Here is a 144,179-nt window from a genome sequence, read left to right as displayed (position 1 = left end):
CCCTCCCGCCTCCCCTGAGAAGCTCACCATTACATACTGGATTCCTCAACTTATTCGGCACTCGTGCTCTGAGAAAATCTGAGGCACTGGAGCTTCTCACAGGAGTGTTCTGGGGGTAGAGGTAGCCTGATTGACTGAAACCTGGTTTGGGTCTTTTTCCTCAAAAATACATGAATAGACCACTAGTGTGATAGGCTTTAGGCCTGTATTCACTTTAGTTATCATAACACTGCTATTGTAATAAACTGGGGACTCCCATCTCGACGACGGGGAATGATTCAAGCATGTGAATCTATGAAAGACTCCAATACTGGAGAACCACAGTTACAGGTAAGTAACTAATTTCTTCACATGCATTCATGCTTTTTTTCTGATGACTGCTTTTCCATACCTTCTCTCTCTTTTACAGGTTGTGCTCAGGGCAGGTTTGAATTTGTTTTTGCAGCTCTACTTAAACTAACATTTTGATGCCTAAATCACAGCACCCACCACCTTCCAAGTAGGGGCCACATTTTGCTGCTTCTAATGGTAACCCCAGGCTCTCTGCATATGGTGCCTGTGTGGTTCCATACAAAGCAACTAGAAAATCCTTTGTGGCTAAAGTGCTTGGTGAAATGACTTGGAACATGCATGTGTCAGCTGTACCAAGGAATAAAATATAGGCATTCAACATCCATAACACATAGAATCTTCCTTCTATGTACACGTGGTGCTGTGGCTAGTTGTGGTATATTTCTTCACGTGTAAGAGTGGCTTTACTATGAACGTGGCAGGCACCTACTTTGCCATGTCACGTGAAACAGTCCTGCTGCTATTCATGTGGCTTGACTGTGGAAAGTTCTGATGAAAGTTAAATACAGATGCATAAAAACTGTTCTTCGGGGGAAAATTGGGTAAACTTAAAGTCCCTGCATCCCCAAATGGGTACCTGATGGGTATGTAGCATATGGAGGAAAACACAATTGGTCAATGGTGTTTTGCGATGTGCAATACAACGATTTTCTTTCTTTTGTCTTTAGGTTTATGGTGCCTGTTAATGTGCTGGTAATTTTTGCCAGGAGCTGGAAGGGGTTGTGACACAGGTGGGAAGAGTGTAGAGGTAGTTGAGGTTTGAGAAAGGAGCTTACTGCAAAGTCAGCCATGAGACATTGGCATGATCTCTAGATATAAATGCTAGCAGAGATGACTACACTAAGGTAGTGTACAGGGAAGCACGGGTGCCACCGGTAAGAGTTTAACGTAAACCGGCCATAGGCGTTAAATACCATTTCGATTAAGGATGCACGTCTGAGGACTTCCTGGTCATTAATTCAAATCTCTGCTGTGCTGCTAGTAGCCCATAAATTCAGCCTTTTTCCCACACGTCTTATGTCTATGTTTCCAGAAGGCGCAAGATTCCCCTCCACCCAGTTCATTCTGCCAGCATTTGACACAACCAAGAGGTAGATTACAAGACAAATATTAGGAATTGAATTAGTCCACTGACTAGCATTAAAGTGGTTGATATTTTCAGAAAAATAAACAAAATAACTGTTGAAAAGTATAAATCTTTTCCATTCCTAAACAGCTTCGTAGTTGGCATATGTGGTGTTTTTTTGGGCAGATTAGTGCACCTTTTTTACATCCTTTATACGGTATATTTCAGCAGCATGTTTTTTCGGATTCCAGTAGGTGGCAGTATTTCAAATCACCCTTTTCCTCCCCTTCTCACTTGCGTAAAAAATAAACCAGAATGGCAAAGTAGCGCTCGAGTTAATACGTGCACTTTAATGCAATCATCATAAAGGAAAACACGTGACATCCAGCAGGCCTCACTTAACATGCACTGCGCAGCACTGACTGAAATTTTCCAACTGTGTCCGAGACAGCGACAAGCCATGCTAGCAGCCCAATTTTACTAACCAAACGTGACAAAAGGGTGCGGTCGAACATTAGACTGAAAAGCAGCTGAGACTGGTCTTTTACCTACTAGAGTGTCAGTCAAGTCACTGTCACATGAAGTCTGCTTAAGGGCATGGCTACGGTATTTTGGCAAAAAGTGAAATAGAACAGGGTTATTGTCTGCAAAAATAAAATCATGCCAGACGAATGTAATAAACAATTCAGGAACTAGTTCAACTACATTACCACATCCTGCAAATCAATGATCTTCAAAACTGATTCTGCTGCATAACAAGCAACAAACTGGGAAGGGGGATGCAGTGGGGGAGTTAGGTGGTGGGAGAGATGGGCAAGCCACAAAGTAGAATGCGATGCAGGAACAAAACAAGTTTGCAGTCTATGAAACTTCAAAGCGGCATGGCCTCCACAGAGTGTGGAGAGAGAAAATAAACAATGTGCCGAACCTGGTAGTCATGCAAAGCGCTCCAGTACTGCAGATCGAGTTCACGCTGTATGAAACTTGTAAGCACCATGTCCGCTAGGAGCGTGAGCATGAAAGAGAGAGACAAAATAAAATAGTTCGCCCACAGTAAAACATATCAGCAATTGTGTAATTATCAATGTAACAGGGTCGGTCCCCAAAGCGGGAACAAAACTGCTCCAAGCAAGACAAATGTAAAGCATTTACCAACATCCAGGGATTTCTGAAAGGCAAGCCCACAAACGAATGAAAGTGATGGGCATGAGGAGGGCGTGGTTAAAGCCCACAGACAGATAACATGTGGGAAAGCAGTGCTTGGGCGCTGCTACACTCGACTTAAAAATAATGACCTGTAAGTCCAGCTTCTCCAGCAGATCCTCAGGGTTTGTGTGAATTAGGCGGCACATTTACACCACTACTGTGATGAGGCTGGGCTAACAGGTGCGGCACTTGCTGATCCCCGAAAGGGCCGCCAGTGAGGACAGATATGTAGGATCATGGTGGTGACATTACTTGTTAATTCCTCTCAGGCTACGCTTTCCCCCACAACAAAGCTTTCTGTTTCATCTCAGGATGCTGGTTTAAGTGCATCATTCCTCAATACAAGGGGCTCTGGGCTGCTGCTCCTTTTTCTTTTTTTAACTTTTCCATAATGACAGAGTGCAATGGATCTGGGCTACAAAAAAATAACCTCACTCAAAACAAATCCAGAAGCATATATATTTGAAGGAACAGGCTTCTCAAATATTTGCAATAATTTATTATTAACGTGCAGCTGTATGTAAATATATATATATAACCGTTAACATACATACCTTTGCATTCAGGGACGTTTAGTTTCAAGTTTTCCATTCTATGGCTGAATAACGTTTTCTCAAGATGCGAGTATTCGGTCACACATGGGATAATGCCAATTCGCAGGTATGTATTTGAATTGTTATGGTAAATTCGTAACTTGTTGTATAGGATTCTCCATTTTTTGTTATAGATTTTATGTTTTTTTTTTTTTTTTAAAGTGGTCCAGTCTATTAACTATAACTTCCTACCAAGGCCTCCATGTACTCTATGTTTTTTGCCCAGTAGCTGTTTTCCTTCTCTACTCTTGAGCATCAGTGAATCATAAGAAGGGTTCAAGAGGCTGGAGGAATGGTAAAGCCACTGTTCACCCAGAGTAACTATCTTTGGCAAGCAAGCCATTGTAATTGACAGTTTAAAAGCGTACAACGGATTTTACACAAAGTCTAATTCAAGGGAATCTATGATTTAAAAACATAAGCAAACGGTCAGTATATTTCTCGGAAGAGGAGGTCAACAAGAACATTTCTGCCACCCTTTCCTTTTTTTAATGGAACACGCCAGTGCTTAATTTGTAAATACAATGGTGCCGGTGCCCAAAGCCCACCTCTTAAACATGCGGCTGCTGCAATTAAATGTGTGAACATGGAACACTGAGGCGGCGTAATCCTGAAGCCATCTCGGGCCTCTTCAAATCATATAAAACCACTCACTACCCCTACAGCTCACTCTTGCAGCTTTTTACTTTCTCCCTTTGTGACGCTTTTTCGTTTTTCCCCTTCATCCGTCTTTTTCCTATATGTGTGCTTTGCTCGCAGCAAATGCTTGAGGCAGAAGAATAAGCCCCGGCCCTCAAAAATAAGTGCCGATGCTCAGCACCGGAAACAACAAGCACAAATTAAGCACTTGTCAACACGCCTATCCGCAAGTAAAGTGAACAGAGAGTTTTGTAATAAGGTATACTGCGTGTCACGCATGCAGTTTGATGAAAGACTTCTTGAAGGAGCCCAGATGAACAAATTGAATAAAAAAGAAAACCCCTTTACCATGCCAAAGTTTTCTTTAATTATACAGCTACCGACTGAACTGAAGGAATACAGCCAATGATAAATAGTTGTTCTGCTCGTGCTATGATGAGAAAAGATAAACAGTTTCCTGTAGTCAATAGCAGCAAACTTTGCCTGAATCTTGAATGACTGCTTTACCACATGCTGTTCGCGAGATGAAGGATTAGATTAGCAGGCATCTTCCCAGTCATAACATTATTGGTTACTTATACAAAATGGCTAATTGCAGATACAGACACACTATTTCCTTTATAATTGGTCAATTATTGGACTGTTGACTTTTTTTTTTTTAAACAGTAATTTTGATTTAAAAAAATGTTTAAAAGTCAAGGGGGTACTGCAGGACCTTACAGACCCCTACCTCCAGCACCACTGGTCATGGCCAGATGGAGATGGGTCAGTTATCGGTTTGGAGAGGGATAGTGTCCTACATAAAGTATGAGGATGATGACTTTTCCTTGGCAGTGTGTAGGTGTGTATTGATTAAAAAGTGATAACAGTGAATTGTGAGAACACTGTGTGTAACAGTTGATCAGTTAATCTCAGGTTGAGATCACCAAGGAGGAGAATAGGTGGACGGTGTCCACATAGATAAAGGATGGGGTCAAGACTTAGGAGTGGTCAATAGTACCAAGGGGTGGTAGATGGTGACTGTGTTTGCTTCGAAAGTGATCATATCAGAGGAGCCACGGTATTCAAAGGAAGCCAGAAGAGTGCTTGGTGTGAAAACAGAAGTAGCTGTGAGTGGCTTGTAAGGCAGAATGCCCATTCCTTCACCCTTGTGGTTTGTGAGTGGCATGAAATGAGAAGAAGCTAGGTCAATGTAAAGGGCTAAATGCTGGGCAGACACTTCAGTGTCAATACAGCACCCTGTGAAGGTAGTAGAGAGAAGCAAGGAGGTTGAGAGAGTAGAAATGTCTGGTAATTAAAAGAATTTTGTTGCAGCATGATCGAACATTCCACAGAAGCAAACGCACATCATGGGATGATGTGTTGTAGTTTGGTCACTTGTTTAACCCCTTAGCTGCTGGGCCTTTTCCCCCCCAGTGCTGAGCCCTTTTTTGGCTATTTGGGGTAGTTCGCGCTTAGGGCTTCATAACTTTTTGTCCACATAAGCTAACCACGCCAAATTTGCGTCCTTTTTTTCCAACATCCTAGGGATTCTAATGGTACCCAGAGTTTGTGGTTTACCCTGGAGGAGACCAAGAAAATAGCCAAAATACAGTGAAAATTTTGTTTTTTCCAAAAAAATGGGAAAAAAGGGCTGCCGAAGAAGGCTTGTGGTTTTTTCCCTGAAAATGCCATCAACCAAGGGTTTCTGGTGCTGAAATCACTATCTTCCCACCTTTCAGGAACGGGCAGACTTGAATCAGAAAACCGAATTTTTCAACACAAATTTGGCATTTTACTGGGACATACCCCATTTCTACTATATTTGGTGCTTTCAGCCTCCTTCCAGTTAGTGACAGGAATGGGTGTGAAACCAATGCTGGATCCCGGAATGCTAAACATTTCTGAAAACTAGACAAAATTCTGAATTCAGCAAGGGGTCATTTGTGTAGATCCTACAAGGTTTTCCTACAGAAAATAACAGCTGAAATAAAAAAATATTGAAATTGAGCTGAAAACAACAGCCATTTTTCTTTATGTTTTACTCTGTAACTTTTTCCTGCGATGTCAGATTTCTGAAAGCAATATACCGTTTTGTCTGCTGGACTCTTCTGGTTGCGGGGATATAAAGGGCTTGTAGGTTCATCAAGAACCCTAGAGCCAATAAATAAGCTGCACCCTGCAGTTGGTTTTCATTCTATACTGGGTATACAGCAATTCATTTGCTGAAATATGAAGACTGAAAAAGAGGTATCAAGAAAACCTTTGCATTTCCAAAATGGGATCAAGATAAGGTTTTGAGGAGCAGTGGTTATTTGCACATCACTGAATTCCGAGGTGCCCATACTAGCATGTGAATTGCAGGGCATTTCTCAAATAGACGTCTTTTTTACACACTCTCTTATATTTGGAAGGAAAAAATGTAGAGAAAGATAAGGGGCAATAACACTTGTTTTGCTATTCTGTGTTCCCCCAAGTCTCCCGATAAAAATGATACCTCACTTGTGTGGGTAGGCCTAGTGCCCACGACAGGAAATGCCCCAAAACACAACATGGACACATCCTATTTTTTTTATAGAAAACACAGCTGTTTTTTCCAAAAGTGCCTACCTGTAGATTTTGGCCTGTAGCTCAGCCGGCACCTAGGGAAACCTACCAAACCTGTGCATTTCTGAAAACTAGAGACCTAGGGCAATCCAAGGAGGGGTGACTCGCGGGGCTCGGACCAGGTTCTGTTACCCAGAATCCTTTGCAAACCTCAAAAAGTGGCTAAAAAAACAAGTTTTCCTCAGATTTCGGTGACAGAAAGTTCTGGAATCTGAGAGGAGCCACAAATGTCCTTCCACCCGGCGTTCCCCCAAGTCTCCTGATAAAAATGATACCTCACTTGTGTGGGTAGGCCTAGCGCCCGCGACAGGAAACGCCCCAAAGCGCAACGTGGACACATCAAAATTTTTGGAAGAAAACAGAGGTGTTTTTTGAGAAGTGCCTACCTGTAGATTTTGGCCTCTAGCTCAGCCGGCACCTAGGGAAACCTACCAAACCTGTGCATTTCTGAAAACTAGAGACCTAGGGCAATACAAGGAGGGGTGACTTGCGGGGCTCGGACCAGGTTCTGTTACCCACAATCCTTTGCAAACCTCAAAAAGTGGCTAAAAAAACAAGTTTTCCTCACATTTCGGTGACAGAAAGTTCTGGAATCTGAGAGGAGCCACAAATTTCCTTCCACCCGGCGTTCCCCTAAGTCTCCCGATAAAAATGATACCTCACTTGTGTGGGTAGGCCTAGCGCCCGCGACAGGAAATGCCCCAAAACAGAACGTGGACACATCACATTTTTTCATAGAAAACAGTGCCTACCTGTGGATTTTGGCCTCTAGCTCAGCCGGCACCTGGGGAAACCTAGCAAACCAGCACATTTTTGTAAACTAGAAACCCAGGGGAATCCAAGATGAGGTGACTTGTGGGGCTCGGACCAGGTTCTGTTACCCAGAATCCTTTGCAAACCTCAAAATGTGGCTAAAATACCACGTTTTCCACACATTTCGGTGACAGAAAGTTCTGGAATCTGAGGGGAGCCACAAATTTCCTTCCACCCAGCGTTCCCCCAAGTCTCCCGATAAATATGATACCTCACTTGTGTGGTTAGGCCTGGTGCCTGCGACAGGAATAGATCACACAACGGTCAATGTTGGTCCTTACGTGAGGCAGCTGTTGACCCTGGGGTGATCCATTCCTGACACAGGCACTAGGTGTAGGCACTCAAGTGGGGTAGTGTTTTTATCAGGACAGGTGAGGAGTCACTGGGTGGTAGGAATGTTGTGGATCCCAGCATATTCCTGTAGTTTGTGTGACAGAAATGCGAGAAAAATAGAGTTTTTTCTCAACATTTCAGCTTTGCAGGGTATTCTGGGTAAGAAAACTTTGGGGAATCCACACAAGTCACACCTCTGTGGACTCCCCCGAATGTCTAGTTTCCAGAAATGTTTGGGTTTAGTGTGTTTCTCTATATGGCCGCCGAATCCAGGACCAAAAACACAGGTGCCTGCCTTACAAAACCAGTTTGTTTTGCCATAGACAATTTTGATGTCTCCACAATATGATTTGGGTGGTGGAATTTGGGGCTGAACTAAATTGGTGAGCTCCCAAGAGAGCACTCTCTCTCTGCTTGCCGCCGCATTCACCTGCTCTCTGGGTTGGCCTAACCCACTATTACCCAGTTGCACGAACAGCTTGCGAAGGGACAGCAGGACTGTCCTCATCACCTCCCTCATAATGTACTGGAAGAGGAGTTTTCGAATGGGACTCCTCTGACTGAAAAATCACTCCCAGAGTCTGCGCCATTGTCCTATCCCTCAGATGCTGTCTCAGTATCTGATGTCTCAGTCTCTGATCCTATGTCAGAGCGGTCCTCTATAACCCGAGTGCAGGCAGCAGTCATCCATCAAGATGCCATCTCTGCTATTGGCTAAACTGTTGCTCTAAAACACTAGCCTACGTAGACAGTCACAAAATCGATGGTGTGTGTGAGATACGTGCAACAGTAGAGGCCACCTTACCTGCGCTTCTTCCCTCAATCAGCACGTACTTTCAAGACACTCAAAAAACACCTTGTCACATACCATTCGTCACAGTCTTTAGCACCTCCTGCGCCCAGTCCAACAATCATTATTGGTGCTCCCACTCCCTCCTCCTCGGATTCCCTCATTACCACCCAGCAAAAGTGCCCTTCATCTCTCCATAGACTTTACTAATGTACTCAGCTATTTACATAAAATACAGATGTGCTCTTTGCAGTAGGCATATAAACCTTCTGCGCTTCTTTATGGCACTAAAACTGCCACTAGACAAGTCGGACCCTTTTCCCCCCAGGGAAACCACACACATATTGACAAAAGTGATGTATATATGACAGCCAACCACCTGAAACTCAACTCAAGCAAAACCGAAATAATCCTCTTTGGCCCTCACCAAAAAAAACCTGGGACCCCCCATGGTGGCCCACCACGCAAGGCCCTGCACCCACCCCCGCCAACTACGCACGCAACCTCAGCATCATCCTAGACTCCTCCCTCTCTATGACCCAACAAATCAACGCTCTTACCTCCTCATGCTTCAACAAACTCCGTATACTGAAAAACATTAAAATGGATCCCCACAGAGACCAGAAAAACTGTCACTCACGCACTCATCAGCAGCAGGCTTGATTACAGAAACGCCCTCTACGCCGGCACCACTCTAAAACTCAAGTGCAAACTACATGCATCCAGAACTCAGCAGCACGACTCATCCTCGACCTCCACCGACACGAACACATCTCTCCACACCTCAAATCCCTCCACTGGCTCCCCATTGACAAAAGGATCACCTTCAAGATCCTCATCCTCACACACAAATCACTCCACAACACAGGCCCTGCCTACCTCAACGAGAGTCACCTTCCACACCCCCACACGAAACGTCCGTTCAGCTGACCTCTCTCTCGCCTCTGACCCCCGCATCAAACACACCACCACCGGGGGCAGATCCTTCTCCTACATTGCACCCAAAACATGGAACGCACTCACAACCCACATTCGCAAGACCCAAAACCTACTTCTTTTCAGGAAGGGCCTCAAAACCTGGCTTTTTGAACAGTGAACCTCCTAGCCCCTTTCCCTCCCCCCGTCCCCCCCCAGCGCCTTGAGACCCTCACAGGTGAGTAGCCCGCTTTATAAATCTCTTTGATACAGATCTACCAATATATATATATATATATAAATATATATCTACATAGATATATCTATAGATATATCCATGTACCTAGATATATCTATCTACATAGATATATATATATAGATATATACATATATTTTTTTTTAGTTGTTGTATGGTTTCCTTGGGGGCCAAAATGGCCCCCAGGGAAACCCTACAACATCTAAAAAAAAAATTGCCACGGGCGACCCCCTGTCATTTCATTTTTTTTGTTTTTTTTTTTAAATCCCCTGGGGGGGGGGGGGGGGCGCGATCGTGCCCCCCCCCCCCCCTCCCCAGGGGGCACCTACCTTTTTATTTTTTTCGGAAAATTATCCGGGGGGGGGGCGGCCCGTTTTCCGGGGGGGGGCTGCCCCCCAAAAGTGAAATCCCTGGTGTCTAGTGGGGTTTCCTGGCCCCCGATCGCAGCTGTGCTGCGATCGGGGGCCAGGAAACCGTTTCAGAAGGCCTCATAAGAAAGGGGAGACTCTCCCCTTTCTTACGAGGCCTTCTGAAACTGTTTCTGGCCCCCGATCGCAGCACAGCTGCGATCGGGGGCCAGAAACAGTTTCAGAAGGCCTCGTAAGAAAGGGGAGAGTCTCCCCTTTCTTACGAGGCCTTTTCAAAATGTTTCCTGACCCCCCCGATCGCAGCTGTGCTGCGATCGGGGGAGCCAGGAAACCTGAAAGTGTTTCCTAGCCCCCGATCGCAGCACAGCTGCGACCGGGGGCCAGGAAACACTTTCAGGAAGGCCTCGTAAGAAAGGGGAGTGTCTCCCCTTTCTTACGAGGCCTTCCTGAAAGTGTTTCCTGGCCCCCGATCGCAGCTGTGCTGCGATCGGGGGCCAGGAAACACTTTCAGGAAGGCCTCGTAAGAAAGGGGAGACTCTCCCCTTTCTTACGAGGCCTTCCCGAACGTGAAAAAGGCCGTTTTCCCCATGAAAGCAGGAAGCGGCCGCAAGGCTGCTTCCTGCTTTCATGGGGAAAACACCTTTGCAACGTCAGCGCGCCGTCACAAAGGGGCGGGTGGGGGGCGGGGGGAGACACGGTAGCTTCCGTGTCTCCCGGGGGGGGGAAAAAAATAAAAAATAAATCCTCGGGTGCGACGCACCCGAGGATTTATTAATGCCCTTCCTGGTGTCGGCCACTGGTCGTGACCCGCACCAGGGAGGGTGTGTGGGCGTCGGCCAGTGGCCGACGCCCGCACCTAAGCAGTTAATATATAGGGCTTGATTTAGAGTTTGGCCAAGGGGGTTACTCTATTACAAATGTGACTGATATTCCGTCCACCATATTACAATTCCATTCTAGCCATCGCAATACTCCAGATGCGCTATCCATCATGTTTGTGACAGGGCAACCCTTTGCCAAACTCTAAATCAGGCCTTAGTCTCGGTTGACAGTTGATGAATGATAGGTGTCTGATTGTAGGATGTGTGGAGTTTTAAAAAAAATGGACTATTCTAGTTCATATACTTCCAACAAGGGTAAAATTAGCTTGTTGCCAACTCTGGATGCAAGGTCAAAAACAACACCTGCTCAGGCATTAAAACAAGCACACCGCTTAGTAATACATGGTAACCAATTTCTACTGGCATCAAAACGAAGCAAAAGTTAACAGCGAAGGAGTGACACAGAATTTTTGGACGCCAGTGCTGGGTGGAGCACAGCTGAGGAGCGGGGAACAGAGCACACGCCGGGACACGCCAGGTGAGGCGAGGGGGGAGAGGAACTGGTCGCACGGTGCTGCCCACAGCAGACTTGGCCCTACATGTCCCCCCCAGCGCAATTCTCCCAATTCGCCCAACCGGAGCCACACACCAGCATCGGGTTTTAACCTGGTCCGGTCCGGTGCTACTGCGAAGGGGCAGGCAACAGGAGGAGCTTCTGCTCCAAGGCCCACACCCAGCTCATCGAGGGGAGTTGAAGGTAAGGTGGTAGAGGTAAGATTTTGGGGGTCAGGGAGCAGGCAATCAAACCACCCTCAGTCAGTTGCTGACCATGCCCTGGCTAGCAGGCCAGTGGGACAGCAGCATGGTGTTTGGACCCGGGCAACACGTGGACCCAGCAGGAAAGCAGGAAGGTAGGGGGGCTTGCGGGTCAACACTGAGACCCCCAGTTGCTTGGATGTGGTGGAGCTGATGATGCCCTACTCCTTCCCGGACATAGAGGTGCAGTGGCTTGAGTCCAGGGATCTAGGCGTCCAGGAACTTCACCAGACCACCCAGCTAATAGTGAGTGAGTCAAGCGCCAAGCATCAATTTGCACCAGCACGGCACGGCACAGCACAGGCCTAACACAGACTAGGAGGTGGTGCAAGCAATAGCGAGCAACTGCAGAGTACCATAACTCACAGCCAAGGACATTTATTGAGGGCGCAAGCTACTTCAGGGCTTTAGACCGCAGCCACCTTTTTGCACGGAAGCAGCCGATGTTAGACCGGTGCGGCTTGTGCCTGAAGAAAAGCTGCCAAGCACTTCATCACCTCGTTGCTGGCACAGACACTCAACTCTAGCTTGGTCACCTAGCCACCAACTACCGTCAAAAGGAGCAGAGGAGCAAGGATGACACTAGCTTGGGGGAGAAAAAAGGGGGCAAAGAGGTTAAGGCAAACTCCCCGGGACCAACGGACTCAATGGTCCAACTGAGTGACTCTTCTGAGTGGAACCCTTCCACCAACCGAACAGCGGCCAAGAATCCCATCAACACCTCAAGTAAATTAGTTGGACATCACAAGAATGAGGGATACAGAATCACTGACTTTCTGTCAAGTCCATCCAAGCTCTCAATGGCACATAGTCTGTTTCACTGCATATGGACGCTGCTACTGAGACAACTTTTGCAGCAACAGAGAGGCCCCTTCATGATAGGGAAAGCTTCCACAGCAGCACCCCAAGCGCCCCTAACGTAATAACTACGGCAGAAGTACACACTGTAACCAACAGGATTCCTTCTCCACTTTAAATGTTAGCAACTAGAATAACTGAAGACAGAACTCCCCCTCTACAGACTCCACAAGTACCACTATTACAGCTATTACAGCAATCACCGTGGGGGTGGGAGTATCAGCAATTACATAAAGATGCATGATCCACCTCTAATTGATCTCTCTGACACTTGTGCCACTGTTTCTTCAACTGAGCCCGTGGCTTGTGAGGGACCACTAATGCAGCCCAACCGTCCAACACCAACACTACGCAAGGTGGGAAGGAGCATTCAGAAAATCCAACATCTATTCTGAAACAGTGTGTTACCAGTAGCAGCAGCTCATTGACGGAGATGGAGGGATACAACTCCTCCAACCAACGGCGCCCTAGTGTCCTAGCCAAGCAGGATCAGGCAACGGGCACTGTGTTGGGCTGTCTTAAGGAGGCAAAAGTCCCGGCAGATCCTTCTTTGGAAGCTAAACTCAAGGAGGACTGGTCAGTTTCTGGGGAGGTTGGGACCTCTTGGCAGGCCCTCCTATCGTCCATGGATGCAATGTCGGCAGCGATTCATTATCAAGCAGACAAACGGGAAACTCAAGTGGACCTACTCAACATCTTGGCAGTGCATATTGGGAGTATCGACAAGAAGCTTCAAGGGTTGTACGACCTGATAAGAAGGGCTCAGACCCATTCTTACACTCAGCAAGTGTTATGTCAATGTGCTTCTACAGGAAATAACTCACCCAAGACCATTGAAATTCTAAATGACATCCTGACAGAAGTCAGGGCCCAGATCTCAGGACGAGCTTTGTAGGAGGGAAGGGTATGTGCACGATAATTACCTTGAAAAGAATGGCACGGACAGTGAAAACAGAAATCCACTGGCTACTCGCTTTTCCCAGCAGGAGGAAAACCAGAGTTCATCTGGGTGCAGCAAAGACTCTCACTCATGCAACAAGTCCCGTCAAGGAAGGAATTGTAGGAGAAGCTTCAAACACCTCAGCAGCAAACAAGGTCTCTCTTACTAAAAGGGAAAAGAAACAACAAAGGAAACCTCGGAAGAAGGCCAAGATGGCTCAGCAAAATAGTATCTGGAAGCCATTCGCAAAGTCCATTAGCACGCAGGGCAAAGACCCTCAGGGGAAAAACAAGGGAGACTTGGAGGATAGCAGCATATACCTCACGCAGAAGATGACTACGCAAAAGGTTAACCAGGATAACCCAACACAAGCCGTTACTGCATGCAGAAGTCAACCATCTCACCGAAACCAGTCACTTAAGGATATCAGGTCATCGCACAGCTGCCGAGGTGGAAACCCAGTTCATCGGTAGAGCACGAGGTTGACAAACAACCCCCCGGAAGTGGATTCTAACATCGGTCTGATCACTGCTCAAGGGAGACAAAGGGGCAATGTGGGGTTTGAAGCCGTCAATAATAGGGAAAACAACCAAACTCCTGCAATAATCGAGCTTTGTCAGGCCTCACATCTTCTACAGGAAAACACCATGCGCAATACAGGCAAGAAACAATACACAAGGAATGATACTAATCTCAAACTGTCGACACCAATAAGCCCTCAAGGGGGTCAGACCTTACAACAAACTGAGGCTTTTCGTGATTACAAATTCCTCTTCATCCCCCGTACAATTCAAAAGGGGCCTTTGATATCTTAAATAAAGGAACAATCATCAAGCTCATAAATGAAATTCGGCCCCTAGCCCCTATCACTACGACTGAGCTGCAGACACTGGAGTTAGTTCTGCACCCGAATAACAGGGACAAAGAGGCAACACTTACATCCTGCACCTCTCCAGCCACGCCGCCTAAATCCTGGCATACCAGTACACCTTTAGTTCATGGGGCATTACGTTACAAAGACAAGAACCATGTCGATATCCTAGCCCCCTGCTTCCGGGAACTGTGAGGGGGGCCTCAGTGTTGAAAGGAGCAGCTGGAGTGGAGGCGACTACAAGCGGACGAGAAAATTTTACTATAGTAGGGAATCAAAGTTCACTTCATCAGGGGATTACCCATCAAGTATTTATTGGCAGGCCTCCAATTTGGAATCAGGCAGAGCGGCAATCAATTATGGTCCACAGCAGCAATTGGTCCAGACGTAAGATCTAGACGGGAAACTGCCATAGAGGATAGCCTCTACATATGCTCTTGGAATTGCCATGGCCTGAAACAAATGTTAACAGGCGCGGAGGCGTTGATGTTCCTACAGAAATTTTATATCATCATGCTTCAGGAAACCTGGAGAGCCTATCCAAATCTCAGGCTATGTAGGCTGGCATGTTCCAGCAGTCAAGATCCAAAAATGTGGGCATCCCAAAGGTAGCCTCACTACACTATGTTCAACCAAAACTAATTGGGCCATCAAACAAATCGATCTCGGAATAGACTGGCCGCTGCCAATTAATTTGGAACCTCAGGAGCTAAACCATTGCCATTAACCAATGTGTACATTCACCCAAACAAGGAGCTAAAACAGAGAAAACATGGAAACACTGTTAAACATCCTCAAAATGTTGATGATGCAGTACAAGGAGGACATTCATATTGTGTCCGGTGACTTTAATGTTGACTTGAGCAAAGGCTATACAAAACAGGGACAAAAACACCAGGGCTTGCACCTGAACAAAAGTTTTGAAAATCTTGGACTCCGTCGGTTGATGACCCACTTAGGGGGGGGGAGACTCTCCTTCACCAGTAACATTTTCAAGTGGTTCAATGAAATCAACAATTGACTTCACGATAATAAATGAAGCAGCACTGCCACTATTCGCTGCCTACAATATTTATGCATGTCTAGAGAACAATCATTTTCCACAAGCCATACAGTTAAGGCGGGCATGGAAGCGACTACCAACCGCAAACATCACCATCACTGCTCCGATGACCTATAATACAAAGAAGTTAAAACGGCAGGGGCGTGGCATTGAGAAAGTGATGGAAGAAGTGTATCGCTGTGCAGGGCCACTCGAAGAGTTTAAGAGAGAATTTGAGAATCAGGAACAAACTGCATGGTGCTCAGGAGCATGGGTGAAGGCAAGGAAGCACCTATGCGATTCATTACTATACAAATTTCCTAATAAAATCCCTATCTCAAACTCTGTAGTTGCTACAAATACAAATCTGAAAGGTGTTACCAAAGAGCAACCATGGTATAACAGATCTCTGCATAAGTTTAAAAATCAAGTCTCACGTGAGTCATAAAAAAGTGGCAAAGAAGGCACGAAGGAATAAGAACCCCGACAAAACAAAGCTCCTTAAATTGAGATCACAATATAAGAAAGACTGGTGGATGGAAAAAAGGCAGTACTTGATGTCTAATAAACCGAAGAACAACAAAAAGTTCTGGCAACTGGTGAATGGGCTGGTACATGGGAAAAAACGTCATTCCAATGCAGGCCTTGATGTGGTCTCCTGGGAAGCCCAGGTCTCAGCGTTGTATTTGCCCTCAGACCACATTGTGATGGGAGGGGACCCTCTGCCCTCAATTCGTAGCACCTCAAGTTTGACTGACTGGCTTTAGAGTAAAGTTGAAAACAGACGCTTCCCTTCCCGACTGATCAAGACAGTGCTATCATGGACATAGACATTGAGCAGCTAATGGGCATTATAACAAAGCTAAAAACGGAAGGAGCCGCAGGACAGAGCAGTATCCCCAAAGCCCTATTTAAAGGTGATGCAACATACTGGGCCTATTACTTGGCACTCCTTTTTAATGATCTCCATGGCACTAAGCTGCCTCCAGACGCCTGGAAAAGTAACATCTTCCATCAATTTAATAAGACCGACAATCCTGCCTCCCCGCTAAATTACAGGCTAATAGCCTTGATTGATGTCGTAGCAAAGCCTTATGCATCCTGTCTGCTGTTACAATTATTAGTTTGGACACATGAGAGACGACTCCTACCACGAAGTCAGACTGGCTTCAGAGTAGGCATGGGTACTTCAACCAACTTGACTGCCTTGGCTTTGCTAGGCATAAAGTCCAGGCACAAGAAAATCCGACTATTTGCCTGTTTTATTGATCTTAAGTCTGCATTTGATCGTGTCCCAAGAGCTCACCTATGGGAAAAATTGAAAAGCTGGGGTCTCTCCAGTAGCCTGTTGAACACAATGATTGAACTATATTCTGGTACTTGGACGCAGGTCAAAATTGGAGAAGGTGGCCAGGTTAACAATAGAATTCAAACTTTTTTATTTTTGTTTTTTTTTATTTTATTTTATTTTTATGGTTTATTCAGTTAAGCACAAACCAAGAAAAAACATACATTAATTCAGCAGAGCTCCAAACGGGTGGATAAGGATATGTGAGAGTCATTACACATCATATAACTACAGTGGTGTCACATATCTCAAGTATGACTCTACCGGCGTCTCTCGCCATCCGCCAGTATCCAGGGGTCCGTTCCAGAAGAGTAAATCAAAGAAAAAAGGCCCACCATATCGGAAAGATGCAGCATTCCACCGCACCATGTAGGGAGAACGACAGAAACACGCCAATGATATTAATTAACCACCGTCGTACAGGAAGAACTGCAACTAGATACCAATTGCAAAAACCTCTAAAAGCAGGCAGGTGGAGGGCATAACCACGTCACGCAGGGCTATCGCACATCAAGGTAACTCGCATGACTCCGGTGCTAGGTGTGGCATATATTGGGTCGGATTCAACCAAAAATACACGAAATGTGCTTGAGCGCTGTGATAATATAACTCCAGGTCTGGGGCTGCCAATCCGCCGCGCTCAAATGGCAACGTCAGTTTCTCCCAAGCGATGCGGGGCTGATGCCCCGCCCAGGCCAGCCGCACGAGCGCAGATCTCAGGCGCCGGAAATAAGCTTTAGTAAGTGGTAGGGGGAGATTTACGAATAGATACAGAAATTTAGGGAGTACCACCATCTTAGCAATAGCAATGCGGCCGGTCAGCGAGAAAGGAAGGGCCCTCCAGGCCTCCACCTTGCCCTCTAGCCATGTCATCGCTGTTTCGTAGTTAGCAAGTCGAAGCGTCTCCACATCACGGCATAGGTGTATACCTAAATAGCGCACTGGCCCGTCCGCCCAGACCAAAGGGTATCGCAAGTCGAATCTCTCTACACTAGGGGTTAGTGGCAGAATCATTGATTTCGACCAGTTAATAGTGACCCCAGAAAAGTTCCCAAAGCGAACAATTTCATCTAATAAGATATCTAGATTTTGCCCGGGATTGCGCACATTTATCGCGATATCATCTGCATATAAAGATATCAAGACAGGGCGTTGCCGGAACCGTAGGCCACTATTAGAATTCAAACTTTAAATGGTCTAAAGCAAGGATGTGTCTTAGTCCCCAAGCTTTTTAATTTATATCTAGCAGACCTAGCCAATGCTCTTTCGCCGGGAAACCATCACCCTCCTGTTTTGGCTCAGGAAGCAATTGCATGGTTAAGGTATGCAGACGACATAGTATTACTTAGTCAAACTCCAATTGGTCTGCAGCACAGAATTGACACACTCACTGGTTATATAGCCAAGCAAGGTTTGGAATTGAACTTGAGTAAAACTAAAGTGGTCAGACTGGTGGACTCGAAATTTAAATCTTTTTAATAGTTCATCAACGAGACCCAGGTGGAGGTCGTTCCTGCATATAAATACTTGGGTTTCATAGTTGACCAAAACCTGACCTTTAAACCTCAGCTTGTTGTCGCTCAAGCAAAGGCACAATCCTTGACCTATGGGTTTAAGATATTAAAACAAAAAATGAGTTGTCCACCATATAACCATCTGCTCTCTGTAATGTCAGCAAGGCTAATGCCAACAGTTACATATGGGGCTGAAACAATCTTGAACAAAGAAATAGCAGTTTTAAATCAAATACAAATGAAGGCCTATAAAACAGTGTTCCAGATTCCAAAATCAGCTTCACCAGCTCAGGTACGCCTAGAATTTGGATTAAAAAAACTAAAAATTTCAGAGCAAATACACGTACGTAAAACTCTGCTGGAGACTGCGAGCTGCAGAGACAGGAACCATTAGCAATCCATGATGACGTGACATCGAGGAGCAACAGCGCTGCAACACTATAGGCTCATGGAGAAACCATCTAAACAACTCTATAAAATAACTAGGCCTGCAAAACGTCTGAGGCATGAGTTTGAGCAAAGCGGAGTTCTACCGGATGGTAAACGCTGCAACTCTGTTACGGTCGCTTACAACAGACAAGAACATGCTTGCCAAAAGACAGCATGCCTGGACCATACTATCATCATATAAAGCACTCCGATCACAGGAATATTTATAAGCATTTTTCACGCAATCACTAAAACATCAATTCATGCTTCTGCGCTTTTGGACGATTGAAACTAAAGACATGGCTCCTTCCACAAAGCAGCAGTCCAGGTCTCAATCTTGTCGCCTCTGTGGGTACAAACAAGAGTCACTTGTTCACGGTTTTTGTGCATGCCTGGCGTTGGCCGAACAAAGGAAAACATACTTGAAATACATTTTCATGCCCTAGGTATACGCTTGTGTAGGCCAGCCATTACTAGCTGGTTAAGTGGCTCTTCAATTCCTCTTGCCTGTCGGGGGACTAAGTTTAAGGTGCAGACTTTTTAAAAACTGTCATATAGTGCTGAAATGGTAGCGTAAAGCCATGTCGGATAGGGGTGCTGCTGTTTCTAATGCCCTCGGATGTTTGCTGATGGGGAGTTATTTGGCTAATCATAGGAAACTGAGCAGGTGGTGACATATCAAAGTCTAGTTGTTGGGTTAGTATCTACCATGTGGTGTAATCAAGTATTTTTAGATTTTAGACTTAGTATTCAGGAACAAGGAAACTATGCCATCAGATATTTTGATTTTGTGAGCACTTTAGGATTACTAATTAGGTTGTTCTGTTATTGTATATACATGGTTAGAAGCGAGGTCTTGTCTTTAAGACCCCACTTTTGGGCCATTCTTAATGAAAGGTTTTAAGCGTTATGACCACTAGGCAGGGCCAATCCACCAGGATAGTGAGTAGTCTAGAGGCACATTAAATACTACCGGTGCCTGCTTTTACTGTTTTTTGTAATTGTCTGTTTTTAACTATTACTAAAGTGTTTGTGAGCTTTTATTAGCCCGACAACACAAGTTTTAAATTGCCGTTGGTTTTAATTAACTATGCTAATAAAATTTACTTACTTACACTGGCATCAAAAATTACTCCCAGGTAAGAGGAGTAGTGGACTCTGCTGATTATTTGTCCTCTAAGTACCACTGGATTTGGCTTCCTGTGGGACTAACCACACACTATTTGGGGTGTTTTACATATATTAACATCAAAATCCAGGTCATTCTTATATCGGACAAAGGCATCAACAGATCCCTGTAAGCCATTTGGCGTTTGAGAAAGTAGAACTGCCTCATCGGCATACAGCTAAGCCTGCACGCCTTTACCATTCACAACTGGGAGCCCGTTGCAGACCATTAATATAGAAAAGAAATAAAATGGGAGCTAAACCACACTCCTGTTGAACACCCCAGAAAGGTTAAAAAAAAAAAATCAGTGCATAGACCTTCCATGTCATACCGGACTGATGCTCTAACGCCATCATGGGGCACCTGTAAAAAAAATCTACTATGGAATAGGGCAAATCTAGTTTATGTAAAATCCTCCCGAGTTTACTACTGAGATCCATAAATGCACGGTATAATGTCCCTTTCTTGGCAACTGTGTACTTCCTAATTAACAGATGCAAGTGTAAACATTGCTCCTGGGTCCCCAGACCTTCCTGAAACCCTTCTGCACTGGACTCATAATGGCAGTATCTTGAACACAACTTCCTCATCTGAGCATAATATCGTGCCCCAAGATATTTACCGTTGAGTCCAGTAATGATAGGCCTGTAGCATTTAGATCTGATCTGTCATGTTTTTTTAATTAATGGGAACTATGCATGCCATTTGCAAGAAGGGGGATATGCCTTGCACTGCAGCAGCATCAAGGACATTGGTAACAATAGATGCCCACAGGTGAAAATGTGCCTTATAAAGATCAGTCGGTATCCCATCTGGACCAGGTGCCTTTTTAAACTAACTTTCCTCAATAGGTGCAATCACTTCTTCCAGGAGAAACCTAATTTCCAAAGGGGGGTGGGGATCAGCTAACAACCCAGACTCACCCTGAATCTCTTCATAGGTATAAAGCTGGCTAAAGTAATCATACCAGTGTTCAGGTGGTATATTAGACCCCAGCCCCTCTGTGATCCCAGTAGGAAGGCTCCCTTTGTTCACAATGCTCCAGAAACTCGTAGTGTCTTTCACTTTACATGGCTGGACGAGTTTCCCCCATAACTATTTTAACCTTGACCTTCTTATTTTTAATGGTTAGCTTATATTCCATTCTAGCCATTACCATAGACCTGTCTCTAGACGTGCTACTGAGTGCCATGTGCAACCTTTTGTTTGGAGCTCTACATATGCTATCAAACCACCCGGGGTAGTGGTCTCTTGTAGGTCTACGAGTACCATTGATCAAATCCCTCACTGAGCTATTTGACTTACCAGTGGCAGCCAGGATCTCAAAGGAGGAGAAGAAGTTAATTGCCAACAGGACATCTGCAATCAGGCTTCGTTAATGTTTCACCAGGGCCGAGAGAATACGTGTAATATTTGCATTTAGTCAGCTGGCACAAAGCACATTGTCCTTGATCCCCACATCCCTATCTCAATAGCATTATGACCCCTGCACTCCTGTTCGTTGCCTCCTCTCCTAAGAACGAACCGATTCAGCTCCCTGGACACCAAAACAATTAATTACTGTGCCATCACTCCAGCCCACAAACGTTATTGCCTGCGCAGATTACCCACCAGTTCGGATGTATTAACCAAATCAGAGCTTAAAAGGGACTCTAGGAGTTTCTTCCCTCTGCGATCTACACCAGGAACACCTGGGCAATTAACATCCCCGACTTCAGAGGGATCTAACATGGTGGTATTTGTGAGTTTTAGCATTAAAATCTCCCGCCACAATAGAAGTCATCAGAAATAGCATTGGATCGCAGTTTCAAAATGAACACCAAAATTAAAACAAAAATTTGGCATCCTAGATTGGGTTGTAGAAGTGGACTACAAAAAAGTTAAACTTATTTAGGTTACCCTGCACAATCAGAATCCCGATGGTTGCAATCTATATCAATAGTCCGATTTATCTTGGCAATACAGATCAGAATCACCAACCCCCTGCCCTTGCTCTATGACCATGGACACGAACAGCTGGAGCAGAAAAGCTAACAAACATTCCACATCGCCTGGGGACCATGTCTACTGCATCATCACGATGTCAAATTGAGAAATATACTCCACGCAGTGCCCATCCTGAAGTTTGGGTTCATAGCGTGCAATGTTTCAGCAAACAAGCTTGAACAAGGAATCTACCCCAGTAAGAGTATCTGATGGTGGGTAATTTACCCCCACCACTTTTTGTGGAAATCCCAGTTCCACCAATCACTGGAAGATTACATGTAGATGATGGTCAGTCATTGTCCTTCAGGCCAGACAGCATGGACAATCTGTTGCTGATCCTGATGGCAGGTCGGTCTGCAGCATCCCTTACTGTAAGTGATGCCTGTTGGATTGCCAGCTCCCCCGGTGGCTGTAAACGCTTATAGAAAACCCCTAGAGGCGCCAGATGAATCGCATTAGGCAATGGGCCATGCTGTCTACAAGAAAAGATCAGGCAACCCGTCAACCTGGAGTAACGTCAGCTGATAACACAATCCCCCTCCATCTGTTTAGCTTAAGGCTCAATTCAGCCTATTCTTCTGACAAATAGGATGTTCTTGTATTCCACTGGGAGTAAATCAGAGTTCTTGCTCAGCCAAAAGCAGTCCTTTTTCGGTTGCGAAGCTAACAATGGCGGTACACTTGTTAATACAGAAACATGGTGGGGGGGGGGAAACACTATGGAGGGAGGTTTAGCAGCAAATAAATACTAGAAGACCGATCAACCCCAGACCTGGCTGCCTCGGGGGCAGGTTGAGTGCCTTTATTGCCCTCCGTCAAACTTTGCTTCCCACATCGCAGCATTACGGAATTGCCCTCTTGGGGTGCAGGAGGAATAGACCTGGATAGGTTAGCAGCTATAACTGCCAGACTCATTTCTGGGGAATTGTCCACCTCTCTGGGTAGACCATCAGGAGAAACCATACTTACTGGGGCAGACCAAACTTTTTGTCGATCCACCAACTTAGTGACCATGGACTCCAGGGAACTCAGCTTTTCTTTCAGAGGGACTAAACACATCTCAATTAGGGCCTTAAACTGCTCCGAGAGGTTATCTGAAATATATTTTTGGGGCAATTATCATTAAGAACCAGGGTGACCTCATGAAAGGACTCAGCTGGGACATCATTAGCATTGCTAGGGTTTACTTCCCCACCTTGTTATTTTTATTACGAAACCTTTTAATTTGGTGCTTCCTTCTTGGCTAGGTCTTTGTTCAATTGATAGTGGATTAATTGAACAGTTTAGCTCAACCCCTGGCAAGGAATTATACTGAATTTCAAAAGCTGGACCAGTACCTGCTACTGAGCCTTCCACATAGATAGAGGGTCCCCCAGAGGCCAGGGTAACTTGAGGGCACAAGCCAGAGGACTCTTGCCATTCACTGAGCTCAAGGGCCTTCTTTCTACCAAGTCAATTTCTTTTGAAACCACCCTTACTTCTCTGGCCAGAAAGGAGTCAGGATTGTTCTAAGAAGTTCCCTCTGGTGTCCAACTGATTCCTTGGCCTGCAACAATTTTCTCTTCCCCATCCTAAAAGCTGGTGTGTTGTCTATGCCTTGAAGAGAGGCTGAACCTAAGGAAAACTCACACGGCCAAAGCCATCACTGGAAGTGGAAGAGACAATAAAATCACCCCACGGTTCCCACCATGCACAAGGCAAGGATGTTCTAATGTCAGTCACAGCCAAGTTAACACAAAGGACTGGAGGATGGCCACTCACCAATATGTCTTAAAATTAGCAACCAAGAGTGATGGCCCAGGCTCGACATGGCGCAGATGAGCCTGGTCTAAGCCTGGACACGCCCTGTGCTGCGGTACACAGCTGGCCTTAGATAACACCCAACCAGCACTCTGAGGCTCCCTCTGCCTCCTCCTGTTCCCTGCGGCGCTCTGGGACTTGAAGTGCAGCCCTTCTACAACTCCTTCAGCATGCCCAATGTACATTCAAAAGATCTTAGCTAACTCTAGACCATGCAAGCATTGGCAAAGCCTATAGATCTCACCTTTTGGACCGATTGGCTTTGCCAATGGCATTTAGCCATGATGCACAGCATTTCTAATGCTCTGCAGCATGGCTAAAAAAAATTAAAAAAAATTAAAAAAGCCTTTGACACAGCTGGCCATGTCATTTAGTGGATGTGCACACCACACACCTGTGGGCTTAGCAAATGACTTGACCACTTTTTAGGGTTGAGGATGCAAGCACTCTGGCCTGTTGTAATCTCTGTGGGCTTTTAACCACACCCATTCTTGCTATTCATTCTTTGTTGTGCTCGTCTTTAATGCCTCATTTTTATTGGTGCATTTTGAGTTCCCTCCCAGGCGATTTCACTAAGTGAACATTTGTTGTTGGCCATCACACTACGTCACGCTTCCTCCTGTTACAGCGTGTTATGGCCCCTCCTCTAGTTTCAGTTTGCCTTTCATCCCAGCCATGATCCTTTCTATACACTCATGCAGGGAGTCAATACCTCTTGCGTTCATGGCGGCTGTGGTGCTTTGAATTAATTTGCTTCTGTCAACTATTTTACTTTTCATTTTCAATTTACGTGGCAAGAAAAGTCCAGTTAGGAATTTACAGAGCTAATAGCTCTAACTTGTGCAAACGCGAGACCAATTGCATTGCAAATGCTTGTTTTTACTTTGCAGTTACGGATACAATTTGACTCAGTAACTATAATGAAAATAAAAGTGCAAAAGCATTTTCGTTTTTTTTTTGTTTTTTTTTTAAACAAACAGGGAAGCAACACAGGCGCTCAGAGAGAGCAAAGTGAAGCATGGGGGCATAAATGGGAAAAAGAGAGCAATGTCGAGTAGGCAGGGGACAGGCATGTGGGTTATTTAGCTTCTCGAGAAGTGGAGTACTTAAAGGGCAAGCGCAACATGATAAGGCCCTTGAGGCACATGGACGACAGACAGCTATAACAAATGCAGGAGGAACAAGTACAGGAGGGAGGCAGATGGAAAACACATGCACTCTGGATAAGCAAACCATGGAAGCATAGAAGCCCATCAATCAAAAGAGCTGGTAAAGACAGACCTACTAAACACATTATTTCTTTCTACTGGATGGGAAGCCAGAATTCATGTCCATTTTAAGATACTCCACAATTGGTACAGGACCCATCACACTGCACAGGGACAAACCTCTTACCACATGACACCTTCTGGAGATGTGGCATAGAGGGTTGTAACCTTTACCCATGCCCTCTAGCACTGTACAGCACTAATCCTCTATTGGACTGCTTTGTGGGCAGGGATGGCCAGCATGTCTAGGGTACAGATTGTGCCATCAATCCACCTTGTACTCATCCACAACATAGAGGAATTGTGTGATGCCGGATAAACACTCTGAGAAATGGATGACAACAACTCTAGCCACGGCCAAAGTGTGCATATTGCAGCAATGGAGGAAACATACCCCGACTACCAAGTCAGAGTCAATGACTGAGTTAGCCAGGGTGGCAAAACTTAAACAGTTCATCTACAAGAACAATGATCAGTTGGTACATTTTGGTGCAATCTGGGAACCTTTTATCAGGCTACCGTATGTTCATGTTGGTGTTCTCCTACATGGAGCTCACCATGACTGGTGGTCTGACAATCAGTAAATACAAAGCTCCACATCCCCTCCTCTAGTACTTGAGGTGCCCTTCCAGCAACACTCCGCTGGTGTAGAGTGGAAGGGGTGGAGTACCACACAGTAGCATGAAATGGTGTGCAGTAGTGTGGCGTAGATTAAAGTGGCATGAAATGAAACATAATAGAGAGAAGTAGAATAGGGTGAGGTGCAGTAGGATGGGGAGGGATTGTGTGGATCAGCGTAGAGTGGTGTAGGCCAGAATGGCATAAAGCAGAGTAGAGTGTAGTGACCTGTAGTGTGGCGAAAAGCAAAGTAGAGTTTTATAGTAGAGTGGCATACAGTAGACCTGCGTAAAGTACAATGGCATAGATTAAATTGCTGTAGAACAGAATGACATGTAGTAGTGTGGAGTTGAGTGGCAAAGAGTGGGATGTAGAAGAGGGGCATAGAGTGCAGTGGCGCATATTACAGCGATATAGAGTAGAATGGCATGGAGTAGAGTGGAACAGAGAAGAGTGGCGTATAGTGGCGTGCTATAGAGTGAAGTGGTGTAGAGTAAAATAGCTTCGAGAGGAATGGCACTGAGTAGGGTGGAAAGAGTGGTGTGGAGTAGAGAGAGTAGATTGGCAATGAGTGGCATAAGATGGACTGGAATAGAGTAAATTCCAGAGGTGTCGCGTAGAATGGCAGAGTGGTGTGCAGCAGTGGCTTAGATTTGAATGGTATAGTGTACAGTAGAATGGCATATAGTGACATTGTATAGAGTGAAGTACAGTAGTAGGGCAGGGGGTGTAAGTAACTAAAGTGTGAATAATAATGCCAGATAGGGTGAAAGCAACATAAATAACGCCTGTTTTAAAAGAAGGAAAGCACATCGCACGTCCAGGAATGATACTGAAACGCTTATCAATTTTTTTTTTTTAAGTGTGCTGCAAAAAGACTAGGAAGAACACACGTACTAGTTAGTTCCATGCCCCAGAGGAACAAACACAAGAAAGGAAGGGAAGTCTGCAAAGCTAAGCAATGGGAAGATTGCAAATGACAGTGACAACGAAACTTCTAATGGTATGCTGTGGACAGGTTGTAAACTCACTGAATCGTAAATACGTCTCGCAGCACAGCGCATGCGCTGTGTAGGCGAGGCCATAAAAGTCGACATTTTCATGGTATGCATAAAGGTTTGTCGTCAGGTGTCAAACTCAAATGCAAAACTGAAAATTACTCCAAAGATAAGCTCCTGTGAACACGCGTTTAAAATGGCAAAGTCTCCCAACTCCCCAATGTGTTCCCTGCGGAGTAAATATTTTCCACGTAGATTCGTAGAACAAATAGTGAAGAGAATAGTGCACGGAAACCTATGATTTTTTTTTTTTTTTATAGTTGAGATGTTTACTACATTCGGATATTTGTCAATCCCAAAAATGAGTAAATGAACTCTGCAGTGAGAGCACAGCGCCTAGAATCCCCACTTTCCATGAACTCGAACAAGTTTGTTCAACAGGAAACCGTGCTCTCCAGGGTCAAAGCAAAGCAACACTGACATCTAGTGGTCAAAGACTGTCTAGTTTTGAGGCTACAAAGCTGTTTCTGCACAAACCCACGCAATCAAACTGGCTTCCTTTGTGCGTAGCAGCACGGACACAGTGCAAACAAACATTTAAAATGGCAGTCGTTCGACTTTTGTATATTGGAAAGCTGTTCGCACGCATCAATAAAGGTACGGAGGAGTTAGTATAGGGTGTGCGTTCTCACTTCCGCACACAGGGAACTCGTACACTACTGCAGCACGTTTACTTAGTGTGGATATTTTTTTTTTGGGGGGGGGGGGGGGCTTTGTCTTTGATCTGCTTCTATGAACGTGTGGTTAAACCGGCTGGTAGTGCAGGTTGCAGGTGCTAACGAACTGTAAGAGTGCGCATGCGCAATGGGTGAATTACTAGGGTGTAATATCCTGTTTCAAACGGTGAATTAGTACAATCTTGAAACCGTAAGCATAATAAATTAAAGAGGCTAGACCCGTGCCCCGTAGTCAGAATTGTTTCGCAAGCGCGAGCGTGTCATTGCAATATTTTCTAAAGGATTATGACCGGTACAGAAACAGAGGCGGGAGCATAATTCGCACGAGCCGGGAGTAAAAGTTACACAGGGATCACCAAACGCAAACTTCCCTTGGACGTAGAGCAGGTACAGTTACGAGAGCAGCAGTTCACTGGTCGAACACTCACAAACACAGGCAACATGTTATCACATGAACAGCAGCACTTCAAGCTTCCCTCACACAGAATTGTAGAGCACAGGAAGCAGCATGGCAAGCTTCCCTCACAGAACTGTAGAGCACATGTAGCAGCACTGCAGGCTTACCTCACACAGAATTGTAGAGCACAGGAAGCAGAATGGCAAGCTTACCTCACAGAGAATTGTAGAGCACAGGAAGCAGTGCTGCAAGCTTCCCTCACACAGATTTGTAGAGCACAGGAAGCAGCATGGCAAGCTTCCCTCACAGAACTGTAGAGCACATGTATCAGCGCTGCAGGCTTACCTCACAGAACTGTAGAGCACAGGTAGCAGCGCTGCAAGCTTCCCTCACACAGAATTGTACAGCACAGGAAGCAGTGCTGCAAGCTTCCCTCACACAGAACTGTAGAGCACAGGTAGCAGAATGGCAAGCTTCCCTCACAGAACTGTAGAGCACAGGTAGCAGCGCTGCAAGCTCCCCTCACACAGAACTGTAGAGCATAGGAAGCAGCGTGGCAAGCATTGCTCACATAGAATTGTAGAGCACAAGAAGCACCGCTGCAAGCTTCCCTCACACAGAATTGTAGATCACAGAAAGCAGCATGGCAAGCATCCCTCACATAGAACTGTAGAGCACAGGAAGCAGCGCTGCAAGCATCCCTCACACAGAACTGTAGAGCACGGGAAGCAGCGCTGCAAGCTTCCCTCACACAGAACTCTAGAGCACAGGAAGCAGTGCTGCAAGCTTCCCTCACACAGAACTCTAGAGCACAGGAAGCAGTGCTGCAAGCTTCATGCACACATAGTATAACATAAGCATAAGCACACCAAGCTGCATACAAGTGAATACATTAAAAAGCTACCATATGGGCAGTTAGCAGTAGCAGTCAAAGGTTCCAAAACCCACAAGAACAGGCACTATCAGCTTCGCTGAAGCACAAGAAACATGTACAGCACATGCATCAACAGCCCACGCTCTTTTTTTCCCCCTCCGTCTCTCACACACACACTCACGCAGTACTAGATGTCTAAGGTGTAAGCTTATAACAGGCGTCAGTGGTGCAAGCTTCCCTCACAGAAACAAGGAACAGGTCCAGCAGAAGAGCAAGATAACGTGCATTCATGTAACGCATACACGCATATACTCACACACACACACACACACACACACACACACACACAGAGTATAACCCACTTAACAAGCATGCTTCTCTCACATACGGTTCGAGCAGCAGCAGTGCAATCTTCCCACACTGAATGGTCAACAACTGTGCAAGCCTCAGAAAGGATGCAGACATAGCACAGTGAACAGTGCAAGGGTCCCACGCCCCACAAAATGCAGACATGGTTATAGCACAGTGAACAGTGCTAGGATCCGAAGCCCCTCAAAATGCAGACACATGCATAACACAAAGAACAGTGAAAGGGTTCTACGCCCCCCAAAATGCAGACATAGGTATAACACAGGGAACAGTGCAAGGGTTCTACGCCCCCACAAAACGCAGTCATATGCATAACACAAAAGGTTCTACGCCCCACAAAATGTAAACATAGGCATAACACAGAACAGTGCAAGAGTCCTACGCCCCACTGAATGCAGCCAGCAGACGTGCAAACGTCCTTCACAAACAATTGGACATATGCAGTGCACGATTCTCTTACACATGGAAATAGGTGCATAGGGCACGCAGCAGCAGTGCAAAGCACAAACATAGAGGAATATAAGCAAAGCAAGCTTCCCGTAAAAAGCACAACCTCTGCAGTAGCCATGCTTGTTTCCCAAAAAGTGGTAATGCGGCACACTCTTTTGGCAAGAGTCTAAACTGGCTACATTCATTATGGTGAGGGTCCTCTCAGTAGCCATTCAAGCACAGCAATGGAAACCATCTTTCTCGGGAGTAAGCATGTGTTATGGATCTAGCTACTCATAGCTGAGGGTCTATTTCTCGAAAGATGTTTGAAAGCACCACTGTGCCAAAATGTACCAAAGGAGCGAGATTTGCACGTTTAAGGTCTTTTGTGGTACCCCCACAGCACAAGTACGTATAATCTGCATAAATAATATGTGTATGCCATGTAGACACTAGTAGTGAAGCTTTCAGGGCAGAAAGAGCTTTATTCATAAAAGAAACAGAAGACTTCAGTCAGCTGGAAGTAGAGGGTCCGGCGCCCCTTGGAAGGCTCCTTTACTGACATCTCAGGCAGGGGTGTGTGTAAGTAGTAAAGCGTGCCAACATAAGGGTTATAATGCTGAACAAGTGTGAAACCATACCATGAGAAAACAGAGAAAATGGTTTTGTGAAGACAGAACACAGAAATACCGAGGGATGCGAGGGGAGAGATAGCCGGATAAAGGGACAGAGAAACAAAGGGACAGACGTCAGTAAATACAAAAGGAGAGGGATGAGAGAGAGAGAGAGAGAAAGAAACAAGAGTGACGTGAAAGTTGGGAGTGTGGAGGCAGGAGATTATAGAATAAACAATGTAAGAGCTGGGGACATTCAAACATGAAGCAGGGCACAGAGGGGGAGGCGGTAGACCAACTCTAGTCTGGATGCAGTTGCAAGCTTATCCTGGTGCGTGTCCACTACCCTCATGTCAACGGGACACAAACAAAATGGAAGCAACGCCTTCTAAGAGAGCTCAGCAAAAAGGAACTGAGGGAGCATCTTCTGGCATGGTGGGGTTCTAAGAGGGTTCTACCACAGGTATTTCTGGACAAAGCAAGTCAAGAAGCACTGGGCCATGCTGGTGGACGATCCCGCAGCATAGAACTGATGGAGCTGTAGAGTATGGGCCCACCGACTCGGGACTGTAGTCCACAAGAATTCTCCTGCACAGAGCCATGGCTAGGGGGGGCCTTCGGCATGGGCAGCGCACTCGTCCTCCGTCTTATGCACCATCACCTCTTCCGGGTGCACCTCGTGGTCCGGTTCCACCTCCACGTCAATGTCATCGTTCTGAGAAGCAAGCAAAATGGAGAGAATGAGCAGGTAACCAGGGGAAGAGGCACTGAAGAGAGGCAGGTGGCTTGCGAAATGCAGACAGAGGTGGGGGTCAAACACGGTGACAGAGGGCAGCCAGAGAAGCTGATTAAGCCGACCGAGGGGGAATGTACTGGCGAGACAAGCTGCTGAAGAAGTGATATCAAATGAGCGAAGTTTGAAAAACCGGAAGATGGGGGGGTGTGTGTGTGTGTGTGTGTGTGTGTGTGTGTGTGTGAGGGGGGGGGGTGGGTGTGTGTGTGTGTGTGTGTGTGTGAGGGGGGGGTGTGTGTGTGTGTGTCAGAATAAAAGCAGTTATCGAGGGTAGCAAAAGAAGCAAAGAAATGTGAAAATGTGTAATCAGAAGAGGCATTTTTAGGGTAGTGTTACACACATATCTATACCTTGCCATTTTTAACAGAAAACAAAACTGCACTGGGGACCTGCCCTGTAGTCGGTCTCCTCCAAACTGTATGTACCAGTCAATGATGGAAGGTACTGGTATGAACTTGTTTATCCTCGCATTTTTCTCCTACATGTGAGAGCAGTCTCAGGTACCAGCTTATTTGTAACAAGATTTGAGCAGCTTCAACCATACACGCAAAACATCATAACACTTCAAAAGTAGGCCGCGCAGCATTTACACACTTCTATCTATCCATTAATCCATACATCAGAATCTAATGCTAAAACACGGGTTCCACTCCTTTTCACTTCGAATAATGTATAGGTGCTGCGATATAACCTAAGAGCCTAGTTATGGTCCTCATATATAGGACAAAAACACTCCCTTATGTGGGCCGCACAGCAAATGTACATTCTTCCATCCATGAAACAGCATGATCCTCATCCACAAATGCAGGTAACACTTTTCTTAGCATTATCAAGTGCTGTATCAATACTGCTATAGGATAATATACTCAAATCCGAGGGAACCGCAAACAGTTATAATGGTAATACAAAGTTAGGAGCGGTTATAAAGGTAATACAAAGTTGGGCTTTTATTTTAACATAATCTACCTCTGCCTTCTCTAAACTTACATACTTTACGTAAATGTATTTAAGTTACTAAAGATTCCACGTTGAGTTTTATATATTTCGATTCATGCACAAATAGACGTTTGCACATGGATCATGATTCTGAGTTTAGCACCAATGACCACACTCCACAATTTTCTACTGACAGTTTTCACCAAGGAAAACCTGGTAAAATCTATCAAGGGAAAATGCTCACAAAAATGCCAAACCTGTAGTAATTGTGTTGTAAACCACAGATTTCAGTTTAGGCCGCGTTCTGAAGTGAAAAATTCAGGACAGGAGGTAATTAGGTCACGGATTACATTTTCCACCACAAAGTAGTAGTAATTCCCGCCCAAATTCCGCACAACTTGGAATCCGGTCCTTTTGGGACATGAATGTGTCTTGCATAGAATACAGGCATGCTCTCCTGTCCAGAGAGGACAAATTGTATGTAAAACTGGCATCCAGACGTTTTTTGTGCCCAGTTAACATGCTGGGGTTTAGGCTTGTCTATGGTAATGACAAGTTCCAGTCCTGGTTCTTTGACATAAGGGGGGCATCAAGTGTGCCCTTTATCAACATGGGGCTATTGTCAATGACCTGTGTTGTTAATTTGATCCGATTTTTATGAATTAGTAGTCCTGAACAGATTTGTTCCTGACAGTCTCACTCAGGAAAAATGTCTGCTTGAGTGCGAGTACGAATGCTTGGACCAGTGAGATCCATTTCGGATGCCCTTAGATTGGCACGGCACAAGATGAAAGGTAGCACAGTTTGCACAGACAGTGGAAATGTACTGCTGCATTTCTGTGACTGGTGGGTGGAAACCCAAGTACTGAAGTGCGTGAGGCTGGATATAGGGCTACTCTTAGAACACCTACACAGACCTGCTAGCAAGGGACTGCGGATTCGATTTTCCTGAGCTCTGCCATTTGATGGATGGTAGGGAGAGGGGGAGAGCCGGGGGAGAGCCCGTAGACTCAGTTCTTCAAAGTGGTGAAGTACCTAGGCAGGGCCTGCCACTATGTCTGTCCTGCATGTATTTTAAGAAAAGGCAATGACAGACAGATACACAGCCGTCACTCTTCATAGTGCCCATAATCTGAAATACTCCTGCATGGGGCCAGCCTAATCACCACCTACTTTGAGAGCCATCATTATGCATAAAAGATGTGTTTGAACTACAGCCAAAAAATTACATTTGTTAAGAAATACCATTCCCAAGCTGAAACCTGTTCCAGGACCAAAGAGAGGAGATCCACATCTTTTCTCTGGAAAATGCATTTACATGTGTTGCCCCAAACTTCCCACTTTCTTCCAGTTCAAATTTCTTCTTGACAAAGAGAAAGAGTATGCCACAGAGTACTCGAAGAACTGCTGTGTGACCAGGAGCTGGTGTCTGTGTAATAGCCAGACTCCCAGAGGTGAGGAAACATTGCCTAAAGTCTGTGCAGCTTGGAGAAGAAATTGAGGATGTGCCTAGATAACTGCCTGCCTGTTGAGAGAGTGAAAGAGAGTGCCTGTCTCTGCAGGAGGAAAGACTGTCAAGTGGAAGAGGACCATGTTTTCCTGACGTATGGAGCACACACGACACTGACAAACAAAAAGTGAATTAGGAGAGACCTATGCTACAAAAGTGTTCCTTTGGTCTCTCTACACAGCTCCAGAGTGTGAAATATCCAGAAGTACCCCACTATCAATGGGAGTGATGCTGGTGCAGATCCGAATTTGGAGGGGTCTCCCGGTATGTAGTGAACTGTGTAAAGAAGTCATCCGTGAAAACCTTGTGATCTCTGGCACACCTGCACAAAGGAGTGGTACTGCTACTACCCAGCATTGGGTACACGCAGTGTTTCTTCCTCAAAAATACAAAATAAAAAACCCTCATTACAATGTGGCAATCGATAATTGTTTATTGCTTATTCACAGAACCATAAAACAGCATTTAAAATTGCATGTACAAATCACATTAATTAATGCAATGCATTTATAAATATTATTTGAGGGACATTAGAAATTCTGCCCTTATGGAAGAGCCGCCCTTGGCTAGTGCAGTTTCTAATGTGGCAGCAGAATACTGCAGTCCAGGAACTTTGGCAAAAAGTACCTACACCATAAATGTAAACATTTTTCAAACCAAGGAATCCATTGGATAGTCACATACCATTCAAGCCTCAATTTATCTTCAAAATTGTGTAGAAATTGCCCATTTTTTCTTTTTAAACTTCAGTAATGGTGACAACTTCCAAGCAGCCTGCCCATGCTGGATCTGTGATAATGGGTCCCCAGATGTCCTTAGAGAGAAGACCTGGCATATATAGGTTTGTTCTAATCAGATCGCGTTTTTCCGACCAATGTGCTTAAAAACATGGTTTGTCACTGTTTTCATATATTGGGTCTGGGGATAGCTCTGCCTTAATTGCTTGGCATGTTAGAAGCTGCCCCCTCCCCAGTAGAACGAGTCTAGTTTGCCCCAGCTAAGATGCACGTGCTTGTAAGAAAAGAGGTTGGCTTTGGGTATTTGTGAGTGACTGAAACTCTCCCATTGCATCTCCAACAGCAAACAAATTTCCAGAGATTCACTTTGTGCAGTGATTCCCCCCACAATCCGTTTCAGTGGTTTTCATGGTTGTTGAGAGCCAGAGCCTGTGCTGGGAGCTCACCTTCAGGTTCTGCTCAGAAAAATGCCGGACGCCAGTGCTCAAGAAGGTTAGGGTTCTGACATAGCGAGCCTTCCATGAAAGCTAGACAACGCCCATACTTAAATGGTTCCGGAACCCACAAGTTTGGAAGGTACACCGCGGAAAGCAGGGGTTGTGCAGGATTCCTCTTTTTTTTTTATCCCCTTGGCCAGTGACATGCTAAGAGAGATCGAAGGGCCCCAGCATTCATTGGTGTGCGCCTACTAATCTGTCATTATGCCCACAACTACCTGCTGCAAGCCAGGGCAGGCGAGACCTGTGTGTTGGCTAAACAAAATCAGCTTACTGTAAACAAAACGGGGATCCAAACAAGTGATGACAAAAGAACTAGTGGCCAGCAAACTGAAGCCACTATTCAATCTGGTAGGGTGGATTACCCTCTGGGTAACTTCTTGGCCTTTTTCCTAAAACGTTTTCCAGCCTGAAAAGCCTCCAAAGTGAATGTAAGTCAGGAGCCACATTTGGCTTAAATACAGAGCTCCCCAGGTTGGTAGAAATATTTTCGGACCATGAGAGTATAACTGGGGCAGATAGCAGCATCCCGTGGTATCTGCAAAATACAGATCAATCGGACGGGAGCTGGAGGAAATCTTCCAAGCAAAAGTTGGTAATACTCCAGTATGAGACACATGTATCAACTTTCAAAACATCGAGTGAAAAATATACAAAAAAAAAAATGTGTTTTTGGCACTTGATGTTAAAACCAGAAAAACAGGTGACCTACTTTGGAAGATGAAACACTACATTTCATTTCCAATGTCAAACTACATCTGTACTGCTTAGGACAGGAACGAGGGCCATAAATGACAAAAGTTGAAAACAGAAATGGAAGGTGGTGTAGGAAAAAGATACAGTAAAACTATGTTACAAACAGTAAACAAATCAAAAGGAGAAGGGCTTGCGCGACAAGGGTGTACAGTCTCACATTTATTACAATTTTAAAAAAAACAAAAAAACTGTTAAAAAAATAATAACTCTACCCCCAACCCCCAAAAAAACCCAGTTCCAGTGCACAGTACCCCAAAGGACGAGCCACAAGAGCATGAAGCATCTCTGGAACGTTCTGAGAGACAGGGCCGGACAGAGACCAGATGGGAAGAACATGGAGGGCGGGAAGCATCCCTTCCTGAGAATGTGAATAGGAGGACAGCGAAGGTGTTGGAAACTTAGACAACCATGTGTGCCCTGCAAAATGGGAGCCATAATATTGGTACACCCCAGCCAGTATACAAGTCTGCAGGTAAACAGCCTTAGTGTTGATGACAAATTAGTTTCAAAAGGTGTTGAAAGAATACTCTTCTTCCAGTTTTTTGCCCTCAATCCCAAATGTCTCCATCCAATTTCATCCATGATGAGTCTCCCCCTGCTTCATCCTTACACCCTTCACTATTTTTACCCCTTTTAATCTTCTCTATGTCAGAAAGAGGACTTGGGGCTTTTTAAAATATTTCCTCCAGTGTATGTATGTATTGTTATTTATATAGCACAAACTTTGCTTGAAACGAACAGTGCACCACCATACATTGGTTTGGGATTAGGATCCAGGTCTCAAAGTCGACAGCACAATTTTTATTTAACTATTTGGTAATAGTATGACGGCAACATAAAAATACACAAAACCCGAAAACTTAGGAGGGCAAAGTAGATGACTGAGGAGAACCAGAGATTTGGATTGGGTTGCGAGGATATGAACAAAAGGTGGTGGAGGAGAAGGAGAGTATTGATTACTCAGTATGGCTATGGATAAGAGACGCCCGAGGGGAAATAGTATTGATCAAGCAGTGCTGCTATGGCTAAGAGGTGGCTGAGAAGAAAGAGGGTATTGATCAAGCAGTGCTGCTATGGCTAAGAGATGGTTTAGGAAAAGGGGTGTATTGATCAAGCAGCAGTGCTATGTATAAGATGTAGACGAGGAGTTCGAGGATATTGATTAAGCAGTGCAGTTCTAGTCAGAAAAGGTTACCGAGAAGGGGAAGGATAATTATTTTTTCAAGTGGTGGTGATATGGACAGAGAAGAAGCAAGAATGAAGGGGCAATAAGAAAGGAAACTATTCCAGAGACACAGGACGAGTAGAGTCCTTGATTGAAGGGGCAGCGAAGGAGATGCGGAAAGATGGATGTTGTTTGACAGGTTGTTCTGAGGGCTGGAGATACGGCAAGGTAGCAACGGCGTGCATGCAGACACTACTGACTTGCAAAGTTTTTTCTCAATGCACAAATCCTAAGGCAAAAAATCCAGGCGGTGAGAAAGAAGAGCTGGAACAGAAAGGTTTTGAGACTGTTCCAGATCTCAGTTGATTATTACACAGGTGCATGACAAAGGTCAGGCTCTTCCTATTAGGAACAAGGTATGTACCATGCAGAGATCAGCAGGGATTAAACCGAAGGTAGAAGCACAGCATCAGCAAAACAGAGGTTATGTGTTTATACACACCTTTGGACTTTGTCCTGAAATAGGCGGCGTGACGGGCAGCAGGTAGGGGTGTGTACATGGAAGTAAGACTCACCCAGAGTCAGATGCCACTTGGCAGGGAAAAAAAGCTTTAACACCTTGGGCTTGACAGGAGGACGAGCTCTGTCCCAGACCACTGGCTTGTCATGTGTGTCTGACCCCTTCATTGGCCCTACCGGCCATTTCACAGGCACCAGGTTGCCAGACCATGCTCCAAACACTGCACTTACAATGCCCACTCCGAGGGCCGCCTCAGAATAATTCGGGGTATGCATTCACTTCAGGAAGACTGACCTATGTGTATCCCATGTGCCTTTACCATCCGAACCGCCTTAAACTAAGAATGCCCGTTTCATTGTGGCTGCTGTTTGATTCACAATGTGCAACTTCATAGCCGCTCTAAAGTCCTCGTTTCAGCATACTCCTTTTACATCACCATAGCACTGCAATGTCTGCACTATATCGAAATAGTAACTACATCGCAAAGTGTACATTTAATCATTTGTTTTTGGGCCGGGTTAAAAATAAATTAATTTAAATTTTATTAAACGATACGTTCGTTTAAATATAATAAATGAAATAAATAAAGAAATGTGTTTCGTGGCGTGTCTTCTCACCTAAATACACTAATTACAAATGCATAGAGTAAATTAAAAATTGTTTTTTTTACAAAATACGTGTATGTTAAGAGAAACTTACTGAATAATCTTAAAAATAAAGAGATAAAACAAAGGTAAAGGTCGAATAATTAATCCAAATGAATTAAAATTAAATACCTTAATAAAAATTAAAAGGTTGGGGGCGTGGCCCAATCGGCGACCAAGATTACCGCATGGCATTCAAGCTCCGGGACGAGCCCAGCCATCCATCACTCAATCCCCCACATGCTGCCCATGATTAAGTGAAGGGACCCCCCCCCTCACTTTACAAATACGTCCCCGGGCCCGCGCTGCTTTGGGATCTGCCCCGACGTGGCCCGACACGGCCCGTGGAGGTCTCGCAACGACAGGAGCTGGGGCGTGAGCGCGTTCAACTTGGTTCAGCCGAGTGAATTCCGCCTCCGAGTGGTGAAGATGCAACTCTCATCGTGCGGCCCGGTCTCTGTCACCAAAGACAAGGAGGGAGAGTGCGGTCTGGGGAGATGCACCTTGAAGCCCATTATACACTGACGGGCCTGCCCCGGGGTACAGCGCTGATCTGGCCACATTCGCGCCGAGACTCTGCCTGCCAGACAGCACCTCCGAGTAGGTAGCTCATTAACCCTCTGCCTTAATGGCCTAGGCTGTGCTTACTGCTGCGTACTGCCGGATTGCCTGCAGTACAATAGTGTGGCCTACGTGCCCATGGATCCTACTGGGCGCTGCCATACGGGCGGTCGCTAGTCAACTCTGTGACTGCAGGCCTAACCACCACAAGCCACATTTACACCTGCTACCAGATGGCGCGCGCAGGCTATGGCTGAGACCACGCTGAGGCCTACCTGACCACAGTAACTACGACCACCCTGCCCGTGGTACCTCCCCTCCACCACCATTGAGGCTGTGTCCCCCTTGGGACTGTTTAGCTGATGCCTGCGATGGGGCGCAGTTACCCAAAACAGAAGAAGCTCTTTTTCAATCCCTCGAGGACACCGCAGTGGCTCCAATCCTTCTCAGACACTGAGGAGGCCTCGCACAATGACGATGGAGCCTCCACCATCATGGCTGAGAACCGTGCCGGATCCCAATCTATAGATGCCCGTTTCAACACTATTTTTAGTCTTCTAGACCTCTTGGGTTAAGGCCTTGACCGCCCGCGATGGGGCAGTACGCAGGATCTCTGAGATTGAAGATGAAGCCACTGATGTCCAGAAGCATAGACAAGGTAGAGGGCATGCTTAAATCTGCGATGGCCAAAAACGAAGATTTGCCGCAATAATTTATGGATTATAGGGATCACCGAATCCACAACATTGGGCGCTCAGATGTGTAAGGCGAGAACTTACTGAACTCTTCGGCAGGCAAATCTTTACGAGACTTATTGTAGTTGAACACGCTCATAAATCACTTAGCCTGCGTCTTTCTTATCCAGGGATTCGCCAGGTGTTGCTTCTTCTAGTGCGGGTGGGCGGGGTCGCTTTTGCTCTGTTTTTCTCTGTTTAGTGCACGATTGATGTATCATTTAACATCACCACAACACTGCGTTCCACACACCACATTACCCCACTTAACAGTACACGAACACCCAGCCTTAAAGCCGTCAGGGACTTGATCTCCCGTGTATTACCTGGAACATCCGAGGCATAAACAACCCCAGAAAAGAGAAGCCAGTTTCTCTCCTACTTAAATAGACATGGTGCCAAACTGGTGTTTCTTCAAAAGACGCATCTCTCCTCGCGAGACGACTGTCCATACGCAGCTTTGTGGGGCTCAAATAGTTTCTTTGCCCATTGCAGTTCCTATTCCCAGGGGGTCTGCATTTTAATTCACAAGTGTATCCCCCTTTGTATATCAGGACTGCATGGCTGATGCAGATGGCAGATACCAACTTGTTTCTGGCACTTTGGCCAATAAAGCAGCATAGCTTATCAATATCTATGCACCCAATATTAATGCCTCAGAATTCTATCACAATGTCTCCGCTCTGATGGTGCGCTCGCAGGCAGATTTAATCGTGATTGTGTGTGTGTGTGTTTGGGGGGGGGGGGGGGAGAGAGACTTTAATTTTGCATGGCAATCTACTCTGGATTCCACTAGCACTGCAGCTGACACCAATCCCCCATTCCTTAGGAGCTCTTAATGATCTTCTGGACGCTTTCCAGCTTGAGGATGCTTTGACCACACCAAAGACTACAGATTTTACTTGTCCACTCATGATGTCTGTACCTGTATTGACCACTGGTATGTGTTTCGGGTGGGGTGGGGGGGCTCTCCCTTGACTAACAGATATAACACAAACATTCCATACTCTTTCAGATCATGCCCCTGTTAAGGCCACGTTGCATATCCCATACCAAGGCCATGCAGCATGGCAATGGGGTTTTTCAGAAAATGCACTGCACGATGCTGTATTCAAATCGGTACTCCCGAGAGGCCATCAATTAATATTTTGCAGTCAACACTGGCTCAGTAGATAAGCACTCCACACTCTGGGAGGCCTTCAAGGTATATACACGGCGTCAGCATTTTCAAACATGCAGGGGTTCGTTGGAGCATTTGAAGAGACATGTCTACAGTGGAGAGGGAGTTGTGTGATATAAATTTGGCCACAATGGACATTTCACAACCCACCCAACTACACAGCCGCTACAAGCTACTGCTGGAGTTCTGGGGCTTGGTGAAATGAGAGGTTGCCTACATGGGCAAATATGCCAGGGCTCATCAATATGAGGCAGAGGAGAGACTGAGCCGTACACTGAAGTGTCTCTTCTGGCCTAACTCTCATGCTATGTAAAGCGCCTTCTCATGGGTGATGGCACGATCGCCATGGACAATGCTGACATCACCCCGACATTCCAAACCTACAGTCAGCACTATATATGCCCCGTGCGACGGGGAGGAGCCAAGATGGCGACCGAGTCGGACACCTAACGAGGACCTCCGAATCGGACCTGAAGAAATAATCCTGCAAGGCACTCCTGAAAAGGGAGATTGATCTCTGGCGGTGTGCACCCGGCCCCCGGGTGGCATACGGATCAGCGGGGCTGCTTGAGCCCGCATGGGAGCAGGAGCCGATCGAGGTGCCGGAGCGGAGGCGCGGCCACGGAGCCGCGAAATGGCTGCGCCCTGGAGGCCTGAGCCTCTGTTGAAAGAAAAGAACACCCTGGAGCGGTGGAGGTAAGGGGCCGGGGGCCCTTGGAGTGGGGGAGGGGGCCTCGGGGGTCGAGGCCTGAGCACCGGGGTGGCTTCTCCCCTCACCGCTGCGTCTCCCCTCCTCCCCCCCCTCTTCCCCTTAGTCAGCCGAACGGAGCGGCGAGAGCCGGCGGACTTCACTGCAAGGGGCGGACCGCCCCAACGAACCAAACAACAAGGGGGCACGGCGGGATGATGGTGATGCGTCCGGGCACTGCAGTCGGCCCGGACGCTAGGAAATTTTAAGGGAACCACACAGGAGGCAAAAACCAGAGCCTCGTGGACGCTCACCTGATCCAAGGGTGAAGTGCCCAAACACAGCGGGGGACAGGCCCCCCCCCCCCACCACTGGAGGCTGCTTCCCCCCATCCCCCCAGGGTCACGGGGACAACAGGGCGAAAAGAAGGCAATGGGGGAAACACTGTAAACTGATAAAAAACAGCCGAGGGGGGTAGCCCAACTAGGAGGCTCCCCTTCCCCCTCCTCCCCCCTGCACAATCGCCCTAGTCAGATTTTCCTGCGCTGCACGGGCTGGGGCCTGCAGATGCGCGGGGGAGATATAGGTGGAGGAATATTGCGGACACCAGGATCGCCTTGACCCCCCACCATCCCTCCCCCCTCTGGGGGCTCGGCTCAGGGTAGACACCCTGAAGGGCACCTGCACTCACCCCAGGACCGGAACGCCCAACTAGCAGCACCAAGGTCCCCCACCAACAGCAATACTTGACCCAGCACAAGCCTCTACAGATAGAATAGACAAAGAGGGACCAGAAGCAGGACATAGGGGCCTCAACAAGGCATACCACGTCGAAAGGAGGATTGGAACTCCCGGGGCGCTTCGCCGCTCTAGAAACGCATAATCTAACTGTTTCCTGGCTGCGGGAATTACATAAGAGGAACAACAATGGCCGGGAAATCCAAGTCAGCAAAAAACCGCGCCCGGCCCGTCGCCCAATGACTAGCAGCAAATCCTAACCTTGCAATCACTGGAGAGTACACTCCAATCCCACTCTGTACAGTTCGAAAAAGTGCTACAGGCAATCATGGACACTAAATCCTCACTAGAACTAAAAATAGACACAGTATCACAAGATCTAAACCTACTCAGAGTGGATCATCGGAACTTGACAGAGAGGGTGAAAACAACTGAGGATACTCTGAGCAAGACGAGCCCCATGGTCTCGGACAACCAGAAACAAATACAGCACCTGGACGCAGAGGTGAAGATCCTATGGAGGCACGCCAAAGAAGCAGAAAGCAGATCCCGGCGCAATAATATTTGCTTCGTGGGGAACCCTGAGCACCCACCAGAACAGAACTCGGAACTAACCATAGAGCAGTGGCTAATTAAAGAAGTCTTAAAGAAGCGGGTCCCCTTCGAAGTTCTTCTCTGTCGAACGAGTGTACAGAATCCCGGGTAGACCACCACTACCGGGTCAACCTCCTAGACCATTAATAGTGAGGCTCCTGAATTATAGAGACCGAGACCTGATACTGCAGCAATTTTGCAGCAAAGGCCCATTCCGGCAGGAGAGCTCAGTGGTCCATGCTTACCCAGACTTCACTCAAGAAGTACAGAAACAACGGAACTCCTACATGAAAATCCGGGAACACAACATCAAATATGCTCTTCTCTTCCCTGCCAAATTGAGGGTGATCTCAGAAGAACGTATCCATATGTTCACATCCCCCGAAGATGCCTGGACCTGGATGCATGCTAAAGGCATAGCACTGTCTAATGAAGGAGCGAATGAAGAGGAGGAATGGATGCCCTCCACATCGAGAAAACGTAATAAGAGACGCCACAAGGGACAGCCCAAGGAGAGACAAGCAGCGGAGGAAAGAGCAATAGTGTTAAAAGAAACTCCGTTACTAATGCAGAACTCTTTTGAGACACTCAGGGCGGGCCCCTCTGCGGGCTCGGAATCGGCCAGCTCGGACTCCACGATTACAGATGCGCTCCGGGGCCCGGAGGTTACCCCTAGAACTGCAGATGAACTGTAAATGATGATAACACACCGGATACCTCAGTCCCGACAGGGCAGCGAGCGACTGGGGTACAGAACAAACCACAACAGAATCGAATCGCCAGCCGTGTTGGCTATAAAGAGTATCTTTTGAACGATTAATCCTCGACGCTGTGTTCGCTGATCAATAACTGCGGGCAAACAAAAGGGGGGTGACTAACACGACAACGCAACACAACATATCGGGAGTGCCCACACTTATATATGCACATACCCGCAGACCAGGTCTGAGGAAGGATGTGAGCTCCGCACAAGGGCCACATCTGAAATCAAAATGGCTCCCCCACAGGTATTCGAACAGATACAGACCTCACCACATAGTAGTACGTGGGGTGTTTCACTAAGTGTTAGTAGTTGGTTAAGGGAAATAGTTAGAACTGGGGAGGGGTTTGAGGAGTTAAAGGGTTTGTTATAGGTCAACTCAGAGAACAGGATACACCATTGTTGATGTCAGTCTTAAATACACACCCGGTGGAATGGGGGGGGGGGAATGAGTCCAGAAGGAAGCCGCACTCTGGGAAGTGCAAGATGGAGACACACCATTCAGTGACACATGTCTGGGCACACGACTGTACATGCACACCAATATGAAATATTTACGTGGAATGTGAGGGGCATGGGCACACCGGGCAAAAGGGCGCAGGTGCACGTGCGTCTCAGACGCCAGAGAGTTCACATAGCTATCCTACAAGAAACACACTTACTGGAACCTGAGCTGCAGGAAATCCGTGGGAAATGGGGCGGGCAGATAATAGGCACAGCTTACTCAGCGTTTGCTAGAAGGGTACTGATATGGATAGCAGGCGGCGGCCCGTTTACACGAACCTCATATAAAGTAGACCCAGGTGGCAGATATGTAATAGTGGAGGGACAACTGGACGGGAGGCATTTAGCGCTCATAGGGATTTATGCCCCCAACAATGCACTGGTGGGTTTTCTGGAGATACTCACCCCGGCACTACTAGTAAACCCTGCAGCCCCGGCCATATGGGGAAGTGATTTTAATAGCTTACCGAATGCAGCGCTGGATAGATCAACCCCCCCCCCCCCCCCCCCAAGAAAGGTATAACAAATAGAAGCGCTAAGAGCCCCCTGCAGGTATGGGCGGAAGATATGAGACTATGACGTATGGTGCGCGCAACACCCCCAACAGAGAGAATACTCATTCTACTCAATACCCCACGGAGTGCATACTAGAATAGACATAATCTGGGGTTCCACAGATATATGCACATTGTCGAGTGAGTCAGAGTACCTGGCTAAGACACTATCGGATCATTCGCCGCTCAAAATGATATTAAAATGGAGCGGAACTCGATCAGTGATCCCCACATGGCGTTTACAGCCAGAAGCACTCCAAGGTCAGGCACACGCAGAGGGACTGGACACGGCGCGGAGGCAATACTGGGAAACCAACACAGACTCCGCGAGCACAAGGGCAGCAGAGTGGGAGGCACATAAGGTGGTAATCAGGGGTTACTGCATGTCGTCCACTTGGGGAGTTAGGCGCACTCTACCCTCGGAGATCAGTAACTTAGAGAAGGAATTGAGAGCGCTGGAAACAGCGGTGGCACGGAAGGAGGCACCCTACACCGTATTGCAAGAGGCGGCTCAAAATATAAAGAAGCAGATACTCGCCTCCGTAGGCACGACCACAAATATTATTTGATGCGGCAGCAGTCGGAGGGAAACAGGTCAGGCAGGCTGCTGGCATGGCTCCTCAAGGGAGACCGACAACAATCTCCAATAGGGGCCATAAAACTAAACGGAGAGATGGCCTCCACACAAAAGGAGATAAATGGGGGGGTTCAGGGAATACTACGCGAACCTCTACGCCAAGCGAGCGGCCTGTACGCCTACACAGCTCCCCGCATTTGTGGCAGGATCCCAATTGGCACAATTGTCTTAGGGAGACGCTGAGAAATTGGAGGCCCCGTTGAGTGTAGCGGAATTAAACGTATCAATAGCACAGATGCGCAGGAATAAGGCACCGGGAATAGACGGCCTCCCACTAGAATATTACGCGACATATTCAAATTATATAAAGCCTCACCTGCTGAAAGTGTATGAGGAAGCCTGGAACCACAAGGCGTTGCCCCCCACACAAAGAGAAGCCATGATAGCGGTCCTACCCAAGCAGGAACGGGACCCTATTGACGTTAAATCCTATAGACCACTTTCACTCTTAAACACGGACTGTAAAATCCTGGGCAAAGTATTGGCTAATAGGCTAGCGCCCGTTATCTACACTTTGATACATGACGACCAAACCGGCTTCATCCCCAAACGCAACACTTTTCTAAATATCCGTAGATTACTGGGAGTGATGGGGGGGCACTCCACCGGGGGCACTTGAAGAAATGGTGCTCTCACTGGCCATTGAGAAGGCATTCGACACGCTGGGGTAGGACTTCTTGTTCACCACCATGCGGAAAATGGGAATAGGCCCTAAATATATACAATGGGTGCAGACACTATACTCCAAACCACAAGCACGCGTGAAAACGGGGAGAGTTGTATCTGACAGCATCCCGATTGCCAGAGGCACCAGATAGGGGTGCCCCCTGTCCCCCTTGCTATTCGCAATAGCGATGGAACCACTGCCGACCCGCCTGCGGATGATGGAGGACAGCTGGGGCATACTCAAGAATTGGGCAAAACATATAATATCTTTATATGCAGATGACGCCTTAATATACTTGCGGAAGGGAACCGAGACGATTCCGCTGGTAATTTCACTTTTGACTGAATTCGGGGTGTTATCTGGTCTAGTAGTGAACCGGGGAAAATCGTGCATGTTCCCCTTGTCTCCACGGCCACTATCAAATAGAGGTACATCCCTGACCGGGCAATTGAAATGGTGTTTTGATTCATTCAAATACCTGGGGGTACAAATATATCACAAGTCAGAGGACCTTAGAGATGGAAACTTGGGGAGAGCACTAGCCTCCATAAAAGGGTGACTACGTTTCTGGTGTAAACTACCGCTATCACCGATGGGTAGAGTGGCGATAGCAAACATGCTGATACTACCTAGGCTACTATACTACTTTGCGGCACTGCCACTTTTGATCCCTAGGAGTTTCTTCCGCGACCTGAACGGGGCCCTGTTGCAACTCATATGGGCGAGGGGCAGAGCGCACGTCGCACTTACTACACTGCAGCGCCCAGTGACTGAGGGCGGTCTGGGCGCCCCTAATTTTGAACGTTACTACGCGGCTGCACAGCTACAGTGGATACAGAGCTGGATACATAGGCCCACATTGGCTGAATCGGCATGGGTACTGACGTACTTGTGCGGCGCACCCTTGGTTGCTTGGCTGGCCACCAGGACTCCGAAGGATGTGTCTGACAAACCACTCATGCTAGTGGCGCATGCATGCTGGAAAAGATATATTCAAAACGGCCGCAGCGTGCTCCCCTACTCGCCTCTCATACAGCTGGGCGTACTTCCTGGCTGGGAAAGAGGAGAAAGAAAACGCTCGCTAGCGGCCTGGACGGAGGCGGGCATAGAGACGATAGGTGACTGCTTTGAAGAAGGGAAATTAATGTCTTTCGAACAGATACGGGATCTCTACTCAGTAAATCCTGGGCAGTTCATGACATATTGTGCCATATGCCACTCCATCAAGACAATGTGGCTAGCAGGGAACCAAGAACCTGCGATCTCCTTAGCATTACACCACATGCTACAATACGACAGCCAGTCGAAAGTAGTGTCGAACCTATACAAAACTCTGAACAAATACCCCGCACCCAACCTAGAAAATACTCAGATGAGGTGGAACGATGGCCTCCCAACCCCGATTTCGCAAGAGGAATGGCCGAACGTGCTGCACCACACACAAGGGGTATCGAGAAACCCCAGGTTTCGCTACACGCAATTTAATTATACGCATCAAGCATATCTCTCACCAGCCAGGGTTAAACGAATGCTCCCCAGCTCGGACCCAACCTGCCCAAGATGTCAGGCCCCGCTAGCACACTTTTACCATATGGTTTGGGAATGTGCGCAGGTAATGGAGTGGGATAGCGGAGAAGGTATCGGAGCGGACGGCGTTGGTGCTCACAGCAGACCCTAAATCCTCCAGAGAGACAAGAAACATAAGCATTTATATAAATTCACAGACCTAGCATACGTAATGTATAAAAGACTGATAGCAATGAACTGGAAATCGGCCTCTGCTCCAGATCTGAAAACCTGGCACAACATGACACTGAGATGGGCTAGCGCAGAATTAATGGTGCTGCGGAAATCGGCTGGGGAGGGTCAACAGCATACAGGTAGCAAGGTCTGGGAAACCCTAATAAGTAGATTGGAAGCCAAAAGTGACGAGAAACCACCATGAACCGGAACAAATGGTGACCCTAAGACAAACACTTTTTTACCTAACAGATCCCTACACTAAGAATAGGTCTGACGAGTCAAACACTATAGCCAATGGTCACCCCCTCGCCGACCTCCTTCACCAGAAAAGACCCACAGTGAATACCCAGTGCAGTTCTAGGGCCCCACACAGGAACACAAGATTACGGAACCCAAACACCACTGATTGTCACTAACTGGGCTTCCCCCCTTCATAGTAAAAACCACAAGACATGACAAATGGACACTACTAACCCGGGACACACAAGCTTATTAAACACACATGGTAAGAGTGATCATGTAGGAACTACACTTGAAATTCCTTAAAGTAATATGACGAGACCTCAGTTAAGCTTTTATTGTTAATTTGTGTGATAATAGTGTAATAGATCTATTATATCCTGAAACTGTAAACGCTGGAAATGTATCTAAAGTTGAAATGCAATAAAAAAATAAAATAAAAAATAATAATAATAATATATATATATATATATATATATATATATATATATATATATATATATATATATATGCCCGTGCGACTGGAAACAATTCTGTGATAGCTGAATACCTATCTGAAGTAGCCATGGTATGGTTATCGGCAGTACAACAACAATTTGTAGCAATTCAAGACAGAACCCGGTGCTACTGCTGCATGCAGACTAAATTAGTCTCTAGCAATCATAGGCATAGGTTGCTTCATTATAAGTACTAACACCATTCACACACTACCCCCAAGGCACTAGCTTGGTTGGACCCCGCGAGGTCACATCAATGTCCCAAGTGTATGGTAGACCAGGCCGATTTATTCCACCTAGCTTGGAATTGCACTGTTATTCATGCATTCTAGGGGTATTTTCTGCTTTGATCTACACTAGTAGACTAACCCTTTGATGGCCTTACTGGGATATATTAAGCACTTAAGTCTGGGTCTACGACACTTGACTGCCACGGCGCTGCTGCTGACTAAGCGACGAATAGCACTGCACTGGGCAGCAGCAGGGTCCCCACTACTGATGCCTGGCTGCAGGACATGATGTTCTGCACAACTACTAGCAAATTTTATGCCTCCTTACAACCTCCAACTTCCAGGCCTAGGGACATCTAGCAACACCTCCAGGACGACCTATTAACACTGGAACCTGATGATGAAGACACTGAGAACTGAACTTGCTGACCCGCTATGTTACTCGCTGTGTTGACCACAGTCTGTTTATTTAACTTAAATATGTATAACGTTTATGCCTTGATGTGTTTGGACTTAACATTACTCTGCTTCCCCTCCGAGCGTTCGTCTGATTGTTCTCAATATTTCTGCATTCATGGTGATTCTTTTAATTTATAATAATGTAGGTGCATATGTACATCTATGGTTTGTGCACCATTTTTTGCCTTATTTTGGAAAATGATGAACAATTACAACAACAAAAAAAGATTTAAAAAAGGTTAAGTACATTGTTTTATAATCAAATGTTAGTCTACATATTGCTGAAAGTTAATGAAGAGGTTATTTATGCAAACAGTCATAAAAGTTAAAAGGTTTAAATCAAAATAAAAATACTGAAAAAAAAACACATCAAGTTTGATGCAAGAATTATAATTTCAAAAGGTTTGTAGAACAAAAACGGTTATTAGCTAATTATTACATTTATAGTATACGAAACCATTGCAAACACTAAAACAGCTACACGAAAAGCCTCTTCCCTTTAAGAGAAGCTAAAAATGTTAAGTCACATAACCCTCAAGTCTTAATATAATAATTGAAAGGAAACTCTTAAAAATGTCATACTTTTTTATTATCCAAAATAAATTGTAAATTACATATGAGATGAGATTAAATTAAAAATATTGGCAAGTTAAGAGAATGAGTGTGCAATTACAATTTAATAAAAAAAAGTTGATTAACAAGTGTTTTAGGGGCAGGGTCGATGTAATGCTAAAACATATATAAAGACGTTGCAGTGGTAGAAGATCCAGTTGTAGTGATGCAATGGTGGGATTTACTGTACTGTAACAGAACTTTAATTTCATCAACAACAGAAGGATGTAACGTTAAAGCGGTCCTGCCCAAATTGTAGGATGAGACCCACAGGTTCTACATAGGTCTCTGCATCATGAGATACTCACTGGGATCTTGAGACCTCAACTTTTAGGGACTTTCCAACTCTTGAGCTGACAAGTACCGATGACAGATGGGACCCACCAGGAGAATTACGGTGGCATAGTTCCCTCTGTACTGCAACACCAGTGACCGTCCATGGCCTAAACTCCGTCTTTGTTTGCAACTTTTGATTATTTCTGTCTGTCTGTACCAGGTTTGGTTATTACTTTCGCCCACCCCACTGCTACAAGGCAGTATCATACATCTTCCAGCTTCACTGTGCATAAGCATTTCTCCTTCCAACAAGTCGGACTCTAAGGCAAGATATTGTGAGATCAATCACCCATGAAAGATGAGCATCTGCACAACTGTATTTAAACCCCAGAGAGACTTAAATGCTAAATAAATCTCTTCTTCCCAGCTTGTAAAACTCGTCTCAGCTCCACTCTGCTTCTACGCCTGTTAGATTAAATTTATCATCATACCTATATCACAAAGGCTCATGAGGTCTCTAGATGGGGCCTTCTGAACTGGACCTAGTGCTCCATGTGTGGCCTTCCGAACTCGTCCAAGTCTTGTACACTTGGCCTTCAGAAATAAGATTGTACCTCAAATGAGACCTCAAGACCTGGGCCCAACTCTGCATACGAGGTCTCAGACCTGGAGACTACTCTCCATGTGTGGCCTCCAGAACCAGTCAATACACCAAACATGACCTACATAAATTCAGACAGTATTCCAGCTATGGTGCTCAGAAATAGATACAGTACCATACATGGTCTTCAGAAGCATACGATGATTGAAACGTGGCCGGAGAGCTGAAAACGGTTCACCATCTACACCTCCAGAAGTGGACTACACTCCAGGTGTCGCTCATACCTCTGTGTCTGTTTTTAACCACGTGACTTTCATTTTATAGAAAAAAAAGCTGCAGCACAAATGGATTTGTAAAAATATTGAAATATAGCTGTCCCATTATTTCACTGTGTCGTAGTTATGTTTGTCCTCTCTACCTGCTGGTACCAAGCTACTTGGCTCAGGACTGAACTCAAAACTGACCCAGACTGCATTATTTATTTGCATTGGAGATTTAGAAAAATGCAACCAAGGTTCCCTCTTTTGCCAAAGTTGCAAAAAGATTAGAAAATCGACACAGTCCTCAATGCCAGTGGTTCACGTGGACCACAATAAAGTTAATTTTGAGAATCAGGGAAAAATTACATAAGTGAAAAATAAACCCGCGGTTAAGCGGAAAAAGTGGGCAGATTTATGAAAACTCAAAATCTAGGAAACCGGTCCACTTTAGGGGTTAAACAGCCTGGGTTGCCTCTTCCCCTAAATAATACGTTTCAAAAACGTATATGTATGGCCTGCCACAGGAGGGCCTTTTTAAGTACACGAATATCACAGAGAAGTAACCCTATATGGTCACTTTAAATCTGAGCCAACTTTCAAAAACTAAAACTACTTTCAAGCTTGAGCGTTTCACTTCCTGTAATGTATAGGAAAAAGGGAAGCGGTGAGATCATTTGCATGCTCCAACTTTCTCCAAGCCATTCCAATTACTAACAAGGAAATATAGGAGAGGCGAACTTTACTGCAGAAGGATGAGCAGCAACAGTCCACAACAGGCAGGTGGGGGAAGAAAAATGTAAATGGTTTCCAAAGATATTGCACAAAAAAAGAAAAACAGACGTGGCGACCATTCGTATCGGGTTGTAAATTGAATGTATCTAGACTTTTATAATTTTTAAGGCTTATACACCTAGCTAGCGGTCGTTAAAACGTTCTCACATTTAATAGATATCAGCTACAACGGTTATCAGTTTGACATTCGCCCACAGCTCTCCAGTGATTGGTCACTTTGAGAAAAGCTGTATGTACCGTGCTGGTTTGTAGTTCGCTTAGTGCTCTATGGTGTGCCACGCCGAAAGCATGTTGGAGAGGAGACAATCTCAGAATGGTTCCGCACATGCACGGTAATGGATCAAAACGTTAAAGCAATTGATAAGAGATGGCGAAAGCCAACAAGATCCATTGGTCATATGGAAGTATTGAGAAGAGGTAAACCTATTGCTCTGATGTGTGTAATTATTGATGAGGGGTAAGAGGCTAAGGACATGCAGACTACTGACTCGAAGGGTGCAATTACCGATGAGAGGTCGGGGTGAAGAAGGTGCAGCAATACTGACAGCCAGCATGGAGATACTGATAGGATGTGATGTGAGTGGTGGCAGCAATCTTATTGATAAGTGAAAATCATCATGGGCATGATGCGGAGTTATTGATTGGAAGCACATAGTTCTTGGTGTACGGTGGTCAAAGATGTCGAGCTATTGATCGTAAGTACAGCATAAAGGTAGACAATGGATGAGATGGAAATATACTGCTTGGAAAAATAGTAGGTACTCAGTCGTAAGAGCTGGGGCACCATTAAATAGCCCGACATATTCTTCAGACACCGGTTGTAAACATTACCAGCACTAGTGTTCCCTACCTTGGCCCGGCAGCGTGAGAACGACAGAACGCGCAGCCCATTAGGTGAGCCCTGGACCTCCTTGGAGACCACACAGAGGAATTCAGCCTGGTCCTCACCACCATAGGTATAGGAGGAGCCGATGTTCACCAACTGTAAAACAAACAAATGCATTACAAAATAACTATCACCAGGCTGCTGCTATTGAGCTGCAAGGCTATCTTTAGGTCTGACCGGAGAGCGGTGGGATTTACATAGTGCTGCATGCCTCTAAGTAGACCTTGGAGCACTCTGAAGTCAGGCTTTAGAAAGGGAACAATCAGTTGCCCTACTTTCCACACTATTGCCCTACACTCTGCACGATTTCAGGATAATCATAGAAGACACGGTAGTTCTAGATGGTTGGTTCAACTAGCTCCTGAGAATAGAACCTGCTCACAGGTTGAAATTACCATGGACCTGTGACGCATTTCATCCTACCCTGGCCGATAAAATGTGGGAAGACAGAGTACGGTAATAGTAATTCAATTTACCCAGATATCCTAGAAATGTGGATTAGTTCAGGCCCTTCTGGACATATGTGGTACACCTCAGGAGTAGAGGATGCGAACTGTTACTTAGTCAAACCAGTAATCCTCTGTGTTAAAACTACTACAGGCAGAAGCGAAGGCTGAAAAAATAAAATAGAGATTTTCATGTGCTTGTGTGCAGACTCAAAATACTTTAACTATCCCAGGCTCCTCCTTCCTTTAATAGACATGTTTGTTTACATCACAGTTTTCTCCACCCCACTACCCACCGAGTTACCTGTTCAAACCGCCAACCGTCAGACATGGTGGATACCATCTGTGTGAGTTCTTCCTCCTGGCACTGCAACACCCGGTAGACGTGTTTTGGGGGAGCCTGAGGAAGACCGGAATGAGGAGGTTACGACATGCAAGCCCCGGCGGAGTCTCAGGAATGTAGTAGGATTAGCATCAAAGGGCAAGGAATGGTGGGGAGGGAAGGTGCTTCGAAGGAGCCTCAAGATGTGGTTGGAGCTAACGGGATATTACAGTATAGACACTCTGGAGCCTACTAGAGAAGGGAGGGGCCGCTATGGGCCTTCAGGGGATGACCATGGGGGAGAAGAACCCACCATAGCGGTAAGTAGAGGACATGGAATTCAACTTGAAGGTAAAGAATCTATAGGTTACAGTAGAGGCTTCAGCAGTGAATACCCGCCTCAGTGCCCCAACAGATTTTAATGGAGTTAAGTAGTGTGTTCCAGGGCAGCCTTTGCAACCCCAAGGATAGTCAATAGCATATGTTCCCTGAGCAAACAAAGTGAGGGGAAAACAATAGCCGTGAAAAAATAAAAGCATTCAAAGGACAGAGATAATATTAATCTGTATTCTATCCACTACAACCTCAGGATCCATTTGCCCACAGTCGGTCTTATACCTAAATAAAGAAAAATTAGAAAAGATAATTTTCGAAGTACCAACATCCTGGCTCCAACAGTATAGGGACTAACACGTTAGAAGATATGCTCCGCTGAAGACGACTAACATGGTGATACACAACACTCCTATTCCATTCATGACATCAACCACAGTTGGCAGCCATTCGAAATGGTAACAGTTTTAGAGTTACCAAGATTATTAGTGTAGATAACTGGTTCCGCCTATTGGTTTGCCATAAACCTGCATACTGCATTGTGGTTAGTTTTAAACTGGCTTGGAAGTGTAAGGCTAGGATGTGTCATTTCCATATTTTCTTTCATTTTGAAATGGACTCGTACCATATTAAATAGAGAAATTTATAAAGAACACATCACAAACCGAGTCATCTCCTGGTGTCTAGAGACAAGGCGGCATTAATCATCTCACCTGTATATATCTATATCTATTGCTGCTGCAGCTTAAGTCAACACAGCCCATCATTCCCAGTTTCTCGTCTCCACAATAAACGTCACCAAACTTAAGTGAATTCTACTTTACTGGAAATCCACGTATCTGGATTACGCTTTGTTTGCCCTTCCCTCGAATTACGACACCAAAACCGATCATCCAATCACACTAAAACGGGATTATTTTGAGATGGGTTACACCATTTTTGGGAGAAGGTTGTTGGCTCTATGTTGCACCAAACCAAGAATTTAGTTTAAGGAGATGTGGTGGGCACTTTTTAATCGAACCCACAAAATTAGTACAAAAAAACATTAGCTTTCAGGACCACAAATTCCTTTATTCAACATTTACAGCTTTTTTCAATAGTTTCTGTAAAAACTAAAGCGTACATTTCACCACTCGACTTTTTTTTTTTATTAAAAGGGGAACTTTAATAAACAAATACGACCACACTGAGTAAACTATGTGTTAAATCGTAGAAGTTGAATAACCCAAGAAAATGTAGCTATAAAAGAATAATGAATTAAGTCATACTATACTAGTTTATTTTAATTAAGACTGCTATAGGTGTGTGCATCTATAAAACTAAATATACAATCTATTGATAAAAACAACTAGAGTAGTACAGACTATGAGGGAAAAAAACACAAGCACACACCTCAAGTCAGTAAATCAGTTATTGTGTAAATATTTACCACTGACCTAGCTCCCAAAGTTTTTTCTGCCTGGACCCTATATTTGCTCGTATTTAGAGAACGCTAAGTCAGCAAAACAATTTTCAGCCGTCAGTATTTTCACGATTTCCATAAAGTGAAAATCTGCTTCATTGCTCTACAGTTTTGCGAACGCGTTAGAATAATTTTCAGTTTGATTAAAATAATTACAGGGACTTGTGATTGGCACATGCCTCAGAACTGGGACCAGTGCACGTCGCCCTTCATCGCGCCACTAAAAGTGCGTCCAACCATCTTACAGCAAATGTCTTTCATTCCATTAAAATTATTATACCTGCGATAGCATGTTCAGCAGCGCATTATCTCTGTGCTTCGCTTCTTCCACTTTTTTAATTCCATCTTTCTTTGGATATTTTTAGCAGCGGCCTGAGGTGCAGGATTTCCCCAAAATTTTTATCAGTCTGAAATCCTATTTTTTAAGTGTTTGATCTCATTCCTTCTATTTACGAGGATCTGACATAAGGCTGCACGAGGCAAGATGGTCAAAAGTTAGGCAGCTGTGCACTCTTCAATCAAATGAAGAAAGCATAATTAAGACTGCTCATGGTTCATTGCAGGCCACATTACAATTAAGAGGCTTCATCTGCTCGGATATGAAGAGCTGTACTGAGCGTCCATCACCTTTGTTGCGCGGCTGCAAAGGGACTGCGAAGGTCCTCACAGCACACAGTGAAATTATGAAGCCTAGCATTCTCATTTGATGCATCACTCTGGTCATGCAGCTTAGTTAATGGAAGAACGACTAAGCCCATCCAGGGAGCTTCATAGGGCACTGTGCGTGCTTGGCATTTTCGGGAGGGGGGGTAGGGGGGGGGGGGGGGTTTCTGGGGAAACGTGCACTGGATTCTGATAAGGTTGTATGTGAATGTACTGAGGTTCTGATAAACGTGGGTTTGTGTGCACTGGGTGTAGGGGGTGTGTGAGGCAGGAGATTAGGAAGATGGGTGTAATTGTTAAATGTGAAAGGAGGGAAGACCGGGGACAACGGAAAGAGAAGAACTGGAGACAGATGAAGCACAAAATACTTTCTGTTACCGATACCTGTGTTAGCTCAGAGTCTCTCTCCTCAATGCGCTCCCTGATGAGTCTGATCAGAGATGAGATGTTGTAAAACTCTGCCTCCTCCAGAACACCTGAGGAGTAAAATAAAGTGTGCAGGGAAAGAGAGGGGAGCACGAATGAGAAAAAAGTAATGGTGAGACTAGATGGAAACGATTAACAAAGAAAGACAACATTCAACAATATAGTACAACAGAAGTGATTAAAATATACAAGGGAAATTGGAAAATTAGGGATACGCAGAATCCGGTATCAATTACAGGGATACAAGTAGCTGATAACATCTCTCAGGGTGCAGCTTAAAGACTCTGCAAACTGTGCATTGATCGCAAGACCCTTTCAAGCACATAAAACCCCAGGAGTCTGCACTAGTGATTTCTTGTTCATGGGACCATTATGTATGTGACATCAATGATCCTTTAAATTGGCTGTGGTGGTATTGGGTGTTAAGGGCGAGTTCTGGTCTAACTGTGGGGTATCTGCAGTATGTAGTAGAGAGGATTCTTGCCTCTGCAGAAGTTGTCGGGGGCTGCCAGCAGGAGTGGAATCTTTTGTCTCTTGGGGGTGATCTATGTTTGGGGGCTATAAATAGAAACCCTCACCTCCCATTCTCCTCGGGAGGCTGGTTCTGTGCAATAAATGAAAAATGTAAAGCCTGCCACTTTCACCACCGATTTTAGACTCTCCTTGTTCTGTCCCAGCTCAACAATTCTACCTCTCTTGCCCCAAATTTCCTCATCGAGAGAATTGTAAAGGAGGGTTCAGTGAGCCATCTTAGTACGATTTAAAGTGCATGGACACAGTGGTGTACTAAATATTTGTGTGTACTCAATAAAATATGTACTTCTTGGACTTGTTCACTTGAGAAGTGTTTAGGACAAAATAAACGAGCAGAGAGGAAGAGGCAGACAAGGGAACACAAAATGAGGAAGCAATGAGATGAAGAGAAACAAGAAGAGACCACCACCAGCCACAATCATTTAGAAACAAAGACAGGTAAAGGCATAGTTAGTCACAGATATGCTGGCAAACATCCTCCGAGAGATAGCAGAATACATTCACAAGGCACATTTGCAAAAGAATGCATCATAATTTGCACATTTGCACTCTTGCCAGAAAACAGAGGTTGATTTCATACAAGCCAAAACCACTTTGTGCAAGTTTTGGCCAGATAAACATGACAGACAATACCGGTGTGCACTAACTGAGCTCAACTATGTCACAAGAAGGCATCTACAAGGCAGTGTAGGTAACCACATTCCACAGTAGACCAGAGCGCGCTATAACCGGAAAGTTTTTGACAGCATCAACAAGATCATGTCAGATATTACTGCATCTCTGAAGAAGGGAGGATCAGAAGGTCATCTTTTTGTCTTGTTTTCTTGCTACTACCGCATGCTTCGTCAGATGTAGTATAGTCGTATCACTGACAAGAGCTACCAATCTCTTGCTCGTCTAGCATCAGGCCCGAAACTCAAGTTAGGAGTCCTTCCTTGCTCTTCATTAACTCATTTACATTCACCTTCCCGCTGGACAGGAGGCCATCTTTGATCAGCTTTTTCAAAATTGCTTGTGTTCCAGATGGACAGGGATTAGCACATAGAAACAATATAGCCATTAAGTGCCTGTAAAAATGTTTGCTTCCTTTGTTAGATTTAGTCACTGCTGAAAAAGGATGAAGGAACTTAGCCATTCACACTCCAATATATCCCAGTCTGGAAGTTTTAAAAATCAAGCCAATCTCTTCTATTCATCCCTAGGACTTCGCAACCAAAGCTGGGATGAGTGCAGGAGGCGATGCTACTTTTAATCCATCAACATAGCTCAGGTGGACTCAGATAGCTCAGGTCAAACAGTCACCTACTTTTCTACTGCAAGGAATCAAACACAATCATGTATGGTCTTTTGGTGCCAACATATTATAAGGTAACATGTAAGCGGTGGTGCTAGTGGGAATGTGGAAGATGAACAAGCTGTGTACGTCCGGTGGGTGGAGCACATCTGATGGAAACCTAGAGACCTGTCATAGGTTATGGAGTTTGAGTTTGAACACGCAATATGGCACCCAGCTTAGGGTGGGATTTAACTGAGCAACTTGGGGAGACAAGCAGCACAGGCCAAGTTAAGCTCAAAAGACTTAAAGCCCTGCAGCCGGTAGACCTTACATTCCTGAGAGTCATGGAATGGGTTGTGGCCCATGCAGCAAGTATTTAATTGTTGCATATCAGGACAAATTCTTGCAACAACAGATCAGGTACACTCAACAAGGAGAATTAATCTCCACAGTACGGGTGATAGTAACTCAAAGGACAGCACCAACTAAGTAGAAAGGGAACATAATTGCTCAACCAGAAAATCTAGAAAATAAACAAATAAGGACTCTTACTTGGAGAATACTGCAACAAAGCAGCATTCTGAAAGACTTATAAACCCCACAAATGACAATATGTTTCCCCTTATTATTCTTCATTCAAAATACTGTACTATAAACCATACACTAATCCAGTCCTGCTATCCGATAGTCAACAAATCCCAGGGATGACCAAATATCAACTTTGGACTCAGAAGACGTTGGTTCCAATTTCTCAACTATATTATGTCGGATCCTTAAAAATAAATTTCTTCCTGTAGCTCAGCTCTCATATTTACAAAGTGAGATATCATTTTTAAAAAGATTACGTACTTCTAAAACCGTCCTTAAGATGATAGGAGGCGCAGTGTGAATGCATGCAGTGTCACAATACATCAAAGAGAAAACCTACCTTCATCTGACTAGCCATTCAAAGTGGCCATGACCAGGGATACATGAAGTTGCGGGGGCATAAGCAAGCATCGCAAATGAATAGGTGCATAAACTCAGGGCTTTGTTTGGTACCTCGATACAATGTGGCACATGTATTTACGTACAGAAGCTGTGCTGAGCATGAACAAGGCCGAAGGCAAAGAGCACAGAAGGTTGGATAGAGTGCAGAGCAATTTAGACTGCCGAGGTTGAGGGCCTGAGCTATGAAGGACCAGTCCAGGCCACCCTAGGAGCGCCACAAACAATAAGGGAAAGGAGCACCAGCCTGGAGGCTCTTCCTTTCACTTCTGCTCATCAGCACTTTCAGGTGGTCCGAGGGCACCATAAAGCGCTACACAAAATCAACACAACAAAAAATGAACTCTAAAGGTGATGAAGCAGTACTCGTGACAAAGTGGCACTTGTTTTTTATGGGTACAACTCGCGACTCAAAGGATGATGCAGCCTACTTCACATGACCCCTAACAGTCGTTCCTCAGACTACAGCAAGAGCTTCATTAGTTAAAAAGTAGCAAGAAATGTTAGCTAGTCAACAGTCAAACAACTGGACCATGACTTTGAATGGACACTGCTCGGTATACACAAGGGCTGGCCGGACTGCCATAAAGATTAGTTAGGTCGAGCACGCAAGCGCTTTGACCTGTTGTAAGTATGGTGGGCTTTTAACCACGCCCACCTCATGCCCATCACTTTCACTCGTTTGTGGGCTTGCCTTTCAAAAATCTTTTGTTATCATTGGTAAATGCTTTACGTTTGTCCCGCCTTGAGGCAGTTTTGTTACCGACTTGCAGACTGCCCCTGTTCTATGGATAATTGCACAATTACCGATATGTTTGATTGTGAGCGAACTTTTTTCCTTGTGTCTTTTCTTCGCGCTCATGCTCTTGGCAGCCATGACGCTTTGAATCGACGTACTTATGTCAACTAATGTTTTACTTTTCATTTTCAATTTAATGTGGCAAGGAAGTCCAGTTAGGAATTTACAACGCCAATAGCTCTAACTGGAGCAAATGAAAGACCCATTGCTTTGCAAATGCTTGTTTTTAATCACAGCCCTCAGACTTCAAGGGCACTCCTTGCAGGGCTTGCCAGGCATCCTCCCACACTGCTGATAATTGGCACAGCACAGATCTGCTTCAGTGGCACCCACCTTCCTCTGCCAGGTCTTTGTCCAGCACCAACTTTCCATGGCGCAGAAAGTTCAGGATGGGCCCGAAGTAGGTTGGATCGCGGTCAATGAGGTACGCCCCAGATTCATCCTGAAACAAGAGGGAGAAGGAAATTTCAAAGAACGAAATGGAAGGGAGTGAGTATGATGGAGAAAGGGAAGTATACAGTTTGAGGAAGGGAGAAGAAAAAAGGAGAAGGACTGTGCAAACAATAGTACTTAGGTTTTATACCCATTTTTGAAGGGAAAAAAATGCATTTGGGTTTGGGGAGTAATCGAGAACGTGTGTCAAAGGGGTTTTGGGAAAAGAGAACTGACCTCAGTGGCAAACTGGTGTGTTCACTGCGGGTGTGCCAATCTTTTAGCTGTGTGGTTGCTGGGTATGGCCGGACCCATTAAAATATCCAATCTTCACTCATAGTGAAATTACCAATAAATGTGTACTTCACCCATAGGAAAGCGCATCTTTTGAGCTGTAAGGTCAAAGCTTTGTGGGTTTACTGTGCCTAGAGATTCATTGGTGTGTAACCAGTGTAGTCTTTTACATGCAAAATGTCAGTGTACAAAGATATCTAAGCCATGGGACAGAGGGTCTGGGATAAAACAGCATAATTCTACTTCCTAATAAAAAGGTGTACGACCACATGGGTCAAAACTTCAATATTCTCAGTGGAGCGCCTAACAGCGACCAAGGCTGAATATAAATTATACGGGGAACCCAACATTTGCAAAGGGAAGCTTTGTTTTAAGGTGGGGGCAAACACACACATTTAGTACAACTGGAGGTGCCCACATCTGGGGTGGACAGAGAGGTGGAAACGGGATGTGAGTAAAGGGGTTGCGCAGTGTGAAGAGACCAGAGCACCGCTCTGCTTCCATACCCTCAGCCCCACTTAGGAGGCTGTTAAGCAGGTTCTGTTGGATGGGCAGAGCATACATTTTTATCAGATATTTCCCTGTGACACCGAGTGGGAGGATGAAGTTGGACTGTAGGCCAGAGAAAACCAAGCTACGTTCTTTACGCTTTTTTTCCACAGCACTTCCCAAGGGTAGCAGATGGAAAACGAGTGGGGTGCGTTGGGATGAGTGTTGTAAGACTTAGAAAGAGAGCACAGCTACTATTCTCTTCTTCACCCTTCCGAGATATTAAGGGCATGAAAATAGGTGGTGGCTTAGAGCAGTACATAACATTTTCTCTCCGCCACACCCTACTCACCGTCTCGGACTGAAGGTCCGTCTCCTGGCACAGCCTCCACAGGAAGGACTGGGGCTCACGGGCCAGGGTTTGGCGAGTGCTGAGGAAGATTGTGCCCCCCACGTTCAGCCGTACCCACTGACTGCCCCCACTGATGCCTCCCTTCTGAGAGGGGCCCCGATGGGCACCCGCCACCTCTCCCGCTCCTTCCATCCGCTCCTTTCGTCAGTATCCACCTCTGGGAACAGGTAGATGCAGCAGGTGCAACAGCCCCAGGGGCGGCTGGGAGTCGTAGTTTGGACGCGAGCCCAGCCTCGCACAGGTGCACTGATCCCAGAGGGCACAAAACACATCAACAGCCTCAGCACTTAACTCATTAATCACCGGCTGGAGCAGCCATCCAGTTTATGTCTATTAAACAAGAGAATACCACTACAATAGGATCAAGCAGCGCACAATTGTTATCCCCTCTACCTTTAAAATCTTCCAGACCTTTACCTCTGTCCTCAATCTAGCCTTTCACAAATACACGGACAACACTGGCATCTCACTCGGCCGTGGGTTCCTACTCCTGGGTAGGTTTCCCTGTGCCTTTGAAGTTGCACTAAGCGTTAGCAGACTTCCACTCGCTGACCACATTCAGTCACAAGGCGGCAGAAGTGAACACACAATTCTGAACTAAAGTTGCATTTTAAAAATTCACAAGAAGCACTCCGATAACATAAAGACGACGGGACACAGAACGGAAATAACTCACCCAAGCTGCAGAGCTGTAGCCGTAGGCGTCACTCCCGAGACCACTGGACAGGATGCCTGCTATCAGATTCAGCAGAAGGTGATACATAAGTACAAGATGGCTGTCGACACAACGCTGGTTAACTTGAGTTCAGCAATAGTGGAGGGATGTTGTCAATGTAGCAGAAAAAACAACCGTTTCAAGAGGTCGTCGCAACACAGGAAGCCACTACAGCAACGTACTCGACATCAAGAATTGCAAAAATTAAAAGACCAGAAGACAATCCTACTCAAATTGCACATCCAGATTCTAGAACATCTTATACCAGAACGTGCTCTTCCAATCAACTCTACACTTGAGAAATGCGCCGGGCACTCTCCTTTTCATGCATCACCTCATCTGTCACCAGCTCCTCCTGTTCCACACCTGCTCCTACATTTCCTCTTGAAGGATTGTATAGACAAGGTTTCTTCAACAAGAAGCTTGTGAGGTACTGGTACCTCCAGCAACATGTAAGTAGCTCTCCTGTGTGCAGCCTAGCCTACTAAAATTAGAAGCTTTTGATTGGTTGGATTAACATATGTATACCAACACTGAAAAGTGTGTATTCAAGATGAAAACTTGTGTTTTCAGAATCACCAGCTAATGTTCGGAGACAAATGGATACATTTTCAAATCAACAATACCTCCAAGCAAGCTAGATGGTACACTCCTAAGCTTAGGAACAGAAAATACAACTGCCACAGACTCGAGAAGCGCTGGCGCATGACCAAGGACCCTTCCGACAGAGCTGCTCACAAGCCAGCCCTCAGCGACTACCACCACCACATCAAGGCAGCCAGGAGAGCAGCAATCCCCACCCACAGACACCGCAGCTGACCACACTAAAGAACTCTTCAAAATCATCAAGGATCTCTCCAACCCGACAGCCATAGAGACCACCATCCACCAGGCCCAGGAACTCTGCGTCAACCTCTCAGATTACTTCCACAGCAAGAGCACCACCATCTACAACAACTTCGACCTCCAACCCACCACCTATTTCCTAGACAACCTCTTGCAACCAGCAAACACTAGCCGCACGATAAACAACTGGTCCCCGATCACCACAGAGACCACCGCAGCCATCATGGCATCCATCTACTGTGGGGTACCCATCGACCCTCCCCAACCCCCCAAACTCTTCATCCTCGGGTCAAACTCCATCAGCACAGAACTAACCAGCATCATCAACACCTCCATCTCTACGGTGACCTTCCTGGACAGATGGAAACCCATGCGCTGAAACCCCTAAAGAAACCCTGCGCCGACCCCAGCGACCTCAAAAATTACAGACTGATCTCCCTCCTCCCCTAACCAGCCAAAGTGCTCGAGAAAGCCATCAACAAACAGCTCACCGAATACCTGGAACCAAACTACCTTCTAGACTCCTCACAATCGGGATTCCGGGCCAACCACAGCACTGAAACCGCACTGATCGCTGCCACTGATGACATCGGAGCCCGCCTCAACCAAAGAGAAACGGCAGCTCTAATCCTCTTACACCTTCCTACTGCGTCTCCCACCACACTCTCCTCAGACTCCACAACATCGGTATTCAGCAAAACGCCCTCAAGTGTATCGTCTCCTTCCTCTCAGGCCGCACTCTGAGCATACGCCTTACTGCCGTCATCTCTGCCCCCAAGAACACTATATGCAGCATACCCCAAGGATCATCCCTCAGCCCCACCCGGTTTAACATCTACGTGACCCACCCTCACAGACATCGTCAAATCCCACAGAATCAACATAATCTCTTATGCCGACGACACTCAACTGATCCCCTCGCTCACAGAGGACCCCCTCAACGCCAAAACCAACTTCTGCAATGCCATGGCCAACATAGCAATTTGGATTAGAGACAGCTGCCTCAAACTTAACTCAGAAAAAAAACGAAGTCCTGATTTTCGGGAAGAACACCTCCACATGGGACCACAGCTGGTGTCCAGCAGAATTCGGACCAACACCTGCTCTATCAGACCACGCATGCACCAGCATCTTCCTCGACAGCCAAATGTCCATGAAATGACAAGTAAACTCAGTCGCCTCCTCCTGCTTCCACACTGTCCGCATGCACCATAGATTTCTTTTTTTATCCTAACCAACATCAGAAAGATAGTTACGCATGCCCTTATGAGCAGGCACCTTGACTACGGCAGCGCTCCCTACACCGGAGTTTTCACCCAGCTCCTCAAAAGACTCCAGACCATACAGAACACCAGTCAGACTCATCCCGACCCCCCCCCCCCCCCAACACCCCCAAGCATACCAGTGTCACCCTGCACCTCAGAAACCTCCACTGGCTCCAGATCCAGAAGAGATGGCAGTTCAAGATCCTCACACTTGTGTACAAAGCTCTACACAATCAAGGGCTGCCCTACATTAACCGTCGATGGAGCTTCCACATTCCCACAAGACACCTGTGCTCTGTGTTGCTCGTGCACACCTCCCCATATCCATTGCAGCCACAGCGGAGGGTGCGATTTCTCCTACATCGCAGCCAAGTCCTGGAACAACCTGCCCCTCCACCTCCGAACAGCACCCTCCCTGGCGGATTTCAAAAGGATACTCAAGACATAGCACTTCAACGGAGACAAGGCACCCTCAGCACCCAGAGACCCCTAGGGGTGATAGTGCTGCGCTTTACAAATAAAAAGATTTGATTGATATTTTCAGCTGATAGGTGATAAACCATGCAGTGTTGGGGAGCCTTATTACTAATATCGCCCTTTCTTTGTTTACATTACTCCTGACAACCCGCCCGATAATCAACGATGCACTGCTGGTAACTTTGCATATGGAGATCACTAATTAAATATAATCACTGTTACAACACGTACAATATCAGAAGCTCAAGATGATTTTCAATGAACATAAGTAGCTCTCACTACAGAAAAGGTTGGAGGTCCCTGCTATAGACACTACCAAATGTGACATATGTACAAAGCTTTGTTGCTATTTAGCTGGGCATGCACTAGATAACACTCCATTATACTTGCCACTCACACAATCTTCACAGCCTCACCCAGACACCTGATACACCTAGCAACTGTTTGACTGTTCTGTTTACAAATAAATCATTTTCTCATTCACTCTTTGTTGTGGGACTCTTGATATTTTCCACTGCATGAACGAGATCATTCCTCTAACTCAAGCACAGTTGTTCCCGCCTGTGGAGGACATTATGTTAAGGGTTGTAGGTGTGTGACAGTTTACCATCGCCAGAGGCCAGTTCTGCTCACATTGCTGCATTACCAGTCATAACAATAAAAGGGTGCACTATGGAGAGTATCCTCAGCCTGCCATTTTCATAGTTGGCACCAATAATACAGGTCCCATGCTCGAAGTGAATGATGTAAGAAGCCAATGAGGGCAGCCAACGAGTGACAAACACAGCATCTATGGACCACATGTCTCTCGAACACCACAAATGTTACCATGGGACCAACAAATCTTCCTTCTATTTCAGCAGTGAAGTTACATAACCCCTCCACCGCACCCTCCACCCCCCACCCCCCACGAGGTCCTGGGATTGTCCCAGGACATCACTGTCTCCCACACATCTACTGAACATCCTTAATGGCTTCCCATGGGACCTTGGACCCACATGCCATAACATCACGAATGGCATGGCATATTTTGGAACCCTCGCAGCTGCTCTACCCATCACTGAAGTTATCCCACATAGACTCAAACTCCATCAATAAAACGATCAAGATACACTCACACCTTCCAAATTTTTGCGCTACTAAAATTACTCTGGGCTTTCTTACACAGTCCATATGAATCCGTCAATTGAGTTACCCCCAACTCACTGCCAGACCACTGTACTACTAAAATTCCGCTCCACCACATCTTCCCTACCTGTGCATCACTCCATTTACCTCCAACCTCCGCAACACCTTCTATAGCTGTGCGTTACTGAAACTACCCACAGACAGGCTCACACTCTCCGGACCTGAACATTATCGAAGTGTTTCCCCACTACACCTTCTGCACTTGTGCATCACCAATATCACATCTAGGAACCATCACGCAGTGTGCAGCATACTGGACTTCAAAGTAACTGATTAAGCACATTCCCAGAAAAAACTAGCCATATTTATTTGCAGTCTTATTTTTCAAATTAAAAAAAAATAAAAAAATAAGCTTGATTACAGTATTTTAAATCTCAATTTTATACTCGCTGTGCAAACTCAGTGTGCCACTGTGTCCGTTTTGCTAGAAGAGTGCCTTTGATTACCACAGACTGGCATAAGTCCCCTTATGGGCTTCACATTGGTATATACTTGTTGCTGATAGGGCAAAGATATTGACTGAGAGAACCAATATCCAACTCAGTGCATGCAAGTGTAAATAAGCTGCAGAGGTTGTAGAGTTGGCTCGCTAGCCCAGAGATGGAAGAGTTCCTCAAAGGGATGAGCTCAGGGAATTACGCACCCATAGTCGAAGGAGTACTTTTAGCGGCAGAGCTGGATGTATACCCTCGCTGGCAGAGATGAATGACTTCATTTGCTTGGGTGGAGTCACATACATACACTCACTGATGCAGAGGTGAGCAAGTCCCATTCTCGGGCAAAGCTGAGCGAGCCTGCTTCTTAGCACTGACTAGGTGGTATGCCACACATTGAGCCCGAGATGTATTACTCCCTTTATTGGGTCCAAAGTGAGTAAACACATTCCTCAGCACCGAGGTGGATGGTCGGCTCTACAGCACGAAGCTGGAGGAGTCCCCTCACAATCGAGCTGGAGAAGCTCACTTGCTGACACAGTGGTGGCCACTTCAGCTCACTATTCACGGACGTTCTCGCTCAGAAGGAGTTGGATCAAAACATTCACTGACACAAAGTTGGGAGAGGTCTTGAAAAGGGTTGACATGCTCCCATTTGCTAACATTTAGGAAGAAGGGACTGCAAACTTCACACAGTTTTCCCCCGGCCTTCAGACACCACATCCTCTGGACGCGCCCGCATGTACCACTCCACCCAGGAGCCATCATAGATAGCAGTGTCCTCTTTCCCGCACAGGAATGAAGCAAGGGTCACATGGCAAGCAGTGACACCAGAGCCACAAGATGCCACCAGGGGCCGAGAGAGGTCGATTCGCTTCTCCTCAAACATCTGGCGCAGCTGTTCGGGTGCCTTCATATGGCCAGACTCTGTCAAGAAACTGTAGAAAGGTATGTTCACCACACCACCAGGCATGTGCCCCGGCTCGATACCTGCAAGAGAAGGAGAGTGATTAAAATATGGTAACGAGCACATGAATGAGGAGTGTAAAGGAGAGAAAGATACAAAGAACAAGCATTGGCAAAGCCAACAGATCTTGAGATTGCAAGAGCTATTGGCTTGCCAATGTGTTTTAGCCATGTTGTACACCAGCACGGTTACTGGTCAGCATGGAAAAAAAGTTAGTGGCGGAGAGTGGCATAGAGTGGAGGGGCGTAGAGAGGAGATGAGAGAATTGCGTACAGTGAAGCAGAGTAGCGGAGAGTAGAGTGAGTTGCATATAGAGGAGAGAGAATTCCGTTCAGTGGAGTAGAGCGGTGTAGAGTGCATTACGTACAATGGAGTAGTGGTGTAGAGTAAGTTGCGTACAGTGGAGTAGAGCGGCCTAGAGTAGTGAGTTGCATACAGTGGTCTAGAGTGTGTTGTACACAGTGGAGTAGAGTGAATTGCGTACAGTAGAGTGAAGTGGAATGGAGTAGAGTGAGCTGCATAGGGGGGGGGGAAGAGTGAGTTGCACACAGTGGAATGGAGTAGAGTAGAGTGAGTTGCATGCAGTGGAGTAGAGAGGCATAGAGTGCATGGTGTACAGTGAAGTAGAGGGGTATAGAGTTAAGGGGAGTAGCGTGAAGGTGCATGACTGAGTGGCATCGCATAGAGTGGAGAGGTGTGTCGTAGAGTAGAGAGGCAAGTCGTGGAGTGAATAGGCGTGTTCTAGCGTGGAGTGCGTAGATTGGAATAAAGTGGTGGGGCATAGAGTGGAGTAGAGTGCAGTGGTGTAGTTTTGAGTACACACGGTGTGGTAGCACACTGCCATTACAGACAACACATTTTCAATTAAAATGACCATTACATTTGCACAGACATACAGTTTTACTGATAAACTATACAGTGCACAATGTGTGGAACTGCCATCACCTAGTGCATTGATTTGTCATGTTAAAATATTTGTTTCCACCACACTTCAGAATTACAAAAAAATTGGGCTTCACATGTGCTTTCCTAATTCTAATATATATCTGCACAGTTGACTTAGACATCTACATTTTGTTATGTGCTAGAAAAAACAAATCGTTCCCATTCACAACCCCTACAAGATTGTCACATAAATCCTCTCACTTTGAAGTCAGAGAAAGAAAAGTAAACACCAAGCTTCCTTGGAGGACAACCTGACATTTGACCTCGGTCTTTGAATGCACAGCAACGTGACAAGATAAGAACAAAATTTAAAGGTCTGTTTACAAAAAGCAAGCACTTCTGGAAGAATACAAGGTGTATGTGTTTTGACCAGCAGCAAGTCACTACACACACAAACACACACACGCACACACACACACACACCTCACCACCGAAACACCACCCTAGACATTCCACCAGCTTCAAACCAGTGTGACTGCTGTGTCTAAAATGGCATCTGGCCGGTGGATTGAGTGGCTGGCCTTCAGCTGGCGGCATATATGGACTGGCATGTGGCAGGCGAAGTACATATGTAATGGCTTGCTGCTGGAAACCTCCCCTCACCACCACCGGAATGCGGTGTCAGTCCTTTGGGCATGACGGAGAAAGGCCCTCGAATCACGCCATTTGTTGATGTGAGTTTTGTAATGTGCTGGACTCACGGCAGCCAGTGTAAAGGGGGTGAGTGTTTGACTGCTGCATTACCTCTGTACCAGTGCGAGCCTAAGTGCTCTGCCGAGCATAGTGGTATATCTGCTGATTCGCCACGGCGATGCGGATCGCCTCAACCCCCCCACCCCCAGCGACTTAATGCTCCTGTCATTGGAGCCTCACCAGCACATTTGGCTCACTTGGCGTGAACCACTGCAGCGCAGCCGCGGTGTTGGAAGCTGCTGGCTCCTTGAGAAATTTTCATGCAGAGCTTGATCACCTTGGAAGAGTGGGGAGCTTAAGCATCCCATTGCTTTGAACATCACAGCTCACTGGTGCTCCTAAGATCATTCTGGCCTACTTGCACTGAATTAATAGAAACACAAAGCCCTGGGCACTGAATGACAGTGTGATGTATCTGTGTTGGGTCATTCAAGGTACTGCAAAAACTTTGCTGTGAATCTTCTTGGGCACAGAACATGGTGTGTGGCACCTAGAGACACTCTCTCCCCAGACTAGTACTTTACAGCGACAGCAAATGCGGATTCTAGGTGTAGCCTAAGGAACACCTGACCACAATGGGCAAATCAGACTAGACACAGCCTAAGCTACAATCTGAACTACGGAAGACCACCAAACCTCGTGAGGAGGGTGCAGTGACGCACAAGGCCGGTTCAGACACTCAGAGGGTTGGAGGGGAGCGGTGAGCTGTATCAAATATTGATTGCCATGCAACACAGCCTCACTAAAATTGGAAGCAAGATAGATGCTCTCACCTTCTGGTTGGACAGGACATTGGGGTGCTTGAACAAGCACGCGGAACGCCTGGACATGGTCAAAAGGCATGTGTCTGAGGCAGAGGATGGACAAGTCACTGCATCGGCGTCCCAGAAGCAGATGTAGAAGGTGCCCTCCTTCTCCTTACAGGCCAAGGCAGAGGATTTGGAAGTACGATCACTTCAAAACAATCTCCACATCGTAGGCCTTGCTGAATCTACGAACATCGGGTGCATGGAGAGGTACGTGGAACAACTACTTATTGGTCTATTGGGGCCAGAGAGTTTTTACTGGACATCTTTGTGGTGGAGTGTGCCACCCACTCTCTTGTGCCTCAACAGGTGCCGGGGGTGCAAGGCCTCACCCAAATATCACCAGACTGTTGAACAATAGAGACTGAGCTGCGGCGCTTCGCCAGTCCCATGAGCTACAGGTACTTCGCCACAAGGGCACTGAACTTTCTATTTTGCCGGAAGTCACACAGCAGGTCCAGGAGCAACGGAGGTAGCTTACTCTGGCTAGGTGCAAGCCACGAGAACTCCACTTGGAATATGCTATGCTCTACCCTGCTCGTCTGAATGTCTGTCTACCGGAAGGCCAAGATTTTCAGCAACCCAAACTTTTGTAGCAGTTCATCAAGCAGCATGCAGCCGCTGGGGGGTCAACAGCGTTCACTGAGATCTGAAGAAGGGGGAGTGGAGAACGTACAGGACTTGGAGGAGCAGGACTAGTATCCTTACTGTCTCACTTTGTGTGGTCTCATTCTCTGCTGCAGTGTCTCTACTCCATAATGTTGGTTCATTACGTGTTTTGGTTCGGGGGAGGTGGGAGAGAGGGAGGATGTGCGTGATGTTTAGTCGGTTTGTGGTGATGGGCTTGGAGCCTGGCAGTTGCTTGGATATGCTGGTCTCCCCTGTGTCAGTCTGAATGATTGTCACTATGGCTGGGATTCAGATCCTACTGCAATGTTGACACTGTTCAGAAACTGGGCTGTATGACGAATCATGTGCGGGTGAATGGGTGGAGGTGGCATGCACTTTCAAACTCGAGTCTGGTTATACCTGTTTCAGTACACGCTATACTCACTATGCGGCCCTCTGCACACTTGTGTTTCAGGGATGCTTGGGGAGGCAGTATCTGTCCTCATGTGTGCACCACACCGTTTCTGTTGGGGATCTGTTTTTTGGGGGTCTGGAGTGGGTCGAGGATGGGCAATGTTTCACTGTGTAGTTTGCAAGGGAGTACAGAGTGGATAGAGGGTGGGTATACAACAATTCATCATGCATTGGAGAGTGCTGACCGCACTGAGTGAACCACAATATGCTTGGAATGTGCAGTTTGTGTGGTAGGATGATGGCTGACAGTGTGACTGATGTGGGCATAGATACCCAGCGCCCACTGCTGTTGAAATGTATTAAATTGAATGTCAGGGAGGTGAATGACTGCAGGAAGGTATGCAAGGTGCTGTCGTATCTACAGCGACATAGCATTGATGTTACCATACTTCAGGAAACACACCTCGTCCCTAGGAGTGGGCTGATCACACAGAGGCGCATGAGGGGTGCATGTTTCACGGCAGGCTTCACAGTGCATGCACACGGTGTTTTAATCTGGGTCAGGCGCGACTCTGGTATTAGGATACAGGAAGTCTCTGCAGACCCCAGCGGTTACTTTATTATAGTGCGCTGTCACAATGATCACTTTTCAGATTTGTTAGTGGGGTTTCTGGCTCTAATTAGGACGATCCATAGTTTTATCACGCTTTGCATGCTAAAAATCACTCAATGTGGGGATTTGCCCCAGATGTGGGGGGCAGAGATTTCAATCCCATTTTATGCACAGATAGGGATCGCTACTAGGGTCACCACCTTAGCCCTGAGCTGCGGCCCATCCTCGTAACGATATGGCTCAACAATGCGGGCTGGAAGCCTTATGGAAGCATAGATTCCCCACAGGCACGGTTTATACTCATTACTCCATGGTACACAACATTCACACATGCATAGTTTTCTGGCTTTTGGCATGGAGCCTAGTGCCTCACGTCTGGAGGTGCGACCACTTCCCACGTACATATTCAGATCACTCCCCTGTGCTGCTGATCTAGAATTGAACAACATGCAACCCCCCCCCCTCAAATTCTGCTGGTGGTTTCCACAGTACTCCTTTCTAGACGCTGTAATTCACGAGGAACATGCTCATGCAGCTGCCAATTATTTCACTACCAACGTGGGGTCTGTCAAGAATTTCGTCACTATCTAGGAAGCCGTGAAGGTCTATATCTGGGGGTAACCATATCCAAGCATACAGGAGTTCTCTGCTCAGTTCATTGCCATCTGTCGCAGATGCAGGTGGAAATTGCGGAACTAGAACAATCGCATAGAGAGATGGGTGAGAAGAGTCTATGGGGGGAAGAATATCAAGGCCCGATTGGAGGAGTGTAATGAAGCGGCATTGAGCGAGGTTATGTATGTGAGAACATACAGGACAGCAAGGTTGTATGGAGAAGGCGAGCAAACTGGCAACACTTGTTCGGCTGTAACATGAAGACAATGCAGTACTGTCTGCCAATGACAAACGAGGTGCACCTCTTTGTGCGGCGGGTCAGGTGATGGGCCGGGTTTGCTGCTATTACAAGGAACTGTACGCCTCGCACCTCCCATATGATGACCAGGCCATAGCAGATTACTTAACTCATATCATTAAGAAGTGGCTTATTGTGGCACATAGGGAGCCACTTGTGGCCCTGCTCCGTCCCTCTGCGATAGTGGCAGTGGCACTGAAAGATATACCAGGTGGTAAAGCGCTGGGTACAGATGGCCTGATGGTGGCTTTTTATAAGGCCCAGCAGGATAAATTTGTCCTGCATCTGGTCACCTGATTTGAGGAGATGGTACAAGAAGGACACATGCCCCCTACAATGCGTGAGGCATTATTGGTGACTGTACTAAAGCCAGGCAAGTCAACAGACTGTTGCTCATCCTACTCTCCATTATCATTACTGAATACCGACACTAAAATCTTTGCAAAAGTCTACCCAAAAGGTAGTGGGGCCAGAGCAGGCGGGATTTATACCTGTCCGATCCATAATCTTCGGACCCTCTTCGGAGTGATTTCCCACATTGATCCTAATGTGTGTGCCACTGCGGTCTTTCTCGCTAAAAAAAAAATTTGACTCGGTCGAATGAGAATTTATGTTTTCTGTGTTGCAACAAGTAAGGGAATGGGTGATGTGCTTCTACAACTGGTTTGGATGCTCTACACTGAGCAGACTGGCCACGTCCACATCAACAGGATGGTCTCCGATCCTATAGTCATCACGTGGGGCACTCAGCAGGGTTGCCCCTTGTCCCCACTGTTATATGCTCTAGTGGAAGAGTCATTGTCTTATGTGCTATGAAAATATCACACACACACACACACACACACACATCGTGGTACACGCTTCCCACACTATAACCTCTTAGTGTCTACATCGCAGATGATACACTACTTTATAGGCGAAATCCAGAGTGTAACCTTTCCCTAGTAATCAGGGAGGTCATGCTATTTGATGGGCACTCTGGGCTGCAAAATAATTGGGACAATCCCTTATATTTCCTCTCACCCCCGCAACAACAAGAGTACAGCTGCAGTATCCACTGCAGTGGACATCTGACTCAGTGCAGTATCTGGGCGAACAAGTCCATACAGACCCAGGGGTGTAGTTCTTATTGACAATTATGGTAGGGTGGTGCAGCGTCTCACAGAAGTAGTCGAGCGCTGGATGAGCATATCCCTATCTCTCTGTGACCGTATCAGTATCATGAAGAGGGTAGTGCTGCCCCACTACCTGTTCTTATTTGCTAATATCCTGATTCTTTTGACGAGTATGGTATTTCAGACCTTGCGGACTGACAGTGTGCTTGGCTTGGGCTGGTAAGCAGGCACAAGTGAGCTGGAACACACTTACTCTCCCCTATGCTGCAGGGGGCCTGAATGCTCCACACCTGGAAGCTTACTATAGAGGAGCACAATGCATGCTCACCCATTACTGGATACATGGGCCCGGGGATTCACTCCATCTTTGCCTGGTGCAGCTCTGCCACTCACTTTTTCCTGAAAGCTGTTTCAGAGGCTGATGCACCAATATCATACTGCAGTTACCACGCAATGTTCATGGAAGAAAGTGGCAGAAGTACAGGTTGGGTCTCTACTATATTCACCACAGATCCCACAGGAGTGGTGCACGTGGTTCCCCCACAGTAAGGAAAGGCAGCAGTGAACGCACTTCAAGAGCTGGGTTTGCACCACATGGGCAATTTTTTCCACTGATGGGCTTCTCCGTAGTTGGGGGTCAGGTGAGTGGACAAACCAATTCCCCTACTGTCCTAGCTCAGTTCCATTACTATAGAGCACGCCACATGATGTGAGACTTATTTGGAGAGACCTTGGTGGAACCATCGGAGTTCCCGGCCCTGACACATTTACTGTAAGCATAGACGCTGCAGCGCATGATAGCCAGGTTGCATACTTGCTCACAGGAGGAGCACCAGCCAGGAGTTAGTAGGGCCCATCAGGACTGCCAGGAGGATTTAGACTTGATTAGAGACAACCAATGGACTTACCGGTGCTCCATTGTTCGGAATGTATCTCTGAAAAGCTGTCAAAGAGAAAAATTATTTGAACAGGAGGGTAGACAGGAAAACGCAGCCGCCTTGTTGGAAATGAATACTTGAACAGAAGGGTAGATGAAGAGCGCTACAATTTAAATAGTCGATACCATTTATTCCAAAGTTCTTAACTGAAAGAACCGAACAGACTTTCTCCTCATAAGGACAGATATTTCCTGCCCCACCGGAGACATATTAAATCCCCAGCTGCTGTCAAAGAAAGCAACCCTAAAGGGATGACCAATACTTTACTATAGGTATGACCTTATTCTGAAGAAAATAATGACAGCAGCTGGAGATTTAATACATCTCCTGTGAAGATATTTGTCTTTATAAGAAAGTCCGTTCAGTTCTTTCATTAAAGACCTTGGAATAATTGATACTTATTATTCAAATTGTAGCGTTTATGAGCTACTCTCTTGTTCGAGTATTCATTCCAACATGGTGGCCACGTTTATCTACCCTTCTGCTCGAATTACTATTCCAACATGGCAGCCGTGTTTTGCATATCTAGTAGTTGGCTCTTGCAGGGTCCGGGCTGGAAGAGTGAAATGCTCTGCCCGGAGTATAGCTATTTCTGGATGTCGTGCTCGAGGTTAGGCGCTCTAGAAGTCCCGCGTTAGGCGCAATATATTCTTGCTTTTTTTCTCCTTCTCAATCGTGAGACGATGTATAAGACAGGCCATATGATACGACAAATAAGTTCACCGAAGAGACGCAAGTAAAGTAGTGATGCGATTACTTAAAAGGCATTTCAGTGTTTTGGCTAAAAAACAGTTCTTTTAAATGGTATTTGGTTTAAAAAAAAAAAAAAAAAAAAAAAAAAAAAAAAAAAAAAAAACTTTAATTCAACATTGTGTTCGTTTTTAACCTTTTTCTTGTCCTCTGTGTTTGTAACTCAGTAAGGATCGACCTCGCCACGACGGAGAGAGTGGAGGAATAAGTGGATCTTTTTAGAGCCTTGAGCTCTATGACCCCTATGTATATTAGTAAGAAATCCGTATTTTAGGCATTTTTATCATCAGTTGATTGAGATATGGCACTTAAGCTTGCTCTTGGCACTTTTGTTTAGTTTTAAACTCACAGAACTGGGTTGCCGGTTATATACATAAGAGAAAGCAATTTGGCTGCATGCAGCAATAAGCAATATAAGCGCCTGCATGAGGGAATGCACTAGTCAATAGACAATGCATGTCTCGGTGCATGTAGATACACCTTTAGAAATTGAACAAGGTGGAAGTTTTTTCAATAACGCAGTGGATCACATTTGAGAATAGAGCTACCATGGACAAAAAAAACACAACATCTTCTCTTTTTCTTTTCCCTCTTTTTTTCCCCCCCTTGTCAAGCCATTGGCCATAATGGAAATATTCTATATTTCAGTTACTGTGTTTATGAGGACTATAGCCTCTCATGGGGGACCTTATTTTTATATTTGCCATGTGCCGAGGATGGTGGGTGAACGCGTGTTGGCACCACTACTAAGGATAAATACTTTTTGATTGGATGACACAGTTACCAAGAATAAAGACTTTTGATTGGACTCCTCTCTTATATATAAGAACATTTGATCTATGACTCTTGGATATTTTAGCTTATCAGAGAACAACTATTGATCATGTTATGAATTCATATGTAATCAGGACTATATAAATTCCCATAATCATGTATTATTTGGATGTTGGGGATTCTTACTTAATCTGTATTGTTGAATACAAATGTGTACTATTTAGGTCTCCCTGCTTTGGAATTGTGCTTGGTTTTTCTATTTTTTTTGGGGGGGGGGAGGGGAGGTGGGGTCTGCAGGTTTCAGAAAATGTGCCATTGGTGTTGCTCCTACTGTTTTTAATAAGTATGAATGAGATTTGTGCATTATAGTTTTTTTTCTTCTATGCAACCTGGAAACGGCCAAATAAGAACTATTTGTGTGATTATATATCTATCTATTATATATATATATATATATATATATATATATATATATATACACACATATACATACACACACACACACACACACACACACAGTATCAAAATAAAGGTAATTATAATTGTAAAAAAAAATTTAAAAAAAGAAAGAAGATTTACAGTATCCGGATATGAACGTGTGCTAAGGACCTTGGCTTGACGAAATGTTATCAAATTTAGGGATTCTGATTTATTGGAACCAATTATTGAAGGTGGGTTATTTGTTAATTTATTCTCCCTGTCCCACTTCCAAAATATTTCTTAGTTGGGGAACCCTTGTTTTAGTGTGCAGTAGTATCTGCCTTCATCAACAAAAGGGGTAGCTGCAGTTTTTGGGCCTGGGCTCAGCAGCCACCAGGCAAACCTACTAAACCCAAGCATTGTGAAAACTAGACACCCATGGGAGTCCAAGGTGGTGTACCTCTTGGGGATCCCACAAAGGTTTCTTACCCACAATACCCAGCACACCTCAAAATGTGCCTAAATGTGCACATTTTCCTCGCATTTCTGTGATGTACTCTTCCAGAATCAGAAGGAATCCACACAATTCCAACCACCCAGCGTTCCTCCACTTGTCCTGATAAAAACGCAGCCCCACTTGTGTGGCTGGCCCTAATGCGGCATGACAGGAACAGTTCAAACGAAGGTCAATGGGAATCCTCCCAAAAGAACAGTCATAGACCCTGGTTTGAGCTGTTCCTATTGCGGGCACTAGGTACTGCCACATAAGAGGGGCAGCGTTTTTTTATTGGGGCACATGCTGGATTGTAGGAATTTTGTTGATTCTTATTTGGAGCACCGCCCACATGTAATTTAAACAGGTCTATCTAAAATATAAATATAAATATATATACACATACACATATATATATGTATGTATATATATATATATATATATATATATATATATATATATATATATGTATGTGTATATATATATATATATATGTGTATATATATATATATCGCAGAGTTTACACAGAAGTTTCACTAATAACCCTGGTGCTCTTAGACAAACATGCATGAAACTTTCCACAAGAGAGAAAAAAAAAAAAAAAAGGTTCATCAAACTAGGCTCTTTTGTGGATGATATTATACTGACCCATTAGAAAGGGGCCAAGGAAAAGAATGCGGGAGGGGTCCCAAAAGTGTGATTGCCCATGTTAATTATGCCCCAGAGCAGAATAAAATGGCTGAATGGAATGACATGAAATTTGGCAAAAAGTTTTACCTTTAAGAGGAAAGTGTGCTTTTTGTGATGTTCTGTTCAGCCATTGAAATTAGCGTTCAAAGAACAAATCGGCTCTGAAGGGGTTAAAAAGTTAACTATAGCTGAATTACTGGCATTCAGATATTCCTTGGTTGGCCAATTTCAAGGGGAACAGTTACTCTCGAATGGTTGGCCACAACATGTACAATAGGTTGTGGCAGCTATTATGGGGCTCAAGAGCATGGTTCCTGTGTCTTAAAAATTAATTAAAAGAAACTAAGGTGGCAGGGCGAGCACACTCTGATCCCCAGGTTCATATGCAGATGGAGCGTAGGGTCTCAAAGGGAACCCCCCCCCTTGACTTCACTGACACAACATGGACAATATATTGTGGCAGCCATTACAAGACTTGAGGACATGATCCTCATTGAAATTAATATAGTGAATATCAGGTTTTTAAGGATCACAAAGGGAAAATATATAAAAAGGGGATAACAGTCTTTAGTCACAATATAAACCATTTGGTGGTGGTGTTTAACTCATGTTAAGAATTTTTGCAAGTTCAGGTGATTCTACTTTGTGATAAATACTGACCCACTGCTGGGATTTAATGAACCATGTTTGAGGGAAAACTGTAATTTTCTCTTAGAGGTTATGGAAGGTGTTCCAGAAGCTACAAGAGCACATTTTCTACAAGGTCATGCGATCTTCCTTTCCCATGTGATAAAGTGTGATATTCTGAGTAAAACATGTACTTCCAACTGCAGTACCAGCAGCCAGTCAGTTGATTCCCTAGTTTCCTAATGCAGCTTCACGATAGTGTTCTAATGAACTACTAGAGGGCTAACATTCTGTATTGATGACAAAAGAATGGCACACATGAATGCCATTTGATGGAATAAAAGCTGTAGAACTGAAAGAAATTTCTACAGAGAATACTGCAGTAAAAAAAAAAAAAAAAAAAATTAGAGATGATTCAATGTCATAGATATTATGTTTTTTGTGTTTCTAGAAAGTTTAAATGAGGACACATTTTTATGAAGTTATCAAATACTTTCATTATCCATTTCAGTAAAACATACGGACAGCGGAGTGAAACATGGCCAAACCCTTCGCTCAACCCTCTGCATGTGGCCAGGCCCCACTGGGCATAATCTTTGGATATGCGGGCCGGGGGTTAGCTGTGGGGCTTCACCTGCGGCTAGACCCTGCCTGCTCCCAGTCCTTCATGACACCTAACACCCTACTTGCTCAGCCTTCAGCTCTGAACTGCAGAGGCTGACCAAAGGGTCTATTGTTCAGTCATGTTCAGCATCTAACTCTCTGCAAGTGACCTACCCCTCCAATGCACTCATTCTTTAAGTGAATATAATTAGAAAGACAATTACATCCATCAAAAGTGCTTCACTCTGAAATATCTAGTTTCTTTTGCATAATTCAAAAGCTTACAGACAAGTACATAAGAATCTGACCATCAATTCAGATTTTTTTAATCACTCCTTTTCACAGAGCCTGTAGCACACTCCCAGAATCACTGGTTGATCTCATTTGTAATTTTGGCAATATTGGTCTTGAACCCAATCCCATACATTCTCACAGCCAAAGGCCACGTGCATGGGTTGGAGGAGCTCACGGGGGTGGGGTATTTGGGCACAGGGCCTGGCCTTCAGCTAAGCACAGCATGGGTTGGTTGCCTGCTAGAAGTTAATGCATGGTATGTGAACAAACCATTCCCTTCAGCCCACCCCAAAGGCCGTGCATAGGGGGAGGTTGGCTTTACGTTTGGTAATAAAACGTATTTTGAAAAAAACTATAAGTTCACTGAAAAAAGGTTAGAGTGACATTATAGTTAGGTGAATATTTCAGTGACAATGTTAGGTTTTAAACTCAAAAAAACACAATGGAATTCCACAGTTATAGTTCTCTAGTAACTACAACTCGTGCCCTAAATTAACTATAACTTGCTTCCTTCCCATGCACAGCTAATTACGCTACATATTACACTTCTTATCCCATGATCTAGGACATCATTGATAGCATGACAGCAACACTTGAAATGACAGAACTGATGACAAGTCTGTGCATGGAGGGGGGCATGGATTAGTTACATTACGGCACTAGTTATAGGTACTAGAGATAACTGTAACCGTCAGTGAACTAACTATAACTTGCGCCCCCGCCAGGAACTGCTAATGACCGCGCATACTGCACCACTCATGACAAGTCATTTGAGATGTCATCAATGACATCACTGATGATATCGTCCAAACTACTGTTCCTCAAATTACTCTACAAACAGCTTGATCATTTTAGAAAAGAAAGTTGTATAGGGTCCACAAAGATATGCAGCATACATGCCAACCTTTTAAGCCTCTAAAGTGGGAGATTTTGAAAACAAAATCGGGAGAATGTATTTTCCCCACTCACTTCTATTGAGGCAGAGGGAAGTTTAGGCAGGAGACAGCTAAAATAAACCTGTTTTTGGCCTACAAATATTGGGAGCCAGCCGCCTGATTTGAGTCTGTTGTCATGTATGATACATCATACATTGACTCTCTGTACATCTGTGCATCTATGAAATATAAATAATGTAGTCTTGGAGACAAGTCTGATTTAGAATGGTAACATTTACATGGCACACTGTTTAACTATTAGCAAAATTGTAAGTGCAAACAGTGCTACATTGAATAATAAAGAATATATCATATTATGGTTATTTATACATTATTGTGAAGCCTTTTTGACAATGCCAAGAGGTTTGCTTTGTGGATGGTGATATGCTGACTGATCCTGTGATAAAGCCAACAGGCCTGCCTTTTATATTTTGGTGTGCTGACTCTTTGACAAAGCCAGGAGGTCTGCCGTACTTAAAATGGCATCCCCTTATATTGTTAATTTATGTTACAAAAACTCAGAAATTCACTTTTAAAAAAACCAAAAGGTTGGAGTGATGCTATAGTTATGTAAAGATATTTGTTTAAAAAATACAATTTTAAATAAAAAATAAAAATAAAATAAAAAAACACTAAAGTTGACCTGTTATAGTTAACTGACATAACTATAAATCGTGCCCTTGCCTTGTACTGCTTATTACAACACTCAGGACATGTTCTATGGCATCATTGATAACTTCGGTACGACATCTGAAATTACATAATTCATGACAGCACAGTACATGGCGTGGTCTGAGTTATAGTTAGTTCAGTTAAATATAACTGGTGAATTTCAGTGTTTTTTTTTTAAGTTTAAAATGGAATTTTGCAGCCAACATTTTCACCCATCTATAACAACACTTTAACCTTTGTTTCATTCAATGAAATCACACACAAACCCTCCCCAAAACGACCAACTAGGTTCCCTTTATGATGTACATATGTCAACAGGCCATTCAAGGTGTTACATCTCAGCAGCACATATCAGTCTCATAGGAGCTCAACCAATAAGATATCTACTTCTCAGCACTGCCACCTATAGCATTTCGTCCGTCTCTCATGACATCTTTCCAGTCTCGCCAGCACATGCTTATGGTGTGCATCTCTGCAGTGCCTCCTAATGCCACTTTCATTAAGGTATCAGTGTCTCCTAATGCCGCCCTAACTACTCCTCAGTGGTGCCCCTGGCATTACTATTCTCTTGCAGGTCTCTTCCAAGTGCTGCCACCTGTGTCTCGTTAGAGAAACGTGCTCTTGAGGCCTTTGAGGCACAGCATGTACAGAATCCAGGAACAGGTGCATAAGAACATAACAAAGAATGGGCAGATGCACACAAACCACAGTGTGATTGTCCATATTCTTACTCAGTGCCCAGCTACAGGACGAGCAAAAAACTTTTCAAATAGGTAGGTCGTGATGTCACCCAAGAGAGAACTGTTCTGTGAGGTGTGCCCAATATCAACTGTACTGACATTCTATCATCACCATCTACCACTGCAGCCGCTTTCAACACTAACTTCATTTTATATTACCATTTACCACAACTCAACATAGTATGTATATATAGCTAAACCAGTATCTAAAAAATAAATTGCTTAAAACACCACCGCTTCAGTGTATTTGGAGGTCATCTAGTATAAAAATAGATCATACTAGACCAAATAACAATAATCAGATTTATACAAATTTAAATCTTCTCCAGTAGGATTGGCTACCCAGAATTTACTTTCCTTTCCTTGCATAGCACACCGTGCACAATTACATTTATTTTTGGTTCTGAAGAAAACCCAGAAACAGAGACTGCAGATGCCTCCTACTGTGTAGTACAGTGGCTAGAGTAGATGGTCTTGAATCACCACCTGAAATGCATAAGTAAACTGGACGTGTCAAATCTGTCAGGGAAACTTGTTCCAGAGGGAGGGGTCTGCAAGAGAATTAACAGTTGCCACTGTTTACGCCTAATTGAGCTGGCGACCAAAAGCAGTCTTCTGCTGAATGTTTGGGGGGGGGGGGGGGGGGGGGAGACACTGGAGTGGCACTTTCCTGCATGACCTTCTATGCATTTGTACGGGAGCCAGAGAATCCTGAATGTTATTCTATCATTTACTGAAGGCCAGTGTCAGCTTAATGTGTGCTTGTACTGGTTAATTTCCCTCAGCCTTAAGAGCTTGAATTTATGCTGTTTTTTTTTTTTTTTTTAAACTAGGGTAAAAAATAAAGCAGCAAAAAAAAGTCAAACTTTTAAAATCATTACTAGCTAAATGAGTTTTAATTAGTGCGATTGTCCTCCAATAGCCGTTGTTTAAAGGCCTAACCCCCCTGTATCTTTGTTCTTGATTAAAGGTGTGTCCTCAGCATACAAATCACTCTCGGACCTTTTGTTGCCTCACAAGTTGAAGAGATCAGCTAAGGTTTTGACCCTAAAGAGCTGTCTACCTGGCGAGTTTTGTACCTTTTGAATCCTTCTGATTTGGTATGCTGTGTACAAGGATCTCTACCCTAAATGGGTGACTTTGGATGGAGATGAATTTGAGAGGGTTTTTTTTATTTTTTTTTAAGAGTTTGATTTGGTGAAATGTTGTTTCCCATATTCCAGTTAACGCCGAGGTCAGCAAATCTCATTACCCCCAGGATTCCCATCTTTGTTTACATTGGTAAGTATTCTCCAAAAAGGTGGGCATGTGGCACGAGGTGTCAAGGTTTCTCAGGAGTTGAGGTGCGTCTACTTTGGTTTTAGATCCATTCAATTCGAGTACACCATCCATTCTTCAGTGCTGGAGATGCAACTGCATATTGTTTCAAATTGATTAGGCATGCACCATCTGATTAGGAGTGGAAGTAGACGTGGTTAGAATTGAGCAAGTCTTCTGGTGAATTCACATACATGCTGAAGAATGGTGATCTTTGAGGGACTCCGACATGACTATGTGTGAAGGAAACAAGAGTTGTCCCAACTAACACTTTGACAACATTGCTTGATGCTTTGGCTGTCACTTTGAGCTACAGAGATGGGTGCTGTTATCTGCTGTGTCCAAAGCAGCTAATAGGTCAAGTAGTACCACCACTCTAAGTGACCTCATCTGAGATTTCAAAGATATTCAGCAACACAAAATGGTTTTAGTTCTGTTTGGGCCTGAATTGAGGTTGGAGTTTTCAAATGTCCTTTGACTCACTGTGATTTTTGCTGTCCACTAAATTCTTTTTTCTAAGTGTCTTTGAGCTCAATGCCAAGGGCTGCCAAAGGGAGTACTGGGATCTGTGGTGTCTAGGGTATTTTTTAGGCTGTGGCAGAAGGAAGCCTCCTATAGAAATGCTTTATAGTGTAAACAAACGTTCAGTGTGTGAGGCAATTTATATATCTGATCAATTCATAGGTTAGAGATTCTGCGTAGGCAGGGGCAATGGCTGCAGGGCAGTGGTCACCTACATTTTATGGTTAAATATTTTAAGGTGGAGGAGCATCTTGTGTTTTGTCAGAGGAATGGAGCTTAACTGGTTGGTCCTGTTCTAAACTGAGGGCTTTTTTGGGGGGCGGGGCACACACACACACACACACACACACACACACACACACACGCCTTGATGTTACACTTTTTTTTTTCTTTTTCTATGGGTAACGTGGGAAAGGACTTGCACTTATCTTGGATTGAGGTAAGGGGGTTGATGAACTTGTCTATTAGCTTGAAACCTTGTTAACAGCTGCCGACTACGTTTTTCCAGAAGTAGCTCTTTTTTGTTTAAGTGGCTTGGTGGGATTTTGTGCATGCTTTCAGAAAAGCTAGTAGGCAGTCTGCAGTTTGTTTGCAACAGAAAGTTTCAGTTATGACAACTTGACTTGAAGTTTTTTTTTAGATGGCTAGTGAACCATGAGTTATTGAGAGACCAGTTTTAACTTATTTTAAGAGTAGAGCAGATCATGACTACTTTGGATATCCTCTCTGCGACAGCGGATTAGAATATCATTGGGTGAGGTGTGAGGTACATACCTAGCTTTCCCTTCAGTGTGGCCACAAAGAGCTTTCTGATGGAGTAGAAGAGGCTTTTAGTTTTTGTTTGCTTACTAAGCAAGTAGTGGGGATGGTGAAGTTGAATGGAATGATGCAGAAGACACCTTATGAATGGCGCAGGACAATGAATGAGATATTTAAGAAGAGTAAAATTTAATTTGAAGTCCAGGGATTCTAGCAACAACCATTTTTCCTGCAGTCTAGTCTTTCGAGTCATCTGAATATGTACAGTTTGCTGCTTAGATAACATGGCTACCACTAAGGTTTTTATTGCATTATTCACTCTCTCGTGAGACCTCCTGCCATCTCAGGGGTGTGGAATTCCTTTAGCCCAATGCCCCAGGCATATTGTTTGGGATCAAGGACCACAAGTTTTTGTGTTTATTTTGTCCTGGGGACAAGTATGCCCAACTCCCTGCAGCACAAACTCTTTGGCTACCAATTTACACTGAAGAAAACTATCTGCAGTTGAGATAATATTTGTGCCCATATGTTAATGCTTTTTTAACTTGTAGTTATGGTTCATTAATGCAATGCCTTTCTTATTAGGGTGAGCTTTCTAAATAATCGTAGCAAGGTCACATTGCACTACTGACAGTGATTGGTTCGAGTAAATGTGCACACATTTGAAAAGTTTAACAATATGAGGATACGTACAACACTCCCAGAATGCTCTCTAATTAGATGCAAATGTTTGCAGAAACTTGAAAGCAAGATTGATCTTCTCTGCCTTCAAAATAAAATGTTCACAAATGCAAGTATGAAAAAAGCTTTTTCTAAATTAAAGTGACATTTTAGGTACTATTTCTTTGATGAATAGTTTAGTAAAACGTGTAGATGCAAAAACAATCGGTGTAACCATTTTCAAAAAGGTTATGGGAAACATGAAAATAAACAAGCACTGGCAAAGCCAACGGATCTGACATTGGTGGTCAGTCTTTTGGTTTTATCAATGCTTGTCTGGTTTTGACATGGCTTTTGTGACACTTTATTGTTGTGGGAGCTGCCAGGCCTTCGCCATTGCAACAAACATTGACAAAAAGTGAAAATGAATAAAATAATAATAATATTAATTTGGCCTCAAAAAGCACACCTGGCACTGAACAAATCTACTTTGAGCTCCAATATGCTCCTTGTTGAAGAGAAGAATGTCATCCCTCACAGTAAAGCCAGACAATAAATGGATAGAGGGAGAAATATAATTTTAATAAAAACAAAATGTCTTGGTTTACGCCAGACCTGATTAGGGGCCCAATTCTTAAGGGAAGTCACAAAAGTGCACCCATGGTGTAGGTTTTTGCATTAGAGGCTTTCATGAATTCACAAGAATTACAGAAGTAGACCAGGAAATAGTACTCCTGGAAAATATTTGTGAACTGTATTTTAGCATAAGCAAATACGCATGTGTAGGTTTGCTCATGCGAAAACCTATTGTGCGTTAACAAGTTCACTTTTCCTCCAGCCACTTTTTTCCCCAACCCTGGAAGAACCTCTACATCTGCCCTTGTCAGGTGTAAATTACCAGCCTCTCTCAGTATGGGCAAAGATTAGAAAAGAGTTGGTGAAAATCCTTAAAACATGGAAAGCCGTAGGTTTCCACAGACTGAAATGCATTTCAGCCCTGGAACGTTTGCTTACTGCTTCCTCCAGCCCAAGTATGTAGATCTGCAGAGAGGTGGCAAAATAAGGAAATTGCTATAGAAGGGCTTGAAATTGCTAGTATTCATGCCCTCCTATAGTATTAGACCTGCCATAATCAGAGAGGAGACCATCAGAGCTCTTACATAATGAGATTGCTGTCATAATTAGTCGCCTCACTACATGGCACCAAAGGGACAAGTAGATTTTTTTTTACAGGCCAAGTAGATTTATAAAGCAACCTGTTCCATGAACAACTAGATATATTGTTAAATTCCACACCCCTGCAACTTATGAGGACTTAGAGGCTACTCATTGCTTACCATGGTTGGCTTTATTTAATTTCATGTGCATGCTTCTTATTGCTCAGCTTCAGCAGGCTTCCTTACTTTTCTTGCGTTTCATCCAGCCCTGATGCAAGGATGCATTTACTTGTGTCTTTCCACTGAACATTTTTAGACACTTCATTTTAATTTATGCACTCTATGAGTGTGTGTGTGTTTTTCAGCTATCTGTCATGTGCTTCTCTCCCATCGTTTTCCTCACCCAGACGCTCTGTTTAACTGTTTGCTCCTCCTGTCATCCATGTGCTTGCCACAACCCCTCAAGGGAGCAATTCATAACAAAACGTTCTATTAATTGACTACTGCTGGCTTTCATATTTTTTTTTAACACTTTCAGCCATCCTAGCTATTGTACGCGAGACCTATTGCCTTTACCAATGCTTGTCTCTTAATGCTGCCCTCTATGTGAAACTCAGAATGCGCCCCTGCCAATGCTGCTAACATCACAAAGGATTTTGCAGCAAAACCTCCTGGACGTGGTAACTAAGATCTGTCAGTACTGCCACTAAAAAGGAGGTTCTTAAAAACTGCCCAAAAGTGACCACGACTGCTGTCACATTAGAGTACTGCCGACTGATCAAATGTCAGTTACTCATTAGAAACCCCTCAGCAGCACTCTTATAAGCGCTGTTACTATCACTAGAGCGACCTCTACTAGTCCAGGCTCCCGGATGTACCTATCTGCAGTACTTCATCTTGTAGAGCTGTCCGATGTTAATCCAAATGGTCGAAACCATGCCAAACTTTCAGGCTAAACCAAGGGGTACTTTTATACGCAAGAAACTGAAGTATGCATCGCTTACAGCCAGCTGCCATCCTAAAAATCATGCATGGCTCCGATCCTCGAAAACGAATCTTGGACATCTCAGGATCTGGCATGCCACCAACTGGTGTACACCACAAGCGGAAAGCTCTCTATTACATCATACTTTTGACACCTTTAAAGAGGGGTACTGAACGGGCAGCGAGTAAGAATGAGAACAGTAGCACCTACTCCTGCGACCTTGAACGAGCAACCATCATCGCCACCTTTCAATAGAATATCCTTCAGTACTTCACGTAATGCGAACTCCACCAGTGCTTCTTACTCCGGTTTCTAAGTGTCCATCGTAGTTGTTAACCTGTACAGACGCCAATATTACTAGTAATAATTCAGAATACTGACGCCCTTAAACAGCTCTAAGCCTTTTTAAAAAAAAAAAATGATTATTAAAAAGTTCTTGTAGAGCGCACAGCAACCAACTAAGAACTTCCCGGTGCTGACAGACCAAGTGAGGACATGCACTGTTTATGGAAAGAGGCAAGTTTCCAATTGTTTCCTGAAACTGAGCACATTTGTGTTTGTTCTGAGATGGATGGGAAAGAAGTTCCACAACTTAGAGACCAGACAGGCAAATGAGACCCCCCACACCTCCGTCTAGTACCCTTTACCAATAAAAACGTCAGGAGCCACACTCGACCCTTGTGAAGGATCTTGATGCAGTGCTGCCTCGTCCTGCTTCACGACAACCAACAAAGCAAGCAGTCATTAGCACATAATACTATTACCAAGAGTTCTCTTAGCATTACTTTTCCTCCTCTCTCTGAGTTTTCCACTATTGCAACTTTAGCAGTGCCTGATTAAGTACTGCCCATTCAATTATCTCAACTGTTCCTCCTAATTTGCTACCTTTAGGACATTGACTATAAGCTGCACTGTCTACTGTTTGCACCTATAATCGCACCTCACTCGTGCATCTAGTAATGACCGAGGGAACCAGTACCAAACATTTCAGCAGAGCTATAAAAAATCCTGGCACCCTTAGGGTGCCATTGGCAGGGTCCCCCACCATTAAGGCTTTACCAACCGAAAACAGATCTACAGTTTCCTACTGCACACCGTTTTTTCCACTGCCACCATCAAAGATATATGCATTCTGCTATACCATCACAGCAAGAGGTGCAGCGGTGCCTCCAAATGTTGCTAACATTATTGATCTATCAGACGTACTTCCCTCCTATTGTTCCCGTTGGTAGAATCTATGCAGTAATTGCTGCAAACAAAAGATCCATCAGGAATACTTCCACTAGTTAAAATATCAACAGCGCTTCCAATTGCTATCACCATTAAAATATTCTTCTCATTTATCATTACCTACAAATGTAATACCCAGTGACATCAGACTGCTTCTCACCTTCCCGCGGCTCAGGTTCCAGGCCTCTGAAACGCCCCTCAGAACGTGCATCAACAACCTGAAAGGCATGTGTCTCCATGTTATCCACCATCTCCTCATGAGTCTTCACTTGCGAATGGTCCAGCTTGGCCGTGAACTCAGTTGGTGTGGGCCTACGCATCCCCGAAGTAACAGGGAACCCCTCCAGTAGCCAGTTCTTCAGCCCACCATTCAGAAGTGACACATCTCGATGCCCAAAGATGCGGAACATCCACCAGACACGAGGGGCAGAGAAAGAGCCCAGATCGCTGCCGTCATAAACCACCACGTGGCAGTTGTTGCTGATGCCCAAGTTGCCCACGTACTCTGCAAAGTCTTCCTCTGTGGGTAGCATGTGGTCATAGGGGGTGGCCCGTTCTGCACAGGCATCTATATCAAAGAACAGGGCACCCGGGATATGACGCTGTTTAAACTCTTTGCGAGCATCACGTTTGGTCTTGGGTAGGTACCAAGAAGCGTCAAGGATACGGAGGGGGCTGCCCAGCTGGGTTGAGCGTACAGCATCAGACAGCCATTTAGCAGACACAAGGGTGCGAAGCAGTACCTGGTTGGCCATAGTGGTGTCAAAGATCAGATGCCAAAGGGATGGGGTACCAGGGTGCAAGGTCACATCCGTTTCTGAAGGTGAAAGACAAATGAAAGACAGTTAGGAGACCAACATCAAGAAGATGGGTTCAGGGATTTGACAAAGTAATATATTGTCTGCTTCTTCTAGAGGTAGTTAAAGTTCCAGGGTGCTGACAAAGTGATACTTAGTCTGTCATACATAATGCTGTTTGAATTTGAGGACCGGCACAAGGATATAGCACTCACTGCCTCAATCACTGACTGGGCAAAGGATACAGGAAAGACCCCACCACCTGTACAGCTTCGTTATGTTCCAGGTTTTGCACAGAAGTGCAGCTATGTTATTTAGTGTGCTGAAGTAGTATATATCACTCTTGGATGGAATAGTGAGAGTTAAACAAGCACAGAGATTGGGAATACGGTATCTACTAGGCATATGCTGCTGATACCCCAAAGGCCTGAACACAAAAAGCTCAAAATGCTTGTTATCAAAAGGGCCGTGTAATGGGGGACTTTTATAAAGCAGATTGTGACTGCTCCCAACAGGAATGTAAAATAGTAAGTAATCACGTGTACGTGTGTAAACTACAAGTGTTGCACTTAGAAAACTCTTCCATTTATAGCGATTTTGGCCTACTAACACACAATTATAAATCTGTCATTTTAAAACGTCCCTCAAATATTCAGAAAGGACACAAAAAAAACACGAAACATATGACTTGGTTGGAAAGACAAATCAGTAAAAATGTGAACCATCTGATGATCCTAGCACAATATCTACCTAGGAAAACAATTAAGATTGTGTAACTTGTTTTTAAACACCTAGTTAAATAAAAGTCTACGGCCTTTTTCTGTTAAATAAAGCTCATTCGGCAACAAAAATTTACACTTGGCTCTACAGATTATTTTATCTGCTGCACAACCTTTGCCCTAAAACAACCATATAATTGTAGGATGCCTCAGGTTCATTTTCCTGTGTCCACGGGGCGATTTTCATGTTGACCACTCGAGATTTACAATGCCTGCCTCTACAAAAAGATAAACTGTGTGACCTCTCTGATAATAATGAGCTGGTGCTGGGTTTGCTGTTGTAAACAATAACCTCTCGGATACCTTTGACCCTAAACTGGATAATTCAGTTTCTCACTGGATTAGGTTTAAACCAGGTGTGTCCAACGTAGCTTTAAGACGACTGGATACATGCTAGATTCTCATGATATCCACCAACGATACATTTACATACAAATATTCCAAATGGAACTCAATATTATAAAGCCTGTATATTATGAATATGCGTTTTAGACAATATACGTTTCTCAATGTATTTTTAGAATACTGATAATTTTAATTTAATAATGGTAACAGCCCCAGTGGAAGTAATGTTTTATCAATAATAATACACTTACCTCATGTACACAGTCTGGTTATCCAGGTAATCTAGCATGGAACCTCATGTACACAGTCTGGTTATCCAGGTAGTCTAGCATGGAACCTGTCCTTGAGGAACTAAACCGGACATCTGTCATTTAACCAGATTTTACATTCATTCACTGGTGATTTAAATAGTAATTAATCATACCCAATGGTGCAGCACAGACTCCAAAGCGAATGGCCTAATCTTTAACGCTTACTGAAAGGTGATACTCCTGAAACCTTGAATCCAAGGTTGCGAGCAGAGAGAGTCCAACCACCTTTGAGCGGGAATGACCCCAAAACAGATCTGTGCTCGCTCGCGATTTAACCTCTCGTATCTAGGAATTACGGTGAAGAATTTAGATTTGAGCAAATCACTGCTGATTGTCAGTCAGTCAGTCTCAAACTCAACGTCCCTGCTAAATCGCACAGTTATACTTGCAGCACTGAAGTAACTGAAAGGCAAAACAGGGCGCTCTGTAAAGTTTCTGAATTAAACTGAACGCTACTATTGGTAGGGCTGACAGGATGAGTTGTGTTTCGGCAGGAACTTAATCCGGAAATTTACAGTTGATGCGCGCCCCAATGAGTCACCTTGCTTTGTAAATAAATAAGGCCTCAATCCCGTGTCCCCATTAAAAAAAAATGCATCTCAAGTTGGCAAGCAATTTCCTGAACGTAGTTGTTGTGCTTGCAGTTACCAAAATCGTATCAACGTGATGCGAGTATATTTAACAGTAACTACAAGTAACAATATAATTACTTTTAAAAATGTTACGTAAAACGAAGTTCAAACACCATTATGGAGACTTTAATACGAGGAAACATAAAAATACTGAAATCAACTGAATTTACGTGAGTAGTATAGGCATAAAATTATCCACCGTACCCTTAAATTCACACACGCAAATAACCCAAAGGTTATGAACTTAAAGGCAATCAAAAAGCTTCGGCATATTGCATTCTCTCAAAATACACTTTTAAGAAAATGAAAAGCAACGATTACAGTCAACTATTTCTTTCAACACACATGGGGGGTTATTACAACTTTGGAGGACGTGTTAATCCGTCCCGAAAAGGACGGTAAAGTGACGGATATACCACCAGCCGTATTACGAGTCCATTATATCCTATGGAACTCGTAATACGCGCTGGTGGTATATCCGTCACTTTTGGGACGGATTAACACCTCCTCCAAAGTTGTAATAACCCCCATGGTGTTCTTCCAGGAAGTGAACACATAGGTGGAGTAAAAGAATACACTGGCACTTCATAATTGCATGTCTTCTGCGTGACAGAGACCAACATATCTCCCGCACGAGTATGAAAGCATCAAATAAATGTCCGTGCATGCTGTCGGAGTGCATCTCCGGTGTACCGGATATGGGAAATAACAAAAGAGCCCACGAGTACACTCCTCTGTTGCGAAGGAAACCTGCTGTTTTAGGTTATCACTTACTAGCTAGTTTAATGTTCTCTCTGCAGCACACGGTACTTGACCTTCTCTGTGTTATTAGATCCACACAAATGTTCTAGTGAAGTAGACGACTATCGAAGTAGCACTGTAGTGGCATGTCCTCTCCTTGAGGTAAAATACAATTTCTCCCCCCTTGGCAGGAGAGCGAATGGGGTTTGCTAGCGCATACATATAAACATTTGTAAAGAGAAAAGTGGGAGAGTTAAAAAAAAAAACACTGAAGTTTGTATTTCGCCCATTGACTTCGATTGAGTTCTGAATTGGGTATATTGTCATGTATAAGACTTGCCAGTGGGGTTCTACAGGATCGGATATCAGAATGCGAATATAGTTTTTTCCTTACCTGTCAAGAGCACGGAGAAATAGCTATGGCAGGCAGAGAGAACGTGGCAACAATGTTGCGCACTAGGCTGAAGGCGCAGGTTACTTACTGGCCATGCATACTTGAGTCGCACAAAACCAGTCCCTTCCAGCTGAAGTCCGCCAAAGAATCGGCTTTTTACAGAAAGGAGTCGGCAGTCCCCTGACTCGGGAAAGTGGGCACCTATGCTAGTAACACACAGCAGAAAAGCACATCAGACCAGCACTGCTGGGTAGCCGCATATGGAAAGTGGCCGAGTGGGACACGATTGGGTGATGGCAGCCCAGCCTCCTCTGAGAGAAATCGGTAGTCTGCAGCCCACCGGGAACATGGTAAAGTGGAAAAATGGCATGAAAGGTTCTGCCTAAAACGATTGAAATCCAGTTTTAAGAGAAGGATTGTCTTTTTCAATGTTAACAGCCACCGGCTGCCTTTGTAAACTATGCAACACTTTCAAGGAACTACCAAGATCAATGGGTAGTACTGAGCGGAATGCCCTCTCTGCAGGATTTCTAATGGGGACCTGGGGGTCAGTGGAATGGGACAGGGGGTATGCTCTAAAGGGAGGATGTAAAAGTATCTGTTCGCTACTTACATGGCTGTCCGTAAAAGCAGTCCAGCGTCCTTTACCCTTTATTGATCTTTTTCCGCAATCCTTTTCTCGTAATTTAACCGCTTCCGGGTCGTATGGCAGCCACTCCCATGACTAAACATATTATGGGCGTCGTTCAGGAGTGGCAGGGGCTCTAACGTGCAAGGCGACCCAGGATTGGAACGGTGAAGAATATGAACCAATCCTGGTGACCTGTCTAGAATTCTGAAGCGCTCATTGGCTGTCAAGTTCGCACGTGCCTCCGCGAAGTATAAACACTCTCACAGCTGTCCCAGGACAGTAGAGAGCCACAGTTTGCTGGTGGCTGGACTTTGCTGACAGTAGGCATACAAGTGAATCAATCACTCGTACACTGGGAAAAACGATTTGAGTCGCGAGGTGCGTGATAGGTCGTCGTCACTCAGTACTGCTACCCTCAATTCAGAACTGGACACGGCAGAGTAGGGCGACTGTGGTCTGAGGCAACAGCCACAGCACATGGCAGTTCGAAACGGGTTAAATTCAGGCCGTGAGTTTTAGTGACGGCCAAACCTACAGAAGGGAGAACCAAAAGGTAAACACGGAGAGCCGAACCTAGCCAAGGGTCGGCTATGGCTGGAAGAGCTCGTGCACAAGACGAGTCTGTGAAAATATTTGGCATGTCAATCAGACAACAGACATCGTGTAAAAATATGATTAACTGACTTTAAAATTCAAAACTTCTTTGACATGAACATGTTTCACCTTTTACATCAGATATCACTACATTAAAAAGTGTTTATTTAAAGGGAGTTTTTTTAAAACATGAACGGAATGAAACTTTTTCTAGCTATCTCGTCAAGAATTTTAGATTCTATTAAGGAGGCAGGCAGGATTATGCTTCACTTTACTGAACAAACAACAGCTGATCAAAATACATAAAACTTTAAACTACATATCCCATGAGCTTTTTTTTTTTTTTTTTTTTCTTCTTCTGTCCTCATCTCACTACCCACCTTTGGTTTGTATTTTCCAGGGATAGACCCCTCAATATCAACGGGCCAAACCACCTGTTCTACACGCACCAAATCTTCCCACATATATCATTGGCCACACACTGCCATTTGCTCACATGGTGATCATACCAGAGCAACACCCATTAGGTGGAGGTGAGTTTTTTAATCATTGGACTTAATTGCTGAAGAAGGAGAACCACTTAACACAGACAAGTCATGTTTGATGCTGATAAGCATTTTCCCAAACCGCCCAGAACTCATCTCTTTTACTAAAAGGACCAGCTAGTTCCAGATTACATAGCCTTTTTACTGACATTTGTCACTCCTGGACTGTGGGAGGTAATGAACAAACCCATTTACAACAGATTTCATGTCGAGCCAAGAGCATCAATACAAACAACAAATAATCTTGCTGCACCGAGATTTTCTGGCCTTGAAACTCTGAATCACATACCCCAAACATAACTAATAAGGAGCTTAATTCTAAATTTCCACCAAACGTTTCCTTAAGAATTTTTCCTATGTCTTCCCAAAATCTAATCAACCTTGGGCACTGCCAAAACATATGAAGGTCATCGGCGTTAGGATCCCCACATCGTGGGCAGTTTTTTTTTAGTTTTCCCAATGACCGTCATTCTTACCGATGACCAATATACCCTAAGCAGAGTAAACAGATGGTTTTTCCTCATTGCCACGGATTTAATAGTAAACCAAAGTCTTGAACATGACTTTTGCCATAAAGAAACAATGTCTAGGGTCGGGAAAACCTTTCCCCATTTCAACACCGGAAGAGGCGGATCCTCTTCTGCTGCATCCAACAGCGCATGGTACCATAAAGCAACTTCCTTATTTATGGATTTCTGACTTCGTTTTTCCTCCCAAAGGCTTCTCCCAGTTTCTCCTGCCTGGAGAGACTTAACCCAACTAGATAGCTGATAGTACTTAAACTTAGAAAGTGTCCTGCCTGCTCGCTCCAGAAATGTAGGCCAGGATATCAATTTGGAATCTTCTATAATCTGCCCCCACTCTACCACCCCATTAGCTTTCAGCGGGGGTGATAACTTATCCAAAAGACACACAGGGGTTCCTGGTGAATCCCAAATGGGAGCCAAACTACAATAGTAGGCTATCCCTAACGTGTTCAGAATTTGTGCCCAGACTTTTCAAGCTGGTCTAGGGATCTTGAGTCGAACCTTCTTGAAAAACTTCGGTTGACCGAATTTATATAGAAAATTATCGGCCCCCTCTGCAAGGTGCGCCGTCAAAGCTTTCCACAGAGGTGTATAATCTAGCTTCTTATTCAGAAGCATTCTAATGTTCTTCAATTGAAATGCCAAATAGTACTTGTAGAAATCTGGGGATGCAATCCCCCCCACTCCTTCTTTCTACATAACTTTTCCCATGCAATCCTTATTCCCTTAGATGCCCAAATAAACATAGATAGGTCACCCTGTAGTTTTTTGAACCAGCATGCCTTAAATTCTAATGGGATAGTGTTAAATAGAAACGTGAACTTTGGAACAATACACATCTTTAAGATATTAGATCTGCCAATTAGAGAGAGGGGAAGAGCGGCCCATGTCTTAAGGAGTTTTTTGGTTTCGAAATAAGCTCTATCAAAATTAACCCTCGCCACTTCACTAAAATTAACCGTAAGCTGAACTCTCAAATATCTTATCTCATATTTGACTAATGGGGAATCTTAGGCCACATTCCAACACATAATCTCTGTCTTCTCTGTATTTACACTATAGCCCGACATTCTGCCAAACTGCTCCATCAATAAATTAATGATAGGAAGGGAGACAGTCACATCTCTAGTATAAATCATCAGATCATCTTAGTACAATGCAACTTTCTTTTCCCACCCACTGCTCTGGAAAGGAAGGATACTCGTACTAGCCCTTAGCAATATTGCCAACGGCTCAATGTATAAATCAAAAAGTAGAGGGGACAAAGGACACCCTTGACAAGTACCTCGTCCAATCCTGAATTCTTGGGACAGCGTATCATTAATCAAAATCCTCGCTGTCGGGGATCTATACAACTCCTTAATAGCTCTAGTAAAAGAGTTCCCCAATCCATTTAGTTCCATCACGATCTGCAAAAAGGACCAATTAACTCGGTCAAATGCCTTAGCTGCATCAAAGGTCAAAACAGCCAGGGGAGCCTCCTCCTGCAATGGCAGATCTACCGCAGCCAGCAGATCATGAATTAATTCCTGAAGCTGTCTACCTTTAATAAATCCTTTCTGATCCGGATGTACCAAACTAGCAATGAATTCCCAAGTCTCCTAGACAGAACCCCTGTATAAATCTTGTAATCCGAGTTAAGTAACAAGATAGGTCGATACAATGAGCACTGTGTTGGGTCCTTACGTGGTTTCAACAATAAACAAATTATAGCTTCATCCCATGATTTAGGTGCTTGCACCCCTTCTAAAAGCATACAATTAAACAATTCCAATAAAGTTGGATTTAATTCCTCCCCAAGTACCTTATATACCTAATTCAGAAGATTATCATGGCCGGATGCCTTTCCTATCTTCAACGCCTTTATAACTTCAAACAATTCTTTCTCATTTATCTCCCTTCCTAACAACTGCCGTGCCGAGACATCCAACACAGGAAGGTGAATTTCCCTCAAGAATTCTCTGACCTGCTCTACTAAATTCCCGAGATCCTCTGTATAGAGCGTTTGAAAAAAGGAGACAAAGGTCACTTCTATCTCTGTTGGCTCAGTACAAAGCTGACCTGTAACATCTGATCTTATCGATGAAATATACTTCTTTGAACGGTCTGACGTAACCTTCCAAGCTAAAAGCTTGCTACACCCTTCCCCATACTCATAATGCACATACCGACTACTATCCTATTTTTTCCTGTTTTGGTTTTCTAAAAAAAAGATCTAAATCTAAACGCGCTTTTTCCATATTGCTGCTCCAAACTCTCCAATTGACACTTGTTCTCATCCCTATGTACGTTATGTATTAATGATTGTAAAGTAGCTATAGCTGCTTCGATGCTTCCTAATTTCCCTTTTTCTTCTCGACGCCTATAGGCCGCCAAACTGATAAGTCTACCTCTAATATATGCCTTGTATGCGTCCCATACATTCTGTAAAATGTCTGATCCATAATTTAGAGCAAGGTATTCTCTTGTGTCCTTTTTTAATGCTTCAACTATCAAGTCATCTAAAAATAACGACCAATTTCTTGTCCACCTAAACTTAGAAACCTGTGCAGTAAAACAAAAATGTAGCTTTACGGCTGAATGATCTGAGAGATGTGTCGGAGCATGAGCTACATACTTGACATTTCCACACAGGCTATTATGTACTAAGAAAAAATCTATTCTGGGTTTGTGACCATATTTCTTATTATAAAATGTAAATCTAGGACCTTCACCCCCTTTCCAATGCCAAATATCTACAAGGCCCAGGTCTATCATGGCCTGCCTCACCTGCGACCAACTTCTGGGAGAGTTAACCGTGCCACGAGGGGTAGATTTATCCAAGACAGGAACAATATATTAAAATCACCTCCTAGCACAACCGGATATTTGGCTAGAAGCAGAAGGTTATACAACTCTTGAAATGGTGTTGGATTGTCTACGTTAGGACCATAGTATCCTGCCAGCGTAACCCAGCACCAATAAAGACACACTTCCACCACCACCCATCTACCCCTTGAATCTACTTGCATATCAACCACCTTTATCCTCATAGATTTTTTAAAAAGAATTGCCACCCCTTTAACTATACAAGATTGATTAGTGCCCGCACTATAGGCTGCCCATTTCATTTGCTTAAGCAAAGTATCCCACTCTTCTTGCAACAAATGGGTCTCCTGAAGAATAACTACCTCCTCATCAGCCAGTTTGAGAAATTCAAAAATCTTCCTCCTTCTTCGCTTAACCCTCAAACCATTGACATTCCACGAAAGAATCTTCAACTGTGAACCCTCATAATTAACCATCTCCAACGAAAAAAGACTGCGCGCCCCGCCACATCTTAATAAGCAAATTCTGAGGACACTCCTATTTTTATCTTTTTGTACCCACCTGCTCCCACACCTAGTGCAAAACCAACCCCTCACCAAAACCCCCCCTCCAAGCCAACCCACCTCCCAGGGGGACCCTCCCTTCTTCCTTTAGGATAACCATTCAGTTACCCCTATTGAGCACTCCACTGGACATAGTATCACATTTGCTATTGTGACACCTTTATCTGCTCTATAAAAGTCCGAACCTCCACAGGGTCTCTAATATCATGCATTTTATTCTTCCACATAATCCGTAAGGCAGCCAGGAACCTCAGCTGAACTGTAGCACCTAGGGACCGAAGCTCTTGCATAAAGTTCCCCAGTTCCCACTGCCTATCCAAGGTCGCTCTGGACACATCTGATCGTATGCGAAAAGACCAGTCCCCTTTAGAGAAGCTTCCAGCTTTAAGAAATACAGACAAGATTTTCTCCTTAATTGAGTAGGTAGAAAAATGTATTAGAATTTTCCAGGGGGCCTTCCTTCCGGGGTTCTTCTTGAAAGGATCTCGGTGGGTTCTTTGATTGTCCTCCTCTAAATTTAAATGGGCTAAGCTCGGAATGATCAGCGATATCACATACCCTTTGACATCTTCACCTTCCATGCCCTCGGGGACCCCCAACATCCTAATGTAATTCCTCCTCATATTATTTTCCAAGAACCCCAACTTGTCTTGTAGTAGCTTCTCTCCGAGTTTCAGCTGTGAAATATCCTGGCTATTAGCCAACAGTCGTTTGTCCTGGTCTTCCACCACCGCTTCCAATTTACCTAGCCTATCTGTTAACAGGTTAATCTTGCTCTCCAAGACCTCACATGCTTCCCGAATTTTAGTTTGATTATTTTCAGAGATCTCGAACTTCTCTCTGATCTCCTTTGTTAACGAGACCAACAGATCCTGTACTGCCGAATTATGAGGTCCAAGGGAAACTAAAGGGCTAGGTTCTGGAACGACCAAAGTTAGTAGGGGGGGGAGGAGCCTCCATTGGTCCCGAGAAATCTTCTGTTTGGAGTAAATTATTATTGTCACCTTTCGCAGGCTCCTGAGTCATCATCCCAAAATCCCCTGAAGACGACTGGATATTAACTGCGTCCTGTGAGGGCAAAACCACACTCACCCCTGTCTGAAAATATTTGGTAATTGAGCCCACAGTGTCACCTTTTATCGAGGAATGTATAAACCCTCCTTAATGTGGTAACTCCTTCTTAAGTTTACCAGCAAACTGACGATCCTCTATTGAAATGTCTTTACATCCAGCCCTCAGCTTCTCTACCCCCCTACTGCAAGCCTTCAACCTACTTTCACCCCCTTTCTTGTTAATACCAATTGTGGGTGAAAAGGTAGCAGAGTCTGACCCCAAGGAACTAGGCTTACCTTTCCGTATGCCCCCTAGTTTGTTGATATCTGCCTGGGGGGCCCTAGGGCGATGTTTAATCAGCGACATGCACGGCATACCTTCCGTGCAGTCGCCAACTCTTTTCCCCGGGCTCCAGCCGAGTTTCCTCTCCAGGGGAAGCCCAGGACTTGCCACAGGCGCTCTGCGAAGGTTGCACCAAGAAGCGTAGTGTCTTCCACGGCGCACGCCCCTCGTAGCCTCTGCCCACACGCCAGGGACCGACTGCGCGACTCCGGCACCGCTCCTCTACCTTCTCTGCCAGAGCACGTACCGTCCCTGCCTCCACCGTCTCCGCCGCCGTCCCAGCTTCAGGAATGCCAAGAAGCCAGAATCCTGCCACAACACCTCAGCTCGGCTCCTCGATACCTCCGCTCCTCAGCACCGGAGGTCAGTGTCCCCGCTGCCGGCGTCACACTACACACTCACACACATTGCCTGTCCGGATAGCTCGCGGTTCCAGCTCTCAACTGGCTGCCATGTTCCCCCCCATGAGCTTTTAACACATCCTTGAACAATCTTGTCCTTTCCATGCCTATTTAAGTCCATGATACTGAAGTCCTTCCTCTTTCTTTGCTGCTGCAGCAGTCAAAGCTAAGCACTCATTGTTTCAGTGCCAATGTGATTGTTTGCTTGATGCGTACGCGTTTGTATTTTTGTGCTATTTCGGGGATTTCACTCTCAATAGCTCACGCCAGAAGTGGAGTGGGACTATCGGAGGCCTTTGCTGTCCTCTTTCTATTGCACACCGCATATGTGCGCGTTGAGCCGCATCAGAGGATTTTATCTTTCCGATTGGCTCGACACGTCTGACACACTTCAACACATGCATTGTTCCGAGAGACTACCCAATGGGGCTGTAATCATCGTTTTGAGGCCTGGCAGAGGGGAAATTGATTTATTGCAGCAGGTGGCTCCCTCCACAATAAAATGTTTTCTAGCATTCGCGTTAAGAATTTTTCAATTCTATTAAGGACAGGGAGGGGAGGATTATGCTTCGCTTTCTATGCTTTTTTTTTACAGCAGTCAATCAAAAATAAAGAACAGAAAAAAACTACAAATCCCAAAAGTCCCAATAGTCCCATCAACACATAGAGGAGGACTCCTATAAAACGCTGTCTCACACAATTCAGCTCCTCTTTCTTTGCTTAAACAAGTTTGCAACAGATTAAGTAAGTCCAAGTCCAAGAACAGGAAACATAAGAACATCCTGAAGAGGAGAGAAAAACGACCAACTTGAGACAACAGGAAAGAAAATCCCATAACCATTTGGGAAACTCAGAACAACAAACTGTATGTCCGACCAAATTATTTGTCCTCCGTCCCTGAAAGAGATGAAAAAATCAGGCCATAAAACTGAATCACAATAGAAATAATTCTATACATATTAATAGGGTGGGTAAAGCACTGAAACATAATAACATGTCAATGAAAAAGTTAAACAGATATAACATGACCAATGAAAATACATGCCAACAGAGCGGTGGGATAATCCTCGCCTCCGTGTCCTTAATAGAATTGAAAAATTCTTAATGCGAATGCTAGAATTCTTTTTATTCTATGTCAGGACCGGAGGCTCAGATTATGCTTGTTTGAAGCTGATCCAGCACTACAGATGCAATATCAACAATAGGCTTACAATAAAAAGATTTAAATGTAGATGGGGAAGACCAATCTGCGCCACTTAAAATATCCTCCAGGCAAGAACCCAAAGCAAATGTTTTTGAAGCCACAGCACCTCTAGTGGAATGAGCACCAAATCTAGAAATATCAATGCCTGCTTCATTCAAAAGCCAACAAATCCATCTGGCCAGAGTGGCCGAGGAAACAGGGTGATAAGGCTTAACTGGGGAAATTAGCAATTGACCCCCCATATCAGAACAAAATTCTTCTGTACTTACCTCATAAGCTCTGAGACATTGCACAACACACAGCTTCGGATTGTCCACAAAAATGGGATAAGAAACTGATTTCAAATTACACTTGGTACGACGTGAAATAGAAAAAGTAACTCCCTCTGGAGAAAAGACCCTTCATGCTAAATCCGGGGCCCTAACGTCAGACACCCTTTTACAGGAGATTAAACATAATAACATAGTAAGCTTGGCAGAAAGCTGTTTCCTAGAAAGGAACATATTAGCTGGCCAAGATTCTAAAAAACGAAGAACAACATTTACATCCCACAAGGTAGAATAACGAGGGCGAGGGGGACTGGCTAACCTGATACCCCTCAACAGCTTACAAACATTGGGAAGCTCACCTACTGGCTTACCCTCAATTGGCAAGTGACCCGCCAATATAGCCGACCAAATGTTTTATGACCAAACTGCAATCCGCTGAAGAAGGATCTGCGTTCTGTGCACTGCACCAAGCACTCCATCGGTTCCAAGCGGAAGCATACCTCCTGTGCGTACTGGAGGACCAATGAAAGCGGAAGACTCCTCCGAAAGGCCTGGTATATTCCATCTTTCCCTGAAAGACGCCACGCCACAAGGGCCAACTGACCCAAAAGAACAAGCGGATAAGGAAGGTTCAACGGATCTTGAAGGAGATTCCTCATGAACAGGAGAAGCGGATGTTCGCAACTCAACTCCATGGTCACCGGAAACCAGGCCTGGGACCTCCAAAGAGGAGTCACCAGAACAAGATCCGCCTGCTGGCGCCGGATCTGCACCAACACCCTGGGAATCATCAAAAAGGGGGGGAAAGCATATCCCCGATCCAGAGACCAATCCTGAAGGAATGCATCAGTCGCTGATGCTTCCAGATCCGGCCTCCAACTGACAAAACGCTTGATTTGTCAGTTGAGCCGGGAAGCAAAAAGATATATCGAAAAAGGGACTCCACTGAGCATGTAGTGCCCGAAAGACCTTGGGGTGAAGCCTCCAGTCGCTGAAATCTCGAAGATGCCGAGAATGCCAATCCGCGATGAGTTGCTGTTCCTTGGCAGATATTCCACAATCACCGAGATCCTGTGTTGCAGGCAGAAATGACAAAAATCCTTGGCAATCTCCTCTAAAATGCGAGATCTGGTCCCCCCCAATTTGTTGACATATCTCACCGCCGAGATATTGTCCATACGGAGAAGTATGCAACAGTTTGTCTTGAGCGTGGACAGACTCTTGATCGCAAAGGAGCCAGCTAGAAGCTCCAGACAATTGATATGTAGATTCAGCTCCGACTTGGACCAACGACTCCCTGTGGAGACTGAGCCGCAACGGGCTCCCCAACCCCACAGACTGGCATCGGACTCTATCATGATCTCCGGGCAGGAGCTGAAAATAGCTAACCACCAATTCATCTCTGAATGAGCCTCCTCCGAAAGGGGGACCTGATCCGTATACTTGAGACCCATCTGCAGATGGGAAATCTTTAACCTCTGTAGGGCTCTGTAATGGAGAGGGCCCGGAAATATCGCTTGGATCGAAGAAGAGAGCAGTCCCACCATGCGAGCAATCTCCCTCAATGATATAGTCTGTCTGGACAATAGCAACCTCAATTCCCTCTTGATTAAATTAATCTTCTGAGGGGAAGAACTAAATGAGACCGGATGGAGTCGATCCGGAAGCCCAGAAAATCCATCTGCTGAGCCGGAAGTAGAACCAACTTCTGGACATTGATTATAAATCCCAGGTTCTGAAGCAGGGAAATGGTCCAATCTAGATGAGAAAGGAGAAGACAAGAGTCTTGAGCCATATTGAGAATGTCATCTAGATAAATTATTAAACGTACCCCTCGAGAACGAAGGAACTCTACCACTGGTTGCATCACCTTCGTGAAACACCAAGGGGCTGATGAGAGACCGAACGGGAGAACCTTGTATTCGTAACAGGGGTCTTCCCACTGAAATTGAAGAAATCTTCGGTGGGGAGGAAAAATAGGAATGATTAGATAAGCATCCTTTAGGTCTAAACGAACCATCCAGTCTCTTTCCTGGAGGATGTCCCTCAACAAGTGGATACCCTCTATCTTGAACTGTCAATAAATCAAGAATCCGTTAAACTCTTTTACGTTCTAAACAAGACGCGACCCCCCTCCTTTCTTGTCTACAAGAAACACAGGAGTGAGAAAACCAGAAGGGTGCTTTGAGGTCTTGACAAAAGCGCAGAAACTTCTGCGGAAATGAAACTATGCTCTCGAAGGGAAAAATACGTTGGACGGGGAGGAAAAAACTGGACAGGGGACTCGTAAAACTCAAGCTTGAAACCTTGAATGGTCTCAAAGATGCAAGCATCAAAAGTCATTTTGTACCACTCTTGCAGAAAATCCCTTGTCCTGCCCCCCAAAATTACCTCTGAACTTACAATCTGGCTCACCTGTAGATCCTGCTTCCAGGGAGGATTGGTTTCCCTTGGATCTCCCTCTGTGGAATCTGGAGCGGCCCGCTCTCAGGCGGGAGGGGTAGAAAGTTGAGGAGGAGGCCTCATACTCTTGGAAGCCACCTCTCCCTTGGTGGTAGTATCCCTGTTGAGGGCCTTGATGGTTGAAGAGCCTGAAGGCACGCCCTCTGTAGCATCCGGCCCCTCGAAAAAGTGGACGCAGGACTCTCTTAATAGAGCCTGGGCCTTGTCCAAATTTGCATATGTTGCAACAAATTTCAAAAGTTCCTTGAGGAACGGAGAACCAAACAGTAAGCCTTGAGCCATGGGACCTGACTCAGAAGAAGGTAGGAAAGAAAGGGCTCTTTGGGCCCAACCCACCAAAACGTCAAGGTTAATGGCCTGACCTGACTCTAAAAAGCCAATTCTAAAATCTTCATCAAAGGGCCAGAAACATCTAAAAGTCTGTCCTGACAGCCTCGCCAGGCGCGAGCTATGCCCTCCTTTGGACCTTTAGATGACTTCTTCAAAAAGGGGACCAAGGTAGGGTCCAATTCCAGAGTCTCTGTCACTTTAGAGGAGAAATCCGGTCTGGGGCATTCAGACCGCAACCTGGAGTGAAGCAAACTTCTTTATCAAATCTGTGTCTAATGTGGGATTCCACATAGTCTGCCACTTCAGGAGGGGGCATCCATAAGGAAGACTGTGGGTGGACAATGTCTTTTGGCTCAAACGTCAGGACCTTAGGAGTAGGCATAGGCTTCTCATGGTGATGAGATTTCTTTTTGCGCTTACGGGGAGGATCATCCCGTTGCTCAGATGAATGGTCTGAAGAGGAAGAAGCCAGATCTTCTCTGGAAGTTAGCCTGGACTTAGCCTTCTGAGATGACGCATTATAGTTGTGCTCCTTAGCCATAACCCTGATAAGGCTTTCAAAGTCGACAGCATGCGGGTTATGACTCTGTTGGAGGGATTGGGAACCACCATACAGGGAGGGTTCTAATATTGTCTGGACGCCCAAAGGATCTACCCATACCTGCTGCTCTGCAAAACCAATAAAATGATGCTTAATTGGTTTGATTGCCTGCGCCAAGGCCTGATTAACTGTATGACACCCTCCAGCGTCCAGTGCATAAACCAAATCTTGCTCGAAGGACCAAGCAGAATCATCCATGTAATACTCATCACCAGCCTGGTCTTCATAACCAGCCATGCTGTAAAACAGCAGATAGGGCTCCAAAGGAGCAATAAGTCCGAAAAACAAGAATAGTAGGGCAGAAAAACCAACCCTCAAAACAGGGGGGTTAAATATATATGAACTGTATAAGAAAAAATATATAAAGCCTCATATATATATATGCAGTTAGTATGTCGAGGGAGCTGCCTTACAGACAAGAAAAAAACAGGCCCAGCCTGAATATAAATCTTTTTCAACCCTAAGAATCTCTAATTGGGGTGTAAACAGGGAGCAACACCACAGGCAAGAGAGACGATCACATGCGTCTCCTCTTGTAAATGAAAACGCTCAGCAAACACACAAGCGTGCTAAAAATAGATCATAGCCTGAAATTAGAAAGAAGACTGCGCGGCAAAGCTGCGCATCCTCGCTCCCCTGCTCCCACTCCACCAGATTAAAGGGTGCGCTCCGAGCAGCCGCCCCTAGGAGGGAAAATCCGCTCCCGAAATAGAAACAAGAAACAATTAAGAAACACTTGTCGCACGATAAGCCAAATATCATACACAGTGAAGTAAAGGACAAACTTAACTGGCTGCGAAGCAGCAAAGAAAGAGGAGTTGAATTGTGTGAGACAGCGTTTTATAGGAGTCCTCCTCTATGGTCATCACGTGTTGATGATACTATTGGGATTTGCAGTTTTTTCTGTTCTTTACTTTTGATTGGCTGCTGTTAAAAATAAAACATAGAAAGAAAGGCATAATCTGAGCCTCCGGTCCTGACATAGAATTACCAAATTCTAGCTAGGCAATTTTGTTACTGCTTTCATTTAACGTCTGTGTTCATCTGCTTGAGGGTCCTCCCCCCTCCCCAAAACCTCCTCACTACCTCTCAGGCTAGCAGCTATGGCATACTACGCCGATGAAAAGGATCAATATCAGGACATTAATGCGGCGCCTAATGAGCACAAAATGGAGGAGAGGTTAGTGGAAGCACTGGGTCACCATGTGCAGGATTCCGTGAATTGGGCCCTGATTAAGGCCTTTAAGCCATTTACTCAGCCTCTGGTCAGTTTTGACAGAAGAGAATTAATGGACAACTCCAATCAGGTGAGCCTGTCTCAACAACTGGCGCCCTGGGACCCCATTCCCATTCGGCAATCCTTTGGGGGTCCATTGTCAGCTAACATTGTATTGAATTGTACTAGTATTTATATAATGCTTACTACCCCTGATGAGGCGTCGAAGCGCTTTTCGGCGAGTAGTACGCTACTCCGGAACCCAAAAGCAATTAGTGGTGGATTAGTATAGGGAAATATAAGTACAGTTTTAGTATTATTATGAGTTAATTTGAGCCGCGGATATGTGAGTTTGTTAGTTGAATTGACTGGAGTCATGGAGGGGTGGAGGAGGGAAGAATCCAGAAGTGTTAATTGGGAGTTTATAGTAATAGGATTTAGGCTTGGGATGAGTAAATGGGGTATGGAGGAGGGAAGAGTCTGTGGAAAGGGGTAAGGAGATCGTAGTAGCAGGAGGGGTTTTGGATGATTTAAAGGTGAGATAAATGAGGGAGAATTTAGTAGGGTTGTTTGAGAGATCATGGTAGCAAACTGAGGTTTGGGTGAGTTAGATGTGGAAGAGGAGGGAAGAGCTTAGGCAGGATTATTTAGGGGATGAAAGTATGGATTTGGGATGAGTCAGAGTGGGAATGGAGGATAGATTGATAGAGACATGACATATGGGACATATGTATGGGTAGACAAAGTAAAGCTTACAAGAGAGTAGAAATATAATATTTTTTATTTATAATTTATATATATATTATATCTATATATATATATATATTTATATATATATATATATATTCATATTTTGATCATTATTTTTATTTAATTTATTTATTCTTTATTATTTATATATATATATATTTATTTTTAGATTTATTTATAATTTGAATTTTATTTATAGATTTTATTTTTTCTCTAGTACAGTAGGACTAAAGTAATAAATAGATATGTAAGTACATAGTAAGGGAATATATGCCCAAGGAATATAATAATGGGTATAATATGAGAAGAAAAGTAGCATTGTATAAACACAGACTTTCAAGTTTTGTAATATTTGAAGTTAATTAATAAGTGTACTTTTCTAACATTTATTTGTCTTTACTCAATTTTTGAATAGCCAAATACTATGATAATTAACATTTGATCAGTGTGATATAAAATGAGAGCAGGGATTCATAAGTATCTAATATAACAACTTATCGAGGCGCTATGCAATGACCTATGAACATGTTAAGTATATAATAACATACACATATATATATGGATATATACACACACATAAATACACACATGAATACATACACATATACATACATATATGTACATACATATATATATTTAAACCGTGAGTAAATATACATTAGTAAAACAGGTTTAAAGAGTATGTGTGTAGTTTATTGTTATGGCATAATAGCGATATATATTTTCTAAAGAACTATATATATCTAGAATATACACAAAATCAGATAAAAAATATTTATCAACACAGGCATATGCAGTCCATAGCTGTTTGAATATGTTGGTTATGAAGGAAAGAGCCAAATCTTGAGTAGTCTTCTGAAGACAAGATAGTTATCTGTGGATCTTATACTTGGGGGTAATGAATTCCATAGTTTGGTTGCTTGAACGGAGAAGGATGTACCACCTATAGTCTTTTTCTTGTATGGTGGTGTTCTAAGGCTGGGTGCCAATCTTGAGTGGAGGTTTCTTTGTTGAATGTATTTGGTTATTTTGTTTCTGATAAAAAGCGGTCCTGTTCCATGTATAGCTTTGTGGGTGATACATAGCAGCTTGAAGGTGCATCTTCTGGCAACGGGTAACCAGTGTAGTGCTCTCAATGCAGGGGAGATGTGGACTTGTGGCTTTACATGTAATAGTAGCTTGGCTGTGGAGTTCTGAATACATTGTAGTTGTTTCATTATAGATAGAGATGATCCATGGTAGAGGCCATTGCCATAATCCAGTTTGGATAGTACAAGCGAGATAGTTGCCTGCACCTTGTGTGGAAATCCAAGGTGGGGGAAGATGCGTTGTAGAGTTTTCAAGGTTATGAAGCTTGTTCATGCTAATTTGTCCACTTGGGCATTCATTGTTAACTTGGAGTCCATGGTGATTCGAAGGTTTTTAACTTCCTTGGATAATTGAGTAGGTGGTCTGAGATCGTCAGGCCAGGCGCACAGTGGGCCATAATTTTTCCACTCACCACATATGAGTATTTCTGTTTTGGAGGCAGTCAGTTTGAGATGGCTCCAAGTCATCCACTGATCAACGGCTCTGAGGCAACTGAAGATTAGTGAGTTTTCAATGTTTTGGGGGCATTCTAATTTAAGTAGTGTTTGTGTGTCATCTGCATAGTTGTAGCATGTGAGTTGAAAATCATTGATCAATTCCGTTAATGATATCATGTAGATGTTGAAAAGTAAAGGTGAGAGGATTGATCTTTGGGGGACCCCTGCTTTTGTGAGGTAGGGTTTGGACGAGAAAAGGGGAGAATAGATTATATTAGTTCTTTTTTGAAGGTAGGATGTAATCCAGTCGAGAGCAGTCTCTTCTATGCCGGCTTCGTGGAGTCTTTGAATTAGGGTGTCATGGTCAACCATATCAAAGGCAGCCGAGAGGTCCAAGAGAAGTAGTGCAGCAACTCCATTGCGGTCAACTTTGTTTTTAAGAACATCCCAGATTGCTATGAGTGCCGATTCATCCAGGGCGGAATCCAGTTTGGTAGTCTGAAAGTATAGAATTGTCTTCAGTGAACTGTGACATCTGGGTGAATGCTGCTCTTTCTATCAGTTTGCCCAGGAAAGGTCCATTTGTGATTGGTCTGTAGTTGTTGGTGTCTTGCGGGCCTAGGTTTGTTTTCTTTAATAACGGTCGTATGTATGTCTTTTTCAGGTCTACAGGAAAAGTTCCTGTAGTTTAAGAGTTGTAGATGGCAGTCTCTGTCCTGCGCAACCACGCATATGTGGATTCGGCCCCTCAAGGTTCGACATAAACCTTTGCAATACCACCACAGTCACAACAAGTCACATATGAACCTTCATCATCATCCTCTGATTCAGAGGACTCGTAGAAAGATTCACAGAGGGGTTCTCTTCTGGGCAGATTGATAGCTCTCATGCCATATGTGGCCTGGGTTCAGGCAGGGTACTGGGCTGACAATTAATATTCTATTTGTTATATACCACTGACAAGTCCCTCTCGCAGCCCTGCCAAGTGTTATTCAGCTAGTAATAGAATAATTAATTCTTATTTAAATTACCAGAGCACTGCATAGCCAACCACTGGTAAAGCAAATAAAGTTGAAGCTGACCTGATGGATAGTTCTTTCAGGATTTGAGTTCATAACTCTAACCAAGAATTCCCCTTACCGCTCAAGATTTGTGGCTTCATAGTAACACTGTTAAATTTGAGCTGCCCATGGGCCACTCTTTCTGATATGCTCTTCGTCCTCCACCATTGGCTGATACTCCCTTTGGGGGACTCGACTGTCAATCACTGAGACTGGTGTCATGTGTGACAACATGCAAAATATGCATGGTCAATCTCCAAATTGGCTCCAACGCTGAAACTCAGAGGATTCAACATGCCCCCATTTGAAGAGAGTTAGAAGGGTGTGCACATAGCTTTGGTGGTATTTACACAGTGTGCCACCTAACTGCAAATGTCACAGGTTAAACCTGGTTTCTTCTGCTTCCATCGATGCACTGGCCAAAGTGAGCAGGGTTTGAGTGCTGGAGGAATGGAAGCTGACACTTGAAGACCTACTGTCAGGGGGCTGTTGCACCAGTAGTGAACATGGATTTTTTAATGAAAAAAAGTATTCTTTTTTAAAACAGTGACCACTACATCATTTCCAGCTGTCATTGGGCACCAACAGAACAGATCATCCAATGCATACAGTAATAACAGCAACTCCAAAATTAAGAATAGTATGGATGAGAAGCAGGGATGAGAAGTAGGGATGATGTATGATGGATGAGAAGTAGGGATGATGGATGAGAAGTAGGGATGATGGATGAGAAGTATGGATGGGGTGTGATGAATGAGAAGTAGGGATGACAGATGAGAACTAGGCATGATGGAAGAGAAGCAGGAATGATGGATGAGAAGTAGGGATTGTGTATGATGGATGAGAAGTAGGGATGAGAAGCAGGAATGAGAAGTGAGGAATGAGGATGTCCTAAACATCTGTCACCCTATTATATAAAAAAAAACACCCAAAGTGACTCCATCATTTACCTCAATTCCACTTATGTTTGTGTGAGCATCTCCTGGCCTCATAGACCATCTTTTCCTGCTGGTGCACCAGTCCACTCCACATCACCATTGAGACAAGGTAAGAGAGTCAGTAAATTTCCATTTAAACGCAGTGTCTCTCTTTGCTAGCAGGGTGGCCACTGTGAGCAGATTTCGATTGGCCCATATGCCCCCAGTATTTTCAAAGACACTAAGCAAGAGTGATTTTGGTGAGAGCTCCACCTCCCAATTCAGCACTGCTGACAGTTCGTCAACTATGCCTGTCCATTAGCGTGCAGTGGCTGGGCAGGTCCAAACCATATGAAAGAAGTCTGCGGGGGCCCAGCAACAATGAAAACAAGCAGGGCTCAAAATGAGGTGTGCCTTTTGCAGGTGAATGGGTGTGAGGTAAGCACTATATAGGTAGTATGACTGGACTGAGCTAGGAGGAAATTGTAATATTACAGGGAGCCATGATGGCATCATGCCAGTCGTCATTCTCCAGTGGTCCTACCCACTCCTCCCATCGGGTCCGCAGGCGCTCTAACATTGCAGGCTTGTTGGTGATAACATACAGTAGATTTGGGAAATGCCACCTCCAATAAAGCCCCCATAATGATTTTGGTCTATAGAGCGCTGAACTCGGGAAGTGTTGTGCCCATAGTAATGCATGTTTGTAGTGTGTGCCGCAACTGAAGATATATGTGGAACTGTGTTTGCGATAGGGCATAAATGGACTGGAGTTCTTGAAAGAAGCGTAGTTGAGGACCAGACTAAACATCTCTCAGCAGGGAAATACCAATACCGCCCTCTGAGTAAAGCCCTCGAAGTCCGCTGTCTCGCATAGCCATCTAACCCGCCACAATGGCATTTGTTGACTATGTTTGGAGTTCCACCCAGCATGTCGCAGCGCAGCTCATCAGCTAAGAAAGATTGTTCGGGTCACATCTGGTAATATTCTAGGCATGGGGGTACCGTATAGCATGTGCATTATGATATCGACCCCATATGGAGGTTAGTTCCTCCCTCTAGGCTGGGTCAGACCACCCTCCTGTGAACCAATCATTTATTAATAAGACCTGGGATGCTAAGTAGTAGAGATATAAATTAGTCATGCCCAACCCACTGTCACACAGGGCACATTGACAGTTCGCAAAGCTCAGTCGTGGTCTAGAATTATGCCACAGAAAGGATGTTGCTAAGGAGTCCATTTCCCTGAACCATTGTTGGGGTATCATTTGTGTGAAGTTTTGTAAGACATAAAGGAACCTTGGTAGAATCATCATCTTATAAAGCACAATCCTTTTCATCACATTAAATGGGAGAGACTGACACCTCTTCTGGTCTACCTTAACTCTGCGAACTAGGGGAATAAAGATGAGGCTCCATGCTATCTCAAGGTGAAGCGCTTCATGGATACCAAGATACTGGAAGCTCAGCCGCCTCACCGGTATGATAGATTGTCAGTCTACACATTCCCAAGAAAGGTGCAGTGGAACCAAGAGTGATTTCATATAATTAACTTGCAGATCAGATGCCTCTGCAAAGAGCTGGAGGAGACAGAGACAACAAGGACAACAATATCAGGCCTAGAGAGGAACAGAAGGACATCATCAGCATACAGTGCAATATGGTCTTTGTGTCCAATATACCACTCCCAACCCTTTTTCTGTGCATTGCATCGGATGAGTCGAGCCAAAGGCTCAATAGCGAATAGCGAGGGGGAAAAGAGGTGGTGGGGCACAGGACAACCCTGCCTGGTGCAGGGTTGGATTCGGAATGCATCAGAGACCACACCACTGATCTATATATGTGCATGTGGGGCATGGAATGTTATAAAATACTTACTTGTTAAAGGGATAGAATGCATCAGAGATATACTTGCCCATTATAAAAATCCACTTGTTCTGGTTGATGCCATGCATTTAGGTGACAAATTATGGCCCTTGATATCTCAAAATGTTACTGTAAATAAACCTATATTGTATTTGTGATGCAGTGTTAACTAAGGATCAACATGAACCCATACAGTCAGGCCTTCTCCACTTGAACATATTGTATAATTCTTCGGCAAATCATTTAATCTCACTATGCCCCAGTTTCTTTGATTGTCATAATTGCAAGCATATACCAAGCACTCGATGGAATGACTGATTTATATTTTACAACTAGATGAACTGTGCAAGGTCATGTCAGATTTAAAATGTTATGGCCCAGAATCCCCAAACTATTAACCATGTAAGGTTGGCTTACATATGCAAAGGTTAGTTTCACACTGATAAAAGGGTTAACATGCATGACGATTTTCATGTGTGAAAATCTAATGCCCAGTGGCAGGTAGTAAGTGGAAAGTGGTGGTTCCAGGAACTAAGGTCCTCTAATGAACATAGCAACAATCACCACCAACTGCCGTGGTGACGGTGAACAGAAGCCCGCCAGTGGCGGCGAACAGCACACTGCCGTATAATGATGCCAAAAACAAAAACCTCCAAAAATCCAGCAACCTCCAACCACCGCTAGGGCCCATGATGGGGGAACAGCTGCACACTTCACCCCGCCATTGCCATGCAGACAAATCCTCTGCTGCCCCAAATAATGATGCAGAAATCACCAGGCGGATAGTGGATGTCGAACGACCATTGGTGGTATGGACCGCCATGGCCAGCAATGGGACCCAACAACAAGAAATGTACACACTGGCAAGTTTGAAACTCACACACCTGACACACATCCCCAACACTATAAAATACCCACATACACACCCCAACAATCCTTTGCAATGCCAATTGCACAAATGAGACTGACAACACTACACACATACACTGAACACAACATAACAAAAGTCATGCACACAAATACAAAACAGCACCCTCACCAATACACCCATCACACACACCATGGCAACCCGTAAGCTCCCACGCTTCACAGATAGGGAGCTAAGGACCATGGTGGATGATATACTGAAGGTCGAGCCACAACTTTTCAGGGCATAGGTGCAGCAGACAACCATCGCCAGGAAGATCAAGGTATGGCAGACGATTGTCAAGTGTCAACGCAGTGGGAAACCATCCATTCACAAGGGATGACATCCTCAAGAGTTGGAACGCACTGCGTGGGATGGTGAGGTCAATGGCATCTAGGCACAATACTGCGGTACAGAAGACTGGTGGAGGACCCCCACCTACACCCCCCAACTATACCGACTGGGAGGAGAAGGTACTGGCTATCCTGCACCCAGAGGGCCTCAGTGGACTCATTGGAGGACTGGGCTCGGGTAAGTCAACTACAATTATTTCATATCCACCATACCTCTAATGCATGTACCACCCCAACCCTCCCAACACCACCAGGAGCACATCCCCACCTAGGCCACAACATCCAAATCCAGTCACCCTGCATGCCCACAAACCTGCTAACAGGCCCACATCCCTCCCCCTGTGCACAGTCACCTACCCCTGCAATGATTCACAATGGCACTACTGCACCCACAATGCACCTCCACCCCCCACACAAAATGAAAGGATAATTCCACAAAAAAAACCTGCATGGCCCGACAGGGAAATAAAAGCACAAAATATGGCAGAGCAGTGCATCCACATCCGAATTAGTACATGTAACATACATATCCATTCCCCCCAACAGGCATCACCACCCATGCCACCCGGACGGACAGGCCTAGGAGTGCCAGCGCCCCACATGGAGACAGAGGCCCCACTCAGGTGACTGGAGAGGGATGTATGGACAGTGAGGAATACCCTGGCCCGTCACACAGTCTTGGACTGTCTCCATCCAGCAGCCACACCCAGGATACCACTGACAGCCCTACCACCCAGCCAACACCATCAGCTCAGGCCAAATGACCCCACACCAGTGTCTCCAGGCCACAGACTGGCGGACCACATGTAGAGAGGCCACAGTCTCCACCCACCAACAGGCAGGACGATGATGGCCCCAGTGCAAGTGGGACTGCCAGACCTGTGCAGGGGACACAGGCACATGGGGCAAGGGCCAGTGGGAGGGTATCAGTGGCCCAGGGGGAGCCCAAAGGATGGATGCTGCAGCCCAGAAGGTGATTTCCGAGGTCCTGGGAGCATACCACCATACCCAGGACAGGATGGGCCAGATCCTTGCCACCCTGGAGCAGAACCAAAGGCAGATAGCACACCACCAAGAGGCCATGAAGCAATGGAAACAACTCAATGCCACCATGGCCACCATTGCAGGGGTGCTTCAGTACCACTACCCTAGCCTGCCTGATACCCCCAATCACCTGCAAGCCCCTACCACTAGGCAGGACACTGCCCTGCCATTTACATCAGCAGCTGCCACTGGACTGGTGGCACTGCCAGAGGACACAAAGGAGACCAGCACCCATAGCCCTGCAGCCCATCACCTGTCACTCAAACATGCCCTCAGACCCAGATAGGGGACTGGAACACCTGCCAAGACCAAAGGCCCGCTAAGAAGTGACTCTGCCCTGAACTATCTCCCAAGTGTGCCACTATGCTAACATGTTGACCTGCCAAAACCAATACACCATCTCCCAAGGGACAAATGGACCAATACCCACTGCCACGAACAGCTGAGCCCATGCACCATAGTATGGATATGCACCATGAGCCCACTCTATATCACTGTGCAGCGAACTTACAAATTTGACACTTAATAAAATACATCTACACCAAATCGTATGTCCTCTGTCATTATGGGTATACAATTGTGAGTGTGTATGCATTAGGCAGTCAATATCATTTTTATACCTTTATTGCAGGAAGGCAATCCCACGCACTGTAGTGTCTGAAGTAAGTTAGAATGTACACCATTTCGGTTTCCCTGGCACATGCCACATCAGTCTTCATTTAACAGTGTCAATGACTACAGACACCACATCACCAATCACATGAGTCAGACGTACACTATGCAGTGAAGACAACAGCATCACTGAGCAGTACCTCTTAGTCACTGGAAGTATAGGCGGAATGGCTGATTCCTGGAGTTTACATCTTCCCCCTCTTCATCCTCACCATTACTCTCATCCCCTCTCAGAGGTTGCATGTCTGGTTGGACAGCATCCTCCTCCTCTAGAAGGGGGATAGCCTTCCTCACAGCCACGTTGTGCAGCATGCAGCAGGCCACCACTATCCTACACACCTTCTCAGAGCCGTAGCACAGGGATCCTCCAGAGAGATGGAGGCAACGAAATCTAGCCTTCAGAAGACCTATTGTGCGCTCAGTCACCCTCCTAGTACGTCCATGGGCCTCATTATAATTTCTCTCTGCATCTGTCCTGGGATTCCTCACAGGTGTCAGGAGCCATTGCAAGTTGGGGTAGCCAGAATCACCTGCAAAAGTGGGCGAAAGAGGACTTTAACAAACTGCCATTACTTGCATACAGCCTGGCTGTCAGCTATGTACTGATCCAGTGTCATACACACTCACCTATGAGCCAACCTCTGTCCCCTTGTAGTTGTTCCATCATGTGTGGCACACTGCTGTTCCTCAGGACAAAGGAATCATGGACTGATCCTGGAAACCTGGCAGTTACATGTGATATGTACTGGTCAGCAGTACACACCAATTGTATGTTCATGGAGTGGAAGTTCTTTAGATTCCTGTACACCTGTTCATTCTCTCTTGGGGGTATGTGAGCAATGTGGGTTCCATCAATGGCACCTATCACATGGGGGATGTTAGCAAAGGCATCAAATCCAGACTTGACAGCACGTAGTTCAGCCCTTTGGGGAAACTGGACATATGTCTGCAGGTGTTGGACAAATGCATCCAGGAATTTCGACAGGATGAGGCTGACCATTGGCTGTGAGAACCCTGCACCCATGCCCACTGTCACCTGAAATTAGCCTGGAGTACAGATAGCACTTGCACTTCAGTAGGGATGGCATGCTGATTCTGATTAGCCGGTCTAAGTACAGGATCCAGTAAGGCACATAGATGATGGATTGTAGCACAATTGAGTCTGTAGGTGACAATGATGTGACGTTCATCCATGGTTTTCAGATCAACAAGAGGTCTGTACACAAATGGGGCCCTCCCTCGCCACATGGGTCTGTACCTATGGGGAATGAAAGAACACATATGAGGGTCACACATATACATCCCAAACCGGTTGTAAATGTATTAATAGATGTGCAATACATAGGTTACACAGACAGACACTATGGATTATGTACAACGTTAGGCACATGTGTGCATGGTCAACTCTGTTGTAATGGCATCCCAGTGTGGACACATTTCCTAAGATGGATGCATGTGAGGATCAGCCACTCATGTGAGCAAGCGACTAGTGGCTGAGATTTGGAGGCCCTGAATGGGGGCCCTGACCAGGATATATGGACGTGGTGGAAGCAAGATGGCAGCCACCTACCCTCCAGGGCTGAGGGAGTGGAAGTAACATCATTCCTCTGGCGGTAGTCGTCATGGCGGAAGGCGGTGTTCACCGCAGTGCACCCACTCATTGGATAACATGGTTGTCAATGGGGAACCTGGGCCTATCATGATCGCCGCCGGCGGTGACGGTGCACACCGCTGCAGAAAGTACGCCATGTCGTCACACCCATGACACTTGACTCTTGATTCCTGTGCAAGCAAGTACTCCACTGAGTGTGCTGCTGTGTCCTGACTCTGGTTACTCCAATGGCGTGAGTCACAGGGGAATGGGCCCGACCTTCACCACGGAGTAGCTTGAGAAGCTGGTGGACAGGGTCCTACTCCTGTATGCCAAGTGATATAGGTGACCAGAGGAGCAGGTGAGTTGGAGGATGTCTTGCTTGGATGTGTGTGATGGGGGCGGATGCCTGTATGCATGTATGTTCGATTTGTAACTGCACAGCCGTAGATTGTGTGGCATGTACTGTTGGTGAGTTGGTTACATGTCTTTTAGAAATGTCCGTTCCATAGGGGACGACATGTCATCTGTATAAGATGCCCACATCCTGACATCTGTTTTGCTGCTGTTTGTGTCCCATACAGGTCAGCACCCATCAGAAGAGAGGACTGTGGCAAGCCATCGCCAAGGAGGTGCGGACCCTGGGGGTCTACAACCGGTGGAGCACCCACTGCAGGAAGCGGTGGGAGGACCTGAGGTGCTGGGCTAGGAAGACCTGCGAGGCCAAGCTGGGGAAGGCCTCCCAATGAGGAAGGGGTGCCCGTCGGACCCTGCGGTTGCCTATCCGGTTTTGGATGGGCACTTGAAGGCAGCACAGCAGCCACAAGGGGATGAGTACCAACACTGTTTAATACTACTTTGATGGATGTGTTTGGGTCCTGTGGTATGTATGCTGTCTAGTGCCAGGCACTCTGACAGGTGTGTTTTGCAGTCCTGCCCCCCATAGACACGGAAATGGTGTGGGACAGGTGTGGACGGTCCAAATAGGCCCATGGGGTTTCACCTTCCCATCGGCTTGGATGCTTTGTGGGCCCATGGACTAGTGGGTGCATTGTCTGGGCATGGTCCCCCATGTGTGTAGTCCATACAGTTTCTCAGGTGCGTGTTTCCTGTGGGTAATGGGTTGTATTCTGGGGTAGTGGCCACTAGTCAAGGGCACAGTCATGACTATTGTTGTAGGTGCTGCGTGTAGGTGTGTGAGCTGGATGGGAGTGTGTGTGAACCAGTAATGTACATTCATTTAGGTATTTACATATTTCTCCCATGTTTCGTCTTGGTGTCATGCCTGGCCTACAGAGATCTTTTCAGGCTCTTGTCACCTCTTTGACGGCAGCCAATGTCCCTGGTCTTTCTGTCCCCCCTCCAACCACCTCTACCCCTTCTAACACCCCACCCCCTTCACCCATCCCAAGCACACGTCCAGACAGCCATGCACACACATCAATACACAAGAAGCACACAGACAAACACAAGCACCACACTTCCTACCACAGGCATACACACACCCAACATACAAAGGCACACACAACATCCACTTCCCCCAGTGTGTCCACCTCTCCCACCTCCCTGTCTGTCACCTCACCATGCACACCCATAAGCACTGCACCCTCAGTCACAGCTGTTGCCCCCATTCTTGCAGTCACCACAACATCTGACATCCAGTCATCCACCCCAGACACCACACTTGCCCTCACCACAGCTACATTTACTGACACATGCAGCACACTCACCGGATCTACGGACACCCAGACAATATCTATGTACACTGGCAGCCTGTCTTATCCCACTGTGTCCACCCACTTCCTCCCAAAACACTGAAACGTTCACAGACACCCACACAACATACATCCACCACACATAAGCATACTGTTCAGGCACCTGCATCCACGTACGGCACACCTACACCTGGTACAAGCACTCCCTCTATCTCCACTCCCACACCTTCCTCCAAATCCACCCCAACTGCCCCAAAGAAACTTCTCCTCTCCCGTGCTAACCTGTTTGAACCCACTGGCCAACCCCATCACGTCCCTAAACATAAGCATCTCCTTGCCCAGTCCACTCATTCCTCGTCTAAGTCCGCACCAGTCCCCCCTTCCCATTCCTGTGCCCCTTCCCCAGGGAGGAAGAAGCCCTGTGTTGCCCCAGGTCCCTCTGCCAACGCCAGTCCAAGCCCAATCCCCCATCCTCCAAGGGCAATCCCAAACCCCCTCCACCTCCCAAATGTAAGCCTAAACCACCTACTTCCAGACGTAAGTCCCCGCTCCCACCAACCCCTGCCGCTGTTCCCTGAGGTGCCCGGCTGCCCCATTGATGTCTCTTTACAGTGGAGTACCCTGTGGAAATGTGGGAGTCACGTCCGGCCTATTTGGGCCCTTCAGGGTATTCGTTATGGACTGGCCAATGGTCTTATTCGAACATTACATTGTTATCCTTATATTAAAGTTTGAGTGCCCAGTGGTGCTGTTGGCACAATATGGTGACATTGTTCATTGTTTCATTGTGGGGTGTGGTGTGCACATGTGTGTACTTTGGTGCCGGTCTTTGTTGCCTTATGTCGGGTAAGTACATCTTGTTCTGGTGTGTATGGTGTGGGATGGTGTGAGGCTTTGGGAGTGCATTACGGGGTGGGTGAGGTGGGTGTGTAACTGTTCCCTTTCTTCCCATGTCTACTAGGTTGCGGAAAATACCGTTGTCGTCTTCATCGGCGGTCACGGTCGTGGAGGTATATGGCAAGGAGCAGTACTGGCATTATTTGCAACTCTCTCTCCATGTTTACTTCGGCGTGTTGTGTGTATCTCCGGTGAGGGTTTCCTTTTATTTAGTTTGTTTCCGCCCCAGAATGGCGGTCTTGTGCTTCATTAGCTGGTGGGTGGGTGGGGCCTTTCCGCTGGCCTGTGGGTGACCTACTCCGTCCTCGTCGCCACTCCAATGCTGGCGATGTGTGGCTAGACCGCTACTTGTTTCTCATGTGCTTCATTATTTGGCGGTCCTGACCGCCAGCCTGTTGGCGGTAGCTACCGCCACCACCGGCGGTGAGGTGATTCCCGCCATGTTCATAATGACCACCTAAATGCTCTGTGAGTTTGTTCACACCCACAAACTTACATATTTAATGGCATTCACCAACTCCTCTCCAGCCCATTCCCTTCCTGGAAAAGTTTAGAAATGTACACTTGGGAAAGGCAGGTATCAAACGTTTTCCGAAGTTGGAAGGGACTATTCCATCCCCAAAAATAAGGTGGATATTTAAGGAAAAGGTTTCTCAATGGGGTAATATAATAGACTACAGGGAGAATTTTTTTAAATATTTTTTATAAGTGTGTTTGTCCTTTCATTGTGCTCTGGCAAAAATGGAATTCATAAAAGTTTCCAGGCTTACTTTTGTAAACTCTTCTGAATTCATGAAAGTCGCACATCTGTTCTCAGGGTGCAGGAGGTGTTGAAAGGTGACATGACACCCTACGTGACTGTGTGACTACAGGAGCATGTCTCCCTGCCTTCTTATATCACACAGTGGTTTTATACCATAGGGAACATTTACTCATGCAAAGAACTAAAGGAGACTAGGCCCTTGTCACCCTTTACATTGTATGTTGTGTGTCTTAAGACAATAAAGAAAGGACGATAAATATTTAAAAAATCAATATTAATCCCAGAGCAGTTTTTAGGCCTGATGAAAGCCTCTGCCACTTAGTGGTGGTTAAGGAAAGACTGAAACACGTCAACACTAGAAATGGTGTGGGGCTGTTATCCCCCATGACACCCAACATCTGTTTTCATTCATACCATGTGCGCCTGTTATTAAATTAAAGGGATAACTGGGCGTTCATAAGGTATCTATAAATTTCAGTACACCATGTACTAAAAAAAATATCTCAAGTGCTCCGTGAAGCATAGTTGAGCCCATCCTGGTTTATAGGGACCAGGATGAGAACTGATGATGAAGAATGGCACTAATAGAGTGGGTGAGGTTTTCTTCTAAAACCAAAATAGGCTTTGGTGAATTTGGTTTTGTGGTGCCTCCTTGCCCTTGTCCTTCACAGCTGGTGGTGCCTCCTTGCCCTTTCCCTTCACAGCTGGTGGTGCCTCCTTGCCCTTCACAGCTGGTGGTGCCTCCTTGTCCCTCCCTTTGGCAGCTGGTGCAGGCACGCTGTCAGTGGTAATGGCTGGTTCCCTGGAGCCTCTCCCGCCTGCAGTAGCTGCAGAAACTACTGTGGCCGTGGACTGGGTGGTAGCCTGGGTTCTGACCACCCTGGCCTGATGTGAAGTACGGGGGGAGGGGAAGGGAAGAGATCAATGGTGGAGAGAAAAAGCTTCTTAGGGACACTGGGGTGGGAAGAGGGTGAAGGTCTGGGAGTGGAGGACGAGGGAGTAGTTGCAGGAGGTGTCAGTCTGCTGTGTTTAGGTGCAGGTGCAAGGGCTGGATGCTGTTGTGAGGTGGATGGCTGTTGGGTATCTAAGTGCTTGCGTTTGTGTACTTTGGGAGTTGGGGGCACAGACACAGTGGGAGGGGACACAGTGGACGTGTGCATCGATGTGGGGGTGGTGACTGCCAATGAGGGGTGTGTAGTGATAGGCGTGATGGTGATGGAGGTAGTGGATGAGGATGTAGTGCATGCAGGTGTGAGTGGAGATGCTACTGGGAGGGTGGTGGACAACAAGGAGGAAGGGGACAGAGTGGAGGTAGTGGATGTTGGTGTGTCTGACTCTGGATGGTGTTTGTGTGAGTGCCTGTGGGATGATGTGTGGTGCTTGTGTTTGCCTGAGCCACTCCTGTGTGTTGTCTTGGGTGCATGCTGGTCTGAATGTGTGTTTGGGATAGGTTGGGGTTCAGGGGAATGGGACTGGGTAGACGAAGTTGGAGGGGGAGGCTAGAGACAGGGACAATGGCTGCCATCAGGGAGGAGGCCAGAGCCTGGATTGATCTCTGTTGGGCCGCCATGCCAGAATGAATGCCCTCCAGGAATGCATTTGTTTGTTGCAAATGGCCTGCCAGCCCCTGGATGGCATTCAGTATGGTTTACTGCCCAGCAGAGATGGATCGCAGGAGGTCAATAGCCTCCTCACTCAGGGCAGCAGGGCTAACTGGGGCAGGGCCTGAGGTGCCTGGGGCGAAGGAGATGCCCTCCCTCCTGGGTGAGCGGGCACGGGAAACTCCCTGAGGGGCTGCTGGGAGGGCGGTGCTGGTACGGGGGTGGCGGCTGTACCTCTAGTTGGGGTGGGCACAGAAGTGTCCACCACCACCAGGGAGCTTCCATCGGAGGAGGTATCACTGTCAGAACTGTCCCCTCCTGTCTCTGCCGTGGTGCTCCCATCGCCCTCTGTCCCACTGGTGCCCTTACCGTCGGTGGATTCAGCCTCTTAAGCCATGTGGGATGCAGCTCCCTCCGTCGCCGGTGCCACTGCTCTGCCGCCAGATGATGCTAATGCACACAAGGACAGGGTGACAAAACAAAAAGGAGGGGAAACAAAGGATACACTTGGTCAATGGCTGCCCCAACACCACCATTGGCGTACACAGCACACTCACATAGGGAACAGGCCTACGCACTATGCAATGCACTACAAGTCACAATGCTAGTCACCAGCCCTAGGACAGGCATACCTAAGGCCAATAGCAGCATACCTAAGATCCACAGACCCCTGCCCAGTAGTGGCGGCCTACTAGCTTGGTTGGACTAGCTTGGTTGGAGGACTTTCACATCAGAACCCTGCCCAACATGGGACCTTGCTTGGCCTAGGGGCACCCACAGGCCCACATCCCCTACCCGGAGACAACCCCACCATGCGCAATTTGCAGATTTGGAAACTGTACTCACCACCTTGTGGCTGCTGTGATGGCCTCAAGCACCCATCCAGCTTTGGATAGGCCACCGCCAGTATGCGAAACATCAGGGGGGTCAGGGTTCAACGGGCACCCCTTCCTCATTGGGAGGTCATCCCCAGCTGAGCCTCTACCATCTACCCAGCATCTCAGGTCCTCCCACCGTTTCCGACAGTGGGTGCCCGCCTGCCGTAGACTCCCAGGGTCCGCATGTCCTTGGCGATGGCACGCCATATACCCTTTTTCTGATGGGCGCTGACTTGCAGAAAAATAAACATAGAAAAAGGTATCAGCGATACCATCCGGCCTCTTACAGTCATGGCCCACCATATCTCTCCCATCCCCTTACGCACAGACATTGCCCACCATACATGCAGCACGCTGCCCAGGACCCTTCCACCCCTCCCTTACACGAGGCCCTCACACACAGCACTCCATGCATTCATGCCCCATGCATTGTGCTCACAGAGTACGCACCTCTTGGTCTGGAAGCCCATACAGCTTTCGGTACTGGGGTAGGACCCCATCCACCAGTCTCTCCAACTCCACAGTGGTGAAGGCAGGGGCCCTTTCCCCAGTGACGCGAACCATGGTCGATTCCAGACAAAGGTCACAGCAGCACTTGCAGTGTAGGTCCTCTCCTGTTGAAGGTCAGGTAGCAAGTGAGAGAACAGATAGAAAATGGCGGTCACGTCCACGGCGGTGCGTACCGTAACCGCCGGCGTACATCACCATTAGCCACTGTAACTCATAGGGCCCATAGACAACCAATGAGGAGTTGCACAGCGGTACTTGACCGCCTCCCACAACGGCGCACAATGTTAGCGGCAGTACCTCATTTTCACCTGTTCATCCACACAGGACAGGCGGACGCCATTTCAGGGTGGGGGTGCAGGCCATGGCACCTAACTGAGTCACAGTACACATAGGCACCATTGGGGCCTATCCAACAGCATACTGTTTCAGTCACAACATGCAATGCAGTGTACAGTTTGGAAATGTGGAATACTGACCAGATGCTCATCGTTTTGCCCCTAGATTGCAACCGCTGCTGATGAATAGGAGATGGAGACATCCCCCCGTTTACAGACCATTGGTGAACTTGGCAACAATGGAGGACAGGCACATTATCCTCGCCTACATACTTGACAGGGCCACAATCACAGAGCTGTGTGCCCAATTGGAGCCAGATTGGGATCCCCCCTATTGTGCAGGTGCTATCTGTGCTCCATTTCTTGGCAACTGGTTCTTTCCAAGTGACATTGGCCTTGGCAGCAGGAATGTCACAGCCAATGTTCTTAATAGTGTTAACAAGAGTGTTTTGTCTGCCATGATGAAACACATGCGCAGCTACATTGTTTTCCCCCACGTGGAGGATTTGGACACAGTGAAAGCTGACTTCAATGCAATGGGACATATCCCCAACATTATTGGGGCAATTGATGGTACACATATTGCCTTTTGTCCCCCCCCGGAGAAATGAACAGGTGTTCAGAAAGCGAAAGAACTTTCACTCAATGAATGTTCAGATAGAGTGCCTGGCGGACCAGTACATCTCCCATGTCAATACAAAGTATCCTGGCTCTGTGCATGATGCCCATATCCTGAGGAATAGCAGCATCCCATATGTGATGGCTCAACTCCAGAGGCACCGGGTGTGGCTACTAGGTGAGCCCATGGTTCCCACCCAGTATATGCTGGTGTATGGGTACAGGGTTGGCCCTAAGGGTTAGTGTGTGTCTAACAGGTATCCCTCGATATTTGCAGGTGACTCTGGTTATCCCAACCTCTCATGGCTACTGACCCAAGTGAGGAATCCCAGAACAAGGGCAGAGGAACGTTACAATGAGGCACATGGGCGAACAAGAAGGATTATTGAAAGGACATTCGGCCTCCTGAAGGCCAGGTTTCGGTGCCTCCATCTAACAGGTGGTTCCCTGTGCTACTCATCGTGGCATGTTATATGTTGCACAACCTTGCCTTCCGTCGCCAGGTGCCTTTTCTGCAGGAGGATGAGGCTGGAGATGGGCGTGTGGCTGTAGTGGACCCTGTGGACAGTGATGAAGAGGAGGCAGAGGATGAGGATGAGGACAACAGAACATCAATCATACGACAGTACTTCTAGTGGTGGACAGTGATGAAGAGGAGGCAGAGGATGAGGATGAGGACAACAGAACATCAATCATACGACAGTACTTCTAGTGTCACACAGGTAAGACACTGTAACTTCACCATCCATTGACAGTTATGTGTTGGATATTGTCACTGGCAGGCTGATTTTCCCACTAGTATGGCCACTTACATGTACCCTTTGGCATGTCTATTTTCAGATATCTATGCCCACCCTGGCTCCTGGTGTGTTGACGGCAGCCAACAACAGGTCATACTTATGTATACATTTCTGTACAGTTGAATTGCAATGTTTACAGCTTGTTAAACTAATACATAGTTCAATCAATTGACAGACTCCATACTTGTATTTTTTACCAGGGTGTTTGTTTATTGTACTAATAAGTGGAGGGGGTATTGCAGTGTGCTGGGGTGGTGGTGGAGGAGAGTCCAGGGTAAAGTTCCAGTCTATTTGTATCACAGGTGCACTGTCCAAGGGAGCATAAGAAGTGGAGCAATGGCAGTTCAAGGTGGACTGGGTGACAGAGTGGGACACAAGGGTGACATTCAGGAGAGTCTTATTTCCTGGCAGGGGGCTTGGCAATATTCTCTGGCTTCTGCCTGGATCGCAGGGACCGTTTGCGGGGTGGTTCTCATTCTGCAGGGGGTGGGGTGCTGATGGCCTGTTGTTCCTGTGGCAGGGCCTCCTGTCCACTAGTGTCAGTGGAGGTGGAAGGCTGTTAATCGATTTGGCTAGTGTCAGGGGCCCGTTGGTGTGCCACTCCCTCCCTCATGGTGTTGGCCATGTCTGCCAGCACCCCTGCAATGGTGACCAAGGTGGTGTGGATGTCCCTCAGGTCCTCCCTGATCCCCAGGTACTGTCCCTCCTGCAGCCGCTGGGTCTACTGCAACTTGGCCAGTATCTGGCCCATCGTCTCCTGGGAATGGTGGTATGTTCCCAGGATGTTAGTGAGTGCCTTATGGAGAGTCGGTTCCCTGGGCCTGTACTCCCCCTGTCGCACAGCAGTCCTCCCAGCTTCCCTGTTGTCCTGTGCCTCTGTCCCCTGGACTGTGTGCCCACTGCCACTAACCCCAGGGTCCTGATTATCCTGTGTTTGTGGGGTGGCCTTGGGGCCCTGTAGTGGTGGGCACACTGATGATTGACGTGTCCTGGGGACAGTGGTATGGGCCCGCTGGGTGGGTGCTGTGCTGGTGTTTCCTGAGGGGGGAGGCTCTGTAGTTGTCTGTGAGTGTGCCTGGGTAACCGACTGTCCAGAGTTACCTGATGGGTCAGGTTGATCATCCTGATCCAGGCGTGCAGAGCTGCTGTCATCACTGTAGGCCCCTTCTGGGGGTGGAACTGGATGTTGCTGGCACCTCCTCTCCGGTGACGTTGTGTGGGGGACCTGTGAGGATGTAAATGCAGTGTTATTGTTTCTGCGTGTGCCATCTTGTGCATGGGTGTGTTGCCCTCTATGGTTGTTTTTGCCCTGGCAGCTTAGGCTTGTATGAGTGGTGATTTGGTGGGCTAGGTGATGGTCTCAAGTGTGCATGCTTTGGTGATGGGTGTCCATGCAGGTCTGTGAGTGATGTCCATCCATTGGTGTTGCATGCAGGGCTTGGTTGTGGGAGGGGTGGGTTGTGATGGTGGGGTGTGTGGGAGCTGGTGGAGTGATGGGAGTGAGGGTGAAGGTGGGGGTATGTGATGGCATGCAGGTGGGGGGGGGGGGTGAAAGTAGTAAAGATTTGACTTACCAGAGTTCAGTCCTCCTGCTACTCCTGCCAGGCCCTCAGGATGCAGTATTGACAAGACTTGCTCCTCCCATGTTGTTAGTTGTGGGGGAGGAGATGGGGGGGTCCACCGCCAGTCCTCTGTACTGCTATCTGGTGTCTTGCTACTACGGAACGTACCTTCCTCCGTAGGTCGTTCCACCTCTTCTTGATGTCATCCGCTGTTCTTGGGTGCTGTCCCACGGCGTTGACCCTGTCCACGATCCTCCGCCATGGCTCCATCTTCCTGGCAATGGATGTCTGCTGCACCTGTGATCCGAATAACTGTGGCTCTACCCGGATGATTTCCTCCACCATGACCCTTAGCTCCTCCTCTGAGAACCTGGGGTGTCTTTGTGGTGCCATGGGTGTAGTGTGTGTGGTGTGTGTGAGGGTGTGTGGGGTGATGTGTTGGGATGTGTGCTGTAAGGTACGTGGATGGTGTATGGGTGATGGTGTTTTGTGGCTCTGGTTCTGTGGGTGCTGTTGGTCTGTCTCTCTCAGTTGGCAATGTTTTTGAGTGGTAAGGGGTTGTGGGTAGTGTGTGTGTGTTTTATAGTGTTGTGGGTGTGGTGTGTGTATGTGTGTCAGGTGTGTGTAGTTTGAATTGTCCAATGTGGTGTAGTTTTGTATGTGTGTGTGTTTTGAGCACGGGGTATGTACTGCCAATGGCTTAGCACCATTGAATGTCCACTGCGGTGATTCGTGCGTCATAATGCTGTGGGCGTAGTTCTGTTGGCGTAACGGTGTGGGTTTTGGTACTGCCAGTTTATCACTGACCTTTGGGCTGGCGGACTTGTGTGTGTGTCTGTATAGTGACGGATTGCTATGTGTGGGTCATAATATGGGTAGCAGTAAACTGCCGCGCCGCAGGTATGTTGGTGGCAGTCGGCATGGCGGTAAGCTGGACTTACCACCAATGTCATAATGAGGGCCTTAGTCTTATCCTAAGCCTTTGTAGAATTTAAAAAAATCACATCAGCAGCACCACATACATCCAGCTCTCTCATACCAGAAACCCTCCTGATGGAAACATAATGAGATGGCTGATTTCCAGCCCAATATTCTTATCAGAAACTCAACAATCACTCATTTAGTAAATCCAATATCCCTCAAAATTGCCTTGCTCCTGGCATTTTCCTCAATGTCTTCCTCTCTAACACTCTACACACTATGCCACATTCTCTATCGATATACCATTCCACAAAGAATGACCTAATGCCACATTGAACTGGGGTAATATAATAGTCTACAGGGAGGAAAAAGAAAAAAATGTTTAACAAGTGTGGTTGTCCTTTCATTGTGCTCCGGCAAAAATGGAATTTATGAAAGTCGCACATCTTTTCTCAGGGTGCAGTAGGTGGTGAAAGGTGACATGACTTCCTATATAACTGTGTGACTACAGGAGCATGTCTCCCTGCCTTCTTATGTCACACAGTGGTTTTACACCATAGGGAATATTTACGCATGCAAAGAACTGAAGGGGAATATACCCAAGTCACCCTTTACATTGTATGTTGTGTGTCTTAAGACAATAGGGAAAGGACAATGGATGTTTAAAAAAATCAATATTAATCCCAGAGCAGTTTTTAGGCCTGATGAAAGCCTCTGGCCCTTAGTGGCTGTTAAGGAAAGACTGAAACACGTCAACACTAGAAACGGTGTGGGGCTGTTATACCCCAGAGACATCCAACATCTGTTTTTATTCATACCATGTGTGCCTGTTATTAAAGGGATAACTGGGCGTTCATAAGGTACCTATAAATTTCAGTAGACCCGGGATGAAAAAAAAATGTTAAGTGCTCCCTGAAGCATGGTTGAGCCCATCCTGGTTTATAGGGACCAGGATGAGAAACGATGATGAAGAATGGCACTGATAGAGCGGTTGAGGTTTTCTTATAAAACTAAAATAGGCTTCGGTGAGTTGCCTTCCATTTTCCTCTTTCTCAGTTCCAAGGGAAAATGTTTTGGATTTAGCTTGTAGGATTCCTTATTGTGATGAGAACTGTTTCCTATAACCATACTGCATACTGTAAGTTGGTAGCCCAAGGGATTGGGTTGTCGGAGTTTGTGTCTACTTCCTCATTGAGCAAAATATACATGAAAACCTGTTGTCGTTGTGCCCCCTAAGACTATGGCCCTCATTCTGACCTTGGCGGGCGGCGGAGGCCGCCCGCCAAAGTCCCGCCGTCAGATTACCGTTCCGCGGTCGAAAGACCGCGGCGGTCATTCTGACTTTCCCGCTGGGCTGGCGGGCGGTCGCCTTCAGACCGCCCGCCAGCCCAGCGGGAAAGAGGCTTCCACGATGAAGCCGGCTCGGAATCGAGCCGGCGGAGTGGAAGCTGTGCGACGGGTGCAGTTGCACCCGTCGCGTATTTCACTGTCTGCGCAGCAGACAGTGAAATACATGTAGGGGCCCTCTTACGGGGGCCCCTGCAATGCCCATGCCAGTGGCATGGGCACTGCAGGGGCCCCCAGGGGCCCCGCGACCCCCCCTACCGCCATCCGGATCCCGGCGGTCCGACCGCCGGGATCTGGATGGCGGTAGGGGGGGTCGGAATCCCCGCGGCGGTGCAGCAAGCTGCGCCGCCGTGGAGGATTCAATGGGGCGGCGGTACACTGGCGGGAGCCCGCCAGTGGTGCCGGTCCGACCGCGGCTTTACCGCCGCGGTCGGAATCCCCATTGGAGCACCGCCGGCCTGTCGGCGGTGCTCCCGCGGTCCTCCGCCCTGGCGGTCAAAGACCGCCAGGGTCAGAATGACCACCTATGTCCTGGGCATTAGGTCATAGGAATTCCCCATCCTTGATCAGGGATGTGCGATGCACACAGCAGTAAACAAGGACACCTGCCTATACCTGAATCGTAAATAAAATTTATGAGCAGGATTATTCTTTGAGAGTGAATTTTATTGAGCTGAGTGGCATGGGTGCTCCTGGAACTCCAGCAAGAAGTCTGACAAAAAACTCAAAGCACAGATAGTTATACCCTTTTGCAGCGATGGAAATGTATCTTTCAGTTCAGTGAAACCCTAGCCACTCTGGCTCATTCTGTTTAATAAAGCCACATTCAGTTAGCTGTGTCCCACTGTACAGTAGCGACTTGTTTTTACCAATGTTACTACCCTACTGTGCATGTAAATGATCACTTCATTAAGAAATGTAATCTTTAGAAGAGAACTACATTTCGCCAGGGTTTACTGCAAGAAAAATCTTGATTTTATTAAAGGCACAGAGGTCCGCATTATGCATTACTCTTTAGTGCTATTCACAACTTCATTAGTTATTTAGCTATTCCGGTATTAGAATGTTTCGCTTCTTCCCTATACTCTCTGTGCTCCAACATTCTTTTTCTTTAACTGCTCTAAGACACCGTTCTCTTTTCCTGTCTTCGTTATCTTCTTTATCCTCTTCTGTCGTTTTCATTGTCTATTGTCTTTCTGTGAAACAAAGTATCTATCATCAACCGTTTCATCCAATTAACTCATAATTTCCTATTTTTTTTCCTTTTTCTCTTTTACCTAACATTCCTGGGCGTGGAGGACAGGATAATGCTATACTCTGCGTCGTTAGCAAAATCAAGATCCTCCCTTCTGTAAATTTTAGAGGATCACCATTTTACATCCTGACCAGAGGCCAGCATTGTGCATGTGTAAAGCCTCAAAGTCATTTTGCTCCATGCTCTAATGGTCTTAAATGAAATTTTGCCAACTCATCCACAATTGACCAATCTGCTGCTTTCAAAATATAGTCCAACCTTTCTTCACTTGCAAATACTTTACTTACCATAGCTTCTCAACTTGAATGGGATGTAAACCAAAATATCTGAACTTCTTGAACAACCAATGTCACCCAGCTTGCAGTTTTAGCTGCAAAGACACCCCTAGTTAGCTTCACATATGAAATCAACAAGTGTTTATCACCATTCGGCCTGAATTTGTCCATCCTCTTTATTTACCTCTGAATCCATCTCACCGAACACTACTGTAGATTCTCATCAGGGTTTGGGTATAAAATAATAGACTTACTCTTATCATAAGCCTTTGTAGAATTTTAAGAAATCACATTAGCAGCACTGCATACATCCAGCTCTCTCATACCAGAAACCCTCCTGATAGAAACATAATGACATGGCTGATTTCTAGCCCAATGTTCTTATCAGAAACTCAACAATCACTCATTTAGTAAATCCAGTATCCTTCCAATATCCCTCAAAATTGCCTTGCTCCTGGCATTTTCCACGATGTCTTCCTCTCTAAAACTCTACACACTATGCCACTATTCTCTGTCGATATACCATTCCACAAAGAATGACCTAATGCCACATCGAACTGTAACGTTTCACCATGCTTTTAATTCAACCCTTTTGTAAGCAACTCTGTCAAACAATTCATCAATTCTACAGAAAGAGCCCCAAGCAATCCATACTCATTTCGAAGCTCCACCACACCTCCTCTATATCTTTCCCTTTTTCCTGATTCCCACTACTTCTGTAAAAGTACTGAAGCTTCATCAAAGATTTCCTTGAACGGCTGTGATCTAAAATCTTCAAAACAAGAAGGTTCTGGACTTCACTTGATACCAAGGGAATTTCTCCTTCTAGACAAATGAAAAATCTCTTCCCTCTAAGAATCAGAAAAGATTTTTCAACACCAATTCCTTAACTCCCAGAAACCAAGTTTGATACCACCAGAATGGAGGTACTAATATCATCTGAAAAAACAGACATTACCTGCATCAAACATCTCTGAATCATCACCATTGACCGAAAGGCACAAACCCTCTTTTCCTCTAATCCTGCTGGAAAGCAACCATCCCTGTTGCTTCCAGATCGGGTCTCCAACCAAAATAATTCTTCAAATGACTAGTCAATCTGGATGCAAACAGATGCACCGCCAACAATCCCACCAAACTACCTGTATCTTTATGAAATACCTTGATTTACGCTCCTATCACTATAATCTGTCAGGGATCTTGAATTTCAGTCTGCCACTACATTCTCCTTTCCTAGTAAATATACGTTTTGATTGGAAGCTTGTGCTGTTGGCAGTAATACTAGATTTCCTTCGCTAAATCTTTTAACCTTTTCAATCTACTTTCCCCTAATTGACTTTATATACTGTACAGCTGAAACATTGACTATAAGCAACAACACTGAACTTCCTACCAAACGGCCTTGAAACCTCTTCAATGCAAGTAAGCCACTTCATCTTTAAACATTTTGTTTGCTGTACTTCCTCTTCCATACTCTATTAGCCTTGATATTTGAGACTGCCTAATCATTCTTCACAACCAAGGCAACTCACATCTGCATCTGTCTACGGTACAAAATCTGGAACTTTTCCAAATATTGAGTATCCATTGCACACCTACAAGTTCTTAAACCACCATTTCAGCTCTTCCCCTGCTTCCTCTGTCAAGGACACCTTCTCTGCATAACACAAACCTTCCTGTAAACACTTCACCTTGTTCCATTGTAAGGCAATGGAAGCACTGTGTGAGTTAAAGATGACAGCAAACCACTCACCCATGCCAGAGATCTCAAATCTAAATTCTGCACTTCTGTTTTTATTAGCTTTACTTTCCTCCTTGGTAGCATCAGAAATATTCCATTTGTGTGCACTTTGAATGCTAAACATTCCACACCCCTCTTTGGTTCTAAAACAGGTTTTTCCGCATTCACAATCAACCATAAATCATCCAGAATGCTCCCAACCAATTCAAGTTGTTGCTTCAATTCTCCTGAGTTCTGGGACATTATCAGTAGACAAAAGGTTTGCACACAAACTGTTACAGTTGCTTCCACCACCTCAATTGCAGATGCACCTTACTCTCCTCTGCTATAAAAAAGCCTGTTCCCTGCCGGTCAGCTTCCTCGCCGGGCAAGGTAAGTCCAGTGCCGGACAGGGGAGGGAGGTGGGAGGGTGGGGGTTGTTGTGTGTGCATGTGTGAAAGTAAGTGTGTATGAGTGTTTGTACGCATGTTTGTAAGCGTGTTTGAATGCGTGTGTGTATGCACAGTTGTATGTGTGTAGTAATGTTGAAGGGAGGGCGTTTATAGATGCATGTAAGTGAGTGTGTGTATGGATGCTTTTGAGTGAATGCGTGTATGGTTCTTGTGAGTGAATGCGTGTGTGGATACGTGTGGGGGTGGAGGGTGAGGGAAGTGTGGCTGTACTGGTAGGGGGATGGGGAGTTCTGACGTGGAAGGGCGATGGGGGGTATTGGGTTTGCAAGGGGGGGGGTCGTTGTCTGCCCGGTGATAGGAAAGAAATTTCCTCTTACCAGTAGCCTTTCCGCCAGGATTTTTGTGGCTGTGCTTCCACGGCAGAAACCCTGGAGAAAAGCCGACTCCAAATACTGCCAGCGGTCTTCACTGGAACACCGGGTCGGAGATGCTAATCTCTGGCCTGGCGAGTCCAACCGCCCTGGCGGTATAAGCGTGGATGTGGCAGGTTGGCAGAGGCCAACCCACCACACTCATAATGTGCTGGTCTTCACCACCGGCCCATCGACAATGAGACCGCCACCGTGGCCCTGGTGGTCAGAAGACCGCCAGGGCCATAATAAGGTCCTTAGTAGTTCGCAACTTTGTTTTCTTCTGAAACCTCTATTAAGACGCCCTTGTGTAATGTATGCTGTACTTATTTTTCTATCAGCACCTGGTGTTCTTTGCTGAAAATTAGATCTAACAGTTCTCCTTCTTGCACTGCCTCCTCTCCATGCTCTGCCCTGTAGCCCACTACAGCCTCCAGCACCAGGGGACCATTGTTGATCATTCACCACTTCAGAAAATGTTGCTTTAACTTTCCTCCCACCCTTGTAAGGAGAAAGTAAAAAATGATCCCCCTATACCCCTTGGACTACACTCTGAATTTGTCCTCAACCTCCTGCAGCCTGGCCTCTGAAACTCCTTTCTCTTTGTTGGAAGAAAACTGTGTCAACCAGCAACCCACAGGAGGTGACTCTTCTTCGAAACTGGGACCTTGGAAAACCTCAGCCAGGAGATTTTACTTCCCCAGGCCCTATTAAAAACAGTTGGTCCAAACACTTTCTCTTTGAATTTTGTGCCTTATCTGGTAGTGAAAATACCCACATGGTTCCTTACACCCTTTACTAGCCCTTCTCCAAAGAACCTCACTGGCCTCTTTATTTGCATATCTCCCAATTTAGGATTATTGTAATTAGGATTGCCTTGCATCTCTACAACATTAAGGCCGCTTTAGGATTGCCCAGGAAACAGAAAACCCTTTGGTTCCAGCCCCCTAGAAGAGTAAAATCTCCTGGAACCTCTTTAATGTGGGCCTCTTCTGCCATATGCAGGATTTGTGCCCAATAACCAACAGTTTCTAAAAGCGTTTTCTGACACTTCTTTAAAGGTATTTCCAAATTCTTTCTTGAACCTCTTCTCAGCCTTAGTAAGTCATTTATGAGCTCTGGATCAAGATTTAGCATGCCACATAACGTCTCCCCGATATGACATCTGAGCATTTAGCTTGCATATCTCCCCTAGTGCCCTTCTCTAGCAGGCGCATACTACATTATTTTATATATCCAGCCATATGATCATATGCCTCCAAACCAAAATACGGGTGAGCCTCATGGAATTTGGCCTAAATATTCCATTGCCCAGCAGATCACATTTTTCTTTAAAACATATTTATTGGTATTTCCCAAAACTCACAATATAGGCTTCTTATCCTAACATTCCTGATCTTTTTTGCGGTATTTGTGGTATTGTATGTCTCATTAGTATGTATTTTCCCTACATCAACCTTGTTGTAGCACATTATGATGGGCATAAGTGGTGAGCACACTAAACCTCATGTTCGTTATGTCTCACGGTTCCCTTTACTTTCGGTGGTGTCAGACAAGAAAATAACAAATTTAGATGTTTTATTCTTTCATGTGGTCTCTCAGCTGATTTCTTGGTGAATGTCCCCAGTGCAGCCTCCCATGCCTCCAGCATGTTTGGACATTCTGATGGTTAGAGAGCATTGAGTTGCTCTCGGGTGCTACTCAGTTGACATCCAATGTCCACACATTGATCAGAGTTCTCCACATACTGTTCCCTTGTAGTACATTGCTTTCTGCATTGTGCAAGAGTTAATGTCAAGACAACAAGACCACTTTTGAACATCCCTTTTCCCCCATGTGGAAATATTCTTGACAAACACGTCTCCGGTGATGCTGTTGCCTGGACATCCAGAGTTATATTTATCTGTGCTACTATTCAAGACTAGTACTCCCCTATGACAGGGTGTTCCTATAACATGTGATAAAGGTCTGTATTTGGCAGTTATGTGGACCTGTTAGAAATTTTCTTCGAATTCAGACAGGTGTGAAGTAGAGCCTATGCAGGCAGGCATTTGAATTGAACCACTTTGAATCTGCTGTTTCTGGAAATATAGGCAATGTATACCTGTATTTTATTTCAGCCATCATCACTCAAGAATTCTTCCAAATGTGTCCTACCTCCTGTGAGTGGCTGGCCGAGGGCATTTGTAATCTAGCGTTACAAATGTGACCTTATTCTGTGTCCTGTTCCCATGTCAGTAATGGGTGTAGGGTTCTGTCCATTCAAGGCTATGTGTTGCCTTTGTGCCATAGTCTTGACAGCATGTACCAGCATCCCAAAGGTCAAGAATCTCCCCAGTTCTATCCCTTATTCATCCCCAAAATGTGTAACCTTACCTTCTGAATACGTGCACCCTACTATTTCAAGTAGCATTATTATTTTGGACAGCACCATTCTGCTCAGCACAGAGACCAAAATCCATTCTCACTTTTCCTTTTCCCATACACCGTTTGCATGGGTTTCTTAACTGAACCTCCTTCTGAACAAGCCTCCTTCTCCCTGTGTGACTTTAATTAGCAGATTGGCACAAGAACAAAAGAGCACTCAGGTTAAGTGTTAAGAGCGAATCATAGCTGTTGCGAATCTGCTGTGGTTTTGACAGGGTAAGTGATGTATGGCACACCAGAAGAATGAGGGACTATATTCTGAATCATTAATAACGTTCTTGAAACCCTTCATATCCACCGAACCTCTGGGATCTCTGCGTGATGCGTATAGAGAGCGTGGGAAATATGGCAATAGGTTACTGAGTTGAACACATGCGACAGGCTACAGGTTCTTTCTCAATGGGATAGTGTAGGAGGTTGATTGTCTGCTCTTGTGACCCGTGTATCCTCCATTTCACAAGTGTCAGTAAAGTAGCTTGGGGCCAGATGTAGGTAACATTTGCGAGTCGCAAATGGCCCGAATCGCAATTTGCAACCCCGCAAAATCGGAAATGGGATGCAAAAATCCCATTTCCGACTCGCAAAATGCAACGCAAGCCATTACCGACTCACAAAAATTGCGACCCGCAAATAGGAAGTCACAATTTGCGAGTCGCAAACCATATGCAATAGCAACTCGCAAATTGCGACTAGTCGCAAAAAGCCCATTTTGCACTTCCAATTTACCACTAACTCAGAGCAGGTGGTAACCATTACCAAAGTATAAAAGGAGACCCAGAAGGCATCTGGGTTACTCAAGATGGCGGAGAAATATGTGATAGGAATGAGGAGGAGAGCCCACGCCCCACAGCAGAGGAGGAGGAGGAGCCAGAGACAGGAGAAGATACACAGAACCAGGCAGACACTTTTCCAGCAAACTGAGGAGGAGATTTATGATAAATATAGACTCAGCAGTGCAGCTATACTAGATTTAATAGAATTACTCAAACCACAGCTACAACGCCAGACTGTGCGTGGCTGCGCCCTCCCCACACATGTGCAAGTGCTTTGCTAACTGCACCTCTTGGCCTCGGGTAGCTATCAGGGGGTCATTGCTGTGGCAAGTGGGGTATCCCAAAGTGCACTCTCACGGTTCTTTAGGACATTCCTAGACGCCTTACTCACACACATGTCCAGATACATATACCTACCCAGGAATGAGGCAGAAATCAACAGCACCAAGTTGGAATTCTATAGGATTGCCAACTTCCCACATGTCATAGGGTGTGTAGACGGGACACATATACAAATATGCCCTCCTGCAAACCTGGAATATCTGTTCCACAATAGGAAGTGTACCCACTCACTCAACATCCAGGTGGTATGTGACGCCCATTATGTTATCACTGACATGGTTGCCAAATTTCCAGGGAGTACTCATGACTCCTACATTTTTAGGCACAGTGGGATACACCAACGCCTAGAACGTGGGGAGTTTGGAGACAGATATCTCCTAGGTATAGCTGAATACACCTTGCAGACATACACACAGGTCAATGTGGAAACCATCCATGCCCAGCTAACATTGTACATTTTGTGCCACACAGGTGACAGTGCATATGCACTACGACCATGGATACTTACCCCGTACTTAACACCCAGCAATGAGACAGAGTGGGGATACAACAGTGCACATAAGAGGACCAGGAATATAATTGAACAGACCTTTGGACTGCTGAAAGCAAGATTCAGATGTCTCCACAGAAGTGGAGGTGCCCTCCAGTATACCCCAATAACAGCTTTTAAGATTGTTGTCGCATGCGCAATACTGCACAACATTGCCACCAGACGTGGGCTACCTCTCACCCCTGAAGACCCTGATTCTGAGGACGAAGAGCAAGAGCTACCACATCGCCATCATGGGGATAGAAGCATCGCAAATCAAGGCAGACTGAGACGGGAACACATTGCAAACCAATACTTTGGAAGGTACGTGCTAACTGTCACCACACTCTTTAATGTCACACACAAAGAGTCCAGGTGTTAAGTGGAAAGAACAAGTGATTTAATTAGTGTAACCATAAAAAACTATATACAATGTCAACAGTTCAGAGGCTGTTAAAGTCCACCTGGCATGGGACACATTGACTTCATGTGCCCCAACCCCAGGACAGTGTGGAGCTCAAACCCTACGCCGGCCTCGGCCAGCATGGCTGGTACCTGGGGTGTCAGCAGTGCCCTGCCTTGCGCTTCCACTGCGCAACACCCTGGTGTCACTGGCAGAGACACTGCTGACAGTGGAGCCCTCCTCGCTATCTTGCGGCGTGTCGCCCGCGCCCCTGGCCACCTGCCGTGCCTCGATTATGTCAACAGCGTGGCTGAGACGGCCCAGTCCACGTGCCACGTCACTGGCAAAGGGGCCTATGTCCACTTGGAGGCTGACCGTGCGCCTAGATAGACCAGTAGTGTTCACGGCCAGCCTTACTATGGATGCTGACATTCGGTCCAGCCGGTTCAGTAGCTGCCTGTCCCGACGCCGTGCACCCTCTGTCTGTGTTAGGAGTCCAGCCACAAGTTGTCGCATGGAGAGTGGAAGGTCGCCCATGTGTGTATTGATTTGTTGCAACTCTGTATGCACAAGCTGCATGCTACTGCCTTGATTGCGCTCAATGCGCCGCAATGCCCCTGTAATCCTCCTAATCTCTTGTGTTTGCAGGCGCTGACCCCATAGGAGTGCGGCCTCAGCACGTGACATGGAGGCGTCCCCTGACTCTGCCTGCCGCTGTGATGATAAATTTCCACATCGCCTGCGACGCAGTGGAGGCTCTGTTACTTCTACCGTGGCACTGTGGCTGGGACCTGGTGCAGGATCACACAACAGTATGCCAACTGGTGTCTCATGAGGGGACAGGGGACATGTTGGTGGTGCAGGTCTCAGTGGTGGCTGGTCCTGATCCCTCTGTTGGCTGCTGGCTGACCAGTGGCCCCTGGCTGCTTTGGCTGGTGGGGGTGTCTTGTGGGAGACCTGTGGGACATAGGGAACACACTGTCAGTATCTACTATCTGTTATCAACTTCCTAATAAACTGTTGCCTATAAACTGCCTACTTGACTACATTGCCCATAATGCACCATTCTGATAATTGCTACTCTGAAATGGAGCTAATTTGGTTCTGCATGCTCCTATGTACAAGGTGGGTGGGGGTATGGCATTAATGAGGGTACATGCATGTCTCATGGTACTCACCGGTTGATGGTCCTGGCTCAGATGTGTCCAGCTCTCCCATCCCGCATACTGCCTCAGGCTCAAGGGTCTCCTCTACCCTTTCCTCCAGGGGTGTGGGTGGTGGTAATGTGGACGGTCCCCCTCCTGTGCCCCTCATCTCCCGTAGCCGCTCTGCCACTATCACCTTGGTCCGGGAGCGCAGGTCATACCACCTTTTTTTGAGCTCTTCTATGCTCCGGTGGCTGACACCCAGGGAGTTAACTTTCTCTTGGATGTCCATCCATAGTCTTCTTTTCTCCACCTCTGGCACGGTGAGGGCTGCCCTTCCAAACAGTTGGTCATGGTGCTGACAGCACTCCTCTGTCAGCACCTCCAGCTCTTTCTCTGCAAATGTAAGTTTTTGCTCCCTTGGTGTCTCTGCCATGGTAGCTGCTGTTCTTTCTATTTGCAGTTCTGCTGTTGAAATGGGTGTGGTCCTCCCTCCTCCCAGGTGTATTAGTAAACTTCCTGGCTGTGATGTCATCACCATGTGCCAGGAAGTGTTTTCCAGAGTGTTCTGCAGCACCTGCATTCAATTTGCGGCACAATCGCAATTTGCGACACCCACTCGCAAATTGCGTGTCCGTTTTTAGCGCGGTCGCAAAAAGCGACCTCGCAAACAGCGGACTCGCTATCTGCAGTGCGACTTCATTTGCGAGTCGCAAATTGAAGTCGCGTTTTCTTCTTGCATTCCATTTAGCAAGTCGGAAATTGCGAGTCGCTAATTTTTCCCTACCTACATCTGGCCCTTAGTGTGTTAGTGCAACTTTTGCTTAATTAAGTGTAAATGTAGTGCTACTTTGAATTTGGCTATTTAACTATGACTGGAATTTAAGGAGGAAATGTTTACCACACTCCGCACCACAGCAAATACATTTTGACATGATTTATCTTTGAGTCTCCGTGTACCCCATCAGAAACAAGTGAAAAACTTCTTCACTTAGAAAAGAAAAGGCGAGAAGCCTAGTGTTACAATTCAGAGGGTTTGCTTCATCAGAACAAGGAAGGATCACTGACTCTGGAAACAATCGAGTGCAAGTGTGCATTTTCTGCTTTTTGGTATAAAACCATCAGTTTAAGCTTCTTTTCCTTGTGCAAAAATAATTCGGACAAATACAGAGGAAATGGTCATAAAGTAAGTATGGATAAATCAAGATGGAAATAAAAAAGAATTCCATGAAAATGGAAACCTTAGTCATAGTGGTAAAATAGTTCTATGACCCTTTTTACTTCCTTCACCTTTGATGGTGTTTCCTGTATATTTTTTGGCTGGCCCAGCTTTCCCAAATGGACTCAAATTAGATGGAAGGTGTTCCCTTCTGTCAAGAGTGCGATGATGTCCCTACTGCCCATAATCCGCAACATGCACTGGAGCTGTGAACATGATTTTGACCAGTGGCTGAGTTTAATTCAAGCATTTCATCCATCACTTTCTTGTATACTTTAATATCTCACAAGCCACAGGTCAGCCTTGCACATTGTGAATAGAGGTGTGCCCATGTGAGCGCGTCTGGCCTTATTTGGTCTTTAGATCTTTGCCCTATAGATGAGATGTCACACCTCTACCTTCCAGCATGGCTGGGTCCCTCTATATCATTTGTCGTCTAGCAGAATGAAGTCAGCACTCTTGCCTGCGCACACCTGTCAATGAGAGTTGGGCAGCAACCTGTCTGGTAGAAGAGGAACCCTTGGCTGAGGAAGGCTGTGGCCCAGCCCTTCATATCTGAACCACAGAGGCTGTTACCCAATTGCCTCTGACAACTCCTTATGAGCATGTTTTATGTATAGACAGGAGCATGGAAGACCGCTCGACCCCCTGTATGAGGGGAGTGATTATGCAGAGCTAAAAGAGGTGGTTGAGACCTTCATCCTCCCTGCTGTAATGTTTCCAAGGTGATCGTGTCAGAAAAGGGAAATAGGTTAGTGAGTTTGCATAAGCACTTAAGGAGAATTGCTGTTGCTTTGATGCCTACTGTAGACCAACACTTTACAAAAAAGGGAATCATTTCATGAATGTAACACAATATTTTCATAACCATTTAACTTTACATGTATTAAAGTATCGCTCAATATGTCCCTCTTAGGGCATTGGAACGTTCATACACAAGCACATTGAAAATGGAAAAAATATCACACACAATCAAACTGAAAAAATGGTAACTATGCCCCTATAGCTGCTGTCCAAGATTCTGGATGGAGGGGGAGTAACAGGCCACTTTGCACACCTCCTCTATCTCGTGTCCTGTTCCTTTCTTTCATGCACTGCTCCCCCCTGCTGCCATTCCCCAATCTTATTCATTGCTCACTGCCCCATATTGATTCCTATCGTCCTCTGAGCTCTTGAGTTCTCTGCTTAGAGGTGGACTGAGAAACCTCCAGCAGCCTGGCTGGATGTCCACCAAATCAGCAGGCCAGCCAATGGATGGACTTAATATTGATATCTGAGTATCTTTTTTTGTATACTTTGGTGTGTCGCCGTAAGTGGAATGGGTATGCCCAGACCTGGGTCTTGTGCACACGATGTCACTGGAGCCAAGCTACACCTGGCTGTTGAGCCCTAAGTAGGGCGAAACCAGTCCAGGGTTGCTGTTGTTTCCATTCAGGGAGGACCCTGCTTGCTAGTTTAGGCTGGACTGTTCCAACTGGAGCAGGGTTAAGACTGATTTCCATATAGCTGGGTCCAAACCACGGTGGCAGGGTGTGCAAAATACCAATGGATTTTGACCAGTGGCTGAGTTTAATTCAAGCATTTCATCCATCACTTTCTTGTATACTTTAATATCTCACAAGCCACAGGTCAGCCTTGCACATTGTGAATAGAGGTGTGCCCATGTGAGCGCGTCTGGCCTTATTTGGTCTTTAGTAATTTATTTATAAGGGGACGAGTTAGAGGTTTGATGGACCTTTTGACTACGCTTAGAGTGATTCCACCATATACAGAATCTTACTCATAAGGTAATCAGCAACAACATAACATAAACAACAAATTAATTATCAAAACTTTGAGTCGGTAATCTTTACACACCATGACCCATGTGGTCATGAGTAACCACGCCTTTTAGTAATATTAGATAGTTTATTTCCCTATATTAACAACACTAATATCACGTAGATTAATCTCAAAACCAAATGATAAGCATATACAAACAACACAGGCTGACCAAAGTGTCGAAAGAATCTGAATTTAACTAATACATTAATGATTAAACCTTCAAGAGTTACAGTACAAATCAGTAGCATTAGTAACTGAACCACAGAGATAGCATACACCTAGATTCAACAGGTGAACAAAACCAATTCTTAGTAATGACATTTGTAAGCATGTGACACTATAACAAACCCTCCAATTCGAATGGCATGTTTGGACTTCATATAAAAGTAATTTATTCAAAAGTTAATTTAGAAAACATCTAAATAGGGCTCTATCAAAATAGCGGTTGGTACCTGAAAGAAAAGAACAATAATCTATAGCAGAAAAAATAGCATTTCGTTATACCTCTCCCCAGTGGATCAACAAGCTGCGATTTCTCTTCATCAGTTGGACATCCGTCTGGTCAGCATCAGCAACGGGACAGTAAAAGGAAATGGCTCAGCCATGGTTGGGCTCTAAGTTAACCGAACCAACTTAAAAGTCATCAAGCTAAGGAATCAGCATTAAAACAATTACTCTAAAAGGGTGGTTATGAGGGGAAGGAACATCAGGAACTGCTCAGCTCCTCAGACAGGAATGCTAAAGGGTCGAGAATAGGATAGAATAGGCTAGAACTCCTAAGTGCAGTCAGGCCAAGTTAAAACTCCATAAAGTATCTTCTCATGCCATCATTGGTCAGGAACTCGTATGTTCACAGTAGGACCAATAGATTCTAAATCCTAAATCTGAAGTATAACGAAACAGTCTTTCTCACATCGATAATTGGCTCCTCTTCTCTCGTTCTCATCGTCAGCATTGTCATGGAACTTTTTAGTTGCAATCCTAGCTGTAGTAAGTGCGGCCATTGTCCAGGCCTGGGAACACCTTCTTCTCGCACATCAGAATTACAAAGTAGCAACTTCTAGTGCAAGACATTTCAACAAGCAGTTCTCATGAGAAAGTTTTAAGACATTTACAAATCGCTCGGTCGGCTCCTTGTGAACAATGAACAATATTAATTCTCTACTTTCACAAAACATTTACGAACATTTATTTATGCCATGCAACTTAACATGAGGCTTAGTCGACTAGGCCCAAACCTCCACAGTTAATTAATGCTCATATATTCTAGACATACACAATATTTATGTGTTATTATGATCCACTAATACATTTTGTTCTACATGTGCACATTATTTAAACTTTAAGTACGATTTCCTTAATAGCTGTCGTACGCGTTATCGTCGCCACTCAAGTTGGCACAGTCTCCAAGGTACACTAGTTTCTATGATAGTCTAATTCCTGTAATCCTTAACCATTAATCAGTGCAAAATTTTAGAAGTAATTAATCCAGCTTTCACAATCCCTCCTCTAATGACTAAATGTGTCATCACACTTTACATCATACAATACAATTTTGGTTTACCTAAAATGTTGTTCCATTATAACCTTTTTTATTTCTTTTCTTTCCCCAATTTTCTCTAAAGTATCTTTCTAATTTAATTTCTTCCCTCCCCTGATCATTTTTCAACTTTTTCATTTTAATCACAGTATACAATTTACGAATTCCCGACAATCCGATACAAATTATAATAATCAACATTACCTGTATTATTTTCATAATTATATCTTTCCTTGGGTTGCCAAGCCAATTTCCCACAGAAGCAAAACCTTTGCCAACCTTTTCCTAACCTCCAGGTTCTTTCAGAACGTTTTTAGTCAGAGCTAATATTAGTCATATTGTTAATAAAGCCTCTAATTTCTCTCATATTGTTAGGAATAAATGTGCAACAATGTTGCGATTTCAGCATTTTACAAACTCTGCCCTCCTTTGCTAAAAGGATGTCTAACGCAAGGTGGTTCTGAAGAGTCATAGATCTTACTGCAGCCATTTCAGTGTCCATTAGGATCATGGCTCCTGAAAAATCAGTCAGCATATTATCCACAGTAGTAGACAACTTTCAAATTTTCATGGACTTTAGGATAACTCCCACTGAGGGAATCATTGCTCCAAATATATCTCCGATTATGCCAGAGTAAGATTCTCTCTTTGGTCTAGAAAGGTGTAATTCATTTAGTTTAGGTGTCTCATTTAAGTTCTCAAGTTGATAAATCTTTGGGAAAACTATTCCCAAGTAACTTGTGCCATACCATCCTTTCGGAAGACGGTAATAACCATTTGGTCCACATATGTAATAAACCCCTGGAATTGCTGGGTCTTGTCCATTTAACATAAAAGTCCATTTACTCTGGAAGAGAAACACATGTCTGCATTCACTCGTTCCCACAAATAATGTATCAGTTCTAGGTTTTGGCCTATAGATGCAAAGCTTCCCTACGTGTTGCACATCTAAAGCTAACTTCCCTTGTGTTTTGATTTCACTAAATGCACAATCATTTCTAAATGTCCTTTTCACTAAGCCCTTATCTAATGTCTCCTTTAATGCCTTTCTCCTGTCATCAGTTTGGTCTAGAAAACTCTTTTCTATTGGGATGAGCAAGCATTGGAGATTGTTACGATGAGCATAAGCTGTGCCAAATGTCAATGTGGGTTCAAAGAAACCTCTCACTAATTCTATGTTATGTTCCCCAGCTACTCTACTCAGGTATTTGATAATAGGAACAAAGGAAAACACCAAATCATGATTTGAATAAAAATACTGGATGCATTCTTGGTTATAGAACCTCGTTAATATAAGACTGCAAATAATTCCATACGTTAGCGGCAAGCTATGATAGGTTATCCCTTCCTCTACTGATGAAGGAATTTGCGTGCAAACATAACATTCTCTCCCATCCATTGCCTCAACATACTCATGCAATTAACAATAGAAAACATTAGAAGAAAGATCTCCTTGTGAATTATCTGCATGTTATTATGGCTCATCCCTTCTAACCTTGTCTAACTCTGTAAGTGTAGTAGTAGTTTCTTACGCAAAGGTATGATTAGCTACAATTTCATTGAGAACGCTCACATTCACAATAAATAACAAACATACTATCATACACATGATTGCTAATCCAATACCTATGTATTTACAACACCTATTCTTTCTAACCTCCTCGTTGTGTTTGCTCATGATCTGTTAAGAATCAGAAAGGAGAAAAGGAAAAAATAAATGCTACTATGCAGCAAAACATAAATCTTCTTGGCAATTATTTACATCTTTCAGTCTCTCTTCCAGAACTTCTTTGTCACAAAAATCAGTTACTGTTGTCAAAATCAGTTTAACAACTTGTCAAATCAGGTTATTTCAAAAGTCTCTTCAGGTTATTTAAATTGTCTCTTTTCTCTTTTCAGTTTCACAGAATTTTCAAAGTCCAGCTCAAAGTTCAGTTCATTGACCAACTTCACATGCCAAAATTTGACCTGGTATCTCACGATCAAAACAAAGTGGCAAACATTCACTTTGCCAAATACTAGATGTAGCATATGCCCTTTCAGGTACTGCATATCTTCTATTTGCAATTAGTTTTCTTTTCAGTCTGCAATATCTATTCAACTCTTCATCATCACTCAAATCTTCCTCTCTTGTGGTGTCTACTTCTTCTTCGATCGGTGACACTGTAATCGATTATTTTCTCTTAGCTTGTGATTTCGGCCACTTATCTCTTTTCAGCAGACCCTTGTTTGATACTCTTTTCAATCTTGGACTTTCAGCTTCTTCTTCTTCTGCAGGATTTCACCTTGACGTACCTGCGATTTCTTTTGGAGGAATCAGATCGGTTAGACTTTGATCCGACTCAACTCCTTCCACCGGGTTGGTAGGTTTCTCTACTTGTCTTTCGAGCACATCTGCTTCTGGGAGAACCCTCCTCTGACTAGGCTCTCCTGCTACCTTAGTTATGGTTAGATCGATGTCACTCTCCTGTAGGTCCTCCATTTCGCCTCTTACAGGAGTACCTGGATTGTCTTCAGTCTGCTCAGAGTCTGTCTCTGATTCTCCAGCTTCCTTCTCTGATTCTGGAGCTTGTCCGCATGTTTTTGGTATGGAAAACAACTCTTCTTCGTTGTCCAACGGACAGGCTACTTTCTGAGTATGGCTGGTATGAATCCAGCTTGGGCCTCCTGCACACTTCACAGCAGTAGTAGTAACCAGT

At 45.4% G+C, this 144,179-nt stretch overlaps 2 protein-coding genes across 4 annotated transcripts; both read right to left on the bottom strand.

Moving 5' to 3' along the window:
- Positions 1-29,658: 29,658 nt before the first annotated feature.
- Positions 29,659-65,725, bottom strand: KCTD17 (potassium channel tetramerization domain containing 17). Of its 2 annotated transcripts, none has more exons than XM_069231359.1 (6): positions 65,594-65,725; positions 59,166-59,274; positions 55,195-55,286; positions 52,335-52,430; positions 51,549-51,680; positions 29,659-30,528 (listed from the first exon to the last, which is right to left on the bottom strand). In XM_069231359.1, the coding sequence occupies exons 1-6, from the start codon at positions 65,720-65,722 to the stop codon at positions 30,418-30,420; spliced, it is 669 nt and encodes a 222-aa protein (XP_069087460.1). In that variant the 5' UTR covers positions 65,723-65,725; the 3' UTR covers positions 29,659-30,417. The 2 variants fall into 2 exon arrangements, with proteins under 2 accessions (XP_069087460.1, XP_069087459.1); XM_069231358.1 differs by lacking the exon at positions 65,594-65,725 and adding an exon at positions 60,400-61,117.
- LOC138292645 (3-mercaptopyruvate sulfurtransferase-like) lies at positions 65,233-91,763 on the bottom strand. 2 transcript variants are annotated; one of them, XM_069231356.1, is made up of 3 exons: positions 91,638-91,763; positions 87,186-87,842; positions 65,233-66,374 (listed from the first exon to the last, which is right to left on the bottom strand). In XM_069231356.1, the coding sequence occupies exons 2-3, from the start codon at positions 87,778-87,780 to the stop codon at positions 66,073-66,075; spliced, it is 897 nt and encodes a 298-aa protein (XP_069087457.1). In that variant the 5' UTR covers positions 87,781-87,842; positions 91,638-91,763; the 3' UTR covers positions 65,233-66,072. The 2 variants fall into 2 exon arrangements, with proteins under 2 accessions (XP_069087457.1, XP_069087458.1); XM_069231357.1 differs by lacking the exon at positions 91,638-91,763 and adding an exon at positions 91,025-91,115 and having other exon boundaries at positions 65,725-66,374.
- Between the last annotated feature and the right edge of the window lie 52,416 nt (positions 91,764-144,179).

The sequence above is a fragment of the Pleurodeles waltl genome, chromosome 4_2, assembly GCF_031143425.1.
Source record: "Pleurodeles waltl isolate 20211129_DDA chromosome 4_2, aPleWal1.hap1.20221129, whole genome shotgun sequence".
Classification (NCBI taxonomy): domain Eukaryota; kingdom Metazoa; phylum Chordata; class Amphibia; order Caudata; family Salamandridae; genus Pleurodeles; species Pleurodeles waltl.
The sequence above is the reverse complement of the archived record's forward strand: the minus strand, read 5'-3'. Positions and strand labels throughout refer to the sequence as shown.

Coding starts and splice junctions, on each gene's coding strand:
- KCTD17 (XM_069231358.1), bottom strand. CDS start 60,591: ATGGAAGGAGCGGGAGAGGTGGCGGGTGCCCATCGGGGCCCCTCTCAG. Junction 55,287..59,165: donor CAAAGACCTGGCAGAGGAAG/GTGGGTGCCACT, acceptor TTTACTCCTCAG/GTGTTCTGGAGGAGGCAGAG. Junction 52,431..55,194: donor GAGACTCTGAGCTAACACAG/GTATCGGTAACA, acceptor GGTCTTCCTCAG/GCTCCCCCAAAACACGTCTA.
- LOC138292645 (XM_069231356.1), bottom strand. CDS start 87,780: ATGGCCAACCAGGTACTGCTTCGCACCCTTGTGTCTGCTAAATGGCTG. Junction 66,375..87,185: donor GGAACCTGAGCCGCGGGAAG/GTGAGAAGCAGT, acceptor CTTCTCTTGCAG/GTATCGAGCCGGGGCACATG.